General features: G+C 38.4%; 6 protein-coding genes, 2 non-coding genes and 1 pseudogene across 8 annotated transcripts; 5 read left to right on the top strand and 4 right to left on the bottom strand.

Moving 5' to 3' along the window:
* Positions 1-33,267: 33,267 nt before the first annotated feature.
* LOC107768138 (uncharacterized) lies at positions 33,268-34,173 on the bottom strand. The gene has a single exon (XM_016587242.1). It carries the CDS (start codon positions 34,171-34,173, stop codon positions 33,268-33,270), a length of 906 nt encoding a protein of 301 aa, XP_016442728.1.
* Positions 34,174-41,442: 7,269 nt separating this feature from the next.
* On the top strand, positions 41,443-49,296 carry LOC107768135 (F-box/LRR-repeat protein 25-like; annotated as a pseudogene).
* Positions 49,297-49,884: 588 nt separating this feature from the next.
* Positions 49,885-63,344, bottom strand: LOC142179938 (uncharacterized). The gene is made up of 5 exons (XM_075250838.1): positions 63,280-63,344; positions 62,945-63,093; positions 62,530-62,814; positions 51,526-51,745; positions 49,885-49,960 (listed from the first exon to the last, which is right to left on the bottom strand). The coding sequence occupies exons 1-5, from the start codon at positions 63,342-63,344 to the stop codon at positions 49,885-49,887; spliced, it is 795 nt and encodes a 264-aa protein (XP_075106939.1).
* A 4,399-nt stretch (positions 63,345-67,743) lies between these two features.
* LOC107768134 (uncharacterized) lies at positions 67,744-68,766 on the top strand. The gene is made up of 2 exons (XM_016587237.2): positions 67,744-68,200; positions 68,289-68,766. The coding sequence occupies exons 1-2, from the start codon at positions 67,853-67,855 to the stop codon at positions 68,613-68,615; spliced, it is 675 nt and encodes a 224-aa protein (XP_016442723.1). The 5' UTR covers positions 67,744-67,852; the 3' UTR covers positions 68,616-68,766.
* Positions 68,767-69,686: 920 nt separating this feature from the next.
* Positions 69,687-69,766, top strand: TRNAL-UAG (transfer RNA leucine (anticodon UAG)). Its single transcript has one exon. It is a non-coding gene; the product is annotated as a tRNA-Leu (tRNA).
* Positions 69,767-69,805: 39 nt separating this feature from the next.
* LOC107768132 (pyridoxal reductase, chloroplastic) lies at positions 69,806-74,019 on the top strand. Its single transcript, XM_016587236.2, has 8 exons — positions 69,806-69,998; positions 70,085-70,313; positions 70,772-70,865; positions 71,109-71,232; positions 71,436-71,537; positions 71,925-72,076; positions 72,187-72,280; positions 73,599-74,019. The coding sequence occupies exons 1-8, from the start codon at positions 69,870-69,872 to the stop codon at positions 73,782-73,784; spliced, it is 1,110 nt and encodes a 369-aa protein (XP_016442722.1). The 5' UTR covers positions 69,806-69,869; the 3' UTR covers positions 73,785-74,019.
* Positions 74,020-74,108: 89 nt separating this feature from the next.
* On the bottom strand, positions 74,109-75,927 carry LOC107768133 (ubiquitin-ribosomal protein eL40 fusion protein-like). The gene is made up of 5 exons (XM_075251913.1): positions 75,769-75,927; positions 75,538-75,624; positions 75,351-75,453; positions 74,379-74,445; positions 74,109-74,283 (listed from the first exon to the last, which is right to left on the bottom strand). Exons 1-5 carry the CDS (start codon positions 75,869-75,871, stop codon positions 74,212-74,214), a joined length of 432 nt encoding a protein of 143 aa, XP_075108014.1. The 5' UTR covers positions 75,872-75,927; the 3' UTR covers positions 74,109-74,211.
* A 2,911-nt stretch (positions 75,928-78,838) lies between these two features.
* Positions 78,839-85,663, top strand: LOC107827206 (putative 6-phosphogluconolactonase 4, chloroplastic). The gene is made up of 3 exons (XM_016654298.2): positions 78,839-79,306; positions 79,396-79,531; positions 84,999-85,663. Exons 1-3 carry the CDS (start codon positions 78,921-78,923, stop codon positions 85,461-85,463), a joined length of 987 nt encoding a protein of 328 aa, XP_016509784.1. The 5' UTR covers positions 78,839-78,920; the 3' UTR covers positions 85,464-85,663.
* A 1,030-nt stretch (positions 85,664-86,693) lies between these two features.
* LOC142180514 (small nucleolar RNA U3) lies at positions 86,694-86,913 on the bottom strand. Its single transcript, XR_012709135.1, has one exon. It is a non-coding gene; the product is annotated as a small nucleolar RNA U3 (small nucleolar RNA).
* Between the last annotated feature and the right edge of the window lie 57,266 nt (positions 86,914-144,179).

Genomic DNA, 144,179 nt, shown 5'->3' on the forward strand with positions numbered 1-144,179 from the left:
TCGGATAGGAGACTCGAGGGCGCGTCTGCCTTCGCGCAGGGGCCGACCATAGACGCGGACTTAGCTTTTGCAATTTTTCAGTTCGCGAAGCGATCCGTGCCTTCGCTTCGCTTCGCTGTTTTGTGCCTTCGTTTTTCTCCTTATTTCGCGTCCATTTTTGTGCCACGCACGAGATTGGATGAGCTCCCAATTCTTTCCATCTCTTCCTTTTTGTGTCAAATGGTCATATTGTGATCATTTATCATCCAAACTCGCTCATACACATAAGAAACACATAATGAGCATATTTCACTTTAAAAAATACATAAACTCCCGCAACTCATACAAGAATTAATATGCAAATATACACAAAAATATGCATTTTTCAACATTTATCAATCCCATTGTTCACGTGTTGTTTCTATTGGTTCATTCCACCATGGAAAAGCTGAACATCAAGCCATGGACGGGTTAAAACGGTCAGTAGCAAAGCAGTATGGCAGAGGACTAAAAAATGTATCAATTCAGGAACTTGTTCCGAAAAGAAATAAATTTTTAAAAAAAAGAAAAGAAAAGAAAATAAGAACACATACACACATGTTAAGCAACTACATATTACAAATACACCAAATCATTGACTTTTCTATTTGTTATTGTTCGAACAGACTATTTCGATTTGAAATTCCAATTTAATCAAGCTCGACATCATTCTCATATCTAAAAATAACTATCACAAAGCGAGACACATTTGTGCAATACATACTATAGAAGAAAATAGAAGAACAATGAAAAAATTATATATGGGAAATAGTTTTTGCAATTGAATGACGATTATTAGTTGCACACTGCATAGATCAACGTTAATATTAATGTAATTCACACTTGCACAAATTAAAGTACACCTATAAATGTTGAGGAATAGGAGAAGAATGTACCATAAAAATGGCAGCAATCGTCAATGATCTCCACCGCGAATGTAATGATTAAAATAGCGCGTTGATATTACGACCCTTTTCATCGATCGGTCCAACCAAACAGAAATCAACTTTTAATGGCAATCAAATTGCAGCTACAAAGTAATTGTTTTAATTTTTAAGAATAAGATATGTATAACAGAATATATACATCACAGGCTATTAAGTCTTGAAAACATAAGTTGAAACAGAAATTTTAACTTCACCAATAGATTCCTTCAATTAGTTAGCAGTCTAGGAACTTATAGGCACATTATTGCTATATTGTTTCCTAACTCAGTTCCCCATCAGGGACATCTGGAGAAAGTACATGCTAGTAATTTTTGATGTATTTGGACACTAACGAATCATAAATGTTTTGACGGTATCTCAACACCAAATAACTCCTGAAGGCTAGGTGTCTTATGAATCTATTTAGCTGGTGTAAATTCTCTTGTGTAAGTATAGCATTATCCATTTTACGGACATTATAAGCTCCCTAGTCCTAGATTTATCTCATGTATTTGAGCTAAAGGAATGAGTTTTGCCGCTTTTGTAATCCTGCATATTCTTGATCCCCTCAATGAATCTATTTACTTCATCAAAAAATATAAAATTATTTCTTAATTCAAGAAATAACTGGGAATACTTCAATCTCATGTATGTGAAACATTGATGATAACTCCATTGATCTCTTGGCAACCAATAAATAAGAAGAACACGAAAATATAGGATAAACATTTTACTGAAAATTGATCAAACTATAGATAAATAGACAACTTTAATGCCTAACAGGTAGAGATGACTAGGACTGCATTATTTCGGTCAAACCAAAAATCCGAACCGATCCGTGTTATTCGGATTGGTTCGGATCGGATTTCAACTCTTTGGATTGGATTTCGGATTTTAGATTTAATTATTTTGGATCGGATCGGATACGTTTTGGCTTAATTTAAATCTGAACCGATCCGATATTCGAATATATAGGGTCTACATATAAAAGTGAGGGTGCCATCAGATAAATCTAGGTTTCATTTGTCTTATTTCTCTCATATTCTTTCGTGAAGAGCACATATCGACAGAAATGAAGGCTCTCAATGGGGTCTAATGCTAGTTGATAAGCTTGTAACAATACTTGATATTGATTGTCTTGTGCAAAATAATAGGAGAAGTTGTTTAGAGAGTAAGAGCATCAAAGTATATTTCATTATTTGGCAGCAATTAATAAGAAATTTGGATAGGTCTTGTTTCTCTGAGTTTTTATGCAGAGAAACACAAGTGAGGTTAATCATGTCCTTATATTTTTGTTCTAGCTGGTTATGTGATGGTTGAAACGGGTGTGCTTTTGCTTGTTTCTCAATCTAAGTGTGTTGTGATCTTACATAGTTTCCTTATCATGAAATATTTGAGTAATTGTATGGAATGTTGTATATGACTCATTAGTTATAGCTAGCTATACTTAAAGTCTTTTATTTTAGCATCTTAATATATAAAGCTTATAATCCAAACCGTAATTTTAAATATATATCCGATCTAAATATCAAAATCCAATACAAACCGAATTTAATTTAGTTCGGATTTGAATTTCAATTTAGCAAATCCGATCCATGAACAGGCCTAGAGATGACCATCTGCTCATTTTGGGAGACATCCAACAGAGGCCAGTTTCACATTAAGTGTAATCATCCTCTTTGATAAGTTAATTGTGGGATAGATAAAATAATTTTGTATCACATAAGGGTTAGATTGTTTAAATGGATCATTTTAAAACTAAATATTGTACACCCCCTCATATAAAAAAAAGTGTAAGGTTTTTAACTGCAACTCTCTCATTTTGAACACAATATCCAATAAGTTTCTGAAGTTTTGCAGACTTTCCTCTAATAATTATTATAAGAAAATAGCAGGCAAAACAAATAAGGGAATAATAGAATTTGATTTCCATTCTGGGAGAAGCAGTTCAGCCATATAACGACCCGGTCGGTCGTTTTGAGTATTACAATCCCGTTCCCCCATTTACTGCTCAATTTATGCTTTGCAGTTGTTATGCGACTCGCCGGGGTGATTGGTTCGGGTCCGGTGAGGTTTTGGAATGAATTGGAACACTTAGTTCCAAGGTTTAAAACTTAAGTTAAAATAGTGACCGGATGTCGACTTATATGTAAACGACCCTGGAATAGAGTTTTGATGATTCCAATAGCTCCTCATAGTGACTTTGGACTTAGGAGCGTGTCCGAAAAATTATTTGGAAGCCCGTAGCTAAATTAGGCTTGAAATGGCTAAAATAGAAATTTAATTTTGGAAGTTTGACTGGGGAGTTGACTTTTTGATATCAGAGTCAGAATCCAGTTCTAAAATTTTGCATAGCTTTGTTATGTCATTTATGACTTGTGTGCAAAATTTGAGGTCAATCGGAATTGATTTGATAGGTTTCGGCATCGAATGTAGAAGTTGGAAATTCTTAAGTTCCTTAAGCTTGAATTGGGGTATGATTCGTGGTTTTAGTATTATTTTATATGATTTGAGGTTTCGACTAAGTTTGTATGATATTTTAGGAGTTGTTGGTGTATTTGGTTGAGGTCCCGAGGGCCTCGGGTGAGTTTCGGATGGTTAACGGATCGAAATTAGGACTTAAACAGCTGCTGAAATTTTTATGCTGGAAATCGGGGGCAGAAATTCGATCGAGGGCAACGATCGGGGGCAGCGATCAAGGCAGCGATCGAGGGAAGCGATCGGGGGCAGAGATCGGGGGTAGCGATTGAGGCAGCGATCGAGAGCAGCGCCTGGACAGAAACTTTAAGTTATAAAAAGTGGACTTCGTCCCATTTTCCATTTTGACAAATTAGAGCTTGGGGAGAGGTGATTTTTGAGAGATTTTCAAGGAAAAACATCGAGGTAAGTGATTCTAACTCGGATTTGGTCAATATATGTGAGTATATCATTATTTTCATCATAAAATTAGTGCTTTGAGATGGAAATTTGAGAAAATTTGTAGAAATCTCATAAAAAGAATTATTGAAATTTCGATGTCGATTCGGAGTCGGATTTGAGTGAATTTAGTATGGTTGGACTCGCAATTGAATGGATTGTCGAATTTTGTGAGTTTTGTTGGGTTTCGAGATGTGGGCTCCACGGGCAATTTTTGGGTGAATTTCAGAATTTAATGAAAATTTTGTATTTTCATATGGAATTAATTCCTATAATTTTTATTGACTGAATCAGATTATTTGTGGCTAGATTCGAGGCGTTTAGAGGTCGATTCACGAGGCAAAGGCATTGCAGAATTAAGAATTACATAGTTTTAGGTAAGTAACAGTTGTAAATTTGGTCTTGTAGGTATGAAACCCTGGATTATATGTTATGTGGTTGGTTTTGAGGTGACGAACATGCTAGGTGACGGGCGTGTGGGCGTGCACCATAGAAATTGTGACTTGGTCAATTCCATGGAACTAAGTAGTCGAATAATCTGTTGATATCAGTACATTTTTCCACGTTTTAGAGAAATCGAACTATAAATCATGTTTAAACCATGTGTTTACACTGTTGGGACCCACATAGGTCGTGTACTTGTGAAATTATCTGCTAAATTATTATTTTGCACTCACTCACAGTTTTATTTGCACATTTCATCTCAGTCTCTATTGTTCATTATTGATGCATCATATCATTGGTGTTTGGGCTGCTTATCATGATTTTTGAGAGCCCGAGAGACTGGAGAGATTGATGACTAAGTGAGGTCGAGGGCCTAATTGTGAAATATTTATGGGATCGGGCTGTACGCCGCAGTATGTTTCATTGATTTATGTCATGATTGTCTTGTTATAGCGCTTGGGCTGAAGGAGCCCCTCCGGAATCTGTATATACCCCCAGTGAGCGCAGGTACCTACTGAGTACGAGTGCCGAGTGATTGAAAGAAATGAGTGACTGTGAGGAATGAGTGAATGTGAGGAAAGAGTGACTGTTCAGTTGGAGTGAATGGGAGAATTGAGTGACTGTTACTCTGAGAGGATGCATTGATTCTATTATTGCTGCATTTCAGCTATCATATATCATTGTTTTGGAAAACTCTGAAAGACATTATTTCTATTTGAGTCAAATTTGTTATGAAATTACTGTGGAGTTTTAAATGTTGAACTTGAAAGCATGCCTACCTTTTCATGTTGGAAATTACTGTATTTGAACTTAGCTGTGAAGCTCATCACTACTTTCAGTTCTTTATTTATTATTGTTACTTATTGAGTTGGTTGTATGCATACTATACCCTGCATTTCGTGTGCAGATTCAGGTAATCCCGGATACAGCGGGTGTTGATTCTTTCGCACAGTTGATTTTTCAGAGATTTCAAGGTAGCTGCAGTGTTTCACAGACCTTGTCTCTCCTTCCCTATCTCCTTGTTTACTGTATTTGGTCTCAGACATTATAGACCATATTTTTCAGACTTGTAATGTATAGATGCTCATGTACTCAGTGACACCGGATTTTGGGAGTATATTTATACCCAGTATTTGTGGAATTTTCTCTTAAACTTAAATTATTATATTTTTTCGTATTTAAAAGAAACTGTGAGTTATTGATATTGTCGGCTTGCCTAGTATTGAGATAGGCGTCATCACGACGGTTAGGATTTTGGGTTGTGACAAGTCAAGTGTGCAATTCTACTTTACAGAACCCTAATGATAAGAGACAACTTCCTGAAAAGCAACTCCCTGCTAGGACTTGACAACTATCGAATGTGTATCCTACATGTTTTCTCCTTGCTTGTAGATAGGGGTGTTCATGGTTCGGTTTGGGTTGGTTTTTCCCTAAAAAGAAACCAAACTAAGTAAGTCGGGTTTTCAGATATTGGAACCAAACCAAACCAATTAAGTCGGTTTTTTATCGATTCGATTTTTTTCGATTTTTCGGTTTTTTCGATTCTTTATCGGGTTTTTTCCTTTAATATGAGACATACACTACCAAATGCATATTTCGGCGACTACATTTTCAACATAACACTATCAAACCAGTTGCTCTTTGAGAAATCTATCATTTACCAAGATATATTAATGAAAATTGAATCAAATAGTGATGAATAATTTAAGTACTCAATTAAAAATTAATTATTTTTAACATGAAATAAATTCTTATACTTCGCAAAAGAAAACTACCAATCAAACTAGAATGTAAAGACAAAGAATTAGATTATTATAATAGCAAAGAACTAGACTAAAAATACAAACGACTAATATGTACCATAAAATTTTAGAAACTTTATATAAAAATATACATATATATAGGTGTAATAATAAATTTAAATAGTTACTTCTATAGTCAGTTTGGTTTGGTTTTTTTTCTCCCATTTTCCCATTTACTGCTCAATTTATACTTTATTATTATTTTATGACTTACCGGGTTAGTGGATTCGGGTCCGGAAGGAATTCGGAGTGAAATGAGACACTTAGTTTTATAATTAAAAATTTAAATTAGAAAAGTGGACCGGATATGGACCTATGTGAAAATGACCTCGGATTTGAATTTTAATGATTCCAATAGCTCCATATGGTGATTTTGGGCTTAGGAGCGTGTCCGAAATATTATTTGGAGGTCCGTAGTGAAATTAAGCTTGAATTTTTGGGAAGTTTGACCAGGGGGTTGACTTTTTGATAACGGGATCAAAATCCGATTCTGAAAATTTGAGTACCTCCGTTATGTCATTTATGACTTGTGCGCAAAATTTAAGGTAAATCGGACGTGATTTGATAGGTTCCGGAGTTGTTTGTAGAAATTAGAAATTTCAAAGTTCATTAGGCTTGAATTGGGGTGTAATTCATGGTTTTAGCGTTGTTTTAGGTGATTTGAGGGTTCGACTAAGTTCGTATGATGTTTTAGGACTTGTTGGTATATTTGGTTGAGGTCCTGAGAGGCGCGGGTGAGTTTCGGATGGTTAACGGGTTGGATTTTGGACTTGGAACTCTGCTGGATTTTTTCTGATGCACCATTTGGTTTTCTTCATCGCGTTCGCGAGTGGAGCATCGCGTTTGTGAAGAGGAACTGAGAGGCTGGCAATATTTGCTCTTCACGTTCGCGAAGAGAAGAACGCGTTCGCGAAGGGTGGACTGAGTGTGCATCGCGAACGCGAGAGGTGTTACGCGTTCGCGAAGAAAAAAGGAAGCAGCTGAGGACAAAGGCAATTGGTCTACGCGTTCGCGTAGGGGGTGTCGCGTTCGCGTAGTGAGAGGGAACGAAGCATCGCTTTCGCAGAGGCATTTTGTGCTTCGCGAACGCGAGGCACTGACCGCGTTCGCGAAGAAGAAAAGCCTGGGTAGTGAACTTAAGTTCTGAAATAGGGACTTCGTCCCATTTTTAGTTTTTGACGATTTGGAGCTCGGATTGAGGCAATTTTTGGGTGATTTTCAGAGGAAGCAACAGGGTAAGTGTTCTTAACTCAATATTGGTTAAATTACTCGAATCCATGGTTGTTTTTATCATTTAATTGGTGAATTGAGTTTGGAAAGTTTGAAAACCCTCTTGGTTTAAACTGAAGATTTGAGGGTCAAGTTGGGGTCGGATTTTGGTAAAATTGGTATGGTTAGACTCGTGGTTGAATGGGCTTCCGAATTTTATAACTTTTGTCGAGTTCTGAGACGTGGTCCCCACGGGCGATTTTTGAGCTAATTTTCTGATTTTTATGGAAAGTCATTATTTTCTTATGGAATTAATTCCAATGAATTTTATTGACTGAAACAAATTATTTATGACCAGATTTGAGGCGTTTGGAGACCAATTCATGAGGAAAGGACATTGTAGAATAAGAATTTCACGGCTTGAAGTAAGTAACAGTTTTAAATCTGGTCTTGAGGGTATGAAACCCCGGATTTTGGTATCATGTGATTATTTTGGAGGTGACGCACATGCTAGGTGACGGGCGTGTGGGCGTGCACCGAAGGGATTGTGACTTGGTTCGTCCCGAGAAACTGTAAAGTTGAATAATTTATTGCTAGCTATATGCTCTCTATGTGTTGATAAAATTTGACTATAAATTATGTTAGAAAATCATGCTTAGGTTATGTGATAGTACTATTGGGACCCACAGAGGTCGCGTACTTGTTGAATTGCCTGCTAAATGATATATGTACTCAGTCTCAGTTTTTACTTGCACATTTTATCTCAGACTCTATTATTATTATTGATACATCATATCATTGTTGTTTGGGCTGATTTCATGATTATTGAGAGCCCGAGAGACTGGAGAGATTTATAACTGAGTGAGACCGAGGGCCTGATTGTGAGATATTGATACTATAGCATATGAGTTGTCCATGTAGCACGTGAGTTGGCCGTGCAGATCCTTATATTATACTATAGCACTTGAGTTGGCCGTGCGGATCCATATATTATACTATAGCACGTGAGTTGTCCGTGCAGCACGTGAGTTGTCCGTGCAGCACATGAGTTGTCCGTGCAGCATGTGAGTAGGCCGTGTAGATCCTTATATTATACTATAGCACGTGAGTTGGCCATGCAGATCCTTATATTATACTATAGCAAGTGAGTTGGCCGTGCAGCACGTGAGTTGGCCGTGCGGATCCAGATATTTATATTATGGCACGTGAGTTGGCCGTGCGGATCCAGATATTTATATTATGGCACGTGAGTTGTCCGTGCAGCACGTGAGTTGTATGTGCAGATTATAGCGCTTGGGCTGTAGGAGCCCCTCCGGAGTCTGTACACCCGCAGTGAGCGCGGGTACCCATTGAGAGAGTGATGAGGGCTGGGAGCCCAGTGAGTGATTGTTGTCCTAAGAGGTTGTACTTGATTTTCATTTGTTGTTGCACTTAGTTGCTATCTGTCGTTGTTGTAAAATCTCTGAAAGATTGTTGATATACGGATTACATGAACAGGAACTGTATAAAAATTGATTTGACATTAAACTGCCAGACTTGATAGCATGTCTATTCTTTGCTGGAATTACTCGAAATAAACCATAACTGTGTAGCTCGTTACTATCTTCAGTTCCTTATTTATTATTGTTACTAGCTGAGTTGGTTATACTCATACTACACCCTGCACTTTGTGTGCAGATCCAGGTGTTCCCGGACATAGTGGGTGTTGATCCTTTCGCGCGGTTGATTTTTAGGAGATTTTGAGGTAGCTGTCGTGTTCCGCAGACCTTGTCTCTCCTTCTCTATCTCTTTGTTTATCGTATTTGGTCTCAGACTATTATAGACTATATTTTTCGGACTTGTATTCATATTAGATGTTCATGTACTCAGTGACACCAGGTTTTGGGGAGTGTTTGTATTGTATTTAGATATTATATTTTCAAACTTGAGAGAAATTGTGATTTATTGAGATTTTTGGCTTGCCTAGTATTGAGATAGGCGCCATCACGACGGGTGAGATTTTGGGTCGTTACAAGTTGGTATCAGAGCCTAGGTTACGTAGGTCTCACGAGTCATGAGCAGGTTTAGTAGAGTCTTGTGGATCGGTACGGAGATGTCTGTACTTATCTTCAAGAGGCTGCAGAGCCCTTAGGAACATTTCACTTTCTTGTATTCTGTCATGCGAATTTGTTGATTCTGGAAACTAAATTTCTACTATTCTATTCTCTCACAGATGGTGAGGACACGTACTACCGGATCGGACGGTCAGCCACCAGTGCCACCAGTTAGGGCCGTGAGAGGTCGGGGCTGTGGTAGAGGCCGGGGCCGAGGTAGAGGTCGAGGTGTAGCTCGTACCACAGCTGGAATAACACCTGTAGTTCCACCAGTTGTTCCAGCACAGGAGCAGATTCCAGATATAGTTGAGCCGGCAGGATCAGCTCAGGCACCAGCTGTGCCCATTGAGATTGCAGGCATTCAGGAGACTTTGGCCCAGATATTGGCAGCCTGTACTGGCCTTGCTCAGGTGGTTTCGGCTCAGGACGCATCTGCCACTTCTCAGGCTGGGGGAGGTACTCATACCCCTATTTCCCGTACTCCAGACCAGGTAGTACAGGGACTTCAGATACCGAGGGCACTACCAGCCCAGCCGGTTGCAGCTGCTCAAGCCCCAGTAGTTCCTGTTATGGAAGATGATGAGCAGAGGAGACTTGAGAGATTTGAGAGGCTTCGACCTCAACCATTTAGCGGTACTGAGTCATAGGATGCTCAGAATTTTCTGGATAGGTGTCAACGGATGCTTCGGACAGCGGGTATTCTGGAGACCAGTAGGGTCTCATTCACTACTTTTCAGTTTTTTGGGTCTGCACTCAGATGGTGGGAGACTTACGAGAGACGTAGGCCTGTTGGCGTAGCTCCCCTTACTTGGCATCAGTTTTCCGTGGTCTTTTTGGATAAGTTCGTACCTCAGTCCCGCAGAGAAGAGCTGCGCAGACAGTTTGAGCAGCTTCGCCAGGGGTGATATGTTTGTGACACAGTACGAGATGAGATTTTTTGAGTTGGCTCGTCACGCAGTCTGGTTGGTTCCCACTGATAGGGAGAGTATTAGGAGGTACATTGATGGCCTCAAATATCAGCTGCGGTTACTTATGACTAGGGAGAGAGTATCTGGTGCTACTTTTAATGAGGTAGTGGACATTTCTCGGTAGATAGAGATGGTTTGTAGCCCGGAATGTGGAGAGAGAGAGAGGCTAAGAGGCCTCGTGGTCTGGGTGATTACAGCGGTGTTCCTTCAGGGGGTCAGTTTCACCGTGGTAGGGGTCGTTCTTACAGGAACGCTCAGACGGGCCGTCCAGCTCATCGTGGTGCATCAGCTAGCCATGGTTATTACGGTGCTCACTTAGGCCAGTCTTCATTCAGTACACTACCAGCGCAGAGTTCTCATCATGCCTCGTCCGCACATGCTTTTGCAAGTCATCCCTCGGGGTATCAGGAGCAGTAGTTTCGTTAGAGGAAGGGTTGTTTCGAGTGCGGAGAATTTGGTCAATTCAAGAGAGAGTGTCCTAGGCTGTTGAGTGAGGTTTCACAGTAGAGTTCTCGACCGACGGCACCAGTACCAGCAGTTACACCACCCGCCCTGCCATCTCGGGGTAGGGGTCAGGCAGCTAGGGGTCGCCCAAGAGGGGGAGGCCGATCAGGAGGCAGGCAAGCTCGATTCTATACTTTTCCTGCCATGCCAGATGTTGTTGCCTCGGACGCAGTGATCATAGGTATTGTTTCAGTGTGCCACAGGGAGGCTTCTATATTATTTGACCCTGGTTCCACTTATTCATATGTATCATCATATTTTGCTCATTATATGGATATGCCCTGTGAGTCCTTAGTTTCATCTATTTGTGTATCTACGCCGGTGGGCAATATTATTACTGTGGATCGTGTGTATCGGTCGTGTGTAGTAACTATTGGAGAACTGGAGACTAGAGTTGATCTCTTATTACTCGCTATGGTTGATTTCGATGTAATCCTGGGTATGGATTGGTTGTCTCCATGTCATGCTATTCTGGACTGTCACGCAAAAATCGTGGCGTTGACGATGCCGGGGTTGCCAAAGGTTAAATGGAGGGGTTCTCTAGATCTCTTTCCTAGCAGGGTAATTTCTTATTTGAAGGCCCAACGTATTGTTGGAAAGAGATGCTTGTCATATTTGGCCTTTGTGAGAGATGTTGATGCAGATGCTCCTATTATTGATTCAGCATCGGTCGTGCGAGACTTTCCGGATGTATTTTCTGCAGACCTGCCGGTATGCCACCCGACAGGGATATTGATTTCGGTATTGACTTGGTACAGGGCACTCAGCCCATTTCTATTCCTCTGTACCGTATGGCACCAGCTGAGTTAAAAGAATTGAAAGAGCAACTTCAGGAACTCCTTGAAAATGGGTTTATTAGGCCTAGTGTGTCACCTTGGGGTGCATCGGTTCTGTTTGTGAAAAAGAAAGATGGTACTATGCGGATGTGCATTGATTATAGACAATTGAACAAAGTTACAATCAAGAATAAATATCCATTGCCGCGTATTGATGATTTATTTGACCAACTTCAGGGTGCGAAGGTGTTCTCCAAAATTGATTTGAGGTCTGGTATCACCAATTAAAAATTTGGGATTCGGATATTCTAAAGATGGCATTCAGGATTCGTTATGGCCACTATGAATTTCTTGTGATGTCTTTTGGGCTAACCAATGCCCCAGCTGCATTTATGCATTTGATGAATAGTGTATTCCAGCCATATCTTGATTTATTTGTCGTGGTATTCATTGATGATATTTTGGTGTACTCACGTAGCCAGGAGGAGCATGCACAACACCTGTATTGTATTACAAAGGCTGAGAGAGGAGAAACTTTATGGCAAATTCTGTAAGTGTGAGTTCTGGCTTAGTTCGGTGACATTCTTGGGACAAATAGTGTCCAGTGAAGGTATTAAGGTGGATCCGAAGAAAATAGAGGCTGTTCAGAATTGGCCCAGACCATCCTCAGTTACTGAGATTCGGAGTTTTCTTGGCTTGGCCGGTTATTATCATCGTTTCGTGGAGGGTTTCTCGTCTATTGCATCGTGGTCAGATGAATGTGAAGAGAGCTTTCAGAAGCTCAAGACAGCTTTGACTACAGCTCCAGTATTGGTATTGCCTACAAGTTCAGAGTCTTATACTGTGTATTGTGACGCGTCGAGGATTGGTCTCGGCGCAGTACTTTTGCAAGACGGTAGGGTGATTGCCTATGTGTCCAGACAGTTAAAGGTACATGAGAAGAATTATCCAGTCCACGATCTTGAGTTAGCAGCTATTGTTCATGCCTTGAAAATTTGGCGGCATTACTTGTACGGTGTCCAGTGTGAGGTATATACCGATCATCGGAGTCTACAACATTTGTTTAAACAGAAGGATCTTAACTTGCGGCAGCGAAGGTGGTTGGAGTTACTTAAGGATTATGATATCACCATTCTCTATCATCCCCGAAAGGCCAATGTGGTGGCCGATGCCTTGAGTCATAAGGCAGAGAGTTTGGGAAGCTTAGCGTACTTACCGGTAGAAGAGAGGCCTTTAGCCTTAGAGGTTCAGGCCTTGGCTAATCAGTTTGTTAGATTAGATGTTTCCGAGCCGAATCGAGTTTTGGCCAGTGTGGTTTCTCGGTCTTCTTTATATGATCACATCAGAGAGCGCCAGTATGATGATCCACATCTGTTTGTCCTTAAGGACACGGTTCACCACGGTGATGCCAAGGAAGTCACTATTGGAGATAACATTGTATTACGGATGTAGGGTAGGCTATGTGTACCTGATGTAGATGGGTTGTGTGAGCTGATTCTCCAGGAAGCTCACAGTTCGCGGTACTCTATTCATCCAGGCACCGTGAAGATGTATAAGGATTTGAGACAGCACTATTGGTGGAGGCGGATGAAGAAAGATATAGTTGGATTTGTATCTCGGTGTTTAAATTGTCAACAGGTAAAGTACGACCACCAGAAACCGGGCGGATTGCTACAGAGGCTTGAAATTCCGGAGTGGAAGTGGGAGCGTATTACCATGGACTTCGTAGTTGGACTCCCACGGACTTTGAGAAAGTTTGATGTTGTTTGGGTGATAGTAGATCGGTTGACCAAATCTGCGCATTTTATTCTAGTCGGTACTAATTATTCTTTGGAGAGGTTGGCTAGGATTTATATTAGCGAGATTGTCCTCCTACACGGTTTGCCGGTGTCCATTATTTCAGATTGGGGTACGCAGTTTACCTCACAATTTTGGAGGGCAGTGCAGCGAGAATTAGGCACACAGGTTCAGATGAGTACAATATTTCACCCTCAGACAGACGGACAACCCGAGCGCACTATTCAGATATTGGAAGATATGCTACGCGCTTGTGTAATTGATTTTGGGGGTTCTTGGGATCAATTTCTGCCACTCGAAGTGTTTGCTTACAATAATAGCTATCAGTCAAGCATTCAGATGGCTCCGTATAAAGCTTTATATGGGAGACGGTGTCGGTATCTGATGGGTTAGTTTGAGCCGGGTGAGGTTAGGCTATTGGGTACTGACTTGCTTCAGGATGCTTTAGAGAAGGTCAAAGTAATTCAGGAATGTCTTCGCACGGCACAGTCTAGACAGAAGAGTTATGCCGACATGAAGGTTTGTGATGTTGTTCACATGGTTGGGGAGAAGATTCTGCTCAAGATTTCACCCATGAAGGGTGTGTTGAGGTTCGGGAAAAAAGGGCAAGTTGAGCCCTCGGTATATTGGGCCTTTTGAGATACTTAAGAAAATTGAGGAGGTGGCTTATGAACTTGCTTTGCCACCTAGTCTATCAGGTGTTCAAGTAGTGTTCCATGTATCCATGCTCCGAAAGTATGTCGGGGATCCGCCTCACATTCTGGATTTCAGTATAGTACAGTTGGATGATAATTTGACTTATGATGTGGAGTCCGTGGCTATTTTAGACCGGCAGGTTCGAAAGCTGAGGTCAAAGAACATAGCATCAGTGAAGGTGCAGTGGAGAGGCCCGCCAGTCGGAGAAGCTACTTGGGAGACTGAGCAGGAGATACTGAACAAATATCCACACTTATTTGAGACTCCAGGTATTATTCTAAACCCGTTCGAGGACGAACGTTTGTTTAAGAGGGGGAGAATGTAATGATTCGGCCGGTCGTTTTGAATATTATAACCACATTTCCCCATTTAATGCTCAATTTATGCTTTATAGTTATTTTACGACTTACCGGGTTAGTAGATTCGGGTCCGGAAGGAATTCGGAGTGAAATAAGACACTTAGTCTTATAATTAAAAATTTAAGTTAGAAAAGTGGACCGGATATGGACCTATGTATAAACGATCCTCGGATTTGAATTTTGATGATTCCAATAGCTCCGTATGATGATTTTGGACATAGGAGCATGTCCGGAATATTATTTGGAGGTCCGTAGTGGAATTAGGCTTGAAATACCGAAAGTTGAATTTTTGGAAAGTTTGACTAGGGGGTTGACTTTTTGATAATAGAGTCGAAATCCGATTCTGAAAATTTGAGTACCTTCGTTATGTCATTTATGACTTGTGCGCAAAATTTGAGGTAAATCGGACGTGATTTGATAGGTTCCGGAGTCGTTTGTAGAAATTAGAAATTTCAAAGTTCATTAGGCTTGAATTAGGGTGTAATTCATAGTTTTAGCGTTGTTTTAGGTGATTTGAAGGTTCGACTAAGTTCGTATGATGTTTTAGGACTTGTTGGTATATTTGGCTGAGGTCCCGAGGGGCTCGAGTGAGTTTCAGATGGTTAACGGGTTGGATTTTGGACTTGGAACTCTGCTGGAATTTTTCTGATGCACCATCTGGTTTCCTTCATCGCGTTCGCGAGTGGAGCCTCGCGTTCGCGAAGAGGAACTTAAAGGCTGGCAATATTTTTTCTTCACGTTCATGAAGAGAAGAATGTGTTCGCGAAGGGTGGACTGGGTGTGCATCGCAAACGCGAGAGGTGTTACGTGTTTGTGAAGAAGAGAGGAAGCAGCTGAGGACCCCAGGCAATTGGTCTACGCGTTCGCGTATGGGGTGTCGCATTCACGTAGTGAGGGGGAATGAAGCATTGCGTTCGCGATGGGTTGAACGCGTTCGCGTAGAAGGCATTGAGGCAGAGGCATTTTGTGCTTCGCGAAGGCGAGGGTGATGTTGCATTCGCGAAGGAGGAATTTGGACGGGAGCTATTTTATGCTTCGTGAACGCGAGGCACTAACCGCGTTCGCGAAGAAGAAAAGCCTGGGCAGTGAGTTTAAGTTCTGAAAATGGGACTTCGTCCCATTTTCAGTTTTTGATGATTTGGAGCTCGGATTGAGGCGTTATTTTGGTGATTTTCAGAGGAAACAATGGGGTAAGAGTTCTTAACGCAACATTGGTTAAATTACCCGAATCCATGGTTGTTTTTATCATTTAATTGGTGAATTGAGTTGGGAAAGTTTGAAAACCCTCTTGGTTTAAATTGAAGATTTGAGAGTCGAGTTGGGGTCAGATTTTGGTAAAATTGGTATGGTTAGACTCGTGGTTGAATGGGCTTCCGGATTTTATAACTTTTATCGAGTTCCGAGACGTGGGCCCCACAGACGATTTTTGAGCTGATTTTTGGATTTTTATGGAAAATCATTATTTTCTTATGGAATTAATTCCAATGAATTTTATTGACTGAAACGAATTATTTATGACCAGATTCGAGTCGTTTGGAGACCATATCACGAGGAAAGGGCGTTGCAGAATAAGAATTTCACGGCTTAAAATACGTAATAGTTTTAAATCTGGTCCTGAGGGTATAAAACCCCGAATTTTGGTATCATGTGATTATTTTGGAGGTGACGCACATGCTAGGTGACAGGCGTGTGGGCGTGCACCGAAGGGATTGTGACTTGGTTCATCCCGAGAAACTGTAAAGTTGAATAATTTGTTGATAAAATTTGACTGTAAATCATGTTAGAAATCATGCTTAGGCTATGTGATAGTACTGTTGGGACCCGCAGAGGTCGCGTACTTGTTGAATTGCCTGCTAAATGCTATATGTACTCAGTCTCAGTTTTTACTTGCACATTTTATCTCAGTCTCTGTTATTATTATTGATATATCATATCATTGTTGTTTGGGCTGATTTCATGATTATTGAGAGCCCGAGAGACTGGAGAGATTTATGACTGAGTGAGGCCGAGGGCTTGATTGTGAGATATTGATACTATAGCACGTGAGTTGTCCGTGCAGCACGTGATTTGGCCGTGCAGATCCTTATATTATACTATAGCACGTGAGTTGGCCGTGCGGATCCTTATATTATACTATAGCACGTGAGTTGTCCGTACAGCACGTGAGTTGGCCATGCAGATCCTTATATTATACTATAGCACGTAGTTGGCCGTGCAGCACGTGAGTTGGCCGTGCGGATCCTTATATTATACTATAGCACGTGAGTTGGTCGTGCAGCATGTGAGTTGTCCGTGCAGATTATAGCGCTTGGGCTGTAGGAGCCCCTCTGGAGTCCTTACACCCCCAGTGAGCGCAGGTACCCATTGTGTCACGACCCAAAATCCAACTAGTCGTGATGGCACCTAACCCAACTCGTTAGTTAAGCCAATTACCAACTATCCAATTCCAAAAATAATCATTAAAGCAATTTAAGTGAATAAAGGTCTTAATCTTATACCATCCCCAAGAACGGGTAGTACAAATCATGAGCTTCTAAGAATAGAGTGTACAAAAACAGAAATGAAATAAATATATAGTCTGTTTGAATAATACATAAACAGAGCTTTTATAAATCTAAGGCTACCCTGAACAAGAGCCAGCTACAATAGGATCGCATGTACATCTTCAAGTCCCGCAACCATCGAGCACAGCAACAACAGCAGCCAACATCTGCATGCAATGTGCAGAAGTGTAGTATCAGTACAACCAAACTCATGTACTGAGTAGTAAGTAACAAACCTAGCCGTATGTTGAAAGTAGTGACGAGCTTCCACCAAGGTCGGGTCCAAAACCAATAGTCCACAACAATCCATAACAACATAAAGCAAATAATGCCAGAAGTAACTCAGGGATAAAATACTCAGCCAAATCATGATTTCAAGAATAATAGTTCTTTCTTTCAAATACATTAGTGAAAACCCAAATCGTTTGCCGAAGTTGTCAAAAATATGAATAGTTTGAAAACAATAAATTTCTCAGAAAATCTTTTCAATAATAAATAAGATGTTTTATTTTCCTTCCGGATAACCCGTGTAAAACAAATGCATCACCAGGACCATCTGTCAAAATGTATGCGAAATCATGAATGATGTGATGTTGTACAGCATGAGGAAAATACATCCATATGCCTGTATGTCATGTGTGCATGCCAATACGATGCAACTCAGTGATAAAATCATAAACAGCCCCTCGGGAAGAACATCACTCTTATACAGCCCCTCGGGCAAACCTCACAGCCACTCATGCCACTCGGGCATACCTCACAATCACTCTTGCCACTCGGGCATACCTCATAATCACTCATGCCTCCCAGTCACTTAGCACTCGGCACTCGTACTTAGTAGGTACCTGCGCTCACTGGGGGTGTGTACAGACTCCGGAGGGGCTCCTGCAGCCCAAGCGCTATAATCTACACGGACAACTCACGTGCTATAATATCATATTAGAATCCGCACGGACAACTCACGTGCCATAATAAGCCAATAAGGCCTGTTGTAGGTGGGCAGCCCCGATACATATAATAGTAATAATATATATAAAGCCAACATGGCCTGCTGCGGTGTGCAACCCGATCCCAAATTATCCTCACAATCAGGCCCTCGGCCTCCCTCAGTCATCAATCTCTCCAGTCTCTCTCTCATGGGCTCACAATGTCATGAGAATAGCCCAAAAATGATGATATGATGCATCAATAAATAACAACAGAGACTGAGATATGATATGCAATGAAATGAATATGACTGAGTATGAATTTTCTATTTAAACAAATAATTCATATCAATATGACCTCTGTGGGTCCCAATAATACTGGCACATAGTCTCAACATGATTTTTAATATGCTTTTCAGCTCAATTTCTTCAACTCATAAAACCTCATGGAAAATGCCAAGATCATTTAACTACAAAATTCCAAATAAACAACTATGTCATAATTTCTATAGTGCAAGCCCACACGCCTGTCACCTAGCATGTGCGTCACCTCCCAACAATTCACGAAATATATATATTCAGAGTTCATACCCTCAACTCCAAGATTAGAAGAGTTACTTACCTCGAACAAACCAAATCCAATGTCGAGCAAGCTATGCAATGCTCTAGCAATTCTACTCTGCGCGTATCAACTTTCAAACGGCTCGAATCTAGTCACAATTAATTTGATTCAGCCCACAAAATTTATAGGAATTAATTCCATATCAAAATATTAATATTTTCACAAAAATCCGAAATTAAGCCCCAACGTCTCAGAATCCGATGAAACGCACAAAATCCGACAACCCATCCACTCACGAGTCCAACCATAATAGTTTCACTCAAATCTGACTTCGAATCGACATTCAAATTCCAAAAATTTATTTTATGTAGTTTTTACAATTTTTCCCAAATTTCCACCTCAAAGTACTAATCAGATGATGAAATCATTGATATATTCATGTATATTAACCAAATTCGAGTTAGAATCACTTACCCCGATGATTTTCTTGAAAAACCCACGAAATATCGTCTCCGACCGAGCTCCCAAGGTCCAAAAATGAAATAATAACCTAAGCCTCGGTTATATAGCCCATTCTCTGAACTCACCATGCGCGGTCCGCGAAATTCCAAGCGCAGCCGTGCCCCGGGTCCCGCGGTCGTAAAAACCTGGTTCGTCCCCGAAATTCTTGGGGCTGCACTGTCAGGATTTAGTATTTTGGCCATAACTTTCTTTGCATATATCCAAATGATGACTCTTTACCTTTAAGGAAACTAGACACGAAGGGCTACAACTTTCGTTTTTGAATCATCTCAAAGTTCCTTGTAGATCAAAAGATATAGGCTTCCGAAGTCTGACCAGCGGATCTGTAGAACTTCCAACCGCTGTCCGCGAAATTTTGCCGCGGTCCGCGAAATTCCAAGCGCCTTAGCGCCACAAAATGCGCGATTCACGTTCCTCCTTCGCCTCAGCGTCCAAAAATGCGCAATCCGCGTCCCCGAAAGTGCCAGAACAATATATGAGTGCCAAAATGTCCGAACTCGCTCAAAACTCATCCTGAAACTCATCCGGAACTTCCCAGACACAAACCATATATGAATTTCAAACATAAAACATTCTACGGACCTGCTCGCGCACTCAAAACACTGAAAAGAGGTCTCCTTGACCCGATATTGACCATGGCCAAACTCCCAAATTTCTTAACTTTATAAATCTCTCAACCAATAATCCAAAAATACACCCAAGCCCCTAAAGACCTTCAACCAAATATACCAACACGTTCCATAACATAACACGGACCTATTTGATGCCTCAAATCACATCAAATAACGCTAAAACCACGAATCACACCTCACTTCAAGCCTAATGAACTTTGAACTTTCAAATTCTATATCTTGTGTCGAAATACATCAAATCAATCCGGAATGACTTCAAATTTTGGACACAAGTCATAAATGACATAACGAAACTATTCAAATTTCCAGCCGACCCCGATATCAAAAATTCAACCCCCCGGTCAAACTTCCTAAAAATTCAACTTTTGGCATTTCTACCCAAATTCCACTACATACCTCCAAATAATTTTTCGGACACGCTCCTAAGTCCAATATCACCATACGGAGCTATTGGAATTATCAAAACTCCATTCTGAGGTCGTTTACATATAAGTCGACATCCGATCACTATTTTAACTTAAGCTTTAAACCTTGGAACTAAGTGTTCCAATTCATTCCAAAACCTCACCGGACCCGAACCATTTACTTCGGCAATTCACACAACAACTGTAAAGTATAATTTTAACAGTAAATGAGGAAATAGGAATGTAATACTCAAAACGACCTACCGGGTAGTTACATTCTCCCCAACTTAAATATGCGTTCGTCCTCGAACGTGCCAAGAGTTGTTTCCAAGCCACCAAATTACTGTTCCAGCTTACCACACATGTACCCGGGGGTGAACTCACGTCACCCTATTCCATATAAGCTTGACAACACAATACAACTTTAGAATTTCTTTCAAGACACAAATCTTACACAACGAAATGCTAAAAATTCACCATACATCATAGAACCATCACCTGATTCTAACACAAGGTTCATACCTTAACATAACTCCGCTGCAATGCGTGACCTCATCCAAACGCTGGTCCATAATATATACCTCGAGCCACCCCGCTCAAAATCAATAACCACAGAGAGGCAAATGACAAAAATGCCACACAAAACTTGAAAGAACATAACCATTACGCAATCGATCATGCAATACCCAAATACTCATCACACTCAAATTCTGCTATAAAGTTCAAATAGAACCGCACCATCTGTGCACATAACCAATGAATCACAATACATTCTATCATCTGGCTAGCTCCGACCACAACTTCACAGTCCACAACCATGAAACAATCTGCTCCTGAGAACTCCGAATCTCCAAATTCATAGAACACGCGAATCACCATATTCAATTCCATCTCCACCGCCCGAATACCTAACACCTCTCTCATACACGATCATCCCACGAGAAATACTTTAAAAGTTCTTCCGTGCCACTTGGCAAATTTTGAATATCAGCAGTCTATCAACCATGTGAGTACCGTAATACTAATTTATACATCCGTAAGTAAAAATACAATGCGCCTTCTGAAGTCCGCCCCTTCTCATACAACACCAAGTAGTAATAGTATCCATCTAGTTATTTGAAACTGTCCATGTTATCCAACATTCGTTACCTTCTCTTCGAGACTGTACTGCCACCTCGTACATGTAAATCTAACTTCCGCACAACACATAACATCTATCTTCTCATCATATGAAAAGCACAAGAATCTTATTATAAATTTTGAGTCACCAACAATTTACATACCTTATTAGTTAGAACCCTTTCTCTTGCTTCTTCCAGGAGGAAATCACAACACACAACACGTTTTCCACACAGGTAGAAACCATCAAGAATACTTTGGATTCCATTTGCACATAATCAAGCCACGCAGGTCACCAAACCCAAAAATATTGCCACCAAAATATCTGCAAAGTCTTACCACATCGTAATTACCCAAAGGACCGATCCTACCATTACCATACTGGTCCAGTCTACTACCCAGTTGTCCTATTTGTTTTTTTCTCTGAGTCCCGTACGTACCTGTCTTCAGATTGATCCTTCTCCTTGCTAAAACACCACGATCTTTAACCACAATTCACCCCACGAACCCTAGCATATAACCACAACGCCCTACGGCTCTTGAGCAACTGTATTCTTCTTAAGCACCTCCAGAAACACCACAACTGTAACACTCACTCTGAAAATACCTTATGTGAATCTAAAACTTTTCTTCTTACCTTCCTTATACTAAAATGTAGAATCCCTAGTCATACAGAACTTTCGTAAGTCCAGGCACCATCAAATGCAAATCTCAGGTTTTATCCATACACAAGTCCGGAGAAATTCTCAATTGCTATATAAAATTCTCAAACCCACTAAAATTTCTCGGAAGTCACCCACTTTGCTCAAATCTAAATTACACAACCCAAATAGGCCAAAAGACACGTGCCCATTAACACAACAACACTCCAAAAGAAATTCTACTTTAATACCACCAATCAAATTCATACTCCGTGCGCACTACACCATTCTCAAATAACGACTCCCTCATCCCACGATTATACTCATAAAGCGCAACATAACCCGTATTCAGAAATTTTCTTACTCGAGTAATCCTCGATCTCAACTTCTGCAAGTCATAACTATCCCACCGGTATGCCTCAGCCCAAAACTAAAATTTAACATATAACCATGAAATCAAATTGTCAATAGCAGGCTCCCCCACTTGGCTCAAAGCCATAGATTAAAACACTCCATAATTTACAATACCCATACCCTATTGCTGTCATATTACCGTAGTCAGTGCCATAAAATTCTTCTCAAGCTCATACAACACCAACCATAAAAATACACAAATCATCTGCTAAGCTCGCAATCATTCTCTTGACACTTAAGTTGACTTTCTCAACCAGATTCAAATTCAAATCTCCACACATACGCCCCACTGGAAGAAAAGAAACTCTCTAGTCACGTCATAAGGAATACACCTACGTAGACTACTCCGCAGGGGATAACCGACCTGCTTAGCCTCAAATTGGTATCTTGTTATACCCCTTTCGCTGTCACAATTACTACGAAATCACTTAGTCTATCTGAGTCCAAACTTATTAACTAGACATGAGAGTTTAATTATCCCAAAATTTAAACACGTGAAAGATCCTTCAAAACATTCACACTCGAGACTCTACGTCACATCAAAACAAAAATCAAGCACCCAATGGCCTTTCATTTACATTTCACAGAAACACTTTTGGTCACATTCAAATCGTCTTAACACATCCTGCAGTTACATCGTACTTATCACAAGGCCATTCCACCACTCATCGAGCTACAAATTCCACTCGTAGGGACATTACCAGACATACGATTCCAAATGTACAAGTTCTCACAACAGAAACTACCGAGCTTAAGTTGCGGTCTAAACTTGTCCTCAAGTCCTCCAGACTGGCCCATCACCAAAACACATAGTACACATCTCGAACCTCATCCATAGAATTACAAGCAGGCGATGCACAGCTAATATTGAGTGCTCATGTGCGCATACGAATACGTGGAAGGAATTCAAAGAGTTTATGTCCCAAGCTGAATCAATCTCGCACGATAAGGAAAGAAAGATGGGAAATATATATCCTAAATGCCCCTGTAGCCTCTCGAAGATAAGTATAGACGTCATCATACCGATCCGCAAGACTCTACTAGACACTTGCTCATGACTTGTAGAACCTATGAACCTAGAGCTCTCATACCAATCTGTCACAACCCAAAATCCAACTAGTCGTGATGGCACCTCACCCAACCCGTTAGGTAAGCCAATTACCAACTATCCAATTCCAATAATAATCATTAAAGTAATTTAAGTGAATAAAGGTCTTAATCTTATACCATCCCCAAGAACTGGTAGTACAAATCATGAGCTTTTAAGAATAGAGTATACAAAAACGGAAATGAAATAAATACATAGTGTGTTTGAATAATACATAAACAAAGTATTTATAAATCTAAGGCTACCCTGAACAAGAAGCAGTTACAACATGAATGCATGTACATCTTCAAGTACCGCAACCATCGAGCACAGCAACAACAACAGCCAACATCTGCATGCAATGTGCAGAAGTGTAGTATCAGTACAACCAAACTCATGTACTGAGTAGTAAGTAACAAACCTAGCCGTATGTTGAAAGTAGTAACGAGCTTCCACCAAGGTCGGGTCCAAAACCAATAGTCCACAACAATCCATAACAACATAAAGCAAATAATGCCAGAAGTAACTCAGGGATAAAATACTCAGCCAAATCATGATTTCAAGAATAATAGTTCTTTCTTTCAAATACATTAGTGAAAACCCAAATCGTTTGCCGAAGTTGTCAAAAATATGAATAGTTTGAAAACAATAAATTTCTCAGAAAATCTTTTCAATAATAAATAAGATGTTTCATTTTCCTTCCGGATAACCCGTGTAAAACAAATACATCACCATGACCATCTGTCAAAATGTGTGAGAAATCATGAATGATGTGATGTTATACAGCATGAGGAAAATACATCTTTATGCATGTATGTCATGTGTGCATGCTAATGCGATGCAACTCAGTGAAAAAATCATAAACACCCCCTCGGGCAGAATATCACTCATATACAGCCCCTCGGGCAAACCTCACAGTCACTCGTGCCACTCGGGCATACCTCACAATCACTCTTGCCACTCGGGCAGACCTCACAATCACTCATGCCTCTGCAGCCCAAGCGCTAAAATCTGCACGGACAACTCACGTGCTATAATATCATATCAGAATCCGCACGGACAACTCACGTGACATAATAAGCCAATAAGGCCTACTGCAGGAGGGAAGCCCCGATCCATATAATAGTAATAATATATACTATTGCGGCGTGCAGCCCGATCCCAAATTATCCTCTAGCCCTAGGCCTCCCTCAATCATCAATCTCTCCAGTCTCTCCCTCATGGGCTCACAATGTCATGAGAATAGCCAAAAAATGATGATATGATGCATCAATAAATAACAACAGAGACTAAGATATGATATGCAATGAAATGAATATGACTGAGTAGGTATTTTCAATTTAAACAAATATTTTACATCAATATGACCTCTGTGGGTCCAAATAATACTGGCACATAGCCTCAACATGATTTTTATTATATTTTTTAGCTCAATTTCTTTAATTCATAAAACCTCATGGAAAATGCCAAGATCATTTAACTATAAAATTCCACAGAAACAATTATGTTGCAATTTCTATAGTGCACGCCTACATGCCCGTCACCTAGCATGTGCGTCACCTCCCAACAATTCACGAAATACATATATTCAGGGTTCATACCCTCAACTCCAAGATTAGAAGAGTTACTTACCTCGAACAAGCTAAATCCAATGTCGAGCAAGCTATGCAATGCTCTAGCAACTGTGTGTATCGACTTCCAAACGGCTCGAATCTAGTCATAATTAATTTGATTCAGCCCACAAAATTTATAGGAATTAATTCCATATCAAAATACTAATATTTCCACAAAAATCCAAAATTATGCCCCAATGTCTAGGAATCTGACGAAACTCACAAAATCCGACAGCCCATCCACTGACGAGTCCAACCATACTAGTTTCACTCAAATCCGACTTCGAATCGACATTCAAATCCCAAAAATTCATTTTATGAAGTTTCTACAATTTTTCCCAAATTTTCACCTCAAAGTACTAATCAGATGATGAAAGCATTGATATATTCATGTATATTAATCAAATTCAAGTTAGAATCACTTACCCCGATGAATTTCTTGAAAAATCCATGAATATTCATCTCCAACCGAGCTCCCAAGGTCCAAAAATAAAATAATAACCTAAGCCTCGGTTATATAGCCCATTCTCTGAACTCACCATGCGCGGTCTGCGAAATTCCAAGCGCGGCCGCGCCCCGGGTCCCGCGGTCGCGAAAAACTGGCGCGTCCGCGAAATTCTTGGGGCTGCACTACCATGCTTTAGTATTTTGGCCATAACTTTCTCTACATATGCTCAAATCATGACTTCTTTACCTTTTTAAAAATTAGACACGAAGGGCTACAAATTTCGTTTTTGAATCATCTCACAATTCTTTGTAGATCAAAAGATATAGGCTTCCGAAGTCGGACCAGCGGATCTGTAGAATTTCCAACCGCGGTCCGCGAAAGTTTGCCGCGGTCCACGAAATTCCAAGTGCCCCAGCACCCCAAAATGTGCGGTCCGCGTTCCTCCTTCACCTCAGCGTCCAAAAATGCACGGTTCGAGTCCCCGAAAGTGCCAAAATAATATTTGAGTGCCGATGTCCGGACTCGCTCAAAACTCATCCCGAAACTCATCCGTAACCTCCCGGACACAAACCATATATGAATTTCAATCATAAAACATGCTACGGACCTGCTCGCGCACTCTAAACACTGAAAAGAGGTCGCCTTGACCCGATATTGACCATGGCCAAACTCCCAAATTTCTTAACTTTATAAATCTCTCAATCAATGATCCAAAAATACACCCAAGCCCCTAAGGACCTTCAACCAAATATATCAACACGTTCCATAACATAACACGGACCTATTCGAGGCCTCAAATCACATCAAATAACGCTAAAACCACGAATCACACCTCACTTCAAGCCGAATGAACTTTGAACTTTCAAATTCTATATCTTGTGTCGAAATACATAAAATCAATCCGGAATGGCTTCAAATTTTGCACACAAGTCATAAATGAGATAACAAAACTATTCAAATTTCCAGAATCGAATTCTGACCCCGATATCAAAAAGTCAACCCCCCGGTCAAACTTTCCAAAAATTTAACTTTCGGCATTTCAAGCCAAATTTCACTACGTACCTTCAAATAATTTTTCGGACACTCTCCTAAGTCCAATATTACTATACCGAACTATTGAAATTATCAAAACTCCATTCCGAGGTCGTTTACACATAAGTCGACATCCGATCACTATTTTAACTTAAGCTTTAAACCTTGGAACTAAGTATTCCAATTCATTCCAAAACCTTACCGGACCCGAACCAATTACCTCGACAATTCATACAACAACTGTAAAGTACAATTTGAGCAGTAAATGAGGAAACGTTATTGTAATACTCAAAACGACCAGCCGGGTCGTGTACACCCCCAGTGAGCGCGGGTACCCATTGAGAGTGAGTGATGAGGGCTGGGAGCCCAGTGAGTGATTGTTGTCCTAAGAGGTTGTACTTGATTTTCATTTGTTGTTGCACTTAGTTGCTATCTGTCGTTGTTGTAAAATCTCTGAAAGATTGTTGATATACGGATTACATGAACAGGAACTGTATAAAAATTGATTTGACATTAAACTGCCAGACTTGATAGCATGTCTATTCTTTGTTGGAATTATTCGAAATGAACCATAACTGTGTAGCTCGTTACTATCTTCAGTTCCTTATTTATTATTGTTACTTGCTGAGTTGGTTGTACTCATACTACACCCTGCACTTCGTGTGCAGATCCAAGTGTTCTCGGACATAGTTGGTGTTGATCCTTTCGCGCGGTTGATTTTCAGGAGATTTTGAGGTAGCTACCGTGTTTCGCAGACCTTGTCTCTCCTTCCCTATCTCTTTGTTTAACGTATTTGGTCACAGACTATTATAGACTATATTTTCCAGACTTGTATTCATATTAGATACTCATGTACTCAGTGACACCAGGTTTTGGGGAGTGTTTGTATTGTATTTAACTATTATATTTTCAAACTTGAGAGAAATTGTGGTTTATTGAGATTTTCGGCTTGCCTAGTATTGAGATAGGCGCCATCACGACGGTGAGATTTTGGGTCGTGACACTTTTATAGTCGGTTTGGTTCGGGTTTTTCGGTTATTGTTTTATTAAAATCAAAACCAAACCAAATTTGATCAGTTTTTAAAATTCAAAACCAAAACTAAACCAAACCAAAGCTAAAAAGTATCGATTTTTTTGGTCGATTTTTTGGGTTTTTATGAACACCCCTATTTGTAGGTATGAACAGCTTCATAAGTAACAACCTGACCAATGACATCAACAAATATAAAAGTAAGTTGCACATTTTAATAACACCTGATATTATAATAAAATGGAAGAGAAGAATTACCGAATTATTCTGCTCCATTAACATCATATTGATTTGTTAGCTGCTCAAAAGGACGCAAGTTAAAGATCCCCATATGAAATGAAAGATCAATTGTTTCCTCAACACATGTCCTCTCTGTAAATATCAGCCTGAGGTATGTGTTGTAGTCTTTAATTTCAAGTTATTTGGTCGACAACAAAATTATTTATGTGATATATGTCGAGTACAACACTTCATCTTGAAGAACTTTATAACATACTTCCCGATTAAGGCATATATTCTGTATGGCAGATTAATTATCAGGATGTATCATATTGCTCAAAAAAATCTTCAAGTAAGAATATAACAGTTATTTCATTTTAGTGAACTATTTGCAACCATAATCCTTTAAATCAGGCAAGACACGTCAAGAAAGTCAAGGCAACATATAAATTGCAACTACAGAGAAATTAGTACACAATTGTATACAATCTCTATATGCTACAATTGTTTTTCTTTTGCTTAAATGATGACTACTAATTTAACAATCTACAATCTTTACAACCCAAAGGCAGGTAAAAATCCACAAACTGGGAAGAACAAGAACTTTAATTTATGAGAAATTGGCACGCTATGGGAATTGAATACAGAGTCATGTTAGCCTCTTTGGGAATTTCACATACAGGTACTACTTTGTTATAACTAATTTACATCCACAAACATCTTTCTATACATAAGAAATTCGGTGAAATTCCCATAATGGGGTGATCAAGGTAGTTATAATATAATTGAATTAGATTTTATAACTTTGATTCCACAAACATCTTATTTAACCTTCATAACATTCATTTGTATGGGAATATAGAATCCGCATAAATAATTATTTGCATAGGAGTCATCTTAGCCTCTTAATTGTTACATCCACAAACATCTTCCCAAACATAAGCAGTTCGGTGAAAATCCTAAAGTGGGGTGATCAAAGTAGTTATAACAAAATTGAATAAGATGTTATAACTTTACATCCACAAACATCTTATTTAACTTTCACAACTTTCATCTACCTTTCTATCGATCAACACCTTGTGTACATCTGTTCTAGTGGTATTCGTAAATTTAATCTTGAATAATATTCGACTCTTTTCCAACAAAACAATGAAACTGAATTGAGCAATTGTGCAGAATGAAATGATATATTCACAAACTTAAATGAATACAAACAATAAAAGAATCCATACATATTAAATAAAACAGAGAAGTTCTAGACGACAGAGAAGAAAAGTGCCAAGTACAATCTCTGAAGACGCATTCTACAAAGAAGGTCCATAGAGCAAGATACATAAATTGTTCAACTTTAGACAATAGACTTGGTGAAACTTTAAGTTCAAATAGTGAGAAAAGAAGAAGGGAAATGTGAATTTAAAGGTATTATATAGTCATTATTTTGTCAAACTTATCAATTGTTATATTGTTCACAATATAGGAACGAAGATGCTCTATTAGATAATATCACAACATGATAAAGAAAGAGTTTTTGTTGCTTTACATAAGTCGTGACAGGAATAGAAATACCATCAATATGATTAGTGGCTTCCATAAAGTTCATAAGCTTCATATAAGATATTAATGACTCTCGGTTACAATTCACTAAAACATGATAGAAACAAAAATATCTAAATCACAAATAATCCTTTTTCCCCAGTTTATCCTCAAGGTGCCAAACAGTTTTGCATGTAAGCTTAGAATGATAGAGCTCCCATGGAGTTCTCTAGAGTATTCTGAGAGAAGAGAAGAAGGGGAGCGTGAGATAGAGAGAGTGAAAGCACCAACAGAATTTGTGTGTTTTGTATAATGATAACTCTCTACTGATTTCATTAACTCTACAAGTATATATACATGTTGACTAAGCTAACCACTTAGCTAAGCTAAACCACTAACTAAATCTACTAGCTTTTACATTATACAATATAATAATGAATGTATTAATAATAACTATACTCAATACCCCCCTCAAGTTGGAAGTGAGGTTCTCACAACCAACTTGCCCAGAACAGCTGAATGTTTGACCCCTGTGAGGGCCTTAGTAAGAATATCAGCCAATTGATTGTGAGTAGTCACATGATGAAGAGAGATTAGGCCTTCTTGCAGCTTGTTCCTTATAAAGTGGCAGTCGACTTCAATGTTCTTGGTCCTTTCATGAAACACTGGATTATGGGCAATGTGTATGGCAGACTGGCTATCACAAAATACTTTAATAGGACTGGATTGGGAAACAGTTTGCTCAACCACACTAACTCTCCAACTACTTTCCTGAGGGATCTATATTCTGCTTCAGCTGAGGATAAGAAAACAATCTCCTGCTTCTTGGACTTCCAACTAATAGGGTTGTCTCCTAGTAAAACAATGTACCCAGTAACAGATCTTCTAGAGTCCGGGCAGGCAGCCCAGTCTGAGTCACAATAAGCCTTGATCGAACAGTCAGGACTGTTGGAGAAGAAAATACCCAGTGTAGGATCCTTTTTGAGGTATCTAAGAAGATGAAATGCTGCAGTCAAATGGGAGTCTCTTGGAGCTTGCATAAACTGACTCAAGAGTTGCACATTGTAGGCTATATCTAGCCTAGTATTAGTGAGAAAGTTGAGCTTTTCCACCAATTTTCTGTAGTATGTGGGGTCTAGTAGAAGATTCCCCTCTTGTGCTTTTAACTTCACAGCAGGATCAAGAGGTGAGGACACATTGCTATAGTCAAAACATTGATATTCCTTCAATAAAACCAAGGCAAACTTCCTTTGAGAAATAAGAACACCATTTGGTTTGTATAAGACTTCTAGACCCAAAAAATAGTGAAGTCTGCCCAAATCCTTTATTCTGAACCTTTGATCCAGGAAAGCCTTCAACCTTGCAATCTCTTTTGAGTCGGTCCCAGTGATTATAACATCATCGACATATACAGCTACAAAGATAATGGATGAGAAAGTTTTCTTGTAGAAAAGGGAGTATTCATTTTCAGAGGGTTGGTACCCTTTTGAAGACAATGCCTCAGTTAGTTTGGCATACCATTGTCTGCTGGCTTGCTTCAGCCTATATAATGATTTGTTCAGCCTGCATACCACCCTGTTTGAACTACACCGATCAACTACAAGACCAGGAGAAGCCTCCATGTATACCTATTCATATAAGTCTCCATGGAGGAAGGCATTATTCACATCTAATTGGAATATGTCCTAGCCCTTCTTAACAGCTACTGTAACTAATACCCTAACAGTTATCATTTTCACAACAGGGGAGAAGGTTTCTATATAATCAATCTCAGCTTGCTGAGTATAACCTTTTACTACCAGCCTGGTTTTGAACTTTTCAATGCTCCCATCTGCATTATGTTTAACCTTATATATCCATTTACAACCTATTGCTTGTTTCCCAGCTGGTAAAGGAACCAAATCCCAAGTATGATTGGCATGGAGTACCTCAAATTCCTGTGTCATGGCTGCTTGCCATGCAGGATTGAGGGTTGCCTCTTCATATGAAGATGGCTCACTACCATAGCAAACACTTAGTACCAAGTGCTGACTTTCAGAAGACAGAACATCAAGAGTGATGTGATGATGATTAGAGAATAAGGCATTTAATGAAGGAGTGCGGTGAGAAGTAGTGGTCAGTTGAGTAGTACTAGTGAGAAGTAGTGGTCAGTTGAGTAGTACTACTGGACAATTGATAAACATAATCTTTTAGGTAAATAGGGGTCTAATGATTTCTATTGGATTTCCTTAAAACTGGTGCTACTGACTGTACAGGTGTAGATGAGGTTTGCACATTGTTATCACTTGAAGATGTGGAATTAGAAGTAATTAGTGTCTCGGATTAATGTTCCATGTCTGGAGATATGACACTAACAAGACTTTGTCCAGTGTTCATAGGAGAATTCTGACTACTGTCCTAAGCATAATTAGGAAATGAGATTGTCTTAAGAACGGAAGGAAAGGAAGCATTTTTAGAAGACATAGAGAAAGGAAATACACTTTCATGAAAAATTACATCTATGGAGACATGTATTCTCTTGGTGGCTAGACTTAGTACCCTGTAACCTTTTGTTCCAAGTGAATATCCTACAAAGATGTGAGGGGTAGTTCTTGGTTCAAATTTGTCTCTGTGTATCTTGGGTATAGTAGGGTATCAGAGACAACCAAAGCTTCTCAAATGAGAGTAGTTGGGTTTCTTTTGGTATAACAATTCAAAAGGACATTTGTTATTTAGGTAAGTGGTTGGTAACCTATTTATTAGAAAGGTGGCTGTTAGGATGCACTCTCCCCAATATTTGGTTGGGAGTTTGGACTAAAACATGAGTGCCCTAGCAATTTCAAGGAGATATTTATGCTTTCTCTCTACTACACCATTGTGTTGTGGTGTATAGGGACAGGTTTTCTCGTGTATGATCCCTTTGGATTGGTAGAATGAGGATGTTTCATGGCTGGTAAACTCTAAGCCATTATCAGATCTAATGGAGTTTATAGATGTATTGAATTAGTTTTCAATCATGGCTACAAAAGCTTTTAAAGCCTGAAGATCATTACTTTTGCAGCCCAACAGGTGAGTCCAAGTGGATCTGCTAAAATCATCCACTAAGGTGAGAAAATATTTGTGGTTATCATGGGTAGTCACATGGTAAGGGCCCCATATGTCTATGTGCACTAGTTCAAATAATTGGGAGGTAGTGCTGGTTCTTTGAGGAAATGAGAGTGGTTTGTCTTGCCATAGGGTTTATAGGGTAAATAAATGGTTGTCTTGGTGCAAATTTTGTAGGAATTAAGGATATTCCTCTCATTTTAACAAAAGGAACATGACCAAGCCTATTGTGCCATAGAGAATTTATATCATATTTATCAGACACATATGAAGACTCATTCTTATTGAAATGGGAATATTTACAGATTGTAGATTGTGGCATGAATGAGTATGACTAACAGACTCATGACTATTTACATTGGGAGCAGGAATACAATTGCAGTAAGAAGCTGAAACAGTAGAGGGCAAAATAACCTTTTTACCCTTCAAACACTAGGAACGGAGATAGTACAAACCTTCTTTGCTACTACCAATCACCTGAGGCATCTTCACTGAAGGGGCCTGCAATAGACAGAGTGAATCACTAAAGAATATAATACATCTAAGGTGTACTGCAAGGGAGTGAACAGAACTCAAATTATATTTGAATGATGGAACATGAAGGACTCTATGTAAGACAATGTCTAAAAAAGTATCACATCTCCAAATTCAAGAACTTTTACTCTATATTCATTTGGCAGGCTTATCAGTAGAGGATAGGGTAGTCTAGTGATGTTAGTGAGGGCATGTTTGTTAAAGGTCATATGGTTAGATGCTCTTGAGTCTATGATCCAAAGGTCAGCCATTGATTCAAAACATTTGCATGAAAGTTTGTCAAAATCAATGGAAGAAGTACATACAACAATACCTACAAAGTTGGCACTACCACTGGTGACATTGTCATTGCTGGAAGATCCTCCTGCATTCCCTACTTGAAAGTGCTGCAGCAAGCTCATTATCTACCCATATTGCTATTTTGTCAGGTTGACATTCTGATTTTCATCTTGTAGGTCCTGCTCATCTCCATTCTCATGAATCATATCAGTCGGGGTTCTATGTATATTTGCCACAGAGCCTTTTCCTTTGTTGAACTTATGGTTCTGGTTGTTCCCCTGATTATAGGGCTGAGTATTGGTACGATTGAAGTTCTGATTATTATATGAACTGCCTTGAGGGTATCCATGTAACTTATAACACTTCTCCCTTATATGCCCTGGTCTTTTGCAGTAGTCACAAAATGAACGACCCTTATTATTGTTGTTGACTGTATAATGTGTCTTGAAGTTCCTGGCTCTAAATGGATTCTGATGTTGTGGATTTGCATTTACATGCAGTGAAGTAGAGTCCAAACTAAGTTGGCTATTAGGTTTGAATTCCCTTTGTTTTTCTTCTTGTATCAGTAGAAAGAAAGCTTGTGCCATAGAAGGCAGAGGCTTCATCATAAGGATACTTCCTCGCACTATTGTGTAGACCTCATCCAAGCCCATTAAAAATTGGATAAGTCGTCGATCTTGTTCTGCCTTGTGCATAGTTTCTTTTGCTCCACATGTGCAATTGTAGCTACATTGAGATTTGGCACTCAAAGTGTTCAGTTCCTCCCACAATCTCTTCATTCGTGTATAGTACGTGGTAATGTCTAAGGTTCCCTGTACAAGATCATTAATCTCTTTATGAATCTGATATAATGTTTCCCCATTCGTTTGGTCATAACGATCCTCTAATTCCCTCGATAACTCAACTGAGTCGTTCACATACTCCACACTATCATAGATTTCCTTAGCAAGGGAATTGAGGATCCATGAGGTTACCATGTCATCACATCTCTCCCACTGACGGAATTGAGGCGAATTAGGGTTAGGTCTTCTACATTCCCCCATTAATAAACCCTAACTTGTTCTTAACTGACAGGGCTCGCAACACGCTTCTTCTCCAGGAACGATATCCAATTCCGTCGAACGAAACTAGTACTAAAGTCACTCCAGGACTATCCAAAGGATGGATGTATAGGGGATTACCTGTATCGATGACCAATTAGTCATTTCTGCTCGTGCCAGAAGTGGTCTCTTCAGTCTGATCGATAGCCATCTGCGAAGCTCCGATTCGATGAAATTGAGGAGTATAAAACCTTCAATTAGGTCTAAGATCTTCAATTTGTGGAAGAATTTTCAGAATTGGGCGGCAATCGCCGAAACCCTAGTGAATGACAAAAACAGATGAAATTCAGAACGAAGAACGGAGATGCTGAAAGGATCCGAACTGATATCCAAGCTCTGATACCATAACAGTTTTGCATGTAAGCTTAGAATGATAGAGTTCCCATGGAGTTCTCTAGAGTATTCTGAGAGAAGAGAAGAAGGGGAGCGTGAGATAGAGAGAGTGAAAGCATCGATAGAATTTGTGTGTTTTGTATAATGAGAACTCTCTACTGATTTCATTAACTCTACAAGTATATATACATGTTGACTAAGCTAACCACTTAGCTAAGCTAAACCACTAACTAAATCTACTAGTTTTTACATTGTACAATATAATAATGAATGTATTAATAATAACTATACTCAATAGTGCCTAAGGCATGACCAAATAATAATATAAATTGAAGCAATTTTGCAGTCACGACTTCAATGACAGTAGAGAGATATGATTTTTTTTACACCTTAAATACATAAATATAGAAATAAACAAATTCTACGCAGAACAGAGCATGCCCATTTGAAACTTAACAAAAGGAGAAGAAAAAATAACTTTGTAAGACAACAATAGAATATAAGAGATAAGTAATTTTACTATTTTGTCATAAATTTACTGATATTTTTAATAACTGTTATTTTTGCATTATTTGCCATAGGCGGATGAACTTCTATTTTATCTCAACTCAAATATTTCTATCTATAAATTTGAAATAATATTTTTATCTTTAAATTTAAAATCAAATTATTTTCTATATCAAAAAATATATTTGTAGTATTTTATAGATATAGACTACCATATTAGGAAGAAACTCCTAACCAATTTGAAACTAGAAAATAGGCAGAAAAACGCTCCAAAAACGGTTGTCAATAACTGCTATAGTTAAAAGAGCCCTCCCTCTCTCTCTCTCTGAGAGATTGAAACCGCTGAGAGCCAAACCAAAGATCACACTTTGCAAAGAATTTGAAGATTTGGGATTAAAGGAACATGGATCTATGCCGATTTTAGGGATAATTGGAGCTAGTATTGAAATTTTTCTAATTTCTATTCCTGTTTTTTTACTCTTCTATCTTTCTTTCTCCTTTTTTCTATTTGCTTATTCTCAATTTATATTTTTGTATTATTTGAAAAATTCTTCTTCCTTTTTCTTGGCAAGAGGTTTAAATAAATGTTTAAATGGACTGTAATGGATGCGAAAGCACATTCAACAATGTTGCTAAGAATGTCAAAGGGTTTGTACAATGGTTATTCTTCTTCAACAAAACAGTAGCTTTCCTCTTGAAACGATTCAGCGGCCTTCTAAATTCTTTTTCTGCATTTTCTCTGTAGTTTCCAAGAGTGTTCAAATACAACTTCAAATAAAAAATTTCCGTCCTCTATTTAATAGAATCTTTACACATTCCAACTTAAGTTTGGATGTCAAAATTCAATTGATTATGATATCTTATCACTTTTTCTTCAGGTTCCAGGGCAGTCAATATTCAAGAAAACTGAATTGCTTAGATTTTTTTTATTTTTGTACTTCCAAGGTCTTGAACTGACTCTGTTAAAATGCAGGGATTGAAACTTAAACTCTCTTTACTCGCAAAGGTAAAGCAAAATGCTGCGATTTGAACCTCAGAACAATGCATAATTTTTTTTATTCTACTCGATTTCAGCTTATAGTTTGAGAACCAAAAATGTTAACCACTAATTGTGGATGCAGAAGAAAGTACAAAGTGAGGAGATGTAAAGCAATATGAGTAGTGAATGATCAGGTAATTTAGTGTCCGCTGTTCCTCGAGAAAACATGTTTAACGGCTATTGCCTAACCTGTTGAAAATTTATTTGTTTCGGGCAAGTTCTCTTTTATGATAAGATGTCTATACAATAGGAGTCAAAATCTTATTAAATTCGCCATCCTTTTTAACTTTATTGATTAAGGTGGTAATTTCTTTCAACAACCTTTCTTACTTTTAGTAAAAGAAGATGACCATCTATTATAGTTTGACTGAAAATTTGTGATTATTTGATGTATATGATAAAGAACCGTGTGTTTAACTTCGTGTTCATCTAGAAATTAGATGTTTGAGAGTTTAAGAAATCACCGATACAACTTTTACAGTTTTTAGCTAGTTTCATCTATTTAGTTAGTTAGAAGCGAATATAAGCTAAACAACAAGGTAAATCTATATTTCAAGCTGACTTTCCCATGAGATGACTCTTCTTGGAGAATTATATATGTTATTGGTTGAGTATTTCAAATAACTGTCCTCAACAAAAAAAGATAATTTAAATATTAAAACATGAATTTTGATGTGAGATATTATAAATAAGATATAAATATCAATATACTACAATTAGTTCCTTTTAATATTAACCGCACATCGTGCGGGTACTAATACTAGTAACAACTAGAGAAAGATCTAGCTCGTAATCTATGGGTTTACGAGAACCTAATAGCTGTGAACCAGTTATTATTATTATATATTAATATGAAATTGTCGTAAGAATCCATAAACTTCAAATTCTATATTCCCTCTAAATTAACAACTATCCTTTAGTTCCAAAGAATATTTATTGAGTCATTTGTTTACTTATTATAAATGTCTTCGGACATCTTCTGAGGTGCATTTTTTTTTATGGACTTAACACCTGAAAGATCTTTTTTGGACGTTAAAATTCATATGGAGGACCATTGTTTGCTATAATATACCAATACACTTCTGAAGTTATACGGTTGAAAGTTATTTTAACCTCATAACAATTCGTCACAAACTGGTAATGGGATGACAAATAAAATAGGCCAATAGCTCTCTGAATATATGTATGATATATTAATTCAACTAACATCACCACCAATGGCTGTGGTAGGATTCTTCTTTTAATGAATCTTACGCGACGGAAATTTAGATTAGTCGGGCTTCAATGCGAAAACCAGAAATCGGGATACCAAAAAAGGAAGAAAAAATATCAGAAGTTCCAACTGTTTTAAGTCTGCGTTAAGTTTTAAGAATTTCCGGCTTGATGTGGAGACTGCCACCCTTTAATCTCCAGTAAGGACATGCACTTATAAACCAAAGAGATAAACCACAATATGTCAGAAGTCAGAACAAGAAAGTAAGACATACTTAACAAATGCATGCAAATTGTTGATTAATAGGCGACGGCGTTTTTCCACATCAAAGTGTTCAAGGTTGGTTTAACAAAAGGTGGACTTTTCTTTAATTTGGCAAAAGTGGAACTTCATTTAGCAAAATCCAGTACAAACATGATCATCCAAATCTTTCCACGACAGTACATGATCATAGGCGAAGCCAGAATTTTAAGCTTATGGGTTCAAGATCCTAATTATTTTTAAGTTATTGGGTTCTAAGTTATTGAGCCGAGGATCTATTGGAAACAACTTCTCTATCCTCACAAGGTAGGGGTAAGGTCCGCGCGTACACACTACTCTCTCCAGATTCCACGGTGCAAGATAATACTGGGTATGTTATTGTTGTTGTTGTTATTGCATCTTCATCAAACACATTTGAATCCGCTTGTGAGAAGGTTGTCTTAATATCTTCATGATTTGAACCAAAGTTATTGGGTTCGTCTGAACCCGTAGCCGACACGGTGGCTCCGCCTCTGAGTATAACTATCTAATAACATTAACTTTATTCAAGACTAGATGTGGAATATAATATGGCCCGTTCATCTAGTCACTGTTAAGACAATTTCAATATAGTCACTGCAAAGATTAAAAAGAATCTTCTTAAGATGAACATTATGTTTCTTTTGTTGATGGAAGAAGTACTTCTAAAGATTTTAAGTAAATTAGAATTTCATCTCAAATATTTGCCTAATATAATTGAAGTCTTTAAATGCACTTGTCGATCTCAAAGGACAAATTGTAACCTTTTAATATCGCATAATTGGAGAAGACATAACACTCGTGTAAATGCAAGGGAGCCTTGATATTAGTACTAATGCTTGCATCAAGCATGATGCATACGTCACACAACTTGGGTACGGCCTTTTTCGGATCTTACATGAACGCAAAATATTTTGTGCACCGAGAGCTTTCCTTTTTATAATGCTCATGTAAATGAAATGAAAAGGAACTTATATACCTAGAGAGCATTTTATATGTTTAAGCGTCAACTTTCCATCAATTTTATTTACGGAAAGTATCAAATGTATTAAGTCGGTTTATAAAAATAAAACTTTCTATAAAGGGAACAATATATTGTGAAAGGAGCCAGAGTGCCAAGATTGCGTACAATGCTGTAAATGCTGCTTGAAGAGCATCAACAGTAAAACCAGCCAAGATTTTAAATTCAAATTGTTCACCAAAAGTGTATTAACAGTTTAAGAATTAAAATTACTATACATTTGTTTTTGTAAATATTTAAGAAATTAAAAGTACTATTTACATTGTAATATAACAGTAACACAATGCTTACTACAAGAATATAAACTCAAACAAGGGGTTGAATTTGTTGGCCTTAAGATATTGTTTATTCCTTAATTGTAAAAATGACAACAACAATAACAAATCCAGTGTAATTTCACAAGTAGGGTCTGGAAAGGGTAATGTGTCTGCAGACCTTACCTCTACTTTGAGAAGGTAGAGAGGCTTTTTTCCGGTAGACCTCGACTCAAGGAAAGATGAAAAAGAAATGCAGTAACGATAAACAGTAACACCAATAAGATAACCGAAGCGAAAGAACCAACAAATAATGATAAAAATTAGAAAATAAAAAAATACAAGTCTAACACTAATATTACTGGTCAGGACAAGGGAGACGCACAACTACCTACTAATCTTCTACCCTAATTCTCGACCTCCACACCTACCCATCAATGGTCATGTTCTCGCTAAGTTGAAGTAGCGCCATATCCGGCAAAAATGAACATAACTGAATACCATCCTCTAAAGTTCTCAATTGAACTTGTGTGAATTCAACCTAATGTAGTCTAAAGTTTCTAAACATGTGTGAATTTAGACAAAATTTGGTCATTAAAATTTTCAGTTTCTTATACAACTTCTGTCCATCATAACTTGCAAATAAGCCACATTTTGCCAATCTAGCAAGAAAAGTTATGCTCGAACAATTTGCATAAACTTTTTAAACAAGGACATAAGCTAAATAATGGTATGTAAATCCTATTTCTGCAGATCTTCCAAAAATAAAGAGAAGAAGGAACGGGCCATATATCTCGATCACTCTAAAGTAGCAGGAAATTAGACCAGATGACCTAAAAATAAATGGTCTTAATTTTTTGCCCCCGATTGCTTCATAAGCAAACCTTTAAGGTCAAAAGTCAAAAAGTATTTTTCCTGAAAAAAGCGAAGGGCAACATTTGTTAAATTTAAACTTCTGCTCATGAGATCAGCGGAGTCAAAAAATCAAAATCACATACCGAAGAGCATAAAAATAAAACTTTCTATAAAAGGAACAATGTATTGTGAATGGAGCCAGAGTGCCAAGATTGCCCACAATGCTGTAAACGCTGCTTGAAGAGCATCAACAGTAAAACCAGCCAAGATTTCAAACACAAATTGTTTGCCAAAAGTGTATTAACAGTTTAAGAATTAAAATTACTATACATTTGTTTTGTAAAAAATTAAGAAATTAAAAGTACTACTTACATTGTAATATAACAATAACACAATGCTTACTACAAGAATATATAACATATTAAGTACCAATTTTAACGATTCCGGTTCGCTTGTTGCAATCAACTAAAACAAGGGGTTGAATTTGAATATAATTGACCTTCGATATTGTCTATTCCTTAATCGCAAAAATGATGACCATAGCAACAAATTCAGTGTAATTTCACAAGTGAGTTCTGGAGAGGGTAATGTGTACGCAGACTTTATCCCTATTTGAGAAGGTAGACCGGCTATTTCTGGTAAACCCTCGGCTCAAGAAAAGATGAAAAAGAAGAAGCAGTAACAATAAACAGTAACACCAGCAAGATAACAAGATAACCGAAGCGAACGAACCAACAAATCTAGATATTACTGGTCAGGGCAAGGGAGACGCACAACTATCTATTAATCGTCTACCCTAATTTTCGACCTCTACACTTTCCTATCAAGGCCATATCCTTGGTATGCTGAAGCACCATGTCTTGATAATCGCCAAGTGAACAGAACTGAATATCATCGTCTAAAGTTCTCAATTAAACTTGTGTGAATTCAACCTTAACGATAACTATATATTGTAGTCTAAAGTTTCCAAACATGTGTGAATTTGGACAAAATTTGGTCATTAAAATTTTCAGTTTCTTATACAACTTCCGTCCATCATAACTTGCAAATAAGCCAAAATTTTCCAATCTAGCAAGAAAAGTTATGCTCGAACTATTTTGCATAAATTTCTTAAACATGGATATAAGCTAAAAAATGGTATGCAAATATCCTATTTCTGCATATCTTCCAAAAATAAAGAGAAGAAGGAACGGGCCTTATTTCTCGGTCACTCTAAAAAACAATTACACCAAAGGACCTAAAAAACAAATGGTCTTATGTTGTGCCCCCTGATTGGCCCATAGGCAAATATTTAAGATCAAAAGTCAAAAGTGTTTCCCATGGAGAAAGCGAAGGACATCACTTATTAAACTTGAAGTTCCGCTCATGAACAAACGTGGTTAAAAAATCAAAATCACCTATTTTCAAGGCCATTCTTGTAAATCAACCCTAAAATTGTTGAGCCAAAGCTCAATTACCCAGACTCCACTTACCCCCAAACAAGTAGAAATGACACCAGATAACCATTGCAACTATTTAAGAATTAGTCAGTGCATCCTAAATTTTAATTTTTCAGTTTAATTTTTCTAGACAAAAGTGTCCGGAAGTTAATATTTCAGTTTAAAATTTCATAACAAAATAAGTATTGGTTAATATTTAAATAGTATCCCTGACAATGACTATTTGTGCACTCGCCCCTTACCCAATCGGCCGACTGGTCAAAGCCCAATTACCAGAAATGCGCCCCCACCCCCTGGCACACCCCGAAATCGGTGACAGTCACTTTGCTCTTGCGCGGAAAAAGAAAACCCTTTGCTCTCCAAATTCAAACTACAGCAAGCTCCCTCAAGTGAGAGTTGTACTCATGGAAATGCAGAGGAAAATCACTGCTATAGAAGACCGACTCACTAATTTGCCCGACGCAATTCTAATTCACATCCTCTCAATGTTGCCGGGGTGGCACAATAAAGAAGTTGTGAGAACCAGCGTATTATCTAGACGATGGAGGTTTCTTTGGAAGTCCGTCCCAATATCACTCGATTTCGACTTCCCCATTTGTGAAAGCGAAAATGACAATCTCTTTTACCTGGCTTCCATCCATAGAGAGCTGGAGGAATTGCGAGAAAATACAGAAATTCAGGGTCTGGCGCCTTAGGTACGAGGATCGTTTTGCTAAAGATATTGATTTATGGGTACATTTTGCAATTAAAGTTGCTAATGTTGAAAGTTTTGCACTGGGAGTTATCGATACAAATCACCAAAGATATGAGTTTCCTCAATTTACATATAAAAATGCATCGTTGAGTGATTTGGCTTTATGGTACTGCCAACTCAACCCTACTGGTAGTGTAAACTGGAGTAGTCTCGTTTCTCTTTCACTTGGGTCCTTGCCTTTGACTGATGTTGTAATGGAAAAGGTATTATCAGGTTGCCCTAACTTGGAGTGCTTGGAACTGGATAGTGTTTCGGGCATTCATCTTTTGGAAATCAGCTCTGTCAAGCTGAGAGAATTGACAATACAAGATTACGGAAATGAGAATCCTGACCTGTGGCTTGAAATATTAGCCCCGTATATTCAAAAATTGGAACTTTTGGGGTACTGCAGTGAGATACGCATCCGGCAGAGAAATGTGGCTTCACTTGTCACAGGCAGTCCTTCGCTTAAATTTTGCTTTTGACGATGCGGAAGGCAACTTGGAGAAGGAGTGTATATATTTGAAGGAGCTTCTTCACGGTATTGCCAATGTCGAGAATCTTGAATTGGGTCCATGGTGCATAGAGGTTTATTCATACTCTTCACTATCTTTTTTGCTTTTGGTTTTTTAACTTGCTATTGAATCATCACTTTAGTAACATTAACAGTTCCACTACTTAGGATAATCTGATAATTAAGTTGGTAAGTACTAAAGAATTACATTCTCGCGGTCAATATGGTTGGATAGTGGCAGCAGATTGAAACAAGATCTTTTCAACAAAATTTTGGCTGATGAACACTGAGAATGAAGAGTTTTGCAATGGACAGAACAACATGTAAAATTTGGATTGATTTACATTGATCGTACTCTTTAAATCATGTGAATGGCGTTTTCCAAGTGTTTAGAAGTCTATCTTTGAATTTTCAAACCAATCATGAACACTAAGTTGTGGCAAAATGCAGTCGTCTAGTCCAAGCTATTTTGTGAATTATTCAACAATTTACATTTCATTTGTTAATTATGTCATATTTCCTTGTTTTGACATACTGTGGTTTATGTCTATTTTGTTTATAAGTTCCTGTCTGTACTGGAGTTGAAAGGGTGGCAGCCTCCACCATCAAGCTGGAAACTCTCAGAACTTCCAGCCTTACAACAGTTGGACTTCCCTGGACTTTGCAGCTTTCTACCATGTTCATTGGATCTTGAGACATTGGTCATTGACTGGTGGTACAATGAGGAAGAAAGAGTATGTTTACGTTAGACCTTTATTTTCGTTACTTCATGTTATCCATATCAAACAACTATTGATGGAAGAAGAAAACAACACTTATTCCATTATATTTCTAATTTTAAGTACTTTAGGAAAATAGTCATAGTTTTTTTTATTTAGATCATTAGTGGTATATTTTATAGATAATGATAAAAGGTTACAAAGAGGGGGATTTGATTGCCTTACCTCTTCAAAAAAGGTAAGACTTGAACCGGTTCAATCCTCAAGTAAAGAGAAGATTGAGGCAGTTTAATCTTTGAGAATAGTGTAAGAGATAAGCCTCTAAGGAGTAAGCAAAAAGAATTTCTGATTAGGAAGACTCCTCTTTGCAATGTGAAACATAACTAGCCTACGTACCTAATGAGCTTTACAAGAATAGCTTCTAACTTGTGGAGACTTGCTAACCTGTACATTGTTTCCATAAGAGTAATAGTCTGTTTGGCCAAACTTCTAAAATCAGTTTATTTTGAGAAGTATTTTTTCAAAAGTGTTTTTCAAAAAAGTACTTTTGGTGAGAAGCAGTTTGTGTTTGGCTAATTAATTTGAAACGTACTTTTCAGCAGCAATTAGTGTTTATCTAAGCTTTTATAAAGTGCTTCTAAGTGCATTTTTCTCAAAAGTGTGCTTTTCAAGGTTGTGAAAGAGAAGCTCTGGAGCTCTTTTTAAAAATCGACAACAAAAGGCAAGAGAACAAAGGAAAATTAGAATTACATGTGAGGGATACTCCAAAAAGAAAGGGTATCAATGAAATAAAGGGGTTGGATATCGGGAGTAATTTCAAGAGCAATGAAACTAGAAGGAAAGGGAAATGTATTGTTATAAAAGATCAATGAAGGTTAACATTCTATCATGGAAAGTGAGGGGGTTAAACCGTCAAAAGAAGAGGACGCTGATTAAAAGTCTAATGAGCAGCTGAAAGGCAGATGTCTTTTGCTTCCAAGAATCCAAGCTAGAGGGGGATATTATAGAGATTGTAAAAGAATTATGGGCTAATAGTTGGGTAAAATTTGCACAATTAGAAGCTAGTGGGACTAGAATAGGTATTGTGGTGCTGTGAGACAGAAGAATATGGGATGGGGAAATTAGCAGCTTGGGATCATACTGCATTACCTATAAGTTCACTGGTAAAACTCAAGAACTTATCTGGCATCTGTCTGGTGTATGTGCCCCTAATGATGGAGTGGAAAAGGAAGATGTTTGGTGGGAATTGGCAAGGGACAAAGGTTTATTTGAGGGGCCATGGGTGGTGTGAGGGGATTTCAATACTATGAGGTTTCCTTCAGAGAAGAAAAATTGCAATAGAATCACTAGAGCCATGAAAGAGTTCTCAGAATTCATTGAAGATATGGACTTAGTAGATTTACAATTAGCAGGTGGTAATTACATGTGGAGAAAAGGTGACAGACACTTCATAGTTGCTAGACTGGACATATGTTTTGTATCTGTTGATTGGAATGATGGGTTTAGAAACGTCAAACAATTAATGATCCACTGAGTAACTTCAGACCATTCACCTCTGATGCTACAATGTGGCAGTTGGGAGCCAATCAAATCTTATTTCAAGTTTAACAATTGGTGACTACAAATTGATGGCTTTATAGACATCATCAAAGTTTGGTGGAATTCCTTTATCTGTGAAGGAAGGCCGAACTTTATTTTGGCTTTCAAACTTAAAGCCATGAAGGAAAAACTCAGAGAATGGAGTCGAGCTTTACAAGGAAATGTAGAATTGCAAAGGCAAGTGTACATTACCTGCTTGCAGAATTGGAGAAGATTCATGACCAGAGCCCTCTAAATGAAGAGGAAATGTATGCCAAAACTGCCAAGGCAATGGAATTTTAGGAAATTGCAAAACATGAGGAGGTGGCATGGAGATAAAGATCCAGAGCCTTGTGGTTGAAGGAAGGGGATAAAAATACAATTTTTTTTTTCACAGAATTACAAATACACACTAGGAGACACAACCATATTGAGGAACTGGTAGTAGAAGGGATATTGGTGCAGAATCCTGAAGTTATCAAGAAAGAGATTGTCACTTTCTATCAAAATCTATATTTTGAAGAAGATGAATGGAGACAACAAGGTAATTTTAGGAATTGTCCTATGATTACCATCGAGGACAATCAAATGCGTCAAAGTCCTTTTGGTGTTCAGGAGATATAGGATAGTGTGAAGGCGTGTGAAGGCGTGTGAAGGGAAGTGGTAGCTGATGTTCAGAACTTCTATTTCCAGGGTATTTTCGAGAAAAGTTTTAATGCCACTTTTGTGGCTTTAATTCCTAAGAAGGTTGGAGCCAAGGAACTGAAAGACTTCAGGCCTATTAGTTTGATCGGCAGCATCTACAAAATCGTCTCCAAGTTGTTGATATAGAGACTCAAGAAGGTGGTGAATAATTTGATGGAAGCAGATGACCTTCATTAAAGGCAGACATATAATGGATGCCATATTAATTGCTAATGAATGTCTGGATGCAAGGATATTAAGGAGTCTGGTATTTTATAGGAATTGGATATTGAGAAGGCCTATGATCATTTGAATTGGAATTTTTTGCTAGAGACTCTAAGGAAGATGGGGTTTGGTGGTAGATGGGTAAATTGGATCAAAGTTTGCATCAGTATAGTGAGATTCTCATTTTTTATTAATGTTTCACCAGTTGTTTTATTTTGTTCTCAGAGGGGCCTGAGACAGGGTGATCCCCTATCTCTCTTTTTATTCATCATTATCATGGAAGGATTGGATGACATGTTAAAGACAACTCAGATAAACAATTGGATAAGAGGCTTCAGGGTAAATTCCAGGGCAGGCAGTCAACTAGAGATCTCCCATCTACAATATACAGATGACGCTCTTGTATTCTGTGAAGCTGATAAAGCTCACCTTCAAATGTTGAGGGTCATTTTTATCTTGTTTGAAGCCATTTCTGGCTTGCACATTAACTAGAATAAAAGTTTTGTTTATCCAGTTAATGAGGTAATGGAGCTCCAAAACTTGTCTGGAAATCTAGGTGGTAAAATAGGCAACCTGCCTACTGTGTATTTGAGAATGTCTTTGGGGGCCAAAAGCAAGTCAAAAAGGATATGGAATGGGGTCTTAGAGAAATGTGAGAAGAAGCTAGCTAATTGAAAGAGCCAATACCTGTCCATGGGAGGAAGATTGGTCCTGATAAAGTCAGTTCTTGATGTTATGCCGACGTATATGATTTCTCTATTCCCAATACCAGCGACTGTGGTGAATAGAATAGAATAGATGCTTTGAGAAGAAATTTCTTGGGAAGGTAACAGTGAGAAGAAAAAATTCACTTGTTTAGATAGACCTCACTCACAGTTAACAAGAAGGAAGGGGGAATGGGAATCAAGAAATTGATCCAGAATCAAAGTTTGTTGATGAAGTGGTTATGGAGATTTGCTTCGAAAGAACATTCTTTATAAAAGGAGGTAGTCAGAGAAAAGTATGGCATGGAAGGAAAATGGATAAGCAAGCTTGTGACAAATCCATGTGGGTTCAGTTTGTGAAAGTCTATTAGAAATCTTTGGCATAAGCTCATTAACAAGTCAAACTTCAGCTAAAATAGCTTTTTTCTAATATTTATTTACTGAATGAACAGTAGGGGGCAATAGTAGCAGAGGTTTGGACAAGTCAAGGATGGATTTTGACCTTCAGAAGAGGAGATTGACAGAATTATAGAATTCTATGAGAATTTGGAATGATTCAAAGGGATCTCTACTGCTTAAGACTGTCACATGGCAAGGGAATAGCAACGGGAAGTTCTCAGCCAAAGCAGCATATAATACAAGGAGTTCAACATCTCAAACAATCAGATTGGCTACTGGCCATGGAAGGTTAAAATTCCTTATAAAGTAGTATGCTTTACATGGTTGTTAGCAAAGGAGGCAATCCTAACTCAGAATAATTTGATCAAGAGAGGATTCCAGCTATGTTCTAGATGTTACTTATGTGGAGCAGAGGCAGAGACAATCAATCATCTCTTTTTGCACTGTAAAGTGGCTTTACGATTACGGAGGATATTCATCAATTTGAGGGGAATATTGTGGGTTATGTCAAGAAGAATACATTAAGTTTTAACATGTTGGAACAGAGAAGGCAACCTATTCCGTCATAAAGAGAGATGGATGATTGTCCTAGCTTGCATATGGTGGACAATTTGGGAAGAAAGAAATCAAAGTTGCTTTGAAGATAGATATAGTAACATTCAAAAGTTGAAAATGAAATGTTTAGTTCTTTTTTATTTTAGTGTAAAGGAGAATATTTAGAAGATCATAAGATCATTAATTTATTTTTGATGTTTTAAAATCCTTATGAGAAGACAAAGGACTAGGAGTGTCTTTTCTTATTAGGCCTCTTTGTAATTATGGGTGACTTCACAGCCTTTGTGTGGTCTTTTATTTATATGTAATATGCTACCTTTTCAAAAAAAAAAAATATTTTTAGGAAGAAGCTATTTTTTTTTCTCCTCTAAAATTGCTTCTAATTCTGTTCACAAACACTTTTTTTTTTCTTCCAAAAGCTCGGCTAAACACCTTAACTTTGGAAAAAAAGAACTTTTTAAAAAAAAAAAGTACTTTTGGCCATGGAGTAGCTTGACCAAACAGGCTATAAAAAAGAGAAGAAGTGAGGGGGGTATTCTCAAGTAACATGTGAGCTCACAGAAGGTTCTAACCGGGAGGTTCATCTTGTTGATTATTGGAGGTAAGCTTTGGGCCTTTTTCCGAATGTTGAAGGAAAGGAGCTGCCACTTGTCAACCCTTAAGTGCCCTCTAGCTTCTCTTGGTAATGAGTTAAAGCTGAAAATTTTCTTCTCTGCATCCAACAGTTGGCTGTATCCAGATAAAGAATCAGCCACACCATTGCTTCTCTGTGATAGTGTATCACCCTGACTTCTTCACTTTGAATAAACTCTTTAGTCTCTTCAATAATAGGTTCATAGCGCCAAGAAGGTTCTGCAACTCCCTTGACGACATTCACGATAAGTGAGAGTCAGCTTCCACCCAAATGTTTCTAATACAATGTTCAAGACACTATTTAAGCCCATAGGAAAGTGCAAATGCTTCAGCCGTATTGTTTGTTCCATGGCCTAGCTAGTGGGACTACATATGCCATAATAATATCACCAGAGAGTTCCTCACTATGCCACCTGGTCCACATTTTCCTTGTCCGCAACTGCCATCCATGTTTAGTTTTACCAATCGTAGATCAGTGTTAGAATATTTTACAATAATGCTTATTCATCAAGGTGAGCATTTCTCAATGTGTTCAATGAAATTGCTCCAGGGAATTGGTAGTTCAAATTCTGGAAATTTCAATTGAATGCTGCTTTGCATGGATTTCAGAATCTGCTTTTTAGTGTTGAAAGTTGATGGTTTATCTTTGCTAAATCCGCTGCAGCAGCGTGCTTATTGTTCCATTTTTGTGTAAGAAATTTAGCGGAACTTTTTTGTTCCCTCAATTTATTTTTCTCAAGAAGATAGTCCAGCTTGAGTTGCTTTGGCAGAAACTTCATGTTGTCACTGTCAAAACTGATTCTTCGACAGTTAACTTTTTTGTAGTTGTAGGAAAAAGATTTTTAACAAGGGATGGTACTCACCTTCATCGGAGGAGATACAGGATCGACTTCAATTAAACTTTGAAACATTTTTTGTTGTTTGTGTGTACCACTTTGTAACGTTTATTAAGCACTTGACATGTTCCTTGAATCTAAAAACTCGTCACCTCTTTTTTCTATCCACAATCAACTCCTTGGCGTTCTACTTCCAGCTAAGATTCTAAGGAGAATTAACTGGCTAATATAGCGGATTCTTTCATGCAGGACCTGCTGTCAAGGTACACAAATGAGGTGAACAAAGGAGGTTTGAAACACGTAATTTTAACTGCTTATTTCCACATCTGAAGACCATCGAGATCATTAACTTTCATGGACCACTAAGTGAAAATAAGTTGCTGCTGCCATTGGTAAAATATTTTCTCAAGCATCCAACTGTGCTTGAAAAGTTTGTCATTGATGTGCTGGATTATTTCGAAATGGCACAGGAGTTACTAAGCTTTCCAAGATCCTCTCCGCACGCTTCAGTTGTCTTTTCTTATCGATAATCTGTGGCCGTCAAGTGTTGATTTGTTTTCCACTCTTCTTAGTTACAGCTACTTGTATTTACTCGAACGCACAATTGGTAATACTTCTATTTTTTAAAATAACAATAATTATTTCAATATATTACCTCAATTAATTAATAATAGCTATTGTCACTGCAAGATGTCACATTTTTAAGAATTATTTTAATTTAATGTCTATATCAAACAAGAATGTTAATCATACTAGCTAGAAAATACAAAACCTATCTTATATTATTACTATTACATTAATTTTCAGAGATAATCCAGTTTTATTGTTTAGACATAATATAAATACTACGTTTGATTATTCATCTTTGTAGGTTTATGAAAAATAGTTTACATAACTCGGGATACACCTGCAATGCACGTGTCGAGAAACTAATAGATTTAAAAATTCTACACTATTAGTTTGGTTTGGTAATTAAAAAGTCTGAACTAGCCCAACCTTATTACACCCCCAACTTGAATTCCGATTTCAACCGTGAATGAATTCTTTAAATAGGAAGTTATTGCTAATATACAATTTGCACCAAAACCTTCATTATTATATTATTTTAAGGATTCATGGTAGATTCTTAAGCTTTTACTCCAACATTCTAATCGATCTCATCTTGTACGCTCCATTCTTGTCCCATTTAATAGAAGAATTTATACATGTCCTGTCGGCACAATAAAAAAGAAAAAGAAAAATAGCTTGACTATGACGAGACGTTGTCCAGATTAGGTTTGAAAGTGTAATAGTAATCCAAATACAACACCACATTCACTCTCCTTTTCCCACGTTTAGTAAACATCACAAATTGACATAAACCACTCTGGACCACCCCTATTTAATCTTATGATCCTGCACACGAAACTCACGCTACAAGACTGGGCTATGTAGTGCAACCTACAACACTATTAGACAATTTAAAAGAGTTTACACAGTTAGGTTACTTGTAAAATAATACAAATGTTTTATCGAATTATTAACTAGAAACGAAGTACCAATTTCGATCTATAATGAGGTTGAGGTTATCGAGCTTCCTGCCTTCCGTAGTTGAGATGGAAGGTTCAATCATATCAATAAAATATCATGACCTTTAAACGTTTGAGGCTCATTTTCCAACAAAAGTGTCAGAAGGAAGTAGTTGTCCTTTGACGTTTATTATGTCTTGAATTTTCCTCATTAAACGTACTTTCATTTGCTTCTTCTCGAGATCGCTTAGAATTTTTACTAGACGACTCGCATTCATTTTTATACGGATAAATATTCTCAAAGAAGTCAGCATTATCGGATTCGATTACCGTATTAATATGAATGTCGGGATTTTTTGATTTATGAACCAGAAAACGAGATGCCTTACTATTTCTTGCATATCCTATGAAAACGCAATCAACTGTTTTCGGTCCAATCTTCACCTTTTGGGGTTTAGGAACTTGTACTTTAGCCAAACACCCCCACACTTTAAAATATTTTAAGTTGGGTTTCCCACCTTTCCATTTTTCATATGGAATGGATTGTGTTTTGCTATGGGGAACTCGATTGAGTATTTGATTAGCTGTAAGAATAGCTCCCCCTCCCCCCAACAAGTTCTGGGGTAAACCCGAATTTATCAACAAGGCATTTATCATCTCCTTTAACGTTCTATTCTTTTTTTCCGCAATTCTACTAGATTGCGCTGAGTAAGGGGCATTTGTTTGGTGAATAATGCCATATTCCAAACATATTTCTTCAAAAGAAGATTCATATTCTCTACCCCTATCACTTCTTATCATTTTGATCTTTTTGTTTAGTTGCGTTTCAACTTCATTTTTGTATTGCTTGAATGCCTCAATTGCTTCATCTTTACTATTAAGTAAATAAATATAGCAATATCTAGTACTGTCGTCAATAAAAGTTATGAAATATTTTTTTTCACCGCGAGATGGTATTGACTTCATGTCGTAAATATCTGTGTGAATTAAGTCTAAAGGATTTGAATTCCTTTCAACTGACTTATAAGGATGTTTAACATACTTAGATTCCATACATATTTGACATTTCAAATTATTGCATTCAAATTTAGGCAATATTTCCAAGTTAATCATTTTTCGTATAGTTTTGAAGTTTACTTGACCTAAACGTGCATGCCATAAATTATCTGACTCAAGTAAGTGAGAAGAAGCTTGAACTTTATTGATATTAATAGCTATTACATTCAACTTGAAAAGGCCCTCAGTTAGGTAATATTTTCCTACATACATATCATTCTTACTTATTACAACTTTTTCAGAAACAAACACACACTTTAATCCATTCTTGATAAGAAGTCCAGCAGAGACCAAATTCTTGCGAATTTCAGTAGCATGGAGAACATTGTTTAGTGTCACAACTTTGCACGAAGTCATCTTCAAAGTTATCTTCCCAACTCCTTCAATTTTTGTTGTTGCGGAGTTTTCCATAAAGATAGTCTCATCGGGCTCTGCGGGAACATAAGAGGCAAATAACTCTTTGTTAGCACAAACATGGCGAGTGGCTCTAGAATCAATCCACCACTCCTTGGGATTTCCTACCAAGCTATTGTGATGACCCAAAAGGTCATTTTTAAATTTAATAATTAATTCAGTATTCTAAGACCTCAAATAGCACTATTCTTCATTCCTCGACTTGCGTGTGCAGTCCATATAATTTTTCGAAAATTTTTATATGAAAAATATTGATTAAAATGTGAAATAAAACTTTAAAACTCAAGTAAGTTGACTTTGGTCAATACTTTTAGCAATTGGACCCAGATCAGTATTTTGACAGTTCCGGTAGGTCCGTATCATGATTTGGGACTTGGGTGTATGCCCGAAATTTAATTTGGAGGTCCCTAGCTCAAGTTATTACCATTTAACGGAAACTAGAAATTTAAAGGCTAAAGATTTCCAAAGTTGACCACGGATTTGACCTTTTGATATCGGGGTCGGAATCCGATTCTGAAAATTTGAATAGGTTCGTTATGTCATTTATGACTTCTGTGCAAAATTTGAGGTCAATCAGACTTGATTTGATAGGTTTCAGCATCGAATGTAGAAGTTGAAAATTCTTAAGTTCCTTAAGCTTGAATTGGGGTATGATTCGTGATTTTAGCGTTGTTTGATGTGATTTGAGGTATAGAATAAGTTTGGATGATGTTTTAGGACTTGTTGGTGTATTTGGTTAGGTCCCGGGGACATCGGGTGGATTCCGGATGGTTAACGGATCAAAATTTGGACTTAATAAAAATTTAAAATTTTGGCTTCTGGTGTAATCGCTCCTGCGGATTTTAGACCGCAGGTGCGAGCTCGCAAAAGCGAGTCATGCCTCGCAGAAGCGGATGGGATGACGCAGAAGCAGCCCACGCATCACAAAAGTGGGAAAAGGGGGAAGGGGCAGCCTTGCGCTGAAGCGAGTCTGCAGAAACGAGCCAGCCCACAGAAGCGACCCCAACCTCCGCAAAAACGGAATCGCAAATGCGGTTAAGTGTCCGCAAATGCGAAAAATCCTGGACAGAACCCATAAAATCGGAAGTAAACCATTTTTACTTATTTTTGAGTTTTGGGTCTCGGGTTTAGGCTATTCCAAAGAAATTTTTCATGATTTTGAATTGGGTAAGTGTTCTATAACCAAAAGTGATTATATTTCATAAATCTATGTCTATATCCATCATTTATTTTGGATTTAGATGGAAGAAATTAGAATTTTTGTAAAACTTTTCAAAAATAAAAATTTAAGATTTGAAGGTCCAATTGACATCGGAATTTGATAATTTTTATATGGTTGGACTCGTCTCGGAATGGGTATCAGGATTTCGTAAGTTTTTTTGAGCTTTGAGACGTGGGCCCCATTGTTGATTTTTTAGATGAATTTCGAATTTTAATACGAAAAATTAAAAAATTCATATGGAATTATTTTTTACGATTTGTATTGAGTATATTGAATTGTTTATGACTAGATTTGAGGATTTCGCACACGAATTCGCGAGGCAAAGGTTTATTAGAATCTTGAGTTGGTTGCAAAGCGAGGTAAGTGTTGTGGTTAACCTTGACTTGAGGGAGTAGGATTTATTTGTTTATTTGCTACGTGATTTAATGTGCGGGTACAACATATATGTGAGGCGACGAGTACTTATGCGTTGTAGTTGAGTCAAAGCATGCTGGAGAAATTTAATTCATTTTGAATAATTATTTATTTAATTAAGATATTCCTGCTTAAGTTTATTATTGATTATTTGAACATTATTTATGAAATTTTTATTGATTTAATTATTGTTGAATATGGTGAGAAAGAGCGTAAAAGCACGAAGGGTAATGCCGTTCCTTTTTTATTATTTATACTATCATTGTCATGGTGAGAAAGAGTATAAAAGTACGAAGGATGTTATCGTGCCATTATTTAGCATAAAATCACGAAGGGTGATGTCGTTCCATTTTCAGAGAGTGTAAAAGTACGAAGGGTGATGCCGTGTCATTTTCAGAGAGTGTAAAAGCACGAAGGGTGATGCCGTGCCAAAAGAGAGTTAAAGCACGAAGAGTGATGCCGTGCCAGTTGTTATTATTTATTTATCAGTTTATGGGAGGAATGAGAGTAAAAGCACGAAGGGTGGGACCGTACTATTTTTATATTATCAGCTGCTCATTTTATTGTTGATGAATTAATTGGCTGCTACGTGACACTTCTCCTGCTGAAATTTCTATATCATTCCCCTCCGCATGTTCCCTCCCAAATTTATAAATTATTATTTATTGTGTTATTGTTGTTTTGTATTTGTATATACATGTACAGGTTATTTACATATGTGTCTTGTCATAGCCTCGTCACTACTTCATCGAGGTTAGGCTCGACACTTACGGAGTATATGGGGTCAGTTGTACCCATACTACACTCTTCACTTCTTGTGCAGATTTTGGAATTGGTCCCAGCAGCGCACCATAGACTTGCTCGGATTCAGCTACCCAGAGGAGACTTGAGGTATAACTGCACATCGTTCGCAGTTTTGAAGTCCCCTTCTATCTTATCTTAGTTGTGTATTATCTTTCAAACAGCTTGAATTTTATTCAGACCTTTATTTGTATCATTCTAGTAGCTCGTGCACTTGTGACACCAGATTCGGGGGTGTATTTTGATAATTCGGTAGTTATGGTCTTCCGCACTTTATTTCAGCAACTGACTTCCATTTAATTTAAATTGTTTAAAAATGGTTAAGATTATTCTAACGTTGGCTTGCCTAGCAAGTGAAATGTTAGGCGCCATTACGGTCTCGAAGGTAGAAATTTAGGGTCGTGATAAGTTGGTATCATAGCACTAGGTTACCTAGGTCTCACGAGTCACGAGAAAGCTTAGTAGAGTCTGAAGAATCGGTACAAAGACGTCTGTACTTATCTCTCAGAGGCTATGAATTTTAGGAACAATATCACTTTTTCATATTCTGTCGTGCAATTTTATTCTATCATCGATGATTGAACCACTCTATTCTTATTCTCTCGCAGATGGAGAGAACATGTAATACATCTACCGATGGACAGGAACCAGAGCCCCCGGTGGCAACTATGACTAGGGGTAGAGGCCGAGGTAGAGGCAGAGACAGAGGCAAAGCTCAATCTAGAGCTCGAGCAGCAGCACCTGTTGTATAACTTCAGGTGGATTTAGGAGCGGAGTTCTAGCTCAGACGGTACCTATTGTACCAGTCCAGGTCCCGGAAGGATTCATAGTTACTTAGTGCTTCAGGACGCTCTAGTTCGTTTTGGTGAGTTTTGTGGAGGGCGTGGCCCAGAATGATACATTTCCAGTGGCATCAACCGTCTCACAGGCTGGGGGAGGACCACAGACCCCCACTACTCCCGCTCCGGAGTAGGTGGCTCCATAGTATCAGGCTCCAGTAGCCCTACCAATTGGGGTAGTTCAGCCAGTTGTTACGGCATAGGCCGGTGATAGGCTCGCTATGTCTTCTGAGGCTTTATTGAGGCTGGACAAATTTACTTAGCTCTTTCCAGTTCACTTCAGTGGTACACCTTCTGAAGACCCATAGGATTATCTTGACCGCTGCCATGAGGTGCTGCGGAACATGGGTATAGTTGAGACCAATGGGGTCGATTTTGTTGTATTTTAGATGACGGGTTCCGCCAAGAGATGGTGGGGAGATCTTATGTTGGCCAGACCAGCTGGGTCGCCTACACTGACTTGGGATCAGTTCTCACGGCTATTTCTAGAGAAGTTCCTCCCTATCACATTGAGAGAGCATTACCGCAGGCAATTTGAGCGTCTCCAGCAGAGCATTATGACTGTTACTCAGTACGAGACCCGTTTTGTGGATCTAGCCCGTCATGCTCTCCTTTTACTTCTTACTGAGGGAGAGAGAGTGGGGAGGTTTATTAAAGGACTTACTCACCCTATCAGGCTTTAAATGTCCAAAAAGACCGAAAGTGAGATTTCCTTTCAGGCGGCTGCTAATATTGCTAGGAGGATCGAGATGGTTCTTGCATAGGAAAGAAGGTAGGGGTCTAATAAGAGACCTCGTCAGTTCAGTGGGTTCAGTGGTGCCTCGTCTGGAGGCAGGGGTACTTTTGGCAGGGGTCATCCTCCCAAGCTGTTTCATTCAGCGCTCCAGGCATCCTATAGTGAACCACCAGCTCCTATTAGTGCACCTCTGATCCAGAGTTTTCAAGGTGGTTACTTACGTGTATAGGGACAATTTCAGGGTCAGCAGTCACAGCAGTCGAGGTCTTGTTATACTTGTGGTGATCCGAGGTACATTGTTAGATTCTGCCCCAGGTCTCAGGGCAGCATGCAACAACAGGGTTCTCGTGCTATGATTCCAGCACCGGTTGCTTCATCGCCCGCCCAGCCAGCAAGAGGTAGGGGTCAGGCAGCTAGAGGTGGAGGTCAGGCCGTTAGAGGTGGAGGCCAGCCAGTTAGAGGTCATCTTAGGGAAGCAGTTCATAGTGGTGGGGACCAGGCCCGATTTAATACTTTTCCAGCAAGGCCTGAGGCCGAATCATCTGATGTTGTGATTACAGGTATTGTTCCAGTTTTCTATAGAGATGCTTCAGTTCTATTTTATCCAGGATCTACTTATTCCTATGTGTCCTCTTATTTTGCTTCATATATGGTGATGCCTTGTGATTCTCTAAGTGCTTCTGTGTGTGTATCTACACCGGTGGGAGACTCTGTCATAGTAGATCATGTCTATCGTTCGTGTGTGGTTACTATTGGTAGTCTTGAGACTAGTGTGGATCTTCTACTTCTTGATATGGTAGATTTTGATGTCATCTTGGGTATGGATTGGTTGTCACCTTATCATGCTATATTGGATTGTCATACCAAGACAGTGACCCTAGCCATGCCGGTGTTACCTCGATTAGAGTAGAAAGGAAATCCTAGTCATTCTACCACCAGGGTTATTTATTATATGAAAGCTCGGCGTATGGTCGAGAAGGGGTGTCAAGCCTATTTAGCTTATATTCGCGATCCCAATGCGGATGTTCCTTCTATAGACTCAGTACCAGTTGTTTGTGAATTTCTAGAAGTATTTACTGCAGATTTGTCGGGGATGCCACCCGACAGGGATATAGACTTTTGTATTAATTTGGATCCGAGCACTCAGCCAATTTCTATTCCATCATACCGTATGGCCCAGCCGGAGTTGAAAAAATTAAAGGAGCAATTACAAGACTTGCTTGATCGGGGATTCATTAGACCTAGCGTCTCACCTTGGGGTGCACCAATGTTATTTGTGAAGAAGAAAGATGGTTCAATGCGGATGTGTATAGATTATCGGCAGTTGAACAAGGTCACTATCAAAAACAAGTATACGTTGCCAAGAATTGATGACTTATTCGATCAGCTTCAGGGCGCCAAGGTATTTTTGAAGATCGATTTGAGGTCTGGTTACCATCAGTTGAAGATTAGGGCATCCGATGTTCCTAAGACAGCTTTTCAGACTCAGTATGGGCATTACGAATTCCTAGTGATGTCATTTGGGCTGACAAATGCCCCAGCTGTATTTATGGATTTGATGAATCGGGTATTCAAACCCTATTTGGATTTTTTTGTGGTTGTATTCATTGATAAAATATTGATTTACTCCAACAATCGAGAGGAGCATGAGCAGCATCTTTAGATTGTGCTTCAGACTTTGAAGAATAATCAGTTATATGCCAAATTTTCAAAATGCGCCTTTTTGGGGCATGTTGTATCGGTTGAAGGCATAAAAGTGGATCCTAAGAAGATTGAGGCAGTTCAGAACTAGCCTAGGCCTACTTCAGTTACGGAGATACGGAGTTTTCTGGGTTTGGCGGGTTATTATCGCAGGTTCGTGGAAGGGTTTTCATCTATAGCAAGCCCATTGACCAGACTGACCTAGAAAGGTGTCCCATTCAGATGGTCATACGAGTGTGAGATGAGCTTTTAGAAGCTCAAGAGCGCTTTAACTACAGCGCTAGTGTTGGTAATACCCACATGTGTCAGGATCTTATACGGTATATTATGATGTATCTCGCGTTGGGCTTGGTACAGTATTGATGCAAGATAGTAGGGTGATTGTTTATGCATCACGACAGTTGAAATTTCACGAGAAGAATTATCATGTTCGTGACTTAGAATTGGAAGCCATTGTTCATGCGCTGAAGATTTGGAGGCATTACCTTTACGGTGTCTCGTGAGAGGTATTTACTGATCATTGTAGCTTACAATACTTGTTCAAACAAAAAGATCTCAATTTGAGGCAGAGAAGATGGTTGGAGCTATTGAAGGACTATGATATCACTATTTTGTATCACCCCGGAAAGACCAATATAGTGGCTGATGCTTTGAGTAGAAAGGTTATGAGTATGGGCAATCTTGTGTATATTCTAGTTGGTGAGAGACTGTTAGCTGCAGATGTTCAGACTTTGGCTAATCAGTTCGTGAGGTTAGATGTTTCAGAACCAAGTCGGGTTCTAGCTTGCACAGTCGCTCAGTCTTCTTTATATGAGCGCATCAGAGAGCGACAGTATGATGACCCTTATTTGCTTATCCTTAGGAACACAGTGCGGCATGTTGGTGCCAAGCAAGTTACTTATGAGGGAAGATGGAGTTCTGCGGATGCAGTGTCGTATTTGTGTGCCTAATGTGAATGAGCTTCGTGAATTAATTCTGGAAGAGGCCTACAGTTCCCGGTATTCTACTCATCCAGGTGCCGCCAAAATGTATCAAGATTTGCGGCAACATTATTGGTGGAGGAGAATGAAAAAGGATATAGTTGCATATGTAGCTCGGTGTCTGAATTGTCAGCAAGTTAAGTACGAGCATCAAAGACCTGGTGGTTTGCTTCAGAAGTTTGAAATTCCTGAGCGGAAGTGGGAGCGTATCACTATAGATTTTGTTGTTGGGCTTCCACGGACTCAGAGAAAGTTCGACACAGTATGGGTCATTGTGGACAACTTGACCAAGTCATCATATTTCATTCCAGTAGCAGTTACCTATTCTTCAGAATGGTTAGCAGAGATTTACATCCGCGAGATTGTATGCCATCACGGTGTGCTCGTGTTTATCATTTCTGATGGAGGTACGCAATTTACCTTGCACTTTTGGACTGTTGTACAGCGTGAGTTAGGCACACAGGTTGAGTTGAGTACATTATTTTATCCATAGACAGATGGACAGTCAGAGCGCATTATTCAGATATTGGAATATATGCTCCGCGCTTGTGTTATAGACTTTGGAGGTCCTTGGGATCAGTTCTTGCCACTTGCGGAGTTTGCCTATAATAACATCTACCAGTCGAGCATTCATATGGCTCCATATAAAGCATTATACGGGAGGCGATGTCGTTTGCCAGTTGGCTGGTTTGAACCGGGAGAGGCTCGGTTGTTGGGTACTGATTTGGTACAGGATGCCTTGGATAAGGTCAAGGTTATTCAGGATCGACTTCCACAGCTCAGTCTAGGCAAAAGAGTTATGCCGACCGTAAAGTTCGTGATATTGCATTCATGGTTGGATAAAGAGTATTGCTCCGAGTTTCACATATGAAAGGTGTAATGAGGTTCGGAAAGAAAGGAAAGTTGAGCCCTGGGTATATATGACCCTTTGAAATTCTTGAAAGGGTGGGCGAAATAGCATACATGCTTGCATTACCACCTAGTTTATCAGCGGTTCATCCGGTGTTCCATGTGTCTATGCTTCGAAAATATCATGGTGATCCGTCTCATGTGTTAGATTTTAGCTCAGTCCAATTGGACAAGGATTTGACTTACGAAGAGGAGCCAGTAGCTATTCTAGCCCGGCAAGTCTGACAGTTGAGGTCTAAGAGTTATCCTTCAGTTCGGGTGTAATGGAGGGGTCAATCAATTGAGACATCTACCTGGGAGTCTGAGTCAGACATGCGGAGTAAATATTCACACCTTTTCACCAACTCAGGTACTTTTCAAATTCCGTTCGAGGACGAACGTTTGTTTTAGAAGTGGAGAATGTGATGACCCAAAAGGTCATTTTTAAATTTAATAATTAATTCTATGCTATAAGACCTCGAAAAGTACTATTTATCATTCCTCGACTTGCGTACGCAGTCCGTATAATTTTTCGAAAATTTTTTGTGTGAAAAATGGATTAAAATGTTAAATAGAGCTTTAAAACTCAAGTGAGTTGACTTTGGTCAACATTTAGAGCAAACGGACTCGGATCGGTGTTCTGACAGTTCCGGTAGGTCTGTATCACGATTTGGGACTTGGGCATATGTCCAGAATTTAATTTGGAGGTCCCTAACTCAAGTTATGACCATTTAACGGAAACTAGAAATTTAAAGGCTAGAGATTTCCAAATTTTGACCACATATTTGACTTTTTGATATCGGGGTCGGAATCCAATTCTAAAAATTTGAATAGGTCTGTTATGTTATTTATGACTTGTATGCAAAATTTGAGGTCAACCGGACTTGATTTGATAGGTTTCGGCATCGAATATAGAAGTTAAAAATTCTTAAGTTCCTTAAGCTTGAATTGGGATATGATTCGTGGTTTTAGCATTGTTTGATGTGATTTGATGTCTCGACTAAGTTCGGATGATGTTTTAGGACTTGTTGGTGTATTTGGTTGAGGTCATGGGGGCCTCGGGTGGATTTCGGATGGTTAATGGATCAAAATTTGGACTTAAGAAAAATCTGAAATTTTGGCTTCTAGTGTAATTGCACCTGCGGATTTTAGACATCATGTGCGAGCTCGCAAAAGCGAGCCATGCCTCGCAGAAGCGGACAGGGTGTCGCAGAAGCGCGACCGCAGAAGCGGCCCACGCATCGCAGAAGCGGGAAAAAGGGGAAGGGGCAGCCTTGCGCAGAAGCGAGCCAGCCCGCAGAAGCGACCCCAACCTCCGCAAATGCGGTTAAGTATCCGCAGATGCGAAAAAGCCTGGACAGAACCCATAAAATCGGAAGTAAATCATTTTTACTCATTTTGAGTTTTGGGTCTCGGATTTAGGCGATTCCAAAGGGATTTTTTACGAGTTTGAATTGGTTAAGTGTTCTATAACCAAAAGTGATTATATTTCATAAATCCATGTCTATATTCATCATTTATTTCGGATTTAGATGGAAGAAATTAGAATTTTTGTAAAACTTTCCAAAAACAAAAATTTAAGATTTGAAGGTCCGTTTGATATCGGAATTTGATAATTTTTGTATGGTTGGACTCGTCTCGGAACGGGTATTAGGATTTCGTAAGTTTTTTTGAGCTTCGAGACATGGGTCCCATTGTTGATTTTTGAGATGAATTTTGGATTTTAATACGAAAAATTAGAAAATTCATATGGAATTAATTTCTACGATTTGTATTGAGTATATTGAATTGTTTATGATTAGATTTGAGGATTTCGGACACGAATTCGCGAGGTAAAGGTTTATTGGAATCTTGAGTTGGTTGCAAAGCGAGGTAAGTATTGTGGTTAACCTTGACTTGAGGGAGTAGGATTTATTTATTTATTTGCTACGTGATTTAATGTGCGGGTACAACATATATGTGAGGTGACGAGTACTTATGCGTTGTGGTTGAGTCAAAGCATGCTGGAGGAATTTAATTCATTTTGAATAATTGTTTATTTAATTAAGATATTCCTGGTTAAGTTTATTATTGATTATTTGAACATTATTTATGGAATTTTTATTGATTTAATTATTGTTGAATATGGTGAGAAAGAGCGTAAAATCACGAAGGGTGATGCCGTGCCATTTTTGTTATTTATACTATCATTGTCATGGTGAGAAAGAGTGTAAAAGCACGAAGGGGGTTGTCGTGCCATTTTTGAGTGTAAAAGCACGAAGGGTGATGCCATGTCATTTTCAGAAAGTGTAAAAGCATGAAAGGTGATGTCGTGCCAAAAGAGAGTTAAAGCACGAAGGATGATGCCGTGCCAATTATTATTATTTATTTATCAGTTTATGGGAGGAATGAGAGTAAAAGCACGAAGGGTGTTGCCGTGCCATTTTTATATTATCAGCCGCTCATTTTATTATTGATAAATTAATTGGCTGCTACGTGACACTTCTCCTGCTGAAATATATCATTCCCCTTCTCATGTTCCCTCTCAAATTTATAAATTGTTATTGTTGTTTCGTATTTATATATACTTGTACAGATTATTTACATATGCGTCTTGTCATAGCCCCGTCACTACTTCGTCGAGGTTAGACTCGATACTTACGGAGTACATGGGGTCGGTTGTACTCATACTACACTCTTCACTTCTTGTGCATATTTTGGAGTTAGTCCCAGCGACATACCATAGACTTGCTCGCATTCAACTACCCAGAGGAGACTTGAGGTATAACTGCACAACGTCCGCAGTTCTGAAGTCCCCTTCTATCTTATCTTAGATGTGTATTATCTTTCAAACAACTTGAATTTTATTCAGACCTTTATATGTATTATCCTAGTAGCTCGTGCACTTGTGACACCAGATCGGGGATGTATTTTGATGATTCAGTAGTTATGGTCTTCCGCATTTTATTTTAGTAATTGGCTTCCGTTTAATTTAAATTATTTAAAAATGGTTAAGATTATTCTAACGTTGGCTTGCCTAGCAAGTGAAATGTTAAGCGCCATCACGGTCCCGAAGGTAGGAATTTCGGGTCGTAACGACTGCATTCAGATAGCATGGCACACAAGTCCTCAATTTCATCATTCTTTTCAACCATGTTTGCTTGACTCTTCTTCTTGTCCTTCTTCGGTGCATGGCAGTCCACAGCTTTATGTCCAACCTTTCCACAGTTGTGGTAATTACCTTTGAACTTCTTCTTGCTCGGGTAATTCTTTGGACCAGACAGTTTCTTTCTCTTTTTGTTGCTTGTAGATGCTTCCTCAACAATATTTGCTCTTATTATTGTTGAGTTACCACGGGACTTCTTTTTAGCAGCCTTGTTGTCCTCTTCAATCCGTAGACGAAAAATAAGGTCTTCAAGCGTCATCTCCTTGCGCTTATGTGTCAAGTAATTCTTAAAATCCTTCCACAACTGAGGCAACTTTTCAATAAATGCCGCAACTTGAAACGCTTCATTTATGACCATACCTTCAATCATATTTATAATTAGTAAAATAATTAATATCTTGAATAAAAATATTGACTCGGTTTATACCTTCAGCAAGGAGGTCATGAACAATAACTTGCAATTCTTGGATTTGCGTTATGACAGATTTGCCGTCAACCATTTTGAAATTCAGAAATTTTGCGGCCACAAACTTCTTAAGTCCAGCATCTTCAATCTTGTACTTCTTTTCAAGAGCATTCCACAACTCTCTTGATGTTTTCATGACGCTATAAACATTGTACAAGCCGTCTTCCAAGCAACTTAAAATAAAGTTTTTGCATAAGAAGTCAGAATGCTTCTATGCCTCCGTGACCACAAATCGTTCATTTTCGGGAGTATCTTCTCTTAAAACTGGAACATCCCCGCAAATAAAGCGCTGCAAACTGAGTGTGGTTAGGTAGAAGAATATTTTCTGCTGCCAGCGCTTGAAGTCCACTCCGGCAAACTTTTCGGGATTTTCTGCCGAAGCCATCGCAGGTGCAGGCGTTGTGCGACTTGAAGACGCAGCCATTGCAGCATTTTGTTGGTCCGTACTTTTGTTGTCATTTTTTTGTAAAAGAAATTGACACAACCAGAATTAGTAAGTCGGTGAAGTTTTTATATCTTCAAATCGAATACAAACAACCGAGGAAAAAATCACTAGAATTTTAATCTCGGATTGAATAGAAAGACATAAAGACTTTAATCTCACGGGAGTAGAAAATCCGAAGATTTTAATTTCCAAAACGAGAGTAGAAAATCGTAAGAATTTTAGTCTCCCAAAGCAGAAAGTAGGATAAATATAAAATATTAAAAAAAATCCTTAAGCTTGTTAGTATCTGTATTTGAAAATATAATTTCTGCAAAATAAAACGAAAGCAGAAACAAAAGACAGAAATAAATCAGATGAACAACATTCCGAGCCCAACAGAAAATTGTGTTTTCTTAAGGAATTTAATTCCCTCACTGTTGCCCAAGGTTGTTGGATTAATTTCTCCCAGGATATAACGGAATAACTATTCTATAATATTGGCAATGAAAATTACAGAACCTCGTCGAACTCAACAAACAGCAGTAAATTACACTGATGCTTACGTTTTTGCTTTTGAAAAACAATGCAGAAATGCAGAAGAGAAAAGGGAGAGTATGCAAATTTTCGGTGGTCTGAAAGTGAGACCAAACCTCTGAATTTATAGCCAAAAAGTCTGGGTTGAATAGGTGCGAAAGTACATGTTCACAAGAGGTATTGTTTCGGCAAAAAACCTTTCTATTTGGTCGCAAATTTTAATTTCAAAAATGACTGTTAGGTGTTAGGAAATTATCCACGAAAGTATATCGGGAAAAAGAAAAATAAATAACGGAAAACGGAAAATAAATTTGGTCCAAAAAATTATCAATCAAGTCGAAGCCAAGCGACGGCGGCGCGAGGCACCACTTCTTCTCAACTCTTTAAGAGGTAGAAGATGCGCTTCTCCTATTATATAAAACCCAAGAGTCTACAGGCATTTTTTTTAAAAAAGTTTGAAATAGTGGAGCTTGTACGTGCCTATTTCAATTTACGAAAATGGTCCAAATATGCCCTTATACTATACGAAATTGAGTACATTTGCCCTTCATTAATACTTTAGCTCAAATATACCCTTACCATCACATAGTTGGTCCATATATGCCCTTAGAGTTACACAGTTGGCTCATATATACCCTTTTCGAAACGGAATCCACCCAAACTAATTAGCTCTTTTGTTAATTATATTAAAGTGTATTACAAACACTATTTTCTTTTTATTAATACTTTTTTTTCTTTACCTTTCTCTTTTCTTTCTTCTTTTTTCTTTTCTTCTCTTTTTTTTTCCTTTTTCTTTCTCCCTTATCCGATTTCCTCCATTAATGATGTCTTCTCCATTTTCATCACCAATTTCACTTGACAAAACTCATGAATTTCAATTACTAAGAAAATTCTCCCATAAGAATATTTTTATAGATCATATATTTTTTATTTTTTTTATTTTTACTGAACATATATTTAGTTCTAAAAAATTTAACAAAGTAATATTGAAATAATATTTATGTAACAAAAAATTCGAAAATCCAACAAAACCGAACAATCCAAATCGATATAATTGGTTTGGTTTGATTTTGATAAAAATCCAACCAACTCGTTCTATGTACACCCCTAATCTACATAGTTAATAAAAAAATAGAAAATGTCCAGCTGAAAAAAGACTAACAACTCAAATTTATAACACTACAACTTAAACTCTAGGCTTTTAATCATTAAATTATCTTTCTGGAAATAATTTAAATATTTTGGTCTTTTGAGTATTGTTAAAGGTTGAGATATTTTTATTATTTTAAAGTTTAAACCATAATTTTTGGAATAAGTTAATTTTGTTTATTTAGAGGGCCAGTGAAATTGGAACTTGATTACCTTATGGGAGAATTTTCTTAGTAATTGGAATTCATGAGTTTTGTCAAGTGAAATTGGTGACGAAAATGGAGAAGACATCAGTAATGTAGGAAACGGATAAGGGAGAAAGAAAAAGGAAAAAAAAAGAGAAGAAAAGAAAAAAGAAGAAAGAAAAGAGAAAGGTAAAGAAAAAAAGTAAATAAAAAGGAAATAGTGTTTGTAATACACTTTAATACAATTAAAGAAAGAGTTAATTAGTTTGGGTGAATTCCGTTTCGAAAAGGGCATATATGGGCCAACTGTGTAACTCTAAGGGTATATATGGACCAACTATGTGACGGTAAGGGTATATTTAAGCTAAAGTATTAACGAAGGGCAAATATGCTCAATTTCGTATAGTATAAGGGCATATTTGGACCTTTGCCCTTCAATTTATAAGTCCAGAACCTTCCTCCTATTTCAATTTATAAGTCCAAAACCTTCCTTATTAAGCTTGAAATCAATCTACTTTCTTACGAACAAAGTTTGAATAGGAATTAAGTAAGTCAGATAATTAAACAAAAAGTTTAGTATTCCATACTTACAAAAAACACATGTCCCTCCAAGAACAATGAAAATTACAAAAGTAATAAAGGCATCTGTTGCATACCTTGCTAATTGAAAAGGAAAGACTAATCATGGCCGTTTAGGACAAATTTGGGTGTCATTTTCAGGGAGTTGGTACTTGAAAGAGTAGCAAGAGAGAAGGTGCAATGCACCAACAAAATTTGATAAGTGGGGATAGTTTTATTGACTCCCACAAGCATAGAACTACTAGTTAGGAATCCTAAAACTCAGACTTGGAATAAAGATTAAAAAAATCTGACTGTTTGACCCTGGAATTTTATCTTTCTCTAATCTTAAAGGTTCTTACAAAATTCTCTCTTTGTATAAATTTAACATTATCTTGCATCAACTGCCAGCAAATCCATTGACAGACTTAAAACTTAGGACATGGTATTGAAAACTAGCAGCAATAATATGTTCATTTTGGGTCAGTACAAAGAATTCAGAAGTCACTCAAAAGTCTAAAAAGAGATTTGTTAAGTTCCCACTAAAGAAACCCCCACATAAAACAAGATTACATTAAGATAACTATAATCTCATTCTTTAAGTTCATGGGTTCATTTGTCTACTTCAGCTACAATGTACATCTCTTACAACTTGGATCATCAACTTGATATTAAAAGTTAAATGAAAACTGGGATTTGTGTTATGCGTTATGAGTACTAGAACATATAGCAACTTCACCTACCATTTAGCCATAGCTTCTTCCTAACTGAACTCTCGATCGAGCTTATCACAATTGACAAGATTGCTCAGGACACTTTCAAAATTTACGGCTAAAAAAAGATACGTAATAAAGAAAGATACCATAAATCATATGACACCTGTATATAGTATAAGAGACACTTCAAGTCTAATAAGGACAAGGTAGAAACAGGCAACCACATCAAACAAATAATAATTCAATTACAAAGACAAGCTAAAAGTAAAAAAGGGTAAATTTCAGGAATCAAAATTTAGCATAGAATACGTGGGTCTACTTAAAATCAGAAGAATAGGAATCTTGAGTCGAAGCTAAAGTCCTAAAATTGGCTGTTTCTTCCTCCTCATGATTATTAATAATACAAGTACCAAAAAGCTCTCTCTTTTGTAGCTACTAGGCGACCATATCCATTATCTTACTGTCTTTATGTACAGTCCATTTACTTCCAAAACGTCTCTCTCCATATGTGTAAAATATGTTACACGTATGTTTGAATACATGCTGAATAGAAGTAACACGATCATATGCATTCTACGATCCCAAAACAATTGTATAAAACCTTTAATTCTGTCAGAAACATATGAACAATTATCAGCAAAAACTTCTCCAATACTACAAAACAGCACACAAGTTGTGCACACTCATACCGTCAAAAGGCCAAGCTAGCATATTAGGTACGGATTCGACCAGACCCACTCATTTTTGCTTAAATACTATTATATTTGTAGTAAAATATTCATTATATACATATATATATTTAATTGTGAACTCAATGACTCCGCCTATGTCATACCCTTTAAGTGCACTAATCATGCATCATGCTATGTTACTCGAACTCTCCAAAAATATTGATGGGTGCATGTCGGATTCTTTTTTCGGAGGGTCCGACACGAGTGCAGTAGCTGTTTTGGAAAGTCTGCACAACTTAAATAGAGTATCATGTATATGGTAATTAAAGTAGGATCTAAATTTCCCTTTTGTGTATAGGGAAGTCCTCAATCTCATTACATTCACACAGTACAGCAAGAAGTTAAATATCCCTGAGAATTAAAAAGATATCAAAATATCCAAAAGAGATAAGTTGGAAAAAGATACACGACAGCTTAGACAATTGGCTTGAATCAACCAGCAAAACAAAAGTCCCAATCACCTGAAAGCAACCACAGGAGATACTTCTCACATAGGTGACTATATATTAGATCAAGACACATATACAACAAGTTTTAAACATAGCTGCCCTGCTAATATAATATTCTCCATATGTCCAGTTGAATACACAATTGATAACAGAACACCTTCTTCTGACTTGGATCTCAACAAACTAATGGAACCACAAGAATTTCAAGAACTGGAAAAATCTGAAAGTCCCAACTCTAAGAGAGCCTTAAAGAAGAAGAGTACTGAAAATGGTAAAAGGTTTACTGATGAACAAGTCAAGTTCCTTGAATCCATGTTTAGACTAGAGACAAAGCTTGAGCCAAGAAAGAAGCTGCAGTTGGCAAGAGATCTTGGGCTGCAGCCGCGCCAAGTAGCTATTTGGTTTCAGAACAAAAGGGCCAGATGGAAATCAAAGCAACTAGAGCACGAATATATAGTACTCAAAGCTAAATTTGACAATTTAAACATGCAATTTCAATCCTTGAAAACAGAAAAGGAGAGACTGCTCATTCAGGTATATTTCTTTTTTTCTTTTCTTTGTATCCTCTTTCTAACAGTCAAAACCAACTTATAGAAGCTAAATATTTTGTTGTGTTAAACAGTTGGAGACATTAAATGATGAGCTAGAAAAGAGCAGCAGAATCCAAGATTTAAAAGACAATGAACTGTACACAAGCTCAGAAAATGGAGGAACAGACTTAGAGTTGAAAGATAGTCCCGGTTGTTCAAATGCAAGATTTGACCACAAGAGGGTAAAGGAAGAGGATGATGATACAGCAGAAGAAACAGATAAATACTTCACTCCCAAAGAAGAAACGGAGTTTTGGAACCTGGAGGAATTAGGAGACAGTTCCTTAGAACACTGGTGTGTTGGCTTAGGTAGCAGCTTCAACCAATCATGTGGAAATTCCAAGTTGTGGGATTTCTGAGCCTCACAGTTGTATAGAAACTTTCTCAAAGAGCTCCCTTTTCACCATTAATAGAGTCGAAGTAGTAGGAGAATAGGAGGAATCTATATCCCAGTTTTCTGTTTTCTTTTTCTCCATTGTGCCCAAGAATCAGAATTTAGCTTGATAAAAATTATTCTAGTCTTTTGATAGGAGTAGTAGCACAAACAGCAGAGGTTTTGCTTGTGAATGAATGTGCATGAACAAGATGCATGCTTTAGTTTTCTCCAAAACCTTTTTGCTGTTCACCAGAAAGCATAGGAAAAGAAGTTGCTGAAAAAAAAAACATGCAATGAAAGGAAAAGAGGAAACAAAACACTCATTTTTCTTGTTATGTAACCATAATCAGACAAAAGAGATACTCGGCCTTCAAAATTAAAATTGCATATCCCACTGGATTTTTATACTAATTTTTGTGAATGAAATTTCTAAAGTGCGATCACACTAAAGACAACTGCTAACCATATAAAATCACCAGAATAGAGATACATGTACCTCTATCAGTCTGAAGCTGCAGCAACTGATATTTTAATTGAGTGCATAGAACTTCTATTCTGGAACAAGTGACGGTTAATACAATAACAATCATTCTGACCAAAATGTAAAAGAAAGGAACAGAAAATTGAAGGTAAAGGACTGCTGGCTATTTACTAGTTAGGCTCATCATTATTAGATACTAATAGATATCCCTCTTTCTCTTTCCAGCGTGGCGTTTTTTTCCAGTCATCCCTCCATTAGGTAACTGAGAAGTAGGAATAATAAAGATTCAATTTTGTCCTAAAAAAAGGGAATTAAGATATTCCATTTGCATTGCGGCAATCTACTTAAATTAGAAAGGCAAGGAAGTAATCAGCAATTACATGAAAGCTGGAGTTAGCAATAGGATGACTTAATGAAGATAATTGGGTAAATTCCAACTGGAAAACGTATGTATTTCAGCACACTCACTAGAGGAAGATCCAACAGCAAAAAACCTGGACTATAAAAAAAGCGCTGCTGTGTCAAATCATAAAAACATCAAATATATTAAGAAGACATTTGTAACGGCATACCGACGGTTTGGCCGAGTGGTCTAAGGCGCCAGATTTAGGCTCTGGTCCGATAGGGCGTGGGTTCAAATCCCACAGCCGTCATTTTTTGTTTTTTCATTTAATCAATTAGCGATTTGCAACTAAAAATCTCGTTTTATCCAAAGGGTCGAAAACGGAAGAACCGCACCTTATCAGTTATCAGCATATGGCTCTCTCACTCCCAGCTTCAAAATCCATTTTTTACATAAGATGTAGCAATTCGACAAATGATCCTGTTCCATCTTCCTCTGTGTTTAAATCCCTCAAACTTCCCCGTTTCTGGCCATGGCAAAAGGTACTTTCTTGCATGTACAGTTTCATCTCCTTCTGCTAGCTGCATGAATTTTGAGAAAATAAAGGTTGATTGAGTTAAATTTGTAGGTAAAGATGGGACCTTTAACAGTATCTCCAATGGGTTTTGGTACTTGGGCATGGGGAAATCAACTTCTCTGGGGTTATCAAGATTCTATGGACTCTGAACTTCAGCGCACTTTCAATCTTGCGGTGGAGAATGGCATCAACCTATTTGATACGGCTGATTCTTATGGGACTGGAAGGTTAAATGGACAAAGTGAGAAACTTCTCGGAAAATTCATTCGCGAATTTCCAGGTGACATTGTTGAGCATTTCATGGACTAATTCATTAGAAAGTTTGAATAGCCAATCACATACTCAAGAATCATTCCCTTCAGGAACTAGGCATAGAATTGCATTGCCAATTCATATGATCCTATCTTAGGACGCGAATGCTTCATCGTGAAATTCTTAGTTGTTTCACATTTGTGGAAACATAGAGCAGCACTGAATTTAGTTTAGCTCCCAACTTTTCTTGTTTAATTTTGTGTGGCTCGAAGAATTGTTTGCTGCTCTAATCAATTATGTAAATCTGTGACATAATAGGAAGAGAAGCAGAAAAGGGATAATAGCTATGCTCACCTGCAGGGTGGACTGACTGTTGGACTGCTCTTTGAGCATTTGGTGCTCATTACATATATCAAGTCTACCCAATTCTAATGGCAGTGGACATTCTCTTTTGTTTTCTGAGTTTTTGACCGCTCATGTTTTCAGGAGACAAGCAAGTAAAGAATGACATTGTGATTGCAACAAAGTTTGCAGCATACCCATGGCGCCTAACACCTGGACAATTTGTGAATGCTTGCAAGTATTGCTCATCCTCATCTCTTCTGCACATACTGATAATCAGAATATCAAAACTCCAGTTCTATGGGGAAAATATATCTATATTTTCACTCGATCAAAATTACATGTTTGTAGGAAGTGCACTAATTTACATTATCTAGTACCTTTATCTGGTATAACAAACTTTTAAGAGTACAGCAGAAGACGTTAGCCTCATAATTTAGCTGTTTCATATGAACCAACAAAATACAGAATCTTTTGTCAGGTCTTCTCTGGATAGGATGCAAATTGAGCAAATTGGAATAGGACAATTGCACTGGTCAACTGCAAATTATGCACCTCTGCAGGAACAAGCTCTTTGGGATGGTTTAGTGGCCATGTACGAGAAGGTTACTAATAACTCAAAGTATTTATTTGGAATCGCGTGCATTGTTTGACCATTTAGTGTGAGGGAAGATCAACATTTTGGTGATTCTGTCACTCCTAAAAAGCAACTCTGAATCTACTATTTGCTAAATCTGGTCTTTATTATCACCGAATGAATAAAATACGTGATTGATTCATATTGTTGCACAATTTTTCTCTCGTGCAGGGTTTAGTTCGTGCAGTTGGGGTGAGTAACTATGGACCAAAGCAGCTGCTGAAAATACACAAATATCTTGATGACCGAGGAGTTCCTTTGCGCTCAGCCCAGGTGCCGAGTCTTCTTCCTACTTTACTATGAAGTATGCAGTTACCTTTCTTTTCAGAAGCAAATACAATTTGTTACATGTACAATGCTCAAGTTAGATATTCACAGTCTGGAATGCTCTATTGTTAAAAAGAGGTAACAACACAATGTATTACTTCTGGGAAGTCTAAAGAAAATGAAGACAGTCAGCTCTAATGGGACAGACTTACCTCGTACCTGTGCTAGTGCGAGGTAGCATGTATCTGGTATCTGGTAGATTCATCAAGGTCGCGCAAGCTAGCCTTGATTGTAGTAGTCATCAATTCATATAACCAGATCGTAGTTAAATTGCTCTTAAGCGTTGCTTGCTTTAGTGCCACAATCTTAATCCTGTGACCTCTCCAACATCAGGTACAATTTTCATTGCTGAGTATGGGAAGTGATCAAATGGAGATGAAAAATGTATGTGATTCTCTAGGCATACGGGTCATAGCATACAGTCCTCTTGGTCTTGGTATGCTCACTGGGAAATATACGCCCTCAAATCTTCCACCTGGGCCAAGGTACGCACTCTCAATTTCTTCTCAAGTTTTAATTTTTCTAACTAGTAAATCAGCAGGTATAGCTCAAGCTACTATTTGATACTTTTCTCAACGTAAAACATCACTTGTAGGGGACTACTCTTTAGACAAATACTACCTGGATTGGAGCCATTACTTACCTCACTGAGAGAAATAGCTCAACGACGTGGGAAAATAATACCACAGGTAAACGCTTTTTGAAATTTTAGTGGAATGCTCTTCCATCTGTATTATGATACTTTCTATTCAGCTCTTTAATACAAACAAGCAGGCCACTGCATCTCACTGCTGGTTCAGTATTCTCATCTAATAGGCCTTTCATATAGTGCAGGGTTTAGTCCATTCACGCTGTTAATTTAGTTGGATCTTTCTCAGCCCTATTGAAAGTATAGTTCGTCTTCACTAAAATTTACTTCCTTTAACCTGGCCTTGACATTACTCATGCAGACCTGCAAAAAGCAGTTGGTATGTACTTTAGGTCATTTCCATCCTCACATTGTTTGTCAGAGCTACAATCCTTAGTCCGCAAAGTTTAGAAAGAATCTAGTACTCTCTGTTTCTCTTTTCTCCAGAGTCCGTTGCATTGATCTTAACAGTTTCAGTCTGTTTCCTCACTCACAATTGTTAAGTTTGAAGATACATGTCAAAAGGAAATACGCAGCCTTTCTTTGTACTAATAAAGTATGCCTTCATCAGCTCTCTTTCAAATGCTATAACACTTGAGCAGCAACTTCTGTCAATTATCAATTAACATCATCTACTCTGACGAATTGTTCTTTTTTTTTATTTTGCTTTCTCGAGTACTTCTTTACTTTGGGAAAGTTCTCATTGAAGGATGAGAGGTTGCAAAATAGACTGACTTTTTGGTGGAGATAGATTCAACATATGTTTCCCTTAAACGAACCCATAACCAGACGAGCAACACCAAAAAACTAGAGTGGGAAAAATGGTCGAACTCCTTAGTCTTTCTAGATATAGATGCATTTAACTTGTGAAGCAAAAACAAAAATGAACTGGAACTTCAGGAGAATAGTTTCTCAACAAAGAATTTTAAGCTGTTCATAGAAAATACTGATTAACAGCTGAATTCAAGGTTCTCTTCTCTTTCATTTGCTTCCCCTATTTCTTCGTCTCTTTTTTTCCGTAGTAGCATGGATATCAATTATCATATTGATTGGACGTCTTTAGCGAATAGGCAAAAATGTTAATGGACGGACGAGTATCTCTAGTCTATCTATGACGTTTTTTATATGAGGTATTTTTGGGAAACAAACGTACATTAGTTTTGAACCCCCCTGCAGGTGATCCCATGGCTGAACTATAAGCGTATTCCAGCAGAAGCTGACAACCTTACCTCTCAATTTCTTGAATAGAATCAGAGACACTGTTCTTTATGCTTGGTCTAATATTTCATTCATATTATTCACAGAACGGTGCTCGATATTATCATTGCTTGTCGGTAGTTATTTCATTTGCAGGCAATTAACATAGAGTTGCATTGCAGATAGCTATCAACTGGTGTATATCCAAGGGTACAATTCCTATCCCTGGAGTCAAATCTGTAAAACAAGCTGAAGAGAATCTAGGAGCCCTTGGCTGGCAACTCACTTCTGATGAATTGCTCCAATTAGAATACGCAGCTCTTGATTCTCCACGCAAGATGATCCAAAACGTATTTCAGACAAAATGATAACTTCTCCGCATAATGGATATACAAGGAGAAGGCAGCAATCGAGTTAAAGGACACCAATGCACACCTATGGATCATTTTCATATATTCATTTGCTCTTCAGAGAGGCATTTTCTCAAAAAAATGAGCAAGGTCGCTTTGTTTACCGGTAATGTATATCCTATCCACGGAGATAAAAACTTTAGATATCAAGGCCGAGTGTTGGGTCACAACACTCGTATCAACATTTCCTCAAGTAGTCTTGGATACTGCCGGTAGGAACAGAAACAGGGCCACAGAAGATAACAAATAAAAACGCAGCTCATAATCATACTAAACTCAAAATGAGCACTAAATTCTTTTTGTAAATGGAACTGAAGTTGAAACAAATGTGCTGCAGTTAAACAGACAACAATAGAGCCACCAAAATGTGAGCTAAACAAAAGAACTACAAAACCATACATGATAGAAAATGTAAATGCAACCGCCTGTTTACTTGATCTTCTTCTTTTGGCCTCAACTGCAAAGCAAGTAACAAAAAAAGCATTAAGTGTATGGAGACTCAAGTTGAACGACATACATGATAGAAAATGTTGCTGAAACCCAAGAAGATACCTGGTTGCTATGGCCACATTTCTTCTTCCTGCAGTTTACAGCACGAGGATGCAAACGGGCATAGCACCTGTAGAGAAAACAAGAGTATACACCAGAGTTTTGGATACATGAATGGCATAAAAAACACAACTCCACATGCACATTTCTTTTTCACCGCTGCAAACATAAAAGCGAAGCACTAGATGGAAAGGACCTTGGCAAGCACTCAAAATTTATTGCTTGGTGCAATAATCATTGAGCCTCAAATGATATAACAATGACAAAAGTGAGAACTAATCTGTCAACATTTTCTTGAGCGAATGGCAAATTCAGTACATCATATTACCATTTCAAAATAAAATTACACCATATTCTAGCAACTGTCTTCTCATGCTAACTCAGTATCATAACTATGGAAATGGTAAAACATAAATGTGTGTAGTAAAACGGCTATAGTGGAAGATCTAGAAAGACGGTTCATAGGTAGATAATATTTGGTAGTTTTTTATACATCAGATACCCTCTAAGAACCTTAACTTTTCCTTTAGCTAAGCACAAAGCTCCAAAGTTTGCAAGCTAGAATCAGAGCAAAAACAGCTTTAGTATTGTTAGTTTCGTCTTCAAGGTGCAGCTCCACCACAGAGGTTCTTTTTTTCTTGGGGGGGGGGGGCTAAACCCCACCCACAGTTCAAAAGCACCATCTTTCAATTTCATTCTATTTCATCCCCATGATAGAAGTTTGTATTCACCATCAGGAGCAAGTTAGGACAATGACACACAAATGCCATCTAAGCTTACTGGCCATCTTAAAGAGTTGATGTTTAAGTAAAATATTACATCTTCTGACAACAATTTACTTTCACCGGGCTCTAAAGGAACGTAAAGAACTAGCATATATACTGTAACACTTCCAATTTCTGACATGTAGAGTTCAGCAAATGATCGAGATAAGTAAATGAAGCTCAAAGCCAAGTTGTTCAGCGGAGAACTTACTTGCGGCAAATCATCTTATCTTGGTTGTATTTCCTGGCCAAGGCCATAAGAGACGGTTCAATGATCCCTCCACGGAGCCTCAGCACAAGATGCAGAGTCGACTCTGTTTTACACAAAAACAAAATTAACTAAAAATCGAGCTAACAAAAAAATTGTTTATATTGCAAACTTTTCATCCAACACAAACCTTTTTGGATATTATAATCAGCCAGTGTACGCCCATCTTCAAGCTGTTTACCAGCAAAGATCAGTCGCTGCTGGTCCGGCGGAATACCTAGAAACAAGCCCATCAATTCATATAAGAGATGCACATTACTGCTAAATTGATTTAATTTCATTTAGATACCATTTCATTTCCAGAGCTCAAATACGAGAAGCAATTAAACTTAAAAAATAGAAATTTTAACAGGTGAATTACCTTCCTTGTCCTGAATCTTGGCCTTGACATTGTCGATAGTATCACTCGATTCGACTTCAAGGGTGATGGTCTTCCCCGTTAGGGTTTTCACGAAGATCTGCATCTTATCTCTCCGATACGAGAATTGCAGGCTTATTTTTCCTTCAGGAAGCTTATATTGGTGATTTTTAGGGTTTAGGAGTTTTCTCCTTGAGGGAAACGACGTCGTAAACGTGTGTTAAATCTAAGTGTAAATTCCATTTACTGCCCGTATAGATCTGGAAATTATATTCACCTCCCTTGTACATTTGAATGTGACAAATTAGGCTGTAGAACTTCAGATATTATTACACTTGCTTCTCTGGTAGTTTGGACATTGCAATTCTCTATATTATACTCCGTATTTTACCAACTTTTAAGTAGTCCTTGGCTTAAATATACGTATTATAATTTTATTATTTATTAATTTTAGTGTACGTGCGTTGCACTTGTGTGTCGCGTCATTAGAAGAACAAATTATTGAAAAAAAGTAATTTATATCAAAATAAATTAAATATTTTCTTAAGGGAATAATTTGTAAAAGATGATTAGAATTTAATTGATTTTAAATTTTATATATTAAGACTTTTGACATGGTTCAAATAATACATATTCGGTAAATAAACTGATTTGAAAGTCCTAAATAAGTAAATATTAGGAAATTTAACACATGAATTATTTATAGTTGTGAAATTTTTTAATAAAATATAACTTAAACAACCAAGAAAATATTTCCGTATGAAAAGGAAAATAAAAGATCAAAATTGATCTTGGCGATAAAAGTTTCCTTGTACGATATAGGCATACAAATTTTACACAAAAATATTACAATAATTTTGTCCTTGGTTGAAAATAAACTTACCCTTTACTTTTTTATATTCTCTTCATTTTTCTTAGCATATTTTATCCTTATTTAGTTAAATTTGAACTCCTAAATATTAGATAATAATTAAAATTTTATTTGATTTAAAAGTCTTAAATATTAAGAAATTAATTTAAATTACATATTTGTCCAATGTGAAACTTATTATTAAAGGATAAAAAAGATGAACGAGATTTCGCTAAGTATACGCGTGTACCCCATCTCGATGAGTATAAAATTTTAAAAATTATATACATATTACTTACTAAATAATGTATATTAACGTACAACTATCGAGTATCATTTCGAAAGTATTATAAGCTATAGTTAGACTTAAATAGTAATGTTATCAATTTATTTTGTATATTATTAAAGGGTAAAAATTACAAAGAAAAAGAAAGCATGACGACTCAAAAAATATATATTATCCACTAAAAATTCATGTTCTCTTTGATTTAAGACTAACTTTGAACGACTTTCCAAAGATCATAATTTATTACCAATGAAACATATGGAGATTATTAGTTTCTTACACTATAATTTGCAGCTATTAAATTTTATCAAAAACCTAATCAACGAATTCAAATTTTGTAATCTTAGATTTCGTTATTTTTTTTTACTTTCATATTTCGTTCTAGCTTATGGTTCCCCCGCAACTACAAATTTAACTTGACTTGAAGATGCAACTACCTAAGAATGATGATTTTCAACCACCACTCTCAAACCTTTATATGGATGTGTTGTGTATATAACACAATAATTTCTTCATATTTGCCTAAATTTCGATGAGCGGAGTTATTCAATTACGTATTTCGATAAAATAGTCGAGATGCACACAAGTTGACCCGACATCACTATCATAAAATAAATTATACAACAAAATACAGCAGGTCAATGATTTTTCAACACAATAGATCATAGAATGACATGAAGAAAATCATCAGTATTAAAAAAACAAATACGATACTGATAGTACTTGTACAAACAAGTGGATAACCTTAGACTTACAAGAAAAATCTTAGACCGGTTGAACTCAGATTTTCGTGTGAAAATAAAAATAGTGTCTCCAATATTTTCTCCAAAACAAAACAATAAGAAAGAACTCGCTCAAATGATTCATATTCTGGAAATATACAAATACTAATTACAAACTCGGTCCATCTTTAAAATTCATGTAATAGATCTCGGGAGAGAATTGACGTTACGAAGAAAAACTACTCTAAGAAAAAGACTCTTTCAATGTTTCGTGCAGAAAGGTCACCCAAGAAAACCTTCATATGGTAAGAGACAGTCAAGGTTTTCTTATCTATGTCGAATTGGTTCGGTGTTAGAACTTTCATAAGAATAAAACTTCATATCGCAAAAACTTTCACAATTTCACGGTCCAAAATTTAGGCAAATTACTCAATTTCTACATTGACGACAAAAAATAGGCAAGGATTTATATAAGAAAAAACTGTACACTAATTTAAAGTCCTAAATATAGGGACTTCCTACTTAGTTCAAACAAGGAAAAATACTATAACTAAAATTTTGATTGATTTTAAATTCTTAAATATATATTAGGAAAATAATCAAATTACAATTTTATTCAGTATTAACTCTATTTTTAAAGGGTAAAAATAGCAAACGACATTTCGCTAAAAGTATTCATATTTTTAATATAATATAGATAAGCCCAGTAAAAGTCACAAGTTATTGTTAGTCTAGATGTTGAGGATGGTTCTGTTTTGGTTTTAGCATGCTTGGGACTTTATGCCCAAGATTTCTTTTATTTTTTTTTAGAGGTATACATAACGTTTATTTGGTAATAAAATTTATTTAATTACCCAAAAACACTTGTATTTCTTTTTCTTTAATATTTATTGCAATTTTTGAAGAATCAAATAAGAACTCTTACGTATAACTTTTGAAGAACCTTCATGCCGAAGTGCGACCAAAACACAAACGGCGAGAATTTACTTGTTTAATGTAGTAATTACATCAAAGTATATTACCAATTTATTGTGATCAAATTAAATATTAAAACAAATTATATATTAATTAATTAATTATGATCTATAATAAAAATTAAGTACATATCAAAACATCTTTACCAACACCAACTACGTTAAACGACAGTAGCACACGTGTCAGTCAGTGATCCCTACCCTTTCATCGAATGCCACGCCCCAGGTACTCACTCACCTACCCTAAAAGCTCCAGCACGCTACGCTCTTTCTTTCCCAGTCGCCGGTGGACCAGTCTTTCTCACTCTCCATTCCTATATAAAATGACAGAGTGCACAGTGCGCTTAGCCTCTTCTTCTCGCTCTGTCTCTGCTAACTTGCGCATCTCACCTATCCGATTCTCTCCTCTTTGCCGATCTCTGCCGTTGACCTCTGCATCTATTATTGGCAAGTCACTTTTTTGCTCGCTCTCACATAGGAGAATCTCAGTATTGAGTACAAATTCGACGAAATCTCAGTTTAGAACTAAATCATCAATGGCTGAGACTGTGACAGGGAAAAGTAAAGGGAAAGTTGAAGTGTTTGATTCTGAAGAGGAACTTGCCGTGTCTCTAGCGAAGTACACAGCTGATTTATCGGAGAAGTTTTGCAAAGAGAGAGGTTCTTTTTCTGTTGTTGTTTCCGGTGGTTCACTTGTCAAGTCTCTTAGGTAATTGTTTATTCTCTTCGTTCTTAGTCTTTTTGGGATGGTTTGGTGTTTAAGTTAATTGGATCCTTGTGTTTGTTGCAATTGTGCAGGAAATTGGTGGAGCCACCATATATTGATTCAATAGACTGGTCGAAGTGGCACGTTTTATGGGTGGATGAGAGAGTGGTCCCAAAGGATCATCCTGATAGCAATTATTTGCTTGCTTATGATGCTTTTCTATCCAAGGTATTTGTGTCTTTATTATACTATGTATTGATTCTAATGGTGCCACACGATGTGATATCTCCTCTATATATGAACATACATAGTGGTAGTTTGTTTATACAGGTGCTCCCCCACGTTTGAAGGAAGATCTGTATTAATTGTTTGAGTTTCTAAAAAAGAGTGTAATGGTAACCTCAACAGAATGAACTGCCATTTATGGTGCTTTTATTTTTCATTTAAAAAAAAAATCAAGCTGCCTTTATGGTTCTATCTGAGTATTGATGGAATAAACTTGTAGTTATTAAGCTTTCCATTCATCAACTTCGGATGAAAGATTTGGAAAATCAGATGAAAAACTAATTATGTCAGGAGTTGAGGCCAGTGGTAACTGGGAATGCAAGTTGTGCCCATACTGTAATCAAATAATGTACCACAATGCCATGGCTTAAGACAGTAAATAAGATAGTCCTGCTAATGCATCAGTGAGGACTAAAATGATTTGGCACCCCCTGCCAAAATGAATGTTTCAAAGTTTCATAAAATTAAACAAGCCTTCTTCTATCATAGGGAACAAGAACAACAAGACTTAATAACAACCTGTAAGTTATGAATGGAAACGAAGAAAAGATATAACTAGGTGTTTATACGGAAATTGATTTCGGAGAAAATTAGGCTAGAGAGAATAGGTATATAATTGAGTAATAATTAGTAATTATTGGTATGTCATGGTGAAGCCAAAAGAAGACTCATTTTTGGTCTGTTTGGATGCATTAAATATGGGGGTATGATTAGCTATTTATAGGATGAGAATAAACCTCTAATCATGACAAGTGTGATGCACTTGTCCATAATTACTATGCGTGAAGCCATTTGACTAATCTATGTAACTATTTCTCCATAAACTCTCATGCATGAAGCCACTTGGCTAATCTACTTAGCTATTTGTCCATAAGCTTTCATGCATGAAGCCACTTCGCTAAAATATTATTGTAACATTGTTAACAATCCCCCACATATTTTCTTAAAAAAAAATCAAGAATAAAGAGTAAAACTTGCTTGATTTGTATTTAAAACAGTATACACTTGATTAAGTCACCTATATGAGATTTTGATCAAATCTTTAGAGTTCTCATGAATAATCAAGCACATGTGTGGCCTATTTGCGCAAAATCGTGTCAACAACAACAACAACGACCCAACAAAATACCATAAGTGGGGTCTGTGGAGGGTAGTGTATACGAAGACTTTACCTCTACTCCGAGGGAGTAGAGAGGTTGTTTCCGATAGACCCTCGGCTCAAGAAGACGAAAAGAGACAATATATCAGTACCATCAACAAAAATCATAGAAATAATAACAACATCATAAGAACCAGTATATAGATGAAAAACAAAAACAATAACTAGGAAATAAGGTCTGGCAAATAAGAATTATTGGTCATATAAATATTGTATTTCAACAATAATTATTCTGTGAGTCAAATTTTATCGGTCTAAGTTTGGTTTATAGTCCAAAAGACATCAATAACTTCCATCTTTATGCTCAAAACTCATCAATCAGATCTCATATCTCAAACGAACTAGAAACCTGTCAGTTTCTCACAATCTGCGCACACATAGTCCAATGTAACATGGGTAATCATGTGACTCCAGAAGGATTGATCCAAATCCATGCGCCACTTGAGTTGTATTTGTGTTGGCTGGTTCGCCTAACCGGTTGGGTTAGGTGTTATCACGACTTGGTGCGATTTGTATCATGACAACACGCGAGTGAGTTATCAGAGATTGCTAGAAATATATTGCATTTGGACCCTACAAATCTAGCAAGTTTTACTCTTTGCTCTTTAAAAATCTTTTGAAATATGTGGGGGATTGTTGGCAATATTTTAGCTAAGTGGCTCTATGCATAAGAATTTATAGACAAATGGCTAAGTAGATTAGTTAAGTGGTTTCATGCATGAGAGTTTATGGACGAACAGTTAAGTGAATTAGCTAAGTGGAATCATGTATGTAAAGTTATGGACAAGTGGGATGACACTTGTCAATTGTCATTATTAGAGACCGATTCTCATCCTATAAATAGCTAATCACATTTTTAATCCATGAGAGTACACCAAAAATTGGCCTTCTTTATGGTTTCATCATAACATACCAATAGTTGCTAACTATTACTCCATTATAATACCTACTCTCTAGCCTTATTTTCTCTGCAATCGATATCCCCAAAACACTAGCTGCTCGATCTTTTCTTCTTTTCTATTCATAACTTGCTGGTGGTTATTTAAATTTTGTTGTTCATGTTTCCTCGGATAAAGGAACGCTTGTTTAATCAAAGTCCGGAACCAAAATGATGCATTTTTGGATTCAAGACACAAAAATAGGTGGAAAAAACTATTGACGACTTTTTATACATAGCACATGTTTTTAATGCGCTATACCTTAACGGCCAGTTACCCTGTTAAGGTATAGCTCATGAAATACATGCTCTATGCTTATTATTTGATAGACTCAGTATAGCGCATATATTACATGCGCTATACATGAATGTGAAAAGGCGGTCAGGTATGGTGCATGTAATTCATGCCGCTCATTCATGATGATAAAAAGTAATCACATGTTGTTATACTACACTAAATGCACATATTTTTGTTGTACAATTATAAAAATAATCAACAAGTAACAGAAAATATTCAACATGTTTATTACAATGGTATAATAAACAACTTTCAAAAAAAATTGCTAAACATTAAATTAATTCAGGTAAAAAAACACCCACAAAATCATGCAAAACATTACTGCGAACTAACTACACACACACACACATATATACAACTTATAATAAAAGAGTGTTTCGAAATACCTATTTTTGGATGTTTTTGAACGGAAAAAATTTGCTGTTTTTTCAACCGAATCGAGCACAAATCGCGTAATACTCCACGAGGCAGCCTTGGATCGTGTCTTTTATCGATAAAATATGAACGACAAAAGTTTCCAGGGAATAAAGTGGGCTCCAATAGATTTTTGTAAAAAAATTTGTGTGTTTGGGGGGGGGGGACCGTTTTTGAGGTATAGCGCATTAAAAACATACGCTATATATAAAAAAAGTCATAAATAGTTTTTTCCACCTATTTTTGTGTCTTGAGTCAAAATGCATCATTTTGGTTCTGGACTATGTTTAATCCTTTCTTAGGACAATATCAGAATATCTAGCACGACTCATGTTATTTGTTTATCTGCTAATAAATATAATATTTATTTACCTTTTCCCTTGTATTTTCCAGCAGATTTCTTGTTGTTCATACATTTTGTGCATTGTCTCAGCATAGTAGATCAAGTACTAAATGTTGCCCTAACATGTTAGTACAAAGATCATCTTGATCAAAAGGAAAAGAGTTAGTACTAGGATCATGTGAGTTTCGAGAGATCTCGCTGAGGTAGAAACTTAAAGAGACGCACACTCAAGATTCTGTTCATTGATCCACCAACTTCTAATATTCTAAAATCCAAAAGAGAGTGATATCCTAAGCTGCAACCAGCTTCAGCTTGTTCTTGGATTAAACATGTGGTCGCAGAGGTTGTTGGCTGGTATTTTTTGAAGATAGAAATGCAGAAATGAAGACGGTCCCCTTTCTCCTTCTATTGCTTGGGGCGGGAGGTGGAGCGTAGGCTGTTTTTTGAGAATTACACAATTTCTACTGTTGTTTTCAGTCATAAAGAAAAAATGCATTGCAATGGGCTATTGTGAAAGTAGGAGAAAGGAAGAACCACTTGTCATACGGGGCGAAATGATTGCTTGCCAAAAGCTTACTGGTAAATTATGGGAAAGCCGAGTTTCTTTCAGAAACAGTCTTTCTACGGTAGGGATAAGGTCTGCGTACACACTACTCTCTCCAAATCCCACTTGTGGGAATATACTGGGTATGTTTTTATTTTTTGTTGTTGTATGGGAAAGCTGAACCTCCCGCTGCTGTGTAGGGGAAATGCCTTTGGTATGCTAAACAAACCTGCCCCCCTATTACTGATACCCCTATTCATTTCCTTGGGATGTGGCCATTTGGCTTTTGCTCCTTGTGGCTTGACGCTATTTTTTAGGCTCTTGATTAATCATGTGCAAAGCTATTGGGTGCTGTCATTTGAATAGTCTCTTTATAATGAATAAAAAAAAGCAAATTTACCTATGTGGTTTTTTTTCTTTTTTCTTGGAGGGGGTGGGGTGGGGGTGTCATTTAAATCCTCTCTTTATAATGCACCCAAAAAAAAAAAAAAGCAAATGGTACCCAAGATATCATAAACCAATTGTTTGGATGAGCTGGATATGCCAAATCAGTTTTAAATGACATCCTCTGGAATACATGGTAACATTATGTGATTCATGTAAAAAGGCAACATATAAAGAATTTGAAAAAAGAAACTGTACACTGTACAAAAAGAAGAGAAGTCAGAATAGAGAACATTAAATTTTACTTTTGGCCTGCACAGCATATCCTTAAAATCCTGATATAAATAACTTGTCAATCCTTGAAGCCCTTCCATGAATGACTTCTAAACAATGTCTGAGGTGCCTCTTCTTTTTCCCTCTTTCGTGTGGAACTTAATATGAGAGACAATGTCGTATTAGCAAAATACTTCAAACATCTACCATTGTAACCTTACCTACTTTAAACTAAATGATATTGCTTTGGAGATTTTTGTTAGTAGGGTAGTTAAAGTCTAGAGGATCAGCTGAAAAGTAAGTGAATAGCTTAAGCCCAATTGACACGTTTGGAAGTTCAATGAGCAAAATTGCCCTCACTCAGTACCAGTGGCGGACCCAGGATTTTGTGCAAGCGAGTTCAATCTTAGAAGTATATAAATTTAGTCGTAAAATAGTAGTTATCAAGTGGGTTCAAATAAAATATTTATGCAAAATTTACACAGCTTTAATCAAATTTATACGTATACACAGTATTATTTTTTTGTGAAGCGGGTTCAGTTGAACCCGCTAGCCGCCACCACTTGGGTCCGCCACTGCTCAGTACCATGTAGACTTGCTGATAAGCACAGTTTGAACTTATGTTGACTTTGCTTAACTCCGGCTTAGTATGATTTAAGCGGGTTTGAAATATATCCTCAATCTTGGCCTATACACTTTCAGTGAAGGCTCTTCGGTAACTATAGCAAGTTGAATGGACTTTCTCTGAGCTGTGCCATCTTATCTGGCAGTCCCAGCATCTCCAAAGCTACATACTATTTGAAATGAAGATGTTTACAAACTAAATTACCAAATTCTTTTCTGAAAAGACTTCAGAGATGCATGGCTGCTGAGAGCATCTTTTGGATTACGAATTGTTCATAATAATCGAACAAAACTGCCCAAGTGGTTTGATCTTATTAAGAATGATGATAAGCTCTTGCTTCATCACTCTTCTCCTTACATCTTAACTTTTCTCATTTCACGTCTTAATTCTATTTACTAAGCTTTTTGGCTCACCTCTTCTTTCTCTTGGGCAGATACCTATTCCTAGTGGCAATGTGTATGCGATAAACGATGCACTATCAGCAGAGGGTGCGGCAGATGATTACGAGACTTGTCTAAGACACTTGGTTAAGAGCAAGATTGTAGACATATCCGATGCTACTGGATTTCCAAAATTTGATGTGATGCTATTGGGTATGGGTCCCGACGGGCATGTAGCTTCCTTATTTCCCGGGCATCCTCTTGTCCATGAGAAAGAGAAGTGGGTCGCCTTCATTAAGGAATCTCCAAAACCTCCACCGGAAAGGATTACATTTACATTTCCTGTAATAAACTCATCCGCCAATATCGCTCTTGTTGTAGCAGGTGCTGGGAAGGCAGATTTAGTGCATAAATCGCTAGGTGATAGTGAAAGTTCTGATTTGTTGCCCGTGCAGATGGTTTCACCTGAAGGAGAATTGGTTTGGTTTTTAGACAAGGCTGCAGCTTCAAAGCTGTAAGGATGAAGATATATGAGTTGTGAATTAATGCTTCATTGCTGTGTGTATTTTGTAATTTCAATGCACTCTGCCAGTAAAATGTTGAGGTTTCATATGCCATTATCCAATTTTTGGCAGTTTTTCCTCACTTGTTTGAGTTGTTTCTGTAATGATGATTGGCTATCAGGAAGTTGCTAATAAAAGTGCAGTTTGTGCTGTTATTTCCTCTTCATATACAGGTTAGGCATGTGGACAGATTCTTCGTATCATTACCTTGGTGTAATGTGCCAACATTATTCAATTTGGTGCAAAGCAACGCTTATTTGATCATAAAGCTTAGAAGCTTCTTCCTTCTTTGTCAAACGTAGCAGATTCAAAGCAATAACGTAATGGCTTACTGCAGCGTGATAGCTAGACGTGGATTATAGTACTTTATATTAGCATTGCTCAATTTACAAATGTTTGACATTTTGACTCGATGCTAAAGGTTATTTTACTTGAGAGTTGAAAAGTAAGAAAAATAGTGTACAAGGGAAGATGTTTGGTCGACGACAGTGACAAACTGCCAGTTTGGATTAATTTCAAGTCAGCCTTTCGGGTACAAAACACCATTACACGCGTAACTGTGATATCTAAGACCAAGGTTTGTCTGCTTTGCCATATTACTGATTTTGCTCTTTGATCTCACAAGGAGTAAGAATTTCTTCGCTTACTGATTAGTGATTACGACTTACAGTACTCCGTCCCCGGTGTTTACCGTATTATAGTATTAAAAGCCACTTCAGTGTACTAGGAAATAGACAATAAGGTTGCCGTCTCAGAGTTGGGATGAATCAATGTCTTCAAACACTATCAAAGTGATTAAACGAGAGTTTGTTGGAAAAGGCACTGCCAATTTTGTTAAAGTGATCTAGATTTAAGTGTGCATACACGAACAAAAGTCACAATCTTTATTGGGAGGGCATGGCCTGCTAATTAAGCAGGAACAAATCAATGGTTAAAAGATCCCAGCTTTCACACCTTGAATTTCACCCTCATATTTGCACTTCATTTGGTGTACTTAAGTGCCAGTGAATTGAGACAACTGGAAGTTGGCGGAATGCATGTGATGTCTCAATCTCTCTAATATGTTTTCTATTAACTGGATGTCATTAAAGACAAAACAAGAAGGATATTGCTTGGTTTAGGTCTAATCTTGTTCCAAGGTTAAAAGAGAAGCAATTAGGCGTCGAAAGAGGAAAAAAGATTTGGAGTCTGTCAGACAGCTATGAGACCATCCCAGGCCTGGCAAACAGAGCTGAGAACGATCCTCTACTGCTCCAAGGCCACACAAGTAACCATGGTAGACTTGTTAATCACGCTCTAGTCTCATAGCCATGCCTCGTCAACCAGACTTGGTTTTCTGTCTCCTTAGAACTCAAGGATACAGTCGTACGAGCCTATAGAACAGATCCTGTTCAAGTAAGGTCGTGCCCATCAGTTGTAATGAATGGCTCGATAAACAACAGTGAGATAAGTTAATGCTCCGATGTGGGACAGCTCTTATGCCAATCTTCAACCCTGACAAACTACTAGGTTTTCCACTCACTGGCAACGTAAACAAATCAAATCATAATACAATAGAAGTCTACTGGGTGATTTTGATTCGTGTGGAGAAAACAAAAATACTGACAATGAACTTAATTTTGAATCAAAAACCATTCCATTTTTTAAAAAGAAAATCTCGCTTGCATTATACATTATAGCATTATACCAACTTCCTTACACCCTAGAGTATATTGAATCAACAATCTTACCTGCGGGTGATTTCTTTGAACTTTGCCAAGATTTCAATCTCGTCACACAGAAAGCCTATTTTCCTTCTCCGGCAGTCCACCGGAGTTCATCTTTGGGGGGAGGTGAGAGGAGAAGATGTTGGGGAGGATTGACACCCGTCACTTTTACAAGACAATTAATTGTGAAATTTGAACCTTTTTACACGTGTCCAAGTGAGAAAAATAAACATAATTATGGTAAGAGGGAGAGTGAAGAAATTTTGAAGAAAAAACTTTATAAAGTTCAATTTTTGCAAATATAAATAGTCAAATCAGTACCTGAAAATATTAAAATTTAGTATTAGAAAAATCGAAGTACCTTCGATGCCTATACATGTCCTAAGAATCTCAACAAAAAAAAAAATCATTTCATTTTAATTAATAAATAAGTTACTCTATGTTCCATGTTATATTACATTTAACTTTTTTATTTGTTCGAAATAAATTGACACTTTTTTATACTCCTTTCAAAACTCTGTAGTTCTAATATTTCTATGACACTTTTTTATAAGAATTAAATTACATATTTAAGACAATAAGATTCAAAAAAAAATTGAAATATATTTATACATGTTTAATTAATGCGTCAAAAGTATCATTGTACATTATGAAATTAATGGAATAGTCAACAGCAATTTTTTATACCTGAAATCTATGTTCCTTTTCTTCTTTGAGGTAAGCTGAACAATATAAAGATCAAGGATTGTGTAATATAAGTTTAATCCTAGTGTTAATAAGGACAAATAATATGAAGTCAGAAATTAAAATTGTTGTAAGAAAAATGATTTCCTCCCATTAGTGAGGTAAGTTCACTTTATTCTTTGTGATAGAAAATGGCAACTAAATACCAGAAAATAATTTTATCTTAAACAATATTATATTTCAAAATGACTTTCGTTATTACACACACCAAAAATTAAAAAAGAAATAAGATAAATGGAAAAAGAGATCCACTCATTTTCGTTTGCCTAGTTCTATTTGGTAACCGAGCTACAAGTCAAGTGTCTAAGGTTTGGTTGCCTACGGGCTCTTCAACTGAGCCCAAAATGGCCTAACGACAGACTGCAAATCAAAAAGGACATTTACATAAATAGCGGATCGAATTTATTATTTATTTTTTTGATCGTATATATGAATTATCTATTTTCCCTAAAAAATAGATAACAATTAAATTTGTAAGTGGTTTTAAGGATACATGTATTAATTCAAGACAAACGATAAATTGTGTTAGATTAAACAGATAAATGATGTAATAAATTGTCAAACCAATCAAGAGGAGTGATCCCGGACTTAGTAATAGCTTAATGAAATGCCTGCCTTTGATCCCGGGCTCACGTTGCTGATGATTTGATGAACAAAAGTAAGAACTTTAAATAAAAGAGAAAATAAGAGTATATTGCCTTGATGAACGTGTTACAATGTGTCTAATGAATAATCACACACCCCTTTATATATCATGAGAATTTTACCCTAAGTACAATTCCATGAAAGGTAAAAATCTTATGTTTGACTAATCACCGATTCTCTGCCGATAAGTGCCAAGCTTCACGCCCGTGACATCCGACTGGTCACGGTGCTCGATTATCTGGTAATGCTCTCCGAGGCCTTTGGGATTCGAACCGAACCTGAGGGTCATGGCCCCGATACTCCTAAGGACAGGTGTCACGACCCAAAATCCCACCACATGCGTCGTGATGGCACTTAATCTCTAAGACTAGGTAAGCCGATTACAATTACATTTCGAGCCATTTCTTTTAAAAAAATATATAATTTAATATAAGTGTCGAAACCAAAAGCGGAAACAAATATAACAACCTCCCAAGACTGGTAATACTGAGTTACGAACTCTAACTAAATACATGGAATGATCTGTTCGAATAAGAGTTGACAATACAATATAACAGAAAGACTCCAAGGGACTGCGACGACCAAGCAGCTCTACCTTGAATCCTTGCGATCAACACACTAACTCTACCCGAGTCTGATATCTCTAATACCTGGCTCTGTACAAAAATATGCAGAAGTGTAATATGAGTACACCACAGTCGGTACCTACTAAGTATCGAGACTAACCTCGGTGGAGTAGTGACGAGATACAATCAAGACCACTCACTAGTTAAATAACCTGTGCAATATAGCATACGAAAATAATCTATATCTATACTATATTAAAAGCACGAAGACCTTTAGCAAAATGTCGTTCGCCTTTTTTACCCTTAAAATGTTATTTTCGCACAAGACAAAATAGTCATTTGAATTATATGCATTTAATTATTTTTCAAATATCTATGATTTCTCAAATCAATTAGATTTTGTATATTATATCCTTCCTTATTTGAACTACTAATATAACTTATTTAATTTGTACTATTTCTTGGAGACTTTAATGAACACGGAATGTTGTGAGAAAAATTACTTTCTTCCCAAGTTTTTGTTTATTTTCTCTATTTATTTTGTTACTAATTTAATTATTTTAGACTAAATTATATTAGAAATAAATTTATTAGTTAAAAAATAACATAATAATGAACAATAAATATATGAACTTTACATACTAAATATCAATGAGCAACAATTAGTTAATTTAATTTCTATGGGGTAATTTTCCCCTCACAAGATTAAACAAGAGATTTACCTTTTCTCAAAGTCCATTTTTCGATTACTGCGTCGCGTAAAATTCTCGATTCGACGCCGAAAAATCCGAAGCTATCCAAATATTATACAAAATAATTAATATATGTTCAATAATTCAAAATTCATCTATTAAATAAATTATTCTATCCAAAATGGTAAAATTCCTAAAATTTACCCCCGGGCTCACGTGCTCGGATTCTGGAAATTTTCGGATGAAAACATTGCCCATAACCTCAGCAACTTAAATATATAATTTCTATCCAATTTCATAACCATTTTCGTGGTTAAAATTCTATTTTGTAAAAAATCTAGGTTTTTCACCTAAACCCTTGATTTCTAAGATTTACTAGTTATAATCTACTCATAATCTATGTATTTAATTCAAAGGGTATAGAATTAGCTTACCTCCAAGTTGTTAGTTGAAAACTCCTCACAAAGAGCTCTGAAATCGCCCAACAATGGATGAAAAATATAAAAAAATAGACTGAGTTTTCGTCCGTTTTAAGGTTCTGCCCAGACAGGTTTTTCGCACCTGCGGAAGGAGTACCGCACATACGGTTTTCGCACCTGCGGAAATTTCTCGCAGGTGCGCATTTTCTTTCTTTTCCTGGCTTCGCAACTGCGGAAGAAATGCTCGCTTCTGCGCAAGCGCAGGTGCGCCCATCCCTTCGCACCTGCACATTTTTCCGCTTCTGCGCACAATGCCATCGCACCTGCGCGTTCGCAGGTGCGCCAATTGCTTCGCATCTGTAATGGCTGGGCAGGCTTCTCTCGTTCGCACCTACGATTGGTGACTCACACCTGCGAGCTCGCACCTGCGGCTGTCCAAGCGCAAGTGCGATTATGACAGTAGCTGGAAGCTTCAGTCCTTGATCAATTTCTCGAAATTGGTCTGAGCCTCGTCCGGTTAACACCCGGGACCCCCGGGGCCCCGCCCGAACATACCAACACATTTGAAATCATAAAACGGACTCGCTCGAACTCACGGAACGTGTAAAACAACAACAAATCTATGAATCATACCCCAAACCAAATTGATTCAAACTTAAGAATTTCAAGTTCTTCAATTTACCTCCAATGCGCCGAAATATACTTAAACTACTCGGAATGATACGAAATTTTGCGTGCAAGTCTTAAATCACTATACAAAACTATTCCCAAACTCGGAATTCCAAACGGACTTAAATTACTCGAAAACCTACTCCAAACCAAATTTAAAGAATTTTAAACCTTCAAATAGTTGATTTTTACTATTAAGCATCAAAACGCTTCCGGATTATCCAAATCCCGATTCGGATATACGCCCAAGTCCAAAATGATCGTACGGACCTATTGGAACCGTCAAATCCCGATTTCGAGGTCGTTTTCTCAAAATATTGACCGAAGTCAAATTTGGCCATTTAAAGCCAACTTAGGGAACCGAGTATTTCGATTTCAACCCAAATACTTCCAAATCCCGAACCAACTATCCCCGCGAGTCATAAATTAATAAAAATATGTTCGGAGAGTTTTATTTTAGAAAATGGGTTTCTAAAAGTTAAAATGACCGGTTGGGTCATTACAATAGGGATGAAATATTAGAAGACAAAAAATATTTTACATGAGTTGGCATTAATTATTTTTATTTCTTTTGATATTCATTTAGACAAATGACAACTCCCTATACTTTCTATATAGTGAGTTATTTATTTTATCATATTAACTTAATGTAGACATTTTAAAACTTAGTATTTGATAACCTAATTTACATATTCCTTTTGTACATATTTTACTGATTGACGTTAGGCACACGTGCAACGCACGTACACTAAAACTAGTTATATTAAAAGCACGAACGCCCTTAACTAAATATCGTTAGTCTTTTTAACCCTTTAGAAATATAGTTCACACTAGACAAAATAGTCATTTAATTAATATTAGGGACTTTAAAATTAACTAAATATTTAGTTATTGATTGTTTCCTTATTAGAATTATGTAATAAGTCAAATTTGTAAAAGGAAAGTAATAACGCAATAGATTACGTTAGGAATCTTTCGACCCGTTTGTACTCTTATTCGGTTAAGGAGTTTTTTGTTTTGCTATTAAACTTTAATTATTCTAAAATATTCTAAAATATTTAGGTAAAACTTTCGACCACTTTCAACTCCGAATTATCACTTTAGGTTTACGTTTCAACAAGTAATATAAATTGTCGTTGAATTAAAAGTAAAAGAATTAAATTCAATGTTCTATGATTATAAAACTAAAACCATTTAGAATAAGGGGTTGAATACTTCTATAAAAGTAGCAAGTATTCTATGGTCTTTATCATAAAATTTTGATAGAATAATCGTTTCACATGAATATTTACTTGTGACTCAAGATAAACAGTCTAATCTTCAAGCTTTTCTTGAAGTTGCCCGATAATATACGTTCGTTTATTCCTGATAGACAATTGCAAATTAAAAAGTTATCAATTGTATTTTTTATTTATCATATTTCATGTACGATTATCAGTTTAATAATTGACATATTTATAAATTTTGTAGAGATTGTTAAAGTCATTGCGTTCCATAAATAAGGCGTTCTAGCTCATATCAATTAAAGATCTCATTAATTTATATTATTTTTGTCAAATATTTTATTATTATAATTATTAATTGCTAAGTCAGTTCAAGTTACTCATATTATGTAAGTAAAAGATAAATTTGATTAGCTATTTTGATTGATTGTATTATATACATTGCATGATTTAAGAATAGACATGGCAATTGGCAACCTTGCATCTAGCCAGAATTTTGACAGTTTTATCAGTTCGTATAATAACTTTTAATCTCACGAAAAGTGATTGTTATAGAGTGGTGCAAAATTTTATTGTCTCACTTATATAATATAAATTTTTTCTAATCATTATAGTTGTATTGCGCACGAAAATAATTTATTATGTTTTGAAAGTTATATCGCATTAATTGAATTTAAAGATATGGTAAATAAAACACTTATAAGAAAATATTTAAATATATAAATCTTTATTTGGTATTAATATGTAAATTTATAAATAAACCTTTGTTTGGTATTATTAAAAACAAATTGAAGTACACTTAACTACTAGATAAACTTGAAGAATGATGGTTTGTCTGGTGTTCATCAACTGATGCAAACTAATTATTGTATATTGTGACATCAGTGCATTTTTTAATTTTTTCAATCCTTATTTTTTGTCTAAGTTATTCTTTTGAATCTATATATTTCATTTTAATAATGTGTCAAGCTGTAAATATTTTTTGTTTAATATTATCAAAAAGAATATGTAAATAAACTACATTTAGATATTGGGAAAACTTGAAAAAAAGTATTTTGTGTCATTCAACTCACGCGAACAAATTATAGTATATTTCGCCGTCAGTGTATTAGGAAATAAAATTTTCTATTATGATGAATCCTTATATTTTGTTCAAGTCTTCTTTTAAATCTATATTCGATATTAATATGTAAATCTATAATAATCCTTTGTTTGGTATTATAAAAAATCTTCAAATAAATTACACTTAGATACTGAGCAAGCTTGAAGAGTGATGTGTGTGTTCTTCAACTAAACTAATTGTTGCATATTGTGGCGTTGATGCATAAGGTAATAAATTTTCCTAATTTGTTCAAACCTTATTGTGAGTTCAAGTCTATATTCATAATTTATTTTTATTTTATATTATATAGACTTTTATTGAAAGATGCAAAATTCACGTGCAACGCATGTACCCTAAAGCTAGTAGAAAACAAATAGCAGTGATGACAACAATAATCAACTTGTGACATAAACAACAAGACAACAAGAACACCATAAATATTGCTCAAACGAATAATAAACACAAGTACAACCAATTAATCAAATCCTTCAAAATATACATCTTTTATCTATAAGTTTTTCAAATAAAAATCTTTAAAATGTAATCCGTACAATTAAATATATCATGAATATACTTTCTTTAAATAAATATCTTACGAATAAATATCTTTCAAATATAATTCTTTCAAGTAAATATCTTTTAAATATAATTCTTTCAAGTAAATACCTTTCGAATATAATTCTTTCAAGTAAAAGTCACCATGTGACACCTCATTTAACTTTTCTGGTGTGAGAAATATATTCAACATATCACATCAAATGGCACGGCAATACCTTCATGCACTTGTCTCATTCTCATCCGATATATATATATATATATATATATATATATATATATATATATATATATATATATATATATATATATATATAACATTACCAACTAGGTGGGAGAAATGCTAATAACAATAAAAGAAATAAAGTGGGAGGACACACATGAAGCAACAACGACTACAAGTCACATAGAAAATATAGGTGCACAATAACAGCTCAAGATAAAGGCATGAATGTATACATAACGAAAAAGATATCACAATATAATGTATGTCTCTTGTCCTCGCCTGCACGGAAACACCCTTCGTGCCATGAACATAAGATAATATAAAAATAATGGCACGACATCACCCTTCGTGCTTTTACTCTCATCCTCACATGATAATATAAATGAAATGGCATGGCATTATCCTTCGTGCATATTAAGAATGTCACAACATCACCCTTCGTGCTTTATACTTTTTTCTCACATGATAATATAACTGAAATGGCACGACATCACCCTTCGTGCTTTATACTCTCAAATGGCACGGCATCACCCTTCGTGCTTTACACTCTCAAATGACACGGTATCACCCTTCGTGTTTTACACTCTTCCTTACCAAGCACATGTATATCATTAACAAGCAAGGTAGGAAGCATAAATAATATCAAGAAGAGTATTTAAACGACAACACAATACAATAATTCATATCATAATTTGCCCACCTGCCACAACCAACTCCAAAGATACAACAAAAATCAATTAATTTCAAAGCAAATAGCCCAAGGCTCCACACAATGTATATAAAACCTCAAAAATAACAACAAAGATGGAAAAATAACTCAGCATAGGACAACACCTTCTTTAATCCAAATTTTTGATAAATATATTAACGCCTCTTTTTAATCTTATTTAATTAATTATTTACAGATGGAAAGTCCATAATGAAATTAATTCCAAGAAATATCAAATCAACAAACACACAGAATTCACATAAAATTCAAGTGGTAATCACCACAAAGTATCATATAAAATACAAACTCGACAAACAAGGAACGAGGCATGACAAATAAAGGATTTACTATGTTTTAAATTTTTTCTAATTTAATACATAAGGGTGTCTACGAATTTAAACCAATATAATTTGCACATATAAACCAAGTACGTATTCGTCACCTCGTGTACATGGTTTTCAATCACAGAATTTTCACATACGATTCAATACCTAAGGGAAATTTCTCCCACTCAAGGTTAGGCAAGATACTTACCTTTTTGAAATTATTCCGATATTCCAAAATAGCCTACTCGCATGAATTGACTTCCGGACAACTCAAATATATCCAAATTGATTGTATAACTTCATTAAAATTTATCATAAATAATTCCGGATAATATAACGTCAACTTAAAAATTTACCTTAAAAAAGTCAACCAAAAATCAATGCGGGGCTCGCCTCTCAAAACCTGAAAGAATTTTTACGAAATCCGAACACCTATTCCGTTACGAGTAGAACCATATTAGTTTCACTCAAATCCGACTCCGAATCGACATTCAAATCCCAAAAATTCTTTTTATGAAATTTCTACAATTTTTTCCAAATTTTTATCTCAAAATACTAATTAAATGATGAAAACAATGATATATTCATATATATTAACTAAATCCGAGTTAGAATTACTTACCCCGATGATTTTCTTGAAAATCCCACAAAAACTCGCCACAAACCGAGCTCCCAAAGTCCGAAAATAAAATATGAGATGAAAACCCCATTTATATGGTACCACATCTTACTTCCAAAGTGCTGACCGCATATTTTTTTGTGCGGTCCGCACATTTAAGGTCTCTACGGCCGCAATCCAAATTGTGCGCCCGCACTTCAGCAGCCATTGCACTATCATACTTTAGTAAATTGACCATAACTTTCGGTACAAATGTCCAAATGATGTATGGTTTACCTTTCTGAAAACTGGACTCAAAGGCCTACAACTTTTATTTTTGTATTATCTCCAAATTCTTTATAGATCAAAGGATATAAGCTTCCGAATTTGGACCATCAAATCTGCAGAATCTCCTTTCTGCGGCCGCAAGAAGAATTCTGCGGACCGCATAATTTCAACTGCAATCCGCACATTTTCAACTGCGGTCCACACAATTACCACTGCCTCCGCACTTTGGGAGTTTGCGGCCGCACATCCGCACTCCAAAATATTTCCTCCGCACTTCAACTGTTTCAGAACATTATTAGAGTGCCGAAATGCCCAAACTTGTTCAAAGCTGATCCCGAAAGTCACCCGAGCCACTCGGGACCTCAACTAAATATACCAACAAGTCCTAGAATATAATGCGAACCTGCTCGAGGCCTCAAACCATATCAAACAACGTCAAAACTATGAATCGCACCACAAATCGAACTCATAAATTTTTTAATCTTCCAACTTCCAAAACTTGTGCCGAAACATATCAAATTAACCCGGAATAACGTCAAATTTTGCATGCAAGTTTCAAATGGCATAACAAAGCTAATCCAACTCTTGGAATCATATTTTGACCCCGATATCTCTAAAGTCAACTTCCGGTCAAACTTTCAAACCTTCCAATTCAAACTTTTGCCATTTCAAGCCAAAATCAACTACGGACTTCCAAATAAATATCCGGACACACTACTAAGTCCAAAATTACCATACGAAACTATTGACATTATCAAAATTCCATTCCGGAGTCGTTTTCTCAAAAGTCAAACTCCGATCAACTCTTTTCATTTAAGCTTAAAAAATAAGAATTGTTCTTTCAATTTAGTTCTGAATCTTCTAAAAATAAAACTCGATCACACTCGCAAGTCATAATACACATTTCATAGCTAGTCGGGACCTTAAGTCGCTGAACGAGGCATAAATTCTTAAAACGACATGTCGGGTCGTTACATTCTCCCCCTCTTAAACATACATTCGTCCTCGAACGTGCCAAGAATTATTCTGAGGACATTAAATTTCTAAGTGTATTCTTACACACATACTCACGGGTGATTCCAGCGCAAATTTAATATGGGCCCGACAACACTATCTCAATTGAGACTATTTCTTTTATCCATACTTATAAACTTTAAAACCAAATTTCTTACACTCCAAATATTTTAAAGAGGCTTGATTTTTTGCATCAACACGCGATATTAGTCTCAACCGGCTGTAGCAACTCGTGCTTATGCACACATAATACATATGTCCATAAATCTATAATAGTTGTTCATAATTAATTCTAGCGTTATCTATTATCTTCATATTAACCAAAACCTCGTTTCAAATCTTCACAATACTGACATCAAAATGTGAGGCATGAAGACCTCATAATTATTTACCCGACTTAACGAGTTATACTTATGTAACGACCCGACTTGTCGTTTTAAGAATTAATGCCCTGTTTAATGACTTAAGGTCCCAGGCAACTTCATAATATGTATTATGACCCACGGGTGTGGTTGAGTTTGATTTTCGGAAGATTTAGAATTTAATTGAAAGAGAAATTCTCATTTTGAAGCTTAAATGGAAAGAGTTGACCAAAGAGTTGACTTTTGAGCAAACAACCTCGGAATAAAATTTTGATGATGTCAATAGCTTCGTATGGTAATTTCGGACTTAGGCGCGTGTTTAGATTTGGATTTGGAAGTCCGTAGGACAATTCGACGTATTTTGGCGAAAGTTGGAAAATAGATGATTTTCGGAAAGTTCGATCGAAGGTCGAATTTTTGATAACGAGGTCGGAATCCGATTCTGGAAATTTGAATATGTCCGTTATGTCACTTATGACTTGTGTGCAAAATTTGAGGTCAATCGGACTTGATTCGATAGGTTTCAACATTGAATGTTGAAGTTGGAAATTTCATAATAGACTAAAGTTTCGAGTGAGTTCGCACCATACCTAACTTCAAACGAGCATACCTCTCTTGATATTAAGATTTATATAGAGTGTTACCTAGAAAAAGAAAGGTCTATTTGTCTAGTTTCCAATGCTTCAAACCGTTCGTCATTTGGACATTCCTACAAGAAGTTATGACCAAATTACCAAAGGCTGGAAAAATACAATTTCGCGGCCAATTATGCGATCGCAAAACAGTTATGCGATCGCAAAACTGCTTCTGCGACCACAAACTGGTCACAGAATGGACTAGAATAGCTAAGTTCCCGTCACCAATTTTGCGGGCCACATACCCATTCTGCGGTCCATTATGCGACCGCAGACCTACTTTCGGAGGGTTAATTTTTCTATTTTCATAACCCGACCATATTTTCATAAATAGGCTTTGGGGCTTATTTTGGGGTATTTTTCTGAGGGTTTTAGAGAGAGGTAAGTGCATTTTAGAGAGAGAAGTAGGGAACCTAACATTCTATCATCCAATCTTCAAGAATCAAGGAAGCTAATCATAAGATCTTAATCAAAGAGGTAAGATTCAACCCCTAGTCTTCAATTTCGAGTTTGGGGTAAAAGATTGGTGATTAGGAGTATGATTCTTAGGTGTAAGAGTATTATCTATATATTCTTGTACCAATAAGGTTTGTGGGAATATTGTTGAGATTAAATAAGTAAAGATTGGGTTGTGGGATGAAGGAAATCTTGTAGAAGAACCTTGTAACCAAATTTGCACACCTAGTGTTTGATAAAATGCTCAAATGAGTTGAAACCATGAAAATCTTCCTAATTATGGTTCACTTTTGTTATGTTTATAAAAAGATTGAAGTTGCTAGGATTTTCGGAATCTCGTAGTAATGTAAGGAAGGCTCAAGAAAGATTGGAGCCGTACAAAGGTCAATTCACGTGAGAAAGCTATTTTGGAATATCGACCTAACTTCAAAAAGGTAAGTGTCTTGCTTAACCTCGAGTGTGGGAATTTTTCCTTAAGTATTAAGTCTTATGTACAATTTGTATAATTGAAAACCATGTACGCGAGGTGACGAGTACGTACTTGATTTATATGTGCAAATTTTATTGAGTTAAAGTCTTGAGCATATTGTGTAGTAAATTGGATAATTGTTGGCATATATTTAATTATCTATTTGTCATGCCTAAATCCTTGTTGTTGACTCTGTTGTTATATGACAAGTTGATGTGATTGTTATTTGATTTATGAAATTCTATGAATTTGCTGGTTTGATAATATTGAAATTTAATTTCATTTTAGATTTTTCCCTCTGCAAATAATTAATTAAATGAGCTTAAGAAGAGGTATTTATATAATTATCGAAAATTTGGAGTTAATAAAAACTTTACTTTATGTTGAGTAATTTCTATCTCTGTTGATTATTTTTGGGTGTTGTACACATTGTGTGGAGCCTTCGACTATTTGTTGTGAAATTAATTGACTTAGTTGTATCTTTGGAATTTTGGTTGTAGCCATTGGGAAAATTGTGATATGAATTGATTTTGTTATATTGCCGTGATAATTTTCCGTGTAAATTATTGTGTTGTGTTAATTATTATTTTGAAGATATAAGGGTAGCATTTCACCGTTTATTATTTTGGGGAGATAAGGGTGGTATTTCACCATGGATATTATGTGGGTATAAGGGTGGAATTTCATTGTTGTTGTGTTTGTTGGAATATTATCTGGGCGGAGCGATAAGGGTGGCAATAGGAGCGATAAGGGTGGCTATTGATATTGTCTGGGCGGAGCGATAAGGGTGGCTATAGGAGTGATAAGGGAGGCAATAGGAGCGATAAGGGTGGCTATTGTCAGAGACGATATGTGATGATGTGGGGTTGTGATGTTGTGATTTTCTTGTGTTTATTTTTATACCTTGTGCAATTTTTCTTATTGTTGTTAAATTGATAACAATCTGATTTATGTTGAAATTGAGAGCGTGTGGCTATTGCCAGGCAGATTATAAAATGAAATGTGGGCACGAGGTGCCGTGAGTAAATAATGAGGATATTGGTACGTGAATTGTCCGTGCAGTTGTGATATGAATTGTGGGCACGGGGTGCTGTGATTAAATGCTAATGATATTTGGCACGTGAATTGTCCATGCAGTTGTGATATGAAATAAGGGCACGAGGTGCCGGGGCAAATATGATGATTTAATTATGGGCACGAGGTGCCGTGGAAATATGAAAAATGGGTTGAGACCCGTGTTTACGAAAAATATAAAAATGGGATGAGACCCGTATTTTTATGATTATGAAATAAGGTGTCACATGGTGACTTTTTAATTGAAAGGATTATATTCAAAATATTTATTTGAAAGGATTTTTATGTAGAAGGTATTATATGAAAGAGTTATATTTGAAAGGTAATTATTTGAGAAAATTATATTTGAAAGAGATTTATTTGAAAGAATTATATGTGAAAGACATTTATTTGAAGGATTTGATTTATTGTGTGTAATTGTATTTATTAATTCTTTAAGCGATATTAATGGTATTCTTGTTGTCTGATGTGCATATTACTGGTTGTTTTATGTTGTCCTTATTGTTATCTGCTTCCTATTATTTTGTATATTATATTGCACATGCTATTAGACTAGTGAGTGTCTTGACTGTACCTTGTCTATACTCCACTGAGGTTAGTCTTGATACTTACTGGGTACCAACCGTGGTGTACTCATACTACACTTCTGCACATTTTTGTGCAGAGCTAGGTATTGGAGTTATTGGGCTTGAGAAGAGTTAAAGCGGGATCGTAAGGATTCAAGGTAGAGCTGCTTGGTCGTCACAGTCCCTTGGAGTTTTTTCATTTCATTGTACTGTTAATTTTTAATCAAACAGTATTGTATATTTGGCCCTCGTGATCATTCCATGTATTCAGTTAGAGTTCGTGACTTAGTACTACCAGTCTTGGGAGGTTGTACATTCATATTTGTTTCGCTGTTAGTTTTCGTTACTTATTTAATTAAAAAAAATGGCTCAAAAAAAAAATATAATTAAAATTGGCTTACCTAGTCTTAGAGACTAAGTGCCATCACGACGCCTGTGGTGGGATTTTTGGGTCGTGACAAGTTGGTATCAGAGCTCTCGGTTCATAGGTTCTACGAGTCACGAACGAGTCTAGTAGAGTCTTGCGAATCGGTACGGAGACGTCTGTACTTATCTTCGAGAGGCTACATAACTGTTAGGAAATTTCCATTTCTTTCATTCCTGTCATGCAGAATTTGTTGAATTTGAAATTTGAACCTTTATATCTCCATTCTCTCACAGATGGTGAGGACACGTGCTACTGGGTTAGCTCAGCAGGCATCCGCATATACTGCTAGGTCTGCAAGAGGCTGGGGCCGAGGTAGAGGTCGAGGAAGGGCACGTGCTGCGACTAGAGCACCTGTCAGAACAACAGTTGAGGAGCCACTAGTAGCTCCAGTTGGGGGACAAATACCAGAAGCACCTGTTATTACCCTAGGACTTCAAGAGACTTTAGCATAGTTCCTGAGTATGTTTGGTACATTAACTCAGGCGGGATTGATCTCTGTTGCACCAAACATTCCACAGATTGGGGGAGTAGTGAATCCTACCACAACCCCAGAGCAGCAGGTTCACGTTAGACAGGTTCCGGGTGTAGTACTGGTACAACCTGTTATTCCGGTTCAGCCTGAGGTCAGGCCCGAGGCATCAGAAGAAGAACAAAAGACACTTGAAAGGTTTAAGAAATATGATCCACTAACTTTCAGTGGCACAACTACAGAGGATGCCCAAGGATTTCTGAAAAATTGTCACTGTATTCTCCGCACCATGGGTATTGTGGAAGTTAGCAGAGTTTCCTTTACTATATTTCAACTGTCAGGCACAGCGCATCGGTAATGGCAAATCTATGAAGAAGGTAGACCAACCGATGCCACACCACTAACTTGGGTTCAATTTTCGAAAATTTTCTTGAAAGAGTTTGTTCCCCAGACTCTCAGAGATGCGTGGCGCACAAAGTTTGAATGGTTGCATCAGGGCACTATGACAGTGTCCGAATATGCTATCAGGTTCAATGAGTTAGCCCGTCATGCACCTATCTTAGTTCCTACAATCAGAGAACGGGTCCGCAGATTCATTGAGGGGCTCGATTATGATATTAAAATATGCATGGATCGAGAGTTGCAAACTGATGCTCCATTTCAACAAGTAGTGGAGATTGCAAGGAAGATTGAGGGTGTTTTAGGCGAGGAAAGGGAGTTTAAGGAGGCCAAAAGGTCTTGAAGGTCTGGATGATTCAGTGGGTTTTACTCTTCAGCTAGAACCCATTATAGCGGAGGCTCGAGCAGTCGGTCAGCTCAGCCTGCACATCAGATTACTCGGAGTGCTCCAGTTTACAGTGCACCACCGACACGAGATTCTTACAGTGGCTATTCCAGTTATCCGGCACAGACTCAGTACGAGCAGACGCGACCTCGGAGGGGTTGTTATGAGTATGGTGATACTAGGCATATCATGAGATAAGAAGGCAAGTGAGAGATGTTTACAAATGAACAAAACTCTTGCTATTTATAGAATGGAAATGGCCTTAATAATGTCATGCATGACATCATATTAAGTGTGATCATGCAATGTAAATACATAAAAAATGCATCTACCAATTTCTTCCTAAAAGGAGGTTTCAAATGTTCACACTAGTTCACATTAATCTTGTCAAATTCAACAAAAGCAACATGCTACATGTTTGTGGGGTAATTTTATTTAACAGTAATAACAAGCAAATGATGAACAACATAAACTAATTCAAAAGAAACGATTTTCTTCTTTGAGTTCCATTTGAGTGTTCCTATTTTTCTCTTCAAAATAATGTTAATGGCCCATTGAATCATTGATTTATCTTACAAATTCTAGAAATTTCTTTGTAATATTCTTATTAGTTAACATGTTCAAATTGCGGGAATGCGCCAACAATTAGGGATGGCAATGGGGCGGGGCATGTGCGGGGCGGGACGGATTTTCTCTGATGTAGGGCGGGGTGGGTTTGCTTTTAATGGGGTGCGGGGCGGGGCGGGCGGGTTGACTCCCCTTTTGTAAAACTTTCAAGCGGGGCGGTGCAGTTTGTGGGTTGAAACCATTAAAGCAATCTGCTCCCTCTTTTGCTCTTATTAATCTTAAAATGCTTCGTCCAATTTTGTTTGTCTATTTATGTTAAACTCTTTTCTCTCTTTCTATTTTTTCTGTTATTTGGTGGAATTATCAACTCACTTTCTCCAAGATCCAGTTGTACTAATTCAGTGTATGACAATTGTTTTTCCCAGTTTGTTACAATTGAATTGATAAATTCTTGGCCTAATTAAGTCGTTGGTTTGTTTTTCTTTTATACTAGTATTGGTATATATTTTGCAACTACAGAAGACACTATTAGCAACCAACTTTCTGAACTAAAAATGACCAGGAAATAGTTAAAATGGTATACTATCAAAAAGATTTTGAAAAAGAAATAAGAATAGAGTTGTTGACTTTGTAAATACAAACTAGGTCAATAAAAATGACGAGGAAGGATTGAGTATATTTGATAAAATTATCATTTAAATTCTAACAGAAGAAAAATAATAAAATATCAAATTGCTTGAGTAATGTAAATAATAACCTCTCCACTTTATAGAATAATAAATTGTTTAACTTATTTGTTTTAGTTAAATAACAAAATGAAAGAAAAAAGAAAAAGAAAACTTATGCGGGGCGGGGCAGGGCGGGTTTTGCGGGTGCTAGGTGGGGTGGGTTGAAAACAAAAAATTTGAAGTGCGGGGCAGAGCGGGGCTGGTTGAATATTTTGCGGGTTTAGTCCAAACCCCCCCCGCACCCGCCCTCCCCGTCCACTGCCATCCCTACCAACAATTCAATATCCACGCCATTCATGTATTTTTTTAGATCATTTAAACTTTTAAATGTCTGAATAACAACAACCACATACCAAGTGTAATCCTGCAACTGGGATCTGATAAGAGTAGTGCTGATTGTGTATGCAGACCTTATACCTATCTTGTAAAGGTAGATAAGTTGTTTTTGATAGATCCCTAAGTCAAGGAAAGCAAAATCAAAGCAGCTATGAAAAAAAATATGATAAAAACTTTTAAATGTCTAAAAAACAACATACTCGATAAAATCAATATTTGAGAGGAGAAGATGTTTAACTATATTTTTCACTGGTCCATGAGGAATAAACTTGCATGCATTTATTTAATGGAAAATGGTCAAAAATATCCCTCTAGTATTCAAAAATATTCATTTATATCCCCCGTTATACTTTTGGTCCACAACAGTCCCCGACATCATAAAACTTGTGCAAAACTAACCCTCTGCCGTTAACACCCTCCACAATACCGAAATTATCCCACGTGGCTTGACATATTGCTGAGGTGGATCCCACATAGAATGCCACCTCATCGCACCTATCCATTTTACCCCCTACTTTTCCCCCAACCACCACCTCCTTCTTCACCCAACCACCACCAACATCACCTCCTCCTTCACCGCACATATTCTTCTATTACTATCAAACCATTAGTCGTGACCACTATTCTTTCACCAAAAATCAAATTAAATCGAAAGTTTTGATTTTTTTTGTAATAGACTAAATCAAACTGTTGGCAAGCTTCTTGGAAGAAGTTTTTTGATAGACATGATGTACTTAACCACAGCTCATATCGCTGCAAAGGTAAATGTGATTAGTCATAACAAGTTTGATTTTGAGGTATCATTGTTAAAGAAAGACTTCAGAAACTTTCTGCCCAAATGAAAATGCCTGCAACTTCAAAATTTCCTTCACTAAACCTCTTGAATCAACCTATTTCTCTTAAGGGAAAATCGACTAGAGCAAAACTGGGGCAAAAGATTGGATAAAGAAATTTCAATAGATTGTTCTCTTCTCTTGCTCTCTGATATAGTTTAGCATTTATAAAGAGAGATAAAAAATTTAAATTTTTTAATTGAGTCTGATATTTGGTAAAGGAATGATGGTCAAGACTAGTGATTTGATGGTGGTGGAAGAATAGGTTCGTGGTGAAGGAGAAGGTGATTTTGGTGGTGGTAGAAGAAGAAGTAGGGAAGGGGGGAAAATGGGATAGGTGCGATGAGGTGATATTGTATAGGTCAAAATCTACCTCAATGGGATTTAGCGTGGAGTGGTATTATAGAGAGTGATGTGGCCGAGGTCGACTAGTAGACAACAGGAAAAAAGAGAGGCGTCAATAATGGCTGAGGTCAAGTATCAAGGACGGTACTAACGACTAGTTTTTGTAATAGGATATTTAAGGGAATATTACATTGAATATTCTATATACTGGTACTTTTAGGGTTGACTGGGGATATGTCCCATATAAATAGAAAAAGAGATAAGGGGAAAGGAGAGGTAATTTATTCTGATAAGAGCACTTTTTGAGAAGAAGACTCTCTCTAGAAAAGATACAAGCACTACCTTTCTAATAAGATTCTGCCATCCGTTATTCCATACTTTTCCATCAGATCTAAGAATAGTTTCAATATTCTAGGATTTGTCTATCACTCATCGCTGTCAGAAAGAAGAATCATCCACCTCATTCGATATTGGGTGAATCATTCTCCTTATTTACATTAAATGCTATTTATTATTATTTATTGCTTGATATTCTTCTATCATTACATCTCTTGAAACATTAAATGCATACTGCATTTAATCCCTCACCAACACTATCCCGCGTTATTAGTGTTAGCTAGTTATAAATTCAGGAATATTATTATCAACTAGGCTTAATCCCTCATTACATAAAATTGATTAGTTTAACCGAAGATTTATACTTTTTGGTCAAATAATTTGGCGCTGTCTGTGGGGATTTCCTAGTTAAATTTTTAGTTTCTTCTAGATCTATAACTAGCATAGTTTACAAAAAAAAGTAGAGCAAAACTCCTTTTTCCTTGTACACATGGATATGACATGGAAGGTAATGGATAAGAAAGAATGAAGGTAGTGGCCAATCTCACCACCAACCTCTTGAACACCATCAATGAAGTTTCTGAAACATACGATGAGGATATAATGCCCAACGCCTTCCCCAGGCGAGGTGGATCGCCCCTCCCTTGCGGCAATATAACAACATCCCGCTGTAAAGGAGCTTCCACGTCCACGATGGAAGAGGCGCCACCAGCAGTAAAAAAACTACTTGAGGCTTGGCTAACAAACATGCTAATCAACATCCTCGACAAGGACGCCCAGGAGAAAACTAGAGAAAACGCAAGGACTAGCATTATACCGACAACGACCGAGCAACACGACCCTCTCCCTCCAGTAACAGGTATCACTCATAATGTTAATAATGCAGGTGACGACACCCTCACAACCATACTGAGGAAGATGGAAGAAATATAAAATGAGAAAAAAATACTTCGGGACCAAATGAGAGAGCACCAAGAAAGAATCGACAAACTACCGGGTGCCCCAAAACTCTTGCCTAAAAGAGATGCTGGTCGGTTCATTGAGCAACCCTACAGTGATGAAGCTGCCCCACATGCCATACCCAAGACCTTCAAGATGCCGCCTTATCTGAAAATATATGGTGGTACGACCAACCCCGAATATCATGTGACTCACTATGTCACTACGGTAAAAGGAAATGATCTCGCCAAAGAACAAGTATCCTCCATCTTGTTGAAAAGGCTCGACGAGACCCTCACCGGATGAGCATTAACTTGGTATTCACAACTGCCCACGCGTTCCATCGAAACGTTCGAAGTGATGGCCGACAAGTTTGTAACGGCTCATGCTGGGGCCAAAAAGGCGGAGGCAAGAGTGAACAATATATTTTCCATCAAACAATCTCCCGGAGAGGGATTGAGGGACTTCCTCACTCGATGAAACCGATTAAGAATGACCTTATCGAATGTATCAGAAGGAATGGTTGTACCAACTTTCCAAAATGGGCTGAACGGGAATGGCTCAAGGGTGACCAGAAAATTATTAAGTCGGCTTATGAAATATCCTCCAACTACTTTGGATGAAGTACACCAAGTAAAGTAGCCACAAAAGATGAGGTCAAACCCAAGCACCAAAAAGTTAAATGCCCTCGGCGAGTTCCACCAAGAGCGAGGTCACAAAACTGAGGATTGCATCACCCTAAGGTAGGAGGTCGTAAACATGCTTCACCAAGGACACCTCAAAGAATTGCTGAGCGACCGAGGAAGGACCAACTTTGCCTGAGGACGTGAATAGCACCAGGGACCACCGAAACCACCCTCACCGGCTCGCACCATTCAAATGATCATTGGGGACGGCGACGACGCTTCGATCAACATCGTAAAGTTCACTACAAACTACAAGCTCAAACGGTCGATCACTTACGAACGGTATGACGAACTCGAAGAAAGTATTATCTTCGATAAGTCAGATACCCACGGTTTGGTTTTCCCTCACTATGATGCCCTTGTTATCACTTTATGAATATTAGATATAGATGTAAGACGAATTATGGTGGATGATGGGACCGTCGCGTGCATTATCCACCCTCGAGTACTTGCACAAATGAAACACGAGGATAAGATAGTGCCGCACTGCATCACGCTAGGTTTTAACAATGGAATTGAACGAACGTCTGGAGAAATCACACTCCCTATCCTGGCCAGTGGCGTCACTCTAGAAATCACATTCCACATCATGGACCAGGATACGACGTACAATGCCATACTAGGCCGAACCTGGATACACGCCATGAGGGCCATCCCCTCCAGCTTGTACCAAGTTATCCAATTTCCAACCCTATAGGGAATATTCAGCATACGAGGAATATAACACATATCTAGAGAATGCTACCGCATCGCCCTGGATTGTACGACCACCCAATATATGAATGGAAAAGAAAAAGAGGCATAGAAATTAACAGGGTCGAGGTCGAGCTGTGACTAAAGAGAGGATGTCATCAGAGATCCCGAAATAGTAGAGGCCGCAGAATCAACCATAGCAGACCTCGATCCCGTTCGACTTGATGATAACGTCCACAACAAGAAAACCTACATCGGTTGCAAGCTTCGAGAACTAGGTAAATTCCGTCAATTCTTAACTGCTAACGCAAACTTGTTTGCTTTTTCCCATGCATACATGCCATAAATCCCGAATGAGATCGCCACACACAAGTTGAACGTCGACCCATTCCACCCCCGGTGAGGCAGGTTAGGCGGAAGTTTAATTCCATAATAAACGATGCAGTCCGCGAAGAGGTCAAAAAATTACTGGATAATGGCTCCATCAGAGAGTCCAAATACCCTTAATGGGTCGCCAATGTGGTCATGGTGAAAAAGAAAAACGGGAAGTGGCGAATGTGCGTAGACTTTGAAGATTTAAATAAAGTATGCCCCAAAGATTCATTCCCGTTACCTCATATAGACCAGCTCATTGACGCAACGGCCGGGCATGAATTGCTAAGCTTCTTAGACACCTACTCAGGCTACAATCAGATGCTCATGGAAGATGAGGATCAGGAGAAGACCACCTTAATCACCCATCAAGGGTCGTACTACTACATAGTTATGCCCTTCGGAATAAAAAACGCAGGGGCGACATACCAAAGGTTGGTGACCAAAATGTTCAAAGCTCAACTCGGCAAGACTATGGAAGTCTACATAGACGATATGTTGGTCAAGTCCAAAAGGAAAGAAGATCACATCGTCCACTTGAAAGTAGCCTTCGACATACTCAGGCGATACAGAATGAAACTAAATCCTGAAAAGTGTGCATTCAGTGTGACCTCAGGAAAGTTACTAGGTTTCCTAGTATCACAGCGAGGCATCGAGTCAACCCCGACCAAATTAAAGCCATAGAAGGAATACTAGAGCACTTAATCACCAAAAAACAGGTTCAGAGGCTGACTGGCCGTATCGCCGCCCTGTCAAGATTCATTTCGCGATCATCCGACCGATGCCACAAGTTTTTTGACGTACTCAGAAAGGACACCGGCCTCCAGTGGACCTCTGAGTGCGTCCAAGCCTTGAAGGAGTTATAGGTTTACCTGTCATCACCACCGTTGCTTTCCAAAGCGGAGCCTGGGAACCACCTCCTCGTCTACCTCGCCGTATCTGAAGTGAGGGTGAGTGCGGTCCTGGTCCGAGAAGACAAAGATACACAATCTCCCATCTATTACATTAGCAAAACCTTAGTTGAGGGCGAGACAAGGTACCCCACCTCTAAAAATTGGCCCTTGCCTTGGTCGTAGCTTCACGAAAGCTTAGACCCTACTTTCAGTGCCACCCAATCTCGGTATTCACAACTTTCCCCTTGAGAAGTATTTTGCATAGGCCCGAGCAATCGGGAAGATTAGCCAAATGGGCCACAGAATTAAGCGAGCATGATATCACATATCAACAGCGAATGGCGTTAAAATCACAAGTACTCGCCGACTTCGTCGCCTACTTCAGCACAAAAATAATGCCCAAAGTAGAAAGAGAAGCGGACCACGCTTCTCCACAAACACAAGATCTATGGATTTTTTACACTGACGACACCTCTATTGCGTCAGGGTCTAGACTGGGACTTGTACTCGAAATCCCAACAGGCGAAGTGATTCGCCAGTCCATAAGGTGCTCAGACATGACTAATAACGAGACCGAGTATGAGGCCGTGATTGCAGGATTAAGGCTGTCACTCAAGTACAAGGCGAGATGGGTCATACTATGCTGCGACTCTCAACTCATCGTCAACCAAGTTGCAAGGACTTTCCAGATCAATGAGCAAAGGTTAGAAAAATACTAGACCGAGATCTGCAAACTACTGCCCGATTTTGACGAATGACAGCTCGACCAGATTCCTAGAGCACAAAACATCGAAGCAGACGGCCTCGCCAAATTAGCAGCAACCACTAAAATCATAACTGGAGAAAGAAATGTGGTCACCCTCCTCCGCTCATCAATAGATCAAATCGAGGTAAGGACCATAAATCTAATTTGGGACTGGCGCAACCGTATTGTTACATACTTCCAGGATGGCGCACTCCCAGATGATAAAAAGGAAGCCAAGAAGCTTCGGATGCAAGCAGCCAGGTACAACATCATTCATTATGACCTATACAAGGGGACGTACGGCCGCCCCCTGGCAAAATGCTTAGGACTGAATCAAACTCGGCGCGTACTAGAAGAAGTCCACGAAGTCCAGTGCGGAGCTCATTCCGATAGTTGAGCTCTGGTCAGATGTCTCATACGGGCAGGTGACTACTGGCCCACTATGAAAAAAGAGGTCGCAGACTTCATGAAAAAATGCGAGCAATGCCAAAAATACGCTCAATGATCCATCAAGCTGGAGAGCACCTCCACTCGGTCACTTCCCCTTGGCCGTTCATCAAGTGGAGAATGGACATCGTTGGCCCACTCCATGCGGGGCGAGATAACGTATGATTTCTTTTGGTTTTAACTTACTTTTTTTCTAAATGGATAGAAGCAGGAGCATTTGCCTAGATATGTGAACATGAAGTGATCGTCTTCATATGTCAAAACATCGTGTGCCGCTTCAGCCTCCCCAAAGAGATCAGTTGCGACAATGGACCCCAATTTACTGGAAAAAGGTCACCGAAGCTTTTAAGAAGTGGCTTATCAAAAGAATACTCTATACACCGTACCACCCCGTGGGCAACGGACAAGTGGAATCCTCCAATAAATCAATACTGAACATCATGAAGAAAAAGCTTGAGGATGCCAATGGACTATGGCCGGAGTTATTACCAGAAGTGCTTTTGGCCTATCGTACAACACCGAAGACGAGCACAGGAGAGACGCCCTACTTATTAGTTTATGGGACTGATGCAGTAATACCGGTCAAAGTTGAAGAGCCCAGTTTGAGATATTTCCATGGGAGCGTGCCGAGGAACGATGAAAACAGAAGGCAAGAGCTCGACGAAGTCGAAGAACGGAGAGATATGGCCTACTTAAGGATGATCGCCCAAAAACAACATGCAGAATGCTATTATAACAAAAAGGCCTAGATCAGACCACTCAAAGTCGGGGACTTCGTGCTCAAGGCCAAAACACAAGAAAGCAAAGACCCGCGGGAAGGTAAACTGGGAACAAATTGGGACGGCCCGTACAAAATCACGGCAATAGCAAACAAAGGGTCTTTCTAACTAGAAACAATGGAAGGAAAACTACTACCAAACAACTGGAACATCACGCACCTCAAGTACTTCAACTTTTAAGAAAAACCATTCTCCAAGTCGTACTCTTTTTTCCCTTACTTGAGTTTTGTCCCAGTTAAGTTGTCTCAAGGAGGGTTTTAACGAGGCAACAAAGGGGGCACTTCAAGTTGAAATACGAATGGAAGAAGGCATCGGATGATTAGTTCATTGCCCAACGTCTCAACACGTCTTCAGGTCGCCCAATGAAGGGACTAGATAGACTAGGACTGGAATGCTAGCCCGGAAAACAAGTAAATTTCTCCAAGTATGAGCAAAACACAAACGTTTGAAGTCCGCCCATACTTTTGCCAAGAGCAACATTGCCTTAATATCTACTCGGACCCTAGCCACAATTAAGTACGAGTTACATTCGACCTTGTTCGAATCAACACCCGCTCGCCCCCGATCATAATTAAATAAAAGTTACATTCGACCTTGCTCGAATTAACTCACATTCGACCTTGCTCGAATTAACTAAGTATGGGTTATATTCGACCTCGTTCGAATCAACACCCGCTCGGCCACTTGCCATAATTAAATAAAAGTTATATTCGACCTTGCTCAAATTAACTAAGTACGGGTTATATTCGACCTCGTTCGAATCAACACCCGCTCGATCCCCGACCACAATTAAATAAAAGTTACATTCGATCTCACTCGAATTAACTCACACTTGACCTTGTTCGAATTAACTAAGTATAGATTACATTCAACCTCGTTCGAATTAACTAAGTATAGATTACATTCAACCTCGTTCGAATTAACACCTACCGGCCCCCGACCGTGATTGAAGCTGAGTTCTATTTCGACCTCATTCAACACATAAAAACCAAGTTTTTATGACTAAATCGACCAAACGGCAAAAACAAAGAAAGAGGCATACAAGCCCGAACAGAAGGAAAAGAGTCAGGTACGAGCAGCGAAAATAGCATTTCACAAAATATATTCTTTACAAAGGTTAGAACAGACGCCCATAAAAATCTATACAAAACTTTATAAAGAAAAAGAAGAGAAAAGCGACTACTCGCCACCTAACCCAGCAATGTCATCTATCTGACTGCCTAGGTCATATCCACCCGCCTCTCCGCCAGTAATGTCGCCACCGCCTCCAGAATACTCATCCTCATACCAGGCATCTTGTTCAATCCCGTCCACGCCTATGTCCTCCTCACCATCACCAGACTCCGGCGTAGCGGGATCATAGCCACAAGCAGTCCGAGCTGAGCGTACCTTAGCGCGAGTGTCACGACCCAAACCGATGAGCCACGATAGGAATCGAGTGCCTTACCTAACCGAGCACCAATGTAACATATCTTTCTTATCATACCATCATGGGTAAATGGTCTAGAAGGGCCGTCATAAGATAACTGGAATAAAACATAGGGGAATACTAAATGTAGGACAAACCAACATGATATAGAAACTTATACATGTGACATACGTGCCTATAAGGCCGACATAATCATTTGTATACTCAAAACATAGGCCGACAAGGCCATACAAGTATCCATATACATGAAATCTGTCTACAAGCCTCTACGAGTACATAAATGTCATAAAGTTTGAGATATGGCCCCGTCATACCAATCAATACATGTCCAAATCATACTGACCAGATAGATAACTCCGGAGCAAGTGGAGTGCACCAACACCTTCCGCTGAGCTGATAGCCTACTAGGAGGACTCTCAACCTGTCTATCGGGACCTGCGAGCATGAAACGCAATGTCCCCAGACAAAAGGAATGTCAGTACAAATAAAGTACCGAGTATGTAAGGCATGACAATAGTATATAAAAGACATGAAAGATACATGGAGTAAATAACTCAACATGTTATTCTGAATAACTCTGTGAATCATGAAAAATTTATAATGTCATGCATGTGGGTATAAATGCCATACCATTCATAGGTATATGCGTACATAACATCATCAAGCCTCTGAGGGCATCCCATCATATCATCTCAGCCACTGTGGGCGAAATCATCAACGTATACCAGCTGATCAGGTGGTGGTGCATATATAACGCCATAACCTTTTCCCATATCCCATATACATATAATATACGCGTATATAAAACCATCTGGTCATGGGTCAATGTACATGTATAAATGAATGCAATGCATAATGAAGTAAGTCAGTAAGATCTCTCGGAATGTCATAAGATCAATATGCCTTCGTATAAACTTTAGCAACTTACGTATTTTTCTGATACCCATGAACATAAAATATAATAATAGGACACATGGGGAATCAAGAACATAGGCACCCCTAGTACTTCTATGAATAGAGTCATTTATGAAAATTTCACGTTTGCACATTTCGTTTGTATCATATGGATCATTCCAAAAGTAAAGAATGGATAGCCTTAATATACCTTAACTCTAGTGAGTCTTTAAGAAGATTCAAAATCAATGTTGAGTAAAGGCTAAATCCGCAACTTAAACTAGTAGCTCGTTTATGTAAATTTAGGCAGCTTCTCCCCTGTAACAAGAGCCTCCTCTAATACCATATACCAACAACAATGACCAGAGAAATCTAGCAATACACAATTATCAATAACAAGACATCATATACCAACAAGTCACAACTACTTCACGATGAGCTACAAGCCCAATTGAAATTCGTATACCCCATATCACCCCTTATAGACTTCTTACTTTAACTCACTAGTATCATTAACAAGGTAATGAAGTCATTCATCAATGATTCCAGCCTTATACCATATATTTATAACAAAGAAAACAATCCACAACTCCAACTATCCTCAATTAGCAACTTTATTCACTAGTTCATGTATAGTCCATCCATTTAACTTAATCAACATCAACATAAATTTAAGAACATGAAAGAACACAATATAATTACCTCCTATAGTGGATTCAAGTTGATATCTATGTTATATAGCTTACAATATCCCAACACATCCCAATCACTTCATATCCAAAACGACAACTATAGTAGCGTCAATCACCACGAAAATGTTACAAAGAATGACTAATCCACCATTTGACCATTATGTGGTGTTTCTCCACATAATTTCTCCTCCAAAACTCTATTAAACAGTAGAAAAATAGACAGCCCAAAAACAACACGAAACAGCCCACAAAACAGTCCACTACAAGTCAAATAACTCGAACTCACGGCTTCCGATCACCGTCCCGTGAGTTCTAACTATTAGGAAACGAATTTATCAACCTTTCTTGATATTTAAAAGATTAAATACATAAAGTAGGCATATTCGTAACTATTAATACATCCCAAAACTCAAACTACAAAGAAAAATAGAGTCAATATAGCGATACTTACGTCGTAGGGATCGTTTTAATATTATCGCTTCTTGATTTCGTGTCCGGGATGATAATCTTATTTGAAGCCCTTATAGAGAGCTTAAGGGTAAGGTTAGTGGTGTTATTTGATCTTGATCTCTGGAAAAATGGATAAAGAGACGAGATAAGGGATGTAAATATCCTGTTTTGTTTAAAAGTCAAAAAGGTGCTACTTGGAACCCTCGCATTGGCCCTTCTTTAGACGCTTATAGCTTTTTGTCCGGACGTTGTATGAACGAATGATTAAGAACGTTGGAAATTACATTCCAAGAAATGCAATTTAGTATATAATATGTTCCAATAATACCCCATGTAGCATACGAAATATATTTCTCAAAAAGTTCTGTTACAAGGCAAATCTTTAGTTAGTTATTCCGCAACTTTAATCCGATTTTTTCCAAATTTTATATTTCTTATCCAAACATCATATATAGTCATATCATGACTTTAAACTCATTTAAATCATTATTAACAAGTCTCATATTCATCTCAACGTACTTAAGACTTCGGTAAACCTTTCTTATCCTTGTAGAAGGATTTCGTCCCTTTTGAGCTTACATTAGATAATCCTATAATGGCAGTTACGTCTGAAGTACGGGGTGTAACAACATGTCCCCTTAGAAACATTTGTCCTTGAATGATAACTCTTAAAGGCTTGCGAAAATGGGACGTAACATCATTAAGTCACTTTATATAATTTCAAAGAGGATCTCATTTTCAAGCGTACATCAGTTGACTTACGACGTACTTTCACGTACAAAAATATGGGGTGTAACATCGAGCATCCTCGAAGTTGGACTCAGAAACTTTCCTCGCTGCCATCAAGTCCCTAAGTATATCCCGTTGGGCCTCGGCATAGATCCAGATCTCATACAGATCCCGTGGAATGTCAAGAAAGGCAGAAGCATGAGAATAGGATAGCTGAGCCAATAACTGGGACTTCTCGGCTTCAAGGGCGACAACTCGTTCATTAAGGCCCGAATTTGTTTGTCTCCTACTCCCCTATACTCTTGTCGAGTCACTTCTCTCTCACTCGCCGTCTCCAAATCACTTGCCCGCTCTGAACAAAAAACGTGAATTATTTCCTCCGATGCCTCTACTTGCGTCAAAGCGACCAACCGATTCGATTCCGACTTCTCTAAGTCCGCTATCCTCTCGGCAAGTTGACCACCCAGAGCATCCACCTTGATTAGACTTTCTTTGAGCTCGGCCCGCAGCGAGCTCACTTGGGCTTGAAGGTCGGTGCATTGGGCCTCGACTCCCATGCTCACCTCGAGCTCCTCTTCCTTGCCCTTCAACGCCTCCTTGAGCTCACTACATCTTCCGATGACCTTCACCAATTCGTCGTCCATCTCCTTTAGCTCGTCTCGGAGAGCCTGGAAGTTGCTACTTCCACCAAGCCGCCTGTAAAGCTTGCAGTGCTTATCACAATACTCGCGATATTTCCGCTTTATCTTTTGGAAAATGACCTTCCGCCTCTCCTCTCGGCGGGAGATTTAGATATCCAAGATCACGGTCTGGAAAGAAAACCAGAGCGAGTAAGAATAAAATTGGATTCAACATGAATGAACATACAAATAAAATATCCAACTTACCCTAAGAGCAAGGCCGACTATGCTCCTCGACAATGTGGAATCCTTCAATTTCTCGAGGGTCTTACCCTCCATGTCGGTAGAGAGGGGACCAAGAGAAGGGACTACGTCCTCCATGTCAACTAGCAAATCTTGGTCCAGAGGGAACACAATGGTTCACATGGTTCCCTCCAATCTCACCTCGAGCCGGGTGAGTCCTTCTCCCATCATCCTAACCTCCTCAGGGTCCATATCAGAGCCTGTCTCATAACCATCCTCAGCAACCCCCTTACCTCTCTCATCGGTAAACAAGGTGGGTACATCAACTAGCCGCGAGGATGATGGCACATCTCGCCGCAAAGTACCCAGGACCTCCACGGACCCTCCACCAGTTCCGACATCGGCATCAGAAAGGGGGAGCTCTCTGTGGCTCCCACTGATGGCAGGACCTCAGACGGAAAATTTACACTGTCTTCAGGCATAACGGAGGCCGGTTCGCGTTTGTTCCTTGTAGAATTTACGACTCAGATTGTCCCATCGCCGACATCCATAGACAACCTTTTACGAGGGACCAAATCCTCCTCGCTTGGTGAAGACTCTTTATATACTAAATGAAGCAAGGTAGAGGCCGGAGTCTCTGGTATTGAAGCCGTCGACGATTGAGCCGATATAGCCATAACTGGAGGCCGAATAGAAGTGGATGGTCGGGCAAGCTTGGCCATAGTCAAAGCAGGGGCGGACCCTGTTGTAGTGTTCATCTGGCGAAATGCAGGAGTAGAGGCCTTCGACCTCCTCGAGGATCCCCAGGATAAAAACAAAAGAGAAGAAAAAGAAGATTAAGAGGTTGATCCCCACAAAATAATAAGAAGCAAACGACCAGAAGACCGCGACAACAAAGATTCAAAATGGGTAAACTCACCGGTCACTGAAAGCGTGGGTATGAACCTCTTGATAAAGGCTGACCATTCGCGAATCCTCACTGTGTGTGGCAAGACCTGGCTAACCCAGTCATGAATATCCGCAACCAAAGGAGGGGGCGAAGTCTCGGATGGACGAGGAAAAGGTAGAGTGTTAGGCTACAATCAAAATGAGAAAAATAAGCGCTTAGTAAAAAATACTTACAGGCATAATTCCATGCCTCAGGAAATCCATTTACATTTGCCACTACGTCCTCGGTCTTGACGTAGAAGTAGCTAAGACAGAATCGACGATTTGCTTTATCGTCCATCTTCACTACCAATCTCTTACTTCCTCGGTGATGAAGATGCAACATCACCCCCTATAGAAACTGGGCTCGAAGAGGTGCATCAGGTGGCGAAGAGGGATCCCGCTGATAATAAGGGATTTGGACTACTTATTTGCGCCTTTTGACTTTCGTTTTAGTTCAAAAATACTTAAAGGTATTTCCGAAAACTGATGAAATATGCTTACTTGCAGGAGTATTGGAAAATGAGCCAAAGTGATGAAATTCAACTCAAAAAGGAGTGATTTTGTACAAGAACAAAAATCAAGCAAAAAGGCTTAAGTGCGGGCCGCGAAATTTTGTCTGCGGCCGCAGAACAAGAAGAAAATTTGACAGTACTGCAATGCAAAGTGCGGACCGCACAATAATTGTGCGGCCGCAGAAGTCAAGGTTCAGAGAGTTGAAAATTCAAGACAATCAAGATATGTGGACCGCACTACAGTTGTGCGGCCGCAGAAATCAAATGTGCGGCCGCAACCAGAATTGTGCAGTCCGCATAACTCAAGATGTGCGGCCACACCCAGAATTTTACGGTCCGCAGAACTCAAGAAGTGCGGTCGCAGTTAAGAATTGTACGGTCGCATAAACCACTCATGTCAAGAGCTGCAGCAAAGTGCAGACCACACACAGAATTATGCGGCCGTAGAACCTCCTAAAGGGCAATTTTGTCTGAAAATTCTAGCTTTGTATAAATAGACTACTTTCACGAAATTAGGTTATGTTTTGAACATCTGAAAGTTGGTATCCGTTTTTCTTTACTGTTTTAGGAAACTATACCATTGCTTGTCAATTTTACATTGGATTTTCATCTATTTATAATTAAATATGAGTTTAATCATCTTTTCTTCTACATTTTCTTCATCACCCACTATGAGTAGCTAAATTGCTAGCTAGAGCTGTGACCTAACCCTAGTGTGGGTACCTAATGGGTGTTTGATTTAGGCATTGTTTATGGTTGAGTGTGTTAATATTTAGCTTAGTTCTTGCTATACTTGTAGAATAATGGTTGCAAACATTGATTCAAGCCTATTTGACTTAGTCTCTACTTGAGAAAGAGAGACTTAGTCTAGGAAAACTTGGCTAACAAGAAATTGATAGTCCCAATTAAATGGTTGAATCTAGAGATAGTAAAACCCGACTTGAGCATCTATCAACTGTTTTGTGCATTATCCATTTGGACTTGAGAAAGCAAAATTGGGCAAAACCACTCTATTACCGAGAGGTATTGAGTGGATAATTGTGTGTTGATTGCCATAATACACCCCAACCAACAAAACCCACTCTAAAGCCCACAACCAGTTAGGCAAACACCTAGGTGGAAGTCACAGCCCTAGATCTTTTACATACTTGAAAAACAACACCAAAAAAATATTATTCTCTAGCTTTACATTTGCAAACCGTAGCATAATTTAGAAGTAGAATCAAAATACAATTTGTGGAAGTGCATCTTATACACTTTACGTGCTTAGTCCGAGTATATACCTAATCCCATCTACGCTCTCTGTGGATTCGATCCCGACTCCTAGTTGGGTATTATTATTGCAATCAACCACTTCACAACCCCAAATTGAGGTGTGATTTGGGCGAGATCAATTTTTGGCGCCATTGTCGGGGAGCATAAAAGACGGATTTAGCTATATATTTGGTTTTGTGTGTGACTTGTCTTCTTTTCCTTCCGTGTTACTAAGTGAAATAATTGTAGGTGAAATAATGGCTCTCAACAACAATGATCATCTCGAAAACATGCCTTTGGGGGATGTGGACGTGGAAGATGACCAAGTTGAAGAGGTTTTTCCTGAACCTCAAGCAAATAGACGAGGCTGACTGCCTCAAGACAACATTACCGTTCCACCCCCACCTCCACCAAGAGCGGCTCCACACCGGGTGTTGTCGAATGAAGGGTATGCATGTGCCATAGTCCCACCCCGCAATAGGGCGGGCAACTTTCAAATCATAAATGTTATGCTCACATTGCTAGATCAACGGGGATTCTTCAACGGGGATTCTTCACCGGGGCTCCGTATCAAAATGCATATAAACACTTAAAAGGATTTGTGGATACTTGCTGGGGGAGTAAATAGACAAAGGTCTCTGAGGATGCTTTAAGGTTGAGGCTATTTCCTTTTTCACTATGGGGGAAAGCTTTGGATTGGTTAGAAAGGTTGCCAAACCATTCCATCCATACATGGGATAAATTGGCGGAGAAATTTATTGCCAAGTTCTTTTCCCCCGGGCATATGGCTACTCTTAGAGACGAAATTCTAGCATTCAAACAAGAACCCAATGAACCTTTGCATGAGATATGGGAGAGGTACCGAACTATGGTGAAAAAGTACCCGAACAATGACATGACTGAGGCTATGATTCAACAAACTTTCTATAGAGGGATCAATACTACCAATCAATGCGTGGTCAACCAACTTGCCAGTGAAAATTTCATGACAACACCATATGTCGAAGCTTGTGAGATCTTAGATGAAATTGAGGATACTTCATCGGCATGGAAAAGTAGAGAAAATGTTCCTCAAGGTGATCCAAATGTGATTCACCTACATAAAGAATTACATGATCATGGGCAAGCAATTGCCGAGTTGACCACCACAATGAATCGACTAGCCAAAGCTCAACTTTAATAAGTTCAAGGTCCTAAGCAAGTAAATACAATGGAAAGAGTAAATATGATAGTGAACAAGTGAAGGCAAAAAGGTCAACAAGTACAACACCATACGGAATAATATGTGCAAGAAGATAGTGGGTTTGACCAAGATGAATCTTACAATGATCAAGAGGAGGAAGTACAATATGTGAACAACTTCTAAGGCAAAGAGATAACTCTCAAGGCCCTAATCAACAACAATGACAATCTCAAGGTAATCAAGGGAATTGGAACAATCAAAACAACCAAGGTCATTGGAATGGTCAAAACAATCAAGGGAATTGGAACAATCAAAACAACCAAAGCAATTTGAGTGGCGATAGTTAAGGATATTGGGGAGGCAACAATCAAGGGGGATGGAACAATAATCAATGGAATCGGGGGTCGGGTTTTCAAAGGCCCCCGATGTATTAACAACCAAGCAACCTGCCTCCTTATCCTTCCCATGGTCCTAGCTCTTCCAACAATGAGATGGGGCGAATTGAGAATATGTTTAAACAAATGATGGAGAAGAATGCCGACTCCGATGCCTAACTAGCTTCTCACAACACTTCAATTCGCAATTTGGAAGTTCAATTGGGACAAATCTCGCAAGCTTTAAACACTCGTCCTAAGGGGGCACTATCAAGTGATACGGTGGTGAACCTAAAGGGTGGGAACAACACGGGACATGCCATGGCCGTGACTACAAGGAGTGGAAAATATGGGGATGAAACCACCTCAAGTCAAAAAACAATTGTGGATGATGAATAAGTGATTCAAGAAGATGAGATTCCAAATAGTGTGGTGCAAGAAAATGATGAAGGGAGAATTGATATTGATGAAAATGTGGAGGAGACTCAAGAAGAAGTGAACCCGTCTAGGGAACACATTGTTGACATACCAGAACCGGTAGTGCCAAAGGCTAAGGCACCAATGCCAAGGCCTCCTCCTCCATACCCTCAAAGGCTTGCCAAGAAAAATGGCGAGAACCAATTCAAAAGTTCATTGACATGATGAAGAGCTTATCTATTAATATGCCATTGGTTGAGGCTTTGGTGCAAATGCCCGAATATGCAAAGTTCATGAAGGATTTGGTGACAATGAAGAGGTCGATGAATTGTGAGACTATAAAGATGACACATCAAGTGAGCGCAATTGTGCACTTAGTGGCTCCTAAATTGGAAGATCCCAACGCTTTCACAATCCCTTGCACCATTGGATGCGCCAACTTTGCCAAAGCTCTTTGTGATCTAGGGGCGAGTTTCAACTTGATGCCCTACTCGTTTTTGAAAATGTTAGGGATTGGGAAACCAAGACCCACCTCTATGAGGCTACAAATGGCGGATCGTACTATGAAGAGACTATTGGGTATTATTGATGATGTGTTGGTTCGAGTTGATAAGTTCATCCTCCCGGCATACTTTGTGATTCTTGATTGTGAAGTGGACTATGAGGTGCCTATTATTTTGGGTAGACCTTTCCTTGCTAAGAGGAAGGAACTTGTTGATGTAGAAGCCGGCGAGCTCACCTTCCGAGTGGGTGATGAAAATATGGTTTTCTATGTGTGCAAATCTATGAGGCAACTGAATAGCAATGAAGTTTGTTTGTTTGTGGGCCTAGTGACCGAGGTGATTGTTGATGATGCTAGTGCCATGATGAAGGTCGATGATACTTTGGAGGCCGTATTGCTTAATCATGATAATGATGGCTATGTGAAATGCGTGAATGCATTGCAAGGAATGGGGTCGTACACTTATGAACCCCGCAAATTGTCCTTAGATCTTGAAAACTGAAAGACTCCTCCAATAAACACCTCAATCGAGGAGCCTCCCACTTTGAAGTTAAAGCCATTGCCTCCACATCTCAGGTATGAATTCCTTGACCCGTGTTCTACTTTACCGGTTATTCTTTTCTCTTGTTTGACTAACGTGCATGTAGACTCTACTTTGGCGGTGCTACAAAAGAGGAAGAAAGCTATCAGATGGACATTGTCAGATATTCGGGGTATAAGCCTCACCTTTTGCATGCAAAAGATTATTTTGGAGGAGAATGGCAAACGCTCCGTTGAACATCAAAAAATACTAAATGAAGCAATGAAAGAGGTGGTGAAGAAGAAGATCATAAAGTGGTTGGATGCCGGGGTTGTTTACCCCATTTCCAATAGTTCGTGGACCTCTCCGGTGCAATGTGTCCCAAAGAAAGAGGGAATGATTGTGGTCACCAATGACAAGAACGAGTTGATTCGTACAAGAACGGTGACCAGGTAGAGAGTGTGTATGGACTATCGCAAGCTAAACAAAGTCACAAGGAAAGATCATTTCCCACTTCCATTCCTTGATCAAATGCTTGATAGGTTGGGCGGCCGTGCTTTCTATTGTTTCCTTGATGGATATTCCGGCTACAATCAAATTCTTATTGCTCCGGAGGACCAAGAGAAAACTACTTTCACATGTACCTATGGTACTTTCGCATTCTTGCGGATGTCATTTGGGTTATGCAATGCACCGATGACTTTTCAACGGTATATGATGGCTATCTTCACCGACATGGTGGAGGATTTTCTTGAGGTCTTCATGGATGATTTTTCTGTGGTTGGGAATTTCTTTGATGATTGCTTGAAAAACTTGGATAAGGTCTTGGCAAGATGTGAGGAGACAAACTTGGTGCTCAATTGGGAGAAGTGTCGCTTCATGGTCGAGGAAGGATTGTCCTTGGCCAAAAGATTTCAAAGAATGATATTGAGGTCGACAAGGCCAAAATAGAGGTGATTTCTAAACTCCCACCCCTACATCTGTGAAGGGAGTGAGGAGCTTCTTGGGTCATGCGGGGTTCTATCACCATTTCATCAACAATTTTTCCAAAGTGGTGAACCCCTTGTGTAAGCTTTTGGAGAAGGATGCCATATTCCATTTCAACGAGGATTGCATGAAGGCATTTGAATTGCTCAAGTTCAAATTGACTACTACTCCTATTATCACCGCACCAGATTGGAGCCTGCCTTTTGAGCTCATGTGTGACGCAAGTGATGTGGCGGTCGGAGCGGTTTTGGGGCAACGTATCAACAAAATCTTCCATCCGGTCTAGTAGACAACTTTTTTAATTGGGCATTAAGTCAACCAACAGTGAACACTATGATTCAGTGTCCTTGTAAAGGGTGTATGAATACCGTGTTCAAGCTAAAAATTGGTGTAAGAGGAGACTTATTGAGGAAGGGTTTCTGGGATTCTTATAAAGTGTGGGACTTGCATGGGGAAGTGTTAGTTAGAGTTGAAACTTCTAATGTCGTAGTTAGTGATGAAGCAGAAGATGATAGTATTGAAGAGGATAATATTGCCGAAATAATTTACGATGCTTATGGATATACGAATGTAGAGGATAGTAACAATAATTTAGAGGACAATGAAGATCCAAATTTACGTGCAACAAAGTTCAATAAATTGTTGGAAGATGCTAAGACAGAACTTTATCCTAGTTGTAAAAGAGTCTCGGAGTTGTCTTTTATTGTTAAGCTACTTCACTTGAAGTGCCTTAACCATTGGAGTAACAAATCAATGGATGCACTGTTGAGCTTCTTTAAAGATGTTCCTCCCGAGGGGTCATTTGTGCCAAATTCTTTCTATGAAGCAAAGAAAGTTCTTTGTGACCTAGGCTTGGGTACACTAAAATAGATGCATGTCAAAATGATTGTATTTTAAACTGGCGTTGTTATGCCAATGTCCAATCATGTCCTAAGTGTGGTAAGTCTAGATGGAAGTCCGAAGAACATAGAGGCAAGAAAGTAGCTTATAAAAGCTTGTGACATTTTTCAATCAAACCAAGGATGTAAAGATTGTACATGGCAAGAGAGACAGCTAAAAAGATGAGGTGGCATAAGGAGAAAAATATCGATGATGGTGTCTTGCGACATCCGTCTGACTCAATGGCATGGAAATCCTTCAATGCACGACATCCCACCTTTTCAGCTGAGTTAAGAAATGTTCGATTAGGGTTAGCAAGTGACGGGTTACAACCTTATGGGAACATGAGTTCTAATCAAAGTATTTAGCCAGTCGTACTAGCTACATATAATTTGCCACCATGGGATTGCATGAAAAATATGTATTTCATAATGACTCTTCTTATTCCAGGACTAAGTAACTAGGAAATGATATAGATGTATACTTACAACCAATGATTGAAGAGTTGAAGGAATTATGGGACGGGGTGGAGACGTATGGTGCTCACTCAAAATCTAATTATCTGATGCGCGTGGCTATCATGTGGACGATTAATGACTTTTCTGCATATGGGAATCTTTCAGGATGGTTAACCAAAGGCAAGCTTGCATGCCCTTATTGCCATAAAGATACACAATCGACATCCTTGCGTAGTAAGTTGTGTTATATGGGTCATCGTCGCTTCCTTCCCATGGACCATCCATGGCAGAGAAGTAGGACGTTATTTTATGGGAAAGTTGAAATGGGAGTTGCACCTAAACCTTTAACAAGTGATGAAGCACTTGTGTAAGGACAAAAGAGAAAGCGTGATATTCATAGAAATGCTTACAATTGAAAGAAGAAAAGTATCTTTTTTCAATTGTCTTATTGGAAGAGTCTTATGTTACGACATAACCTTGATGTGCATCACATCGAAAGAAATATGTCCGACAATATTATATCAACTATCATGAATATGGTTGAAAAGACAAAAGATACATTGAAAAGTAGATATGACTTTATGGACCTTGGAATCAGACAAAGGTTGCATCCAATTGAGGATGGGAATAATATTTTGTTACCGGCAGCGTGCTATGCATTGTCCTCGGAAAAGAAGCTGAAGGTATGTAGTTTCTTAGCTGATCTGAAGGTTCCTGATGTATTTTTCTCAAACATTTCAAAGTGTGTCAATGTACAGGAAAAAAAGATACACGGATTGAAATGTCATGATCATCATGTATTGTTGCAAGACATTTTTCTAGTAGTTATACGTGGTTTGCTACCCAAGGAAGTGTGTGATCCAATTATAGCCTTAGAAAAATTTTTCAAGAATATATACTCCAAGTGCTTGACGATTGAAGATCTTGATAAACTAGAGGCAGAAATTCCTATTATTTTGAACAAACTTCAACTTGTTTTCCCTCCGGCGTTCTTTGATGTCATGGTTCATTTGCCCATTCACTTGCCAAGTGAGGCAAAGCTTGGTGGACCAGCTCAATATCGGAATATGTATCCTATAGAGAGGTAATTTATTATTTAATAATTTCGATGCTATAGTTTTAGAATGACATATATTATATTAATGAGTTATTTTATATAGGTATTTGCGAACACTTAAGTCATATGTTCACAACAAAAATCGTCCAGAAGGTTATTTGGCAGAGGAAAGCCTCACGTTTTGCTCACGATACTTGAAGAATATCTCAACCAAGTTTAATAAACCAACTAGGAATGACGATGGATTTGTGTCACATGATGTGATGTCTATCTTTAAAAAAAGTGGTCAAACAAAAGGTGCTTCAGAAGACATCAGGCTATCTCATGATGAATTTAAACAAGCATGTATGTATGTGCTTCAAAATTGTGAAGAGATTTCGCATTTCATGGAGTAAGTCTCTTATTAACTCCAAGATAGTTTCACACTGAAATAATCCGAACCCCATTTATATTAACTAACTTACAATGTAGGGAATATACAAGAGAGATTGAAGGCCAAAGTTCAATGAGAGCTCATAAAAATGAGTTTCTTGGTTGGTTTCGTGCACGTATAGGTATCTACTTAATAAATAATATTGATATTAGTTTAATCATCCCATCATGTTATTGGTCATAACAATGTTGTTCGTCTTTGTAGATATTTCTACTATCTTCACAAGGACACGCAAATGATGAGCTCATAAGCTTAGTCGTCGGTCCTACACCATTAGTACATCGATATTCAACATTTATGGTGTATGGATTTAGAGTCCATACAAAAGAGCTTGCATTGAGAAGAAAAACGCAGAATAGTGGTGTTCTTGTGAGAGGAGATGATTCAGACTCTAATAAGGAGTATTATGGTGTATTAGAGGACATTTATGAGTTATCTTATGTGGGAAACAGAAATATTTATTTATTCAAGTGTCATTGGTGGGATGTGGCTCGCTTAGGAAGAGGATATAAGATAGACAAATATGGCTTCACAAGTGTGAATACTCAGTGTGCCTTGAATACAAATAAGCCATTTGTGTTGGCATCTCAGTCGGAACAAGTCTTTTACTTGGACGATATGGTCGATAATGATTGGCTTGTTGTTGTGAATACAAATTCTCGCGACCTTTTTAAAATGCCTGATAATGAAGATAATTGTGTAGAAATTGAAGATGAAGAATTACTGAATGAAGAAGTCTATCAACAAGAGAAAACTGAATTTAATACTTCGTATACCAATGACCAAGAAAATATTGTTGAGGTGTCTCTACATAGGAATAATGTTGAATCACAAAGTATTAACTACGATCATATAAGTACGCCAGCTCAAAACAATATGCATAATGAGGAAGATGATTTCATTAGTGACAATCATATAGAAATATCAGAGAGTGAAGATAGCGAAGAAGAGTTATTTGATGATGATGATGATGGGAAGGACACCGATACATCCTTTTGAAGACTAAGAAGCAAAAGACTGATGATATAGATGTTACATCGTGTTTTAAAAATTCTCTGTATTTATGTCCATATTAGACTAATAGTGAAATTAGTTCTTGGTGCTTGAAGCTTTATGTCTATATCTTATTTTTGAAAGTTCTCTGTATGTTTGTCCTTATTAGACTTACAATAAAATTAGTTTGTGATGCTTGTAGCTTTATGTATACATCTTATTATTTTGAAAAGTTCTCCGTATTAGTGCTTTACTCCAACATTTCATAACAGAATCGTGGTGAAGTAACAGAATCAATGGTGAAATAAAATTAGTGCTTTACTCCAACATTTCATCAATTAATTGATTTTAATTCTCTGCTATTTGAATTAATATTTTCTCTAGTCTGATAAATTATTTTCTTTTAATATGATGTTACAAAAAATGAAAGGAACTGGACGAGGAAAAAGTGGAAGAGGCAGGACGAGCTGTGGTCGTGAAAGTTTTCAAGGACGTGGCAATTTTGGAGCGACGTCTCAGCCACGCATACAGACTGGACGAGTATCTGGTGCATCTGTAGAGACAGGAGAATCATGTAACCCGGGTCAAGGACTTTTACAGACCGGACAAGTATCTAGTAACTCTCTTTTAAGACCTTCTTTAGAAACACAATCATCACGAAATGAACCAAAAACTGTGCATCGCTCTCCAGAGGCTGACAATTGTGCAAGTTAGTTTTCTATTTTTGGTGTTTTATGAAATTATTTTTACTAACTGTGCAGAACTACTAATTAACAACAATATCCCTTTACTTTGCAGTTTCTTCCAGCAGTAAGAAAAGAGGAAGAGGAAAATACAAATCTAAAAGTTTAGATATAAAAACTAAGTATGGTGACAAAATCAAAATTATGATTCCATATGACATCGATAGAGCAGTAGGTTCTGGAGCTAGAGATATTGTTAATTACTGTGGTTTGATCATGAGGAGCACTATCTCATTCCAAGATGGAAATTGGTAAAAAATAGTTCTGAAAGACGGAGAAGCAATGTGGTTAAAGGTCAAGGTAATAAATTACTTTCAAGTAGCCATATTAATGAAGTAGCCATGTGGGAATTTGCTAATTTTGCTATTAGAGTTTTTCTATTGTATAGTGATTGGAGATTTCCAGTTAAGTTAGTTTGAGATTTGTTTTCTACCTTTTTGAAGTTTTCAAGAAAGTTTCTCTTTATCTGCATTTCTCAATTTCTGAAACGTTTTTTTTTGTGGAGTTTTGCTATTAGTTTTAATCTTGTGTTGCTTTTGAGTGCAAATTCTGAAATTGGGTAACTTTAATTTTGTTCATTGAATTTGAAGTTTATTTTGTTCCTCCTCTTCAACCCTCGGTAAGGCTTTTGGGTTGGTGATTGCAAACTCTGACTTTCGGAAGAGGGAAGGGCATTTGGTTACTTTTCAAAATGCAGTGGCGAAGACCCAGATTGACTATCTCCTCCTCAGGAGGTGTGATAGAGGGTTGTGCAAGGATTGTAAGGTGATTCCGGATGAGATACTCGCGACGCAGTATAAGCTCTTGGTGATGGACGTTGGTATTATGTTGAAGAGGAGGAAAAGGTCTACTCGAGGAAGACCGAGAATCAGGTGGGGAGCCTTAACTAAGGATAAAGCCCAAGCGTTGGAGGGGCGGTTGTCGGCTTTGGGAGCTTGGAGGAGTAGTGGTGACGCGAGCACTATGTGGTCAGCGACAACAGACTGTATTAGGGAGGCTGCGAGAGAGGTGTTAGGGGTCTCGAAGGGCGTCTCTGGTAGGCACAAAGGAGACTGGTGGTGGAATGAAGTGGTTCAAGGTAAAGTGGAAGCAAAGAATGCGACGTACCTGAAGTTAGTGGGGAGCATAAGTGAGGAGGAGAGGCGAGTGTGCATGGAGAGGTATAAGGAAGCTAAGAAGGAGGCTAAGCTGGCAGTCACAGAGGCTAAGACTGCGGGTTATGGTCGTATGTACAAGGAATTGGGGAAAAAAGTGGGGAGAAGAAGTTATTCCGGCTGGCCAAGTTGAGAGAGAGGAAGGCTCGGGATTTGGACCAAGTGAGATGCATCAAGGACGAAGATGGTAGAGTATTGATGGAAGATGCCCATATTAAGAGGAGATGACAGACTTACTTTCATAAACTTTTGAATGAAGAAAGGGATCGGGATATTGTGCTAGGCAAATTGAAGCATTCCGAGAGTCACCGTGACTTTGGGTACTGCAGGCGTATCGAGGTTGAGGAGGTCATGGGAGCTATGCGTAAGATGAGTAGGGGCAGAGCGACCGGTCCAGACGAGATTCCAATAAAATTTTGAAAATGTGTGGGGAGAGCAGGTTTGAAGTGGTTGACTAGGTTATTTAATATTATTTTTAAGGGGAAGAGGATGCCGGATGAGTGGAGGTGGAGTACGGTGGTTCCATTGTATAAGAATAAAGGTGATATCCAGAGTTATAATAATTATAGGGGTATCAAATTACTGAGTCATACCATGAAAGTGTGGGAGAGGGTGGTTGAAGCGAGGGTGAGGATGACAGTGTCTGTATCCGACAACCAGTTCGGGTTCATGCCGGGTCGTTCAACTACAGAAGCTATACACCTTGTTAGAAGGTTGGTGGAACTATACAGAGAGAGGAAGAAGGATCTGCACATGGTGTTTATTGACCTAGAGAAAGCGTATGACAAGGTTCCTAGAGAAATTCTCTAGAGATGCCTGGAGGAGAAATGTGTGTCGGTTCCCTACATTATGGCAATTAAGGACATGTATGATGGGGCTAAGACTCGGGTTAGGACAGTAGGAGGCGACTCTAAGCAATTTCCGGTTGTAATGGGGTTACACAAAGGTTCTGCGCTCAGTCCGTTCTTATTCACCCTGGTGATGGACGCGTTAACAAACCATATTCAAGGGGATGTACCATGGTGCATGCTATTCACCAATGACATAGTTCTGATTGGTGAGTCGCGAGTCGGTGTTAACGAGAGGCTGGAGGTTTGGAGACAGGCACTTCAGTCTAAGGGTTTCAAGCTGAGCAAGACGAAGACGGAATACCTAGAGTGTAAGTTCAGCGCTGAGCCAGGGGAAGTGGGCGTGAATATGAGGCTTGATTCGCAGGTCATCCCGAGTAGAGGCAGCTTCAAGTAACTTGGTTCGGTTATCCAGGGGGAGGGGGGGAATCGACGAGCATGTCATACACCGTATTGGGGTAGGATGGATAAAGTGGAGGTTAGCATCTGGAGTCTTGTGTGACAAGAGAGTGCCACCGATAATCAAAGGTAAGTTTTATAAAGCGGTGGTTAGACCGGCCATGATGTATGGGGTTGAGTGTTGGCCCGTTAAGAACTCACATATCCAGAAGATGAAAGTATCACATATGAGGATGTTGCGGTGGATGTGCAGGCACACTAGGATAGATAAGATTAGGAATGATGATATTCGGGAGAAGGTGCATGTGGCTCCCATTGATGACAAGATGCGGGAAGCGAGGCTTAGATGGTTCGGACATATTCAGAGGAGAAGCCCAGATGCTCCGGTACGGAGGTGTGAGCAGCTGGTTGCGGAGGGCACGAGAAGAGGTAGAGGGCGACCTAAGAAGTATTGGGGAGAGGTGATCAGGCAGGATATGGCGAGGCTCCAGATTTCTGAGGACATGACACTTGATAGGAAGATGTGGAGGTCGAGTATTAGGGTTGTAGGTTAGGAGGTAGTTGAGTCGTGCCTTACTTCGTACCATTGTGGGACTGGCCATTCAGGGTTTTTGTCTAAGATAGCTAGTGGCAATGTTGTGGCTTACTATTTCGCTTTTTAGTGCATGTCCTATTTACTAGCTATCGCTTTTGCTTTGCATCTTTCTTCTAGATTTCATGGTGTTCCTATTTTTCTTATGATTGTTGTGGTGATACTAATATTTACTAATATTGTCTCCCTTTGCTTTGCATCTTTCTTCTGGATTTCATGGTGTTCCTATTTATCCTATGATTGTTGTTGTGATACTAATATTGTCTCCCTTTTTGTCCTTTTGTCCTTTGTTTTTTTTGAGCCGAGGGTCTTTCGGAAACAATCTCTCTACTTCTTTGGGGTAGGAGTAAGGTCTGCGTACACACTACCCTCCCCAGACCCCATTAGTGAGATTTTACTGGGTTGTTGTTGTTGTTGTTGTTGTTGTTGTTGTTGAATTTGAAGTTTATTTCTTGAATTCTCTTCTATTGTTGAAGGGGTTAAGAAAGTTCTTTTCTTTGTGCATCAGAATTTAAGGGAACCAGTTCTTGAAGTTATAGGATCTTGCTTGTTTAATCAATTGTTTAGTGAAAAGCTGTGTTTTCTCTTTTTTTCTTTCACTTTTTGCTTTTTGTTTAATCTCTGTATTCTGTTGTGAATTTAGCTTCAGTTCTAGATGGATTATACCACACTGCCTATGATAGGCAGTGATGTCCTTGTTTGGGTTGTGCCCTTGTTAAACTTGTCATTCCATGGGATTCTTGTTAAATTGCCCCACTGAATTAATCCACCAAAATAGCCTGCTGTACCTTTCATCTTTGAACGAACCTGCTGCTTTTTCATCAAAATTTCTTGGCTTTTTGTTGTTTATTTATGTGGTTAGGATATCGAATATAATATTACATTTATTGTCAGGATAACTTTTATGTTTACAGCAGGCTGCAAGAGCATAGGTTTCAAGCCTTTGCAATTAGCACTATGCAAAGACTTTTTAGAGCATGGAAAGCTCGACTCAGCAAGTTGTACTCTAAGTACAAAACTAATGAAGAAAGATTGTCTCATCGACCTAAAGATGTTGAGCTTGAGGACTGAAAATACCTAATACAATATTTTGGAAGTCAGAATTTTAAGGTACTAACTTAATACCTGAAGATTCTGCCAACCAAAGGGCACCATTCACATCTTTGAAAGGTGATTTATTAATCTGTTTACTTACAAGTTGTAAGTGAAAGGAACAAAAGAAATAGAAAAAAGCAAATAACTAAGCATACTTGTGGTACAAGGTCTTTTGCAGAAGTAGAGGAATCTATGGTAAAAATATATTTAGTCCCCTACTATCACATATGCTTCTTAGTTATTTACATATTTATGTATTTGCTTATATATGTTTTCTCCAAAATTATATTGCAGAGAAATCCTATTACTGGAGAAATAGACACACCAGATAAAGTTTGGGAGATCCAGCATACACGCAAGGATGATAGAGGAGAACTGGTGTGGGTGGATTCACAATCCCAACAAATTCATGTAATTATCTAAAATCATAAACTTATTATATTTCTATTTCTGTAAGTTACATTCGATATATTTTAATATGTTTTGATGTAAATGATTATGCATAAATGCAGGGTCAACTCCAAGAAGTTGTCGCTCAGCAACAATCTGAAGAGATCGAGCATCCAATGACTAGAGATGAGATTTTATCCACCGTTCTTGGTGAGAGAACAGGCTATGTTCGCGGAAAAGGATACGGAAAGAAGCCTCCTAAAAAGAGTAACATGCAACAGGCAAACATAGAGTCCAGCGTGTCTTCCACTATGGAAATTATGCTTCAAGAGATGCAAGTTGAGATGGATAGAAAGTTGCAAGAAGAACGTGAACGAATGGCTGCTCAGTTGCAAAGAAATATGGAACTTAAGTTTCAAAGGAAGTTGGTAGAGGAGCGTGAACACGCAAATGAAGAAGTAGACAAGAGGATCTATCTAAAAGTGGACAAGAGGATGCATGAATAATTTGCTAGTTTGATGACCAGAATGCTACAACAAGTACTTGCCCCGCTGCTTCTTAACAATTCTTCTTCCTTCTCGGCATTTCTTCTTCCTTCATTCTGGACAATTCTTCTGTCACTTGCTCCCTATCTTCTTATCAACTTCGCCTTCTTTAACTTTCATCCTCTTGATAATAGACTATTGGGCTATTTTTTATTTATGTGAAATCTAGATTTTTGAAAACCTTCGTTGTGTGGGCTTCAGGGGCTTAGTTGATAGTAGACTATTGGGTTATTTTTTTGTTTATGTGAAATCTGAATTTTTGCAAACCTTAGTTTATGTGAAATATGTACCTTAGCTGCTTCAGGGGCTGCTGCTGCTGTTTCTTTGAAAATCTTAGTTGTGTGGGCTGCTGCTGCTGTTTAGTTGGTTCTTGTGTGATTTCTTCTTGTGTTGATTAATGACAATTTATACTAGTTAGTGAGTCTCTTACACAATTGTTGCTACATTTAGGATTAAAAAGAGATCAAATTTCAGTGACTCGAACTAAAAATTCACACTAGTAAAGTGTTTCTGTACAGATGTGCAAAGGACCCCTTCTTATCCTAACTTAGTATTCACATCAAGTAAATGAATACATACCATGTGTCTTTTACTGCCACTTCCATCACTTAACTATATTTACTGAATATAAATTTTCACCTAAAGATCTGAGTGTTGATATATTTTTTCCTAGACGGTCTGCTAATGATAATATTTTTGTTCTATATTCAACGTTCTTCCAGGTGCAATGTATTTAATTTTATCTGTGTCGGTACTTCATTTTACACTTAGCATAATCTTTTTCTTTTGCAAGCGAAGGTCAGCCGACATTTCTTGATTAATCTTAGGATGTAATTTTGTTTTGTTTGTTATATTTCATTTCTTATTTGTGCTTAGGTTATTTTCTCTGGATTTCTGTGCAATGGCTTTACCATTTTGAACCAAAACCAATACATGTTCAATAGGCCACCTTAAAAATAGCTGGTTCATTCATGTCGTTTGAATCGCTTTCATAAACAATGTACTGGTGGAGAAGGATAACTCTGCTCTGTTTTGGGTCCTATGTTATCTGGTAGTGCCACCAAGTTAGACTACTGAAATATTAGACCAGAGATTCTTACCTTTGAGATGGTTCTCTGCACATCTAGTTCTTATGGATAGATGAAAAGTTTTAACTTTTATTTTGTTAGTAGTGATCAATTGTGACCACCTTTTGCATTCTTTCCACCAGGCAAAAATTGATCTTAATTTAGTGGTCTCCCTTTTATACTCAATCTCCTACAATACCTACAGGCTACAACGCTTATACCTGTCCATTTCTCTCCACCAGCCTCCTACCTCACCTTCCCCCTTCCTTCCTCTGTCAACGACTAAAATAGAAGTTTAAAAGGGAAAACACGGAGCTGATCTAGCAAAACTGCAAAAGGCAGGCATGGAGAAGGTTAATATTGAAATTTATATGCATAATAAGATTCTCATTATATACATTTAGACAATACCTACAGGCTACAGTGTTTAGACCCCCTTTTGTTATCCTTGTAGTTTTTCTATGCATGTTTTTTGATATAAAAAATCTCATATATATATATATATATATATATATATTGTTTCTTTTAGCAGGGACAAGGCACATAAACAATGGTATCGTTCAAGGATGGTGTCGACCAAGGAGCAATTACAAGGCATTTAATATTTTGTCTTTTTGGGATATGTATATGCGTACAATTACAATGCACAATGAAGTGTCGTGTAGTATTATGTAATTGATTTTTTAGTAATGAAAATATTTATAATATTCAGTTTGAGAAATTATTTTGGTGTTTTTTAAATAATATTGGTAGTCAATTGATGTGAATATACAGTCATTAAATTTAGAGAATTTGGTTCCTACCGGAAATATATATAATTTTGGTCATTATATAGTTTTTGAGAAGATAGGTTTTAGTGGCGACATTATTTTGTCACAAAATATTAGTAATTGTTCTATTGTTAAATTTTCCACTATTAGTTTATTTCTTTTGTAGAGACTTTAGTCGCTACAGAAATTTATTATGTCTTTTATGATTTATTATATTGTAGCGACACGAGTCGCTACTAACAGTCATTTATAGTGGCGACATTAACTTGCCACTACAAAAATATTTTAGCACCTATCTTAGTCGCCGCTAAAGATGAATAGCAGTGGCGACCCAGCTAAACTTTTATTCTTGTGGAACCACTTTTGTAGTGAGATTTTTTACCTTTTGTGGCAACTATGTCGCCGCAAAATATGCGCTTTTAGCGGCGACCTTTGATGTTGCCACAAATACCTTTCAGTTTCAGTTTTGCTTGTAGCAACACAAATGTCACCACTGATAACATGTAGCTGCGACCTTCAGGTATTTTGTAGCGGCTTTTGTCACCGCTATAAGGCTGTTTTCTTGTAGTGGTCGCTCGGAATTCATCGAACATGAACTCCATAAACTAAGGTGACCCCGAAGTCTATATAACATAGGGCGGGGCGGAGCCAGATTCTTGAGAAGTCTCGGCCATCGCTTCTGCACCAGCGTTATAAACCTGAGGGGGATTAGCCTCTGTTATTTCCCCCTCGGTTCCCACCCACTTCTCGGGGACGGACGGCTCACAGGCCACAAAAAGATCATCCTCCTCGGGCTCATCCCTGAGTTGGTAAAGCGAGTTCGAGTCAGGAATTCAAGAGCTGTAACTTTCCTTTGGCTTACGAGCCAAGCTTCTCCTTGTTTTTTTTTCTCCGAGCTCGGAAAACTAGGAGCCCACCTTCTTTTCTTCTCTCCTGCTGCGGCCCCGGGCTGCCCCGAAGTAGAAGGATCAATGGGTAGGTCTTCGCCCCTACTAAGGCCTTGAGCTCAATGGTCTTAGGCAAGCCTGCAAAACGAAAAGAGAAGGAATGAGAACATAGTGCTGAAAAAGAAAGCCTAGTGCTACTTATTCAGGAAGAGAAACCTTACCGTGGGAACTGGCCTCCCAGCGGCCCTTCGAGAGCTCGCGCCACGAGCGCTCAGCATAAGGCATCTGCGTAAAAATGCCCCATATCCACTCCTTGAGCCGAGGAATTGGCTTTTGGAACTCGAGCAAGGGCTGCACCTCAGCAAATACCGATGAGGAAAAGGGAGATAAGACGTGAAATCGACATCTAAAAGAAAAGGACACTTATGTGCTACATTCCACTTCTCGGGGAATGGCCTAAATTTGGAAGGTATCAAGTTGGCGGTCCTCACCCGGACAAAGCGTCCCTTCCAACCTCGATCCCGGTCCTCGTCAATGCTTGAAAATGTCGCTTTTCTGGCCTGTCGTACGAGCTTTATCAGCCCCCCGGAAGATTTGGAGACTGTATAGGCAGAGTAGATGATTGATGGTGAACAAGTAGGAGTTGATTTTATTCACGAAGAATCGGAGGAGGATTACGATCATCCACAACAATAGGTGGATCTGACCGAGGTACACTTCATACCTCCTACAAAAATTCAGATCAACCGGATCCACCGGGCCAAATATGAAGGGGTAAGTGTAAACACTCAGATACCCCTCCACATGGATAGTAATGTCGTCATCGGGCTCGGGGATTACTATGTCCTTATTCTCCCAGCCACAGTTCTTGCGAACTGCAGGGAGAACGGTCTCGGTGATGGATCAAATGTACCGAGATACCGCCTCGCATCGGCCTTGCACCGATGAAGGCTTTTCAACCTTAAAGTCGTCAGCGACCGAACACCCCCCGATGATAAATATTTTCAAGGGAGGTTCGGCTGCCGGTTTATCGTTAGCCATGCCCGGAGCGGACCTCTTAAGATCAACCACATCGGGAGCGTTCAACTCAGCTTCGGCGGTCGGCCTTGAAGAGGAAGTAACAACTTTTTGGGGAATAGTCTTAGAAGTCTTCGCCAATGTTATCTAAGTTAGAATAAGGGGAAATAAATATTAGAAGATGAAGGACAAAAGCTTGCTGAGAAAATCAAACGTGCTGGTTCGGGTAAAATATAAACGAAAACCTACAATTTGCTGAAAACTCTTGAAGAACAGAGGTAAAAATGTTAAGGTAGGAAGAGAGGCAGTGATATCCTAAAGGTACGAGGGTAGAATCTTGGTCAAAAAGTAATAAATAAACGAAAGAAGGGAGTATTTATAGGGGCTTCACGCCGTTTTGTATCCAAGGACATCCTGCTGACGGTTGACACGCATTTGAAGTCATAATGACAAATCTGACGGGACGTTTTGAATCTTTTGTCGTTTCTGCTACGACGAGTTGGGGAAGGAATCGAGGTGCTCATGTCGTTTCTCCCCGTTTCCGTAAACTTACTCTTCGAGAAATGAGGGGACTATCTATATACAGTAAAACCGAGCCCATGAGATGCCTTATATTTCGATGAAGCAAAGGGAGTCAGAGACGCGAAGGCAGGGAACCAGAATCGAGACTAGGAGCCCCTCGAGCTAGGGTCCGGGCAAAGCGCCCGACCTCGAGAAGTATCGGGGCCATAACCCCGAGTTCGGTTCGAATCCCAAAGGCATTAAAAAACACTACAAGGTAACTGAGCACGACCAACGAAAAGTTGTGATATCCGTGACCAGCCGGATATCACGGCGTGAATCTCGGCATGTATCGGCATAGAACCAGTGATTGGTTAAACGAATAATTTTTACCTTTCATAGAATTATACTTAGGGTAAAACTACCCTACTATATAAAGGGGTGTCTGAATATTTATTGGGGACACTTTAACACGCATATCAAGACAATATATTATTATTTTCTCTGTTACTCAAAGTTCTAATACTTGTTCATCAGTGCTTGGTCATTGTGAGTCCTGGATCGAGGGCGGATATTTCATTGAGGCTGTTGTTAAGTCCAGTATCACCCTCAAGTGGTTTGATAATTTATTACCCCCTTTATCCGTTTAATCTTACGCAATTTATCGTTTGTATCGAATTAATACATATATCCTTAAAATCACAAATAAATTTAATTGTTATCCATTTTCAAGGGTAAACAATATGGAACTTAATATGAGAAAAAATGTCATATTAACAAAATACTTCAAACATTACTAATTGTAACCTTACCTACTTTAAACTAAATGGTAATGCTTTGATATTTCTGTTACTAGAGTAGTTTAGTGGGGGTAAAATCTAGTGGATCAGCTGAAGAGTGATCGAATAGCTGAAGCAAAATTGACGTGTTTTGAAGTTCAATGAGTAAAATTGCCCACACTCAATACCATTTAGAGTTACTTATAAGCTCAGATTGAACTTAGGTTGACTTTGCTTAACTCCAACTTAGTGTGATTTAAGCAGGTTTGAAATATATCCTCAATATTGGCCTATACACTTTTAGTTAAGGCTCTTCGCTAACTTTAGCAAGTTAAATGGGCTTGCTCTGAGATGTGCCATCTTATCTGGCAGTCACAGCAGCCCCAAAGCTACTTCATCACTATTTTCCGTTTACATCTTAATTCTTCCTACTTAGCTTCTAAGCTCATTTCATCACTTCTTTTTACTTCATCGCTTTTCTCATTTCGCATCTTAATTCTATTTACTAAGCTTTTTGGCTCACCTCTTCTTTCTCTTAATTCTATGTATGCCATAAACGATGCATTATCAGCAGAGGGTGCAGCAGATGACTATGAGACTTGTCTAAGACACTTGGTTAAGAGCAAGATTGCAGACATTTCTGAGGCTACTGGATTTCCCAAATTTGATGTAATACTATTAGGTATGGGTCCTGATGGGCATGTAGCTTCCTTATTTCCCGGGCATCCTCTTGTCCATGAGAAAGAGAAGTGGGTTACCTTCATCAAGGAATTTCCAAAACCTCTACCGGAAAGGATTACATTTACATTTCCTGTAATAAACTCATCCGCCAATATCGCTCTTGTTGTAGCAGGTGCTGGGAAGGCAGATGTAGTGTATAAATCACTAGGTGATAGTGAAAGTTCTGATTCGCTGCCTGTGCAGATGGTTTCACCCAAAGGAGAATTGGTTTGGTTTTTAGACAAGGCTGTGTTTGACCAAAAATATGACTCTTGGTTCAAATAATTAAATTTATATGATTATGGGTTAAACTTAGTTAACAATAAAATTCCTAGATGTAATTTGCGAGGGTGTGATAAATGTCAGATAGATCTGGTCGAATAGTGATAACAGTATACAATAATTATTCCAAAAAGCATGAGTAATAATGTAACATTTAATAACAATGAATAACAACCAATGGAACTTAAGTAAAAAGGAGGAGTGGTTCACCCAATAAAGGATGAGCTATATTATTGTTCCACCTGACAATGATGAGTGACAGATAAATCCTTGAATGTTCGAATTATTCTCGGATCTGATGGAAAAGTATAGAATAATATAGACAAGAATCTTAGTGAAAAGGTGGTGTTTGTATCTTAGTAAGAGAGAGAGAATCTTTTTTGTCAAAATATGTTCTTACAAATGAATATCACATGTCTCATGTCATTGTCTCCTTTTCTATTTATATAAGACATATTCCTAGTAAAGCCTAATAGTACAAGTGTAGAGAATATCAACTAGAATATTCTCTTTAATATCCTATTTCAAAAATTAATCGTTACAGCTTCATCAACGGTGCTTGACCTTGACCATTATTGACATCTCGATCATGGCTCTCGTTGACTGTTCGATTATGAGTCTTGCTGCTTCCTGTCCACCTCAACTAACGACGGCTCAAGAATTCTTTCCCTAGTGTTATCTTATTTTAAATATTCTAGGGCAATTTTTGACCTATATAGTTAGTCCCTCCGCTTATTGAGGCCGGCCTCAGGCGGGCTTGATGAGCGGACACTGTTCATTGCGGTTGAAACGATTGAACGAGATGATCTGGTCGTGATGATTGAGGCGGGATCGCAACGTAGCCCTTCGTGAACCACAAATTTTGGAGTTGTGTTGTCCACGATTCAAGGTGACGTCATGACCTCGTGTGTTATCATGACGCGTATTCTCGATGCGTCGCTTCGTTTTGCGTGGGACTCCTAATTGGTCATGCAACTTCGATTCTGATGCCAGGTAATGATGAACCAATTTATTGGTTCTGATGCCTCAATTCCTATAAATAGGGATGTAAGGGTGTAATTCCAAACTTTACAGACTTCCTGCATCGAAACCCTATATTTTCTTCTTCTTCTTCCATTGTTGTGTTTTTTTTGTTCCAGAGATCCTTAGCGTTTTAATCCTTCGTTGTTTGATACCTTCCTCTCCTTCATTGAAAACATGTCTAATGTACCTTCTGAGTCCAGCGAGGGAAGTGACCCGGTCCCTCTAGCGATAGTTTTCCTCCTCATGCGGAGAGTGTTTCCACTGCTGTTAAGGACGGAAGCTTCCCGACGGTAGAGGAGATAGTTCATCATAACCCCGATACCAGGTTTGATTTCTTGAAATTGCCTGAAGCCAAACCTGAATCCTTTAAGTTATGATGAAGGAGGCTGACTTGTTAGAGCTTAAGGCTAAATACAGCCTTCCCGATCATGTCGAGTTGATTTCTAAGGGGTGGGATGCAGTGCAGGACCATCGTCCTGGGTATTGCACATTCTACGCTTACCCCTTTCATGTCAGCTACACTCTTCCTCTCCTTCCGTTGGCGGAGGAATTTTGTCGTTTCTACGATGTTTGCCGGGCTCAACTTGCGTCATATGTCTATAAGCTCATAAGGATGCTTACTAAGTTTGCATATTGAGCCGGGGTCGAGATCACACTTCGCCACTTGATGCACCTGTTCGCCCCTAGCTTTTATAGGGGGACGATGCTAAACCTTCGCCGCCGAGGAGGCAAACGCCTGGTGGTAAAGATGGATGACAAGTCTAATCGCTAGTTTTGGCTCAACCTTTTCTTCGTTAGAACTGAGGATGTAGTGGCTAACATCGACGCCTTCCCTGAAGCTTTCAATTGCACTCATAAGCGCCTAACTCCCTTGCATGTAGGTACTTGGTTTATTTTGCTTAGTCGTGGATTCTAACCTCTTGTTCTTTTCTTATGCAACCAAGACCTTGCCTCCTCCTTTGGTTGAGGACATTTCTGGTTGGGTCGGTCAGCTCCTCCCTCACATCGCAGGGATTCGTGAGTGGTCGGGCTTCATCAAGAGGTTTGGGCGGCCTCCCCCTCGACCTGTAAGTTGCTAATTTTATTAGAGTCTTGGCTCCTTTCCTTTCCGTTTACTTTGCTGACATTCCCATTTCCTATGTTTTCCCTAGGATTGGCCAGGGGGCTTTCGAGGAGGTCGAGAGCTCCCGTTTGTTCATTCCAGAAAAGAAAAGCGGATGTGCCTTCGGCTTTCGCCCACCTACGACGATGGCTAGTTTTACTCGCACCTCGATCTCTCCTATTGCGGCGTCTGGTCACATTGCTTATGCGATCGTGGAGACCGCAGTCTCTCCCATATGACGTCTTATAGATAAAGACAACGAGCTTGTTCCGAGCAAGGGGACTTGATGCCCCGCAAGAGGAGGTCTGTAGATGTTGGCGGCAGGGTCACCCGGGTCATTTATTCAATGGCTGATGATTTTTCCTTACGCGAGACAGAGATTACAGTTATCGGGGACGAGTCGGAGTCTGGGGTCTTCGAGGTTGGAGGCAGCCGAAGTGGGTATGTCTTCAGTAGTTGTTGTGGTGGAGAGATAGGCCGATGATGCCTTCGATATTTCGATGTGAGAGGAGGCATCGACATCCCAGCCGATTGCTGATACTTCTTTGATAACCGGTGATAGGGGTAAAGATCATGCCAATAAAGGTGACGAGTCAGGGTCTGACATTGATGCAATCGATCTGAAAATGATGGAGCAGGGTTTTACCCAGCTTGAGATGAGGTTAAAGGGGTCTACGAGGACCATTGCGATCCCTATAGATCGTGACTTGCTGAAGAACACGGAGAACATAGTCCCTTCCCTCAGGCCTCTTTGTTCCGAAATTGAGGGTAAGACCCTCAAAGAACTGGAGACGCCACCTTGTCGAGGAGCATAGCCGGTTTCGCTCTCCGGGTGAGTGCTTAGTGTTTTATCCTTTTCTCTTTGCCTTTGTTGGCAGGGGAATTTTCATGTTTTCCTTACTCTTTTTTTTGTTTGTTTGCAGACAGTGATTTTGGAGATTGAAAGTGCCCGAAGAGAGGAGAAGCGTAGGGAAATATTTGCAAGGCTGAAAAACAAATATTTCGAGTATCACGACAAGTACTGGGAGTTCTGCAGGCAGTTTGTTGAGGGTGGAAATATGTAGGCCCTTCGTGATGAGCTGAAGGAGAAGGGTGACGAGCTGGTGATATTCATCAAGAACTGTAGCATCCTCGAGGGGACATTGAGGAGTAGGGAGGAGAAGCTTAAGGTCAGTAGGGCCGCAGAGGCCCATTGCGGTGACCTTCAAGCACAAGTGGTTGAGCTGCATAGGGAATTAGAAGAATGTCCGATACAGATAAAGGTTCTTCATGGGAAAGTCGCTAAGAAGCAGAGCGAGCTTGAGAAGGTGGAATCTTCCCGTTTGGAGGCTCGGAGAAAATCAGAGAAGTTAGAGTTAGCGAATAGGACTCTCCGGGTCGAGTGGGATATTGATCAATCTACGGTGAAGGTAAAAAAAAGATAGACTGGAGGAGAGGATCGGAGAGCAGGAGAAAGACAACTCCCTCCTCCATGATCGGGTGGCAGCTTTGGAGGCTGAAAAACAAATATTTCTAGTATCACGACAAGTACTGGGAGTTTCGCAGGCGATTTGGTGAGGGTGGCAATATGCAGGCCCTTCGTGATGAGCTGAAGGAGAAGGGTAACGAGTTGGTGATATTAATCAAGAAGTGCAGCGCCCTCGAGGGGACGTTGAGGAGTAGGGAGTAGGAGCTTGAGGTCAGCAGCGTCGCAGAGGCCCATTGCGGTGAACTTCAGGCACAAGTGGTTGAGCTGTACAGGAAATTAGAAGAATGTCAGATACAGATAGAGGTTCTTCATGGCGAAGTCGCTGAGAAGCAGAGCAAGCTTGAGAAGGCGGAATCTTCCCGTTTGGAGGCTCGGAGAAAATCGGAGATGTTAGAGTTAGCGAATAGGACTCTCTGGGTCGAGTGGGAGATTGAACAATCAACGGAGAAGGTAAAAGAGGATAGACTGGAGGAGAGGATCGGAGAGCTGGAGAAAGACAACTCCCTCCTCCATGATCGGGTGGTCGCTTTGGAGGCTGAAAAGGCTAAACTGCTTGTGCAACCATCTTCCTCTCGTACTTTAGATTTTCCAAATATTTTTCGGGAACTGTACGAGTAATGGATTCATGTCGAGGCTCAGTTGGACGTGTTCCGAGATTTTTATAAGACGGGGTCCGCTTTTGCGGTCACCCTTGATGATGTTCGCGTTAAAGACCGTGAGGCTCGGGTGTCTTGTGGATATAGTCCCGCCATGCCTGAGGTCGGTGATGATGAGGGGGACGGGGGCGTGGGTCAGCTAGAAAAGTATGCCTAGTATGATGCTGCATACCCTAAGGGCGAAGGTGATGATGAAGAAAGGGATCGAGATGGCCCAGGCATCGGCGGCCAGGGTGGTGGAGGTGCAGAAGATCCTGATGGCTGCAACTAGTAGTTTTTCTTTCTTTTTTTGTAAGCTTGTATATATTTTATGGCGTCTTCACTAGCCTTTGAAAAAAAATGTTTAAGTATGAAATGGAATGCAAAATTTGTTCTCTATATCTCCTTCTTTTCCTGTGGTTTGTTTTCTGTACTTGTGTGTTTTTGCTTTTGTCTCTTGTGCATTGGAACATGGCCGAGGTCGTCGACTTGTTTGGTTGTGACCTTTCGTAAGATTACGGCCGAGGGCCGATAAGTGTTTATTAGAACGAGGTCGATCATAGCTTTTCATTTAAGTTGCGACCGAGGGCCGGTTGTTTGTTCGAGCGAGGTTGAATACGACCTGAACTTAGTTATGGCCGAGGGCCGATAGGTGTTAGTTCGAACAAGGTCGATCATAACTTTTATTTACTCATGGTCAAGGATGGCAAGTGTTAGTTCGAACAAGGTCGAACATAACCTGTATTTAAATTATGGACGAGGGCCGGCAGGTGTTAGTTCGAATAAGGTCGAACATAACCTGTATTTAATTATGGCCGAGGGCCGGCAGGTGTTATTTCGAACAAGGTAGAACATAACCTGTATTTAATTATGGCCGAGGGCCGGAGGATGTTAGTTCGAACAAGGTCGAACATAACCTGTATTTAATTATGGCCGAGGGTTGGTAGGTGTTAGTTCGAACAAGGTCAAACATAACCTGTATTTGAGAGAGATATGTTGGAAAGTGTAAAGTTTATTGCCTTGACATTGTTGTATTTGTTACAAACTTGGAGAAATTTACAGATTTTTTGGTGTTGGCTGGCATTCCAGTCCCAGTCATGGTCTATCTAGTCCTTTCATTGGTCGATATGGAGAGTAGTGAGAGGTCGAGCAATGAAATAGTAACCAGGGCCTTGCCTTCCCGTACTTCGACTTAGAGTGTTCCCTTCGTCACCTCGTTAAAAACTTCTTTGAGAAAACCCAAATGGGAAAAAACTCAAGCGAGGGAAAAAGAAGTACGACTTGGAGGACACTTTTTCTCTTATAAGTCGAAGTATTTAAGGTGGCTGATATTCCAGTTATTTGGTAGTTGCTTTCCTTCCATTGTTTCTAGTTGAAATGATCATTTATTTGCTTTTGTTGTGAATTTTGTATGGACCTTCCCAATTTGTTCCCAAATTGCCTTCCCTGGGATCTTTACTCACTTAGGTTTTAGCTTTCAGTACATAGTCCCCGACTTTGAGCGGCCTGTCCTTTGCTCTCTTGTTATAATAGCATTTTGCTTGCTGTTTTTAGGTTGTCATTCTTATATAGGCCATATCTCTTCGTTCCTCGTCTTTGTCGAGTTCTTGCCTTCTACCATCGTCATTTCTTATGCTGCTCTCGTGGGAGTACCTTAGACTGGGCTCTCCAACCT

The sequence above is a fragment of the Nicotiana tabacum genome, chromosome 4 (assembly GCF_000715075.1).
Source record: "Nicotiana tabacum cultivar K326 chromosome 4, ASM71507v2, whole genome shotgun sequence".
NCBI classification, from domain to species: domain Eukaryota; kingdom Viridiplantae; phylum Streptophyta; class Magnoliopsida; order Solanales; family Solanaceae; genus Nicotiana; species Nicotiana tabacum.

Coding starts and splice junctions, on each gene's coding strand:
- LOC107768138 (XM_016587242.1), bottom strand. CDS start 34,173: ATGGGGGAATGTAGAAGACCTAACCCTAATTCGCCTCAATTCCGTCAG.
- LOC142179938 (XM_075250838.1), bottom strand. CDS start 63,344: ATGGCTGCGTCTTCAAGTCGCACAACGCCTGCACCTGCGATGGCTTCG. Junction 63,094..63,279: donor TCGGCAGAAAATCCCGAAAA/GTTTGCCGGAGT, acceptor CTTTATTTTAAG/TTGCTTGGAAGACGGCTTGT. Junction 51,746..62,529: donor GAGCAAGAAGAAGTTCAAAG/GTAATTACCACA, acceptor ATGTTCCCGCAG/AGCCCGATGAGACTATCTTT.
- LOC107768134 (XM_016587237.2), top strand. CDS start 67,853: ATGGAACCACAAGAATTTCAAGAACTGGAAAAATCTGAAAGTCCCAAC. Junction 68,201..68,288: donor AGGAGAGACTGCTCATTCAG/GTATATTTCTTT, acceptor TGTGTTAAACAG/TTGGAGACATTAAATGATGA.
- LOC107768132 (XM_016587236.2), top strand. CDS start 69,870: ATGGCTCTCTCACTCCCAGCTTCAAAATCCATTTTTTACATAAGATGT. Junction 70,314..70,771: donor ATTCATTCGCGAATTTCCAG/GTGACATTGTTG, acceptor TCATGTTTTCAG/GAGACAAGCAAGTAAAGAAT. Junction 72,281..73,598: donor GTGGGAAAATAATACCACAG/GTAAACGCTTTT, acceptor GTTGCATTGCAG/ATAGCTATCAACTGGTGTAT.
- LOC107768133 (XM_075251913.1), bottom strand. CDS start 75,871: ATGCAGATCTTCGTGAAAACCCTAACGGGGAAGACCATCACCCTTGAA. Junction 74,446..75,350: donor GATAAGATGATTTGCCGCAA/GTAAGTTCTCCG, acceptor TTTTCTCTACAG/GTGCTATGCCCGTTTGCATC. Junction 74,284..74,378: donor AATGTGGCCATAGCAACCAG/GTATCTTCTTGG, acceptor CTTGCTTTGCAG/TTGAGGCCAAAAGAAGAAGA.
- LOC107827206 (XM_016654298.2), top strand. CDS start 78,921: ATGACAGAGTGCACAGTGCGCTTAGCCTCTTCTTCTCGCTCTGTCTCT. Junction 79,307..79,395: donor TCACTTGTCAAGTCTCTTAG/GTAATTGTTTAT, acceptor GCAATTGTGCAG/GAAATTGGTGGAGCCACCAT. Junction 79,532..84,998: donor ATGATGCTTTTCTATCCAAG/GTATTTGTGTCT, acceptor TCTCTTGGGCAG/ATACCTATTCCTAGTGGCAA.